Source organism: Anolis carolinensis, chromosome 4 (genome assembly GCF_035594765.1).
Source record: "Anolis carolinensis isolate JA03-04 chromosome 4, rAnoCar3.1.pri, whole genome shotgun sequence".
In the NCBI taxonomy this organism is placed as follows: domain Eukaryota; kingdom Metazoa; phylum Chordata; class Lepidosauria; order Squamata; family Dactyloidae; genus Anolis; species Anolis carolinensis.
Window position 1 is genome coordinate 77,920,573 of NC_085844.1, and position 144,179 is coordinate 78,064,751.

A 144,179-nucleotide genomic window follows, 5' to 3' on the forward strand; every position below is an offset into this window, starting at 1 on the left:
GATTTAGAATTGGTCCTGAAAATAATGTAGATGTGATCTTGGTTTGCTACATGTTATTAGCCTGAGCAATGTGTTGGAGACCAGATAATGCAATTTTTCAGATCTCAATGCTCTAGTAAACAAATGAGATTTTTTTAAAAGAGACTAGACAACTTTACTAAGGCACTCTACACTTACATCTGTAAAAGCTAATCAGTTTTAACCAGACAGTCTATTGTGCAAAAGAGCTTAGAGTTTGGCTGTGAATCCTGGGCGGTGGCCGGGGGCGGGGGGTGAGATAAGCTTATTCAGGTTTCTCCAGTACAATGCTAACATAACAGACTCTTTGGGAGATCCAATGACCTACCCCACATGAGAATATTGTCATGCTATGTTACCCATTGGGAAAATAGAACTAAGAGTTCAGCAAAACCTGGATTGTAAAAATGCTGTGTTGCACAAATATGTAGCACAAATATGATGAGAAATATGGCTTGATACGTGCTATAAGCAGATGCACACATTTATTTGTATTGTAGTTTGTAGGTGGAAACATTATACAGAAATCAACTCTAGGAGAATATTTAAACAATTTCTAGTTTGTTAAGAAGGGGCTTTAAAATCTGGAAATAAATCATTACAGAAATATCCCTATTATTAAAAAATGACAGGGGCTTAGCTTGCTTAAAAGTGGAACAGAGGAAACAAAATGAACTTGGTAAAAGATAACTAAATAAAGAGAATTGTCTTTCTAAAAATGTGTTTTATCCAGCAGAGAGATACATAGGCACACTGCATTTCATGCTACCACCACTTTTTGGGCAGTGTAGACTCATACGATCCAGTTTAAAGCAGATAATCTGGGATCAGATCCTGAGATATAGGGCAGTGTAGATCCAGCCTGTAAAAAGGTAAATAAAGATACATGGTTAATACCGTCCAAGTAATTTATGAATGAAGCATATACTCACACCTTACTTTATCCTATTGGGACCAGAAAATCTAACTCAGAAAAAACTTCAAGAATGAACTACACAGCATCTCTTATTTTATGACTCTCTGCTTATCCATTATATGTCTTCCTTTCACCTTATTTCACTCTACTCTCCCAGTGTGTGTGAATAATTCTCATGTTTTCTTCATACAACTGTTTTCCACATACAATATTATATATGAGAAACTAGCCTTTTTCTTCCTTTCTCCTTTCCTATCAAATATGAGTTAATAATAATCCTTTGAGGAAGATTGATGCATATTTCTCTCTTCTATTTTCTTCACTTCTATTGATGAACTGCTCTCTCAGCATTGTACAGATCAGGAAGGAGGGAAAATGAACACACACAACAAAACTCTCAAGCTCCTTTATAAATCTTAGCTGCTGTCATTGAGCTCAGTTGCTGGTGAAGACTGCTAAATGGGAGCTTTTAAAGTCACTATGGAAAAATCGAATCAATGCCAAAAACTGCTTGCGGTCTGCAGGTTTAAAAATTTTGTTTATTAAAAATGGTTTTTCAAAACCACCCTTCATTATTAAGAAATCAACCAAGAATCCAAATACTACTGTTTGTCTTCCAGTCATTTCCGACTTTTGGTGAGCATGAGGTGAAGCTATCACAGGATTTTTTTTTCTGGGGCCAAGAGTATGGCTGGATCTACACTGCCATTTAGTATAGATGATCAAAGCAGATAAGCCACTTTGTCTGCTTTGAACTGCAGTATATGATCCCCACTGCCATATAATCCAGTTCAAAGCAGATCATCTGGATTTCATATGGCAGTGTAGATGGGGCCTATGTGACTCATCCAAGGTCACCCAATGGGTTTCCACGGCCAGGTGGGGAATTGAACTATGGTCACAAGAGTCATAGGCCCCTTCTACACTGCCATATAATCCAGATTATCAAAGCAGATAATTCATATTATCTGTTTTGAACTGTATTATATGAGTCTACACTGCCTCATAATCCAGTTCAAAGCACATAATCTGGATTTTATATGCTAGTGTAGAAGGGGCCATAGTCCAATGCTTAAACCACTAAACCATGCTAGCTCTCTGCAAATATAATTAAAGAAAAATAAAATCACCAAGAACATATCACAATAAAACAGAAAGCAGCAGATACCACAGAACAGACAGAATCAACCAACTGAATAGGCAAAGAGATTCTGAGCTAGTAATGAAATTCTTTCATTGTTGCTGCAGCCAAATAACCGTCATGAGAAAATGTGTTGTCGAAGGCTATCATGGCCAGAATCACTGGGTTGCTGTGAGTTTTTCGGGCTGTATGGCCATGTTCCAGAAGCATTCTCTCCTGACATTTCACCCACATGTATAGCACGCATTCTCGGAAGTTGTGAGGTCTGTTAGAAACTAGGCAAGTGAGGTTTATATATCTGTGGAATGTCCAGGGTAGGAGAAAGAAATCTTGTCTGTTTGAGGCAAGTGTGAATGTTGCAATTAGCATTGAATGGCTTTGCAGCTTCAGACCCCGGCTGCTTTGAAGTTAGTCCATAGTTGGGATGATACAGCCGAAGTTGAGGTGCCACAGCTGAGAAAGCTAGAAAAGAATCACTTCTAACAATGTCAAGTTATGAGCAGGTTGAGTCTGATATTGCCACTTTTATGGATATGTTGAGTCTCAATCTTTTAGGACTTCATTGATAATTGTCATGCCCAGAAATGGGCTCAGAAGCAAACAAGCCACTGTTACAGCTCCTTCAGAATTGGTATAATACCCTGTTTCTCCAAAAATAAGACATTTCCTGAAAATAAGACCTATTAGAGGTTTTGCTGAATTGCTAAATATAAGACCTCCCCCAAAAGTAAGACCTAGCAAAGTTTTTGTTTGGAAGCATGCCCACCAAACAGAACACCAGAGCATGCAGGATCGGTAAATGTACGTACCACAGATTGTTGTACATGGAAATAGTGGTAGTAACAAGAAAATCTTGACAGGATTCAGTTTGTCTGGTCATGCTGGTTTGTGATGCCAACTGACTAAAGGTAAAGGTTTCCCCTGACGTTAAGTCCAGTCATGTCTGACTCTGGGAGTTGGTGCTCATCTCCATTTCTAAGCCGAAGAGCTGGCATTGTCCGTAGACACCTCCAAGGTCATGTGGCCAGCATGACTGCATGGAGCGCTGTTACCTTCCCGCTGGAGTGGTACCTATTGATCTACTCACATTGGCATGTTTTCGAACTGCTAGATTGGCAGGAGCTGGAGCTAACAGTGGCTGCTCCCGCCGCTCCCGGCGTTTGAACCTGGGACCTTTCGGTCCGCAAGTTCAGCAGCTCAGCACTCTAATGCACTTCGCCACCAGGGCTCCCTAGGCTCCCAACTAACTACTGTATAATATATAATAAATGTTCATTTTTTGTTCAACAATAAATGTGAATTCTTCTTCATGGAAAAATAAGACATCCCCTGAAAATAAGACCTAGTGCATCTTTGGGAGCAAAAAATATTATAAGACACTGTCTTATTTTCGGGGAAACAGGATATAACCCATGCTGGCCTTTCCCTGCTTCAGTTCTAGAGGAAGTTTATGGGTTATCCTCAATGGTAGCCTTATCAACAACACATTAAAGTAAATCAATCTGAAATTTACAAGAGCATGAATCACTACGGGTGGATAATTCTTGTCTAGGAACGGTTCTACTAGTCAGTCTGCGAAAGCTGGCAAAAGACATACCATAACTGCCTATTTAGGCCACCTCATGAGAATATACTGGATCAAGGCATATTTCCAAAGACTGCAGCTGCTGTTTCAGGGGAAGTGCAGTCCCCATTTAGTAAAAGCTCCAATTTCCAAGTATAATAACCAGCTGCTTGTAGGGCCCTTGACCAGTACATTACCTGAACAGATACCAGTAGGGCACAAGCTCAAATGACAAAGAGAAGCAGAGCTTGCTTCCACCAGCATATAAAGGACATGTCACTTCAAGTGAGGGCTGCCAGGTCGCAGAGAGTAGCCACAGCTGAATTGTGGTACAGGGCATGCAGAGAACACAGGCAAAAGTGCCAGATCAAATCTTTGGCATCTCCAGTTAAGTAGGAACATGAAAGCGCCCCTCTTGAGACTTTAGAGAGCTGAAACAATGGGCGCTAGTAGTGAAGCATTTGGATCAATGGTCTATTTTGCAAATGTTATTTTTTGATGGCAGCTTCCAAAACCCCAGAACTTTCATGGCTATTGGGAGGTGTTATCTATGGTTTTAACATGCAATTGTTAATTTTAGCCTGAATAAATCCTCTTTAATCAACAGTAGATAGGCAAGTTAACATTGGTGTAAATCCCATTGATTCAATGGGTCTACTTTATTTGAAACTAGCAACTAGATTTTTAACTCCCAAAGTATTTTTCCAAGCTGCAATCTGCATGTATAAGAAGACGTGATAAATCTGCTCTCTGACTTCAGTCAGAAAAAGAGTTTAAAAGATTTTGCCATTTGTGTCTCAACTTGATTAGATTGTGCCTAAAAGTGTGAAAAAGTCCTTCCCAAAGGTCTTTATTTCTACCACTGAGTTAAATTTAGAATCTCCTGTATTCTACTCACAGAAAGAAAAATGAAACTGAATTAAAAAAAAAATTCTTCCCAAATTCTTTGTAATCTGCTTGTGTCATTTTTAAATGATCTTTTAGTTATCTGTTTTATTTAATTGTAATTTGTGTCTACACTTGTTGCTTTGGCATCTAATGATTGCCGGTTGTGAAGCCGCCCTGGGTCCCCCCTGGGGATGAGAAGGACGGGATACAAATGTATGAAATAAATGCAGTAGAGTCTCACTTATCCAACACTCATTTATCCAAAGTTCTGGATTACCCAACGCATTTTTGTAGTCAATGTTTTCAATACCTCGTGATATTTTGGTGCTAAATTCGTAAATACAGTAATTACTACATAGCATTACTGTGTATTGTACTACTTTTTCTGTCAAATTTGTTGTATAACATGATGTTTTGGTGCTTAATTTGTAAAATCATAACCTAATTTGATGTTTAATAGGCTTTTCCTTAATCCCTCCTTATTATCCAACATATTCGTTTATCCAACGTTCTGCTGGCCCGTTTATGTTGGATAAATGAGACTACAGTAAATTTAAAACATATCTTTAATTACAATGTATTAATGCACTCTAACATTTGTACGGCACCACTAATTTATTTTTTCATGTTTTTAAAAATCCGATCTAGATTGATAAATGGTATGCCCTTCTTGCTTACAGGTACTGAACTTATTTGTTAAACTAAATCTTAGGGCCCTTCCAGACAGGCCCTCTCTCCCAGGATCTGATCCCAGGTTTTCTGTTTATCCCAGATTATGTGGCAGTGTAGACTCATATAATCCATTTCAAAGCAGAAAAACTGGGATCAGATCCTGGGATATAGGGCCTGTTTGGAAGGGCCCTTAGTCAAACCAAACAGATTTTAAGTCAGTAGCAACTAAGGACCTCATCACATGAGGTCTGGGCTTCATCCTAGAATGCTTCTTAGATGGAGCCTGACAGAGCCCATTACATGACTCGGCTACTTCCGACGGGGCTCCGTTTGGGCTCTGTCCTGGAAGCATCCTAGGATGGGACCCTGAAAACATGGGAAGCTTCCTGTGTTTTCATAAAGTAAGCCAGGGGAAGTGCGGAGGTAAGCCAGGCAGTGATGCTTCCCCCCCATGGGATGGGGAAGGGGGCCATGCTGCCCTCCACATTTGCCCTGCTGCCCCAACCTTCCCCCGTCAATGTGATGAGGTCTCAAGAATGTGATCCATTCAACGTATTTTTCTTTTCTCCCCTTCCTTCTCTAGTTTTGCTCTTTTTCATATGCTGGGTTGAGGAAAGGACTGTGGCAAACTGTAATGAAAACAAGTACAAGGTTAAATAATTCTAGTACATTTTGCATTCAAGGGACATGTTGGATAATAATGCAACTCGACTACCTGTACCCTGAGAAATGCAGGCTAGCTAAAATGATATCACGGCATTTTTATTATTTATGTAAATTGAACATTCAGTTTCCCATGCCTTTCCCCAGCAGAACAAAATGGAAAACATTCACAATCTATTACAAGCTGTGGTTTAATATATCATGGCACGAAAGTGATTCCTGTTTGGTGCCAAGGGTTCATGAATCTCTTATGTGAACTATAATTCTTGCGATTTATGGAGGCATGAAAGCTGTTTGGATTAATCTTGGTTGCAGACTGACTCAAAATGTGACTTCCTTTTATTTGCTTGTCAATGGCTATTAATTGCTCAGTGGAGGCAGGAATGAGATTGGTCTGGTAAATGCAATTTTAGGACCTCATCACACAGAAGTTTCCAAACGCAGGCAATACTAGGCAGTGTGTGGAACCCATGGGGCAGCAGGGGAAACCGTCACCCCGCATCCCACATAGCCTGCACCACCGCTTCCCCTATCACACGGGGTGGCGGGAATGTAGCCATCTGGTTTCCCTCCATGCTGGCTTCATTCTAAGCAATGAGAACATGGGAAGCCTCCCGTGCTCTCTGGGCTCCATCCTAGGACGCTTCCAAGACGGAGGCTCGCTGGAAATAGGCCTGTGTCATGTGATGTTCTCTGGTGGGGTCCATTTCGGCTCTGTCCTGGAAACGTCTTAGGATGGAGCCAGAAGACAATGTGGTGAGGTTGTCATCAAATGGGAAGAGTACATCAACAAGTGGCATAATCAACAAGGGAATACCAGATGTTTAGACATGTGTTGTATTTATGTTTTGCACTGCACCTATCAAGAACTTCTTCCAACATTCATATATTAGTACTTAGCTATTTGCCTTTTTTGAAAGATGGCTAATTCCTTAATCGTACACCATCAGCTAACCTGATTTCTAATCTTCCTTTAAACTTTTTTTTCCTGGAAAAATTGTTAATAATACAATAAAAGGTTTTGTATCTTTCTTTTTAGATTTCTTCATTTTCTTATTACGAGACTTCAGTCTTCACATATGAATCCTGTATCAGATTATGAGCTGGGCAAGACATGATATTATTTGTTCTGATTCCTCAACTGCTTTCACTAGACATGCCCTTGATCTGGAAAGTCACTCTGTTCTAAAAAACACTTTAATGTGTTTGAGCGAATGAGATATACAATAATATTTTAGAGCATTTAGAAATGTTCCCCCATTTGTTGCTGTGAAAAGTCCCAATCTTTCTTAAAATTGGTCAAAGATCTTTTCCTGATGAATACTATCACCTATGCTTGAGCTCATGGTGGCCCTTACTGCCTCTGCTGACACACTGCAATGCCGTTTCATAAACTGGCCTCTTGTTGACCTGGCTTTAGGAGGTGCAGTCTCTGAGACAGGTTCATGAGTCTCTGGTTTACAGCTGGTGCTTGACCACTCAACCTCTTTGACTCAGGGCTCTTCCACACAGCTATAGAATCCAGATTATCATCTTTGAACTGGATTATATGAGTCTATATTGCCATATAATCCAGTTCAAAGCAGATAATCTGAAATTTATATGGCAGTGTAGATTCAGCCTGAGTTCAGGTGAACTGTATACTCAAACTCTTGGACAAGATTCTTGCCTTTCAAACTCATCAGAAGCCTATTCACTGTGCCTCTGATGCAGAACCGGCCCTAGGTACTTTTCCAGTGTAAGCAAGCAGTATTTTTGGTGCTCCCCCACAAACCAATCACTTGCTGCTTCTCTCCTTGTCGAGTCTCTGGCCTCCTCTCTTGCAGCAAGGAAGGAGTCCGGGGCTTTGGTGAGGAGAAAAGTGGCGGAATTTCCCTTGCCAAAGCCCTGGACTCCTCCCTTGGAGAAAGGAAGGGCTTTGGCGAGGAGAGAAACGGTGGCGTTTCCCTCGCCAAACCCCGGAATTCTCCCTTGGAGCAAGGAAGGAGGCCTGGGCTTTGGCGAGGGAAACGCCGTTTCTCTCCCCATTGAGCCCTCGGCCTCCTCCCTTGCAGCAACAGAGGAGGCCGGGGTTTGGCGAGGGAAGGGACATTGCCCTTGCCAACCCCCTGGCCTCCTCCATCGCCCAGCCCCCATGCAGGCCCTGCTTGAAGCTCCAGGAAGCCCTGGAAGTGAAGCGACGAGAGGTGGCTGTGCGTTTGATCCCCGCCGTCACCCTTTCCCTCCTCTTCCGCTTCCTCCCTCTTTTTGCAGCTGGAGTCTGGACGCCTGGATGCGCCTCAACTGCACCTCCTAGAGGATTGTGCCTTGCACAAATGTGTAGTTTTCTTACCGCTTGAGCCGCCCCTGCTCTGATGAGTGCTATAGTTGTGTAGTGTGTTATGGCTGTGTAGTGTATTGTTCCACTAACTGCCATGGCTCCATCCTATACAATCCCAGGGTTTGTAGTTTGATGAATCTCTGGCTGAGAATATGAAATGCCACTCTCTAAATTGCATATCCCAGGATTCCACTGGTGGGACCACATCAGTTAAAATGTAGTCATAGCACTATAATTCTGCAGTGCGAATGAGCCCTTTGTTGCTTTTTCATGGAATGTGACTGTACGTATCTGTCACAGCAGCCATTTTGAAAATGGGCCTTCCTCATGACAGCCATTTTATAACATCGCCTGTGACATTTCTGAAAATTTTAAATGCCCAACAGTCCCAAAGTCTGAAGAGCCCATCATATGATCAGAAGCATGGAAATGCTTAAGTTTTACCAGCACCACTGACCACTCACCCTCTTTGAGTCAGATCACTGCTAGCCCTTGGCCTCAGCTATCCAGATCACTACTTCTTAGACTGTGGGACCGTTCCCAAATGTGAAGTAGAATTCAAAATTTTAAGGTCTCTTCTAAAGAAGGAGACCCGCGCTGAACCGGCAAGGAGGGTTGTGCAACACCTGGTGAGCCTTCCGAGAAGCAAATCAGAATTTCCCTGTCAAAGAATATTATCTCACCCAAGTCTTGTGAAGCAGAGAGCACCGAAGCCTTTTATTCTGTCCAGCTGGTACAAGATGATGGTTGCAATATGATGCAGAAATAAACCGGTATACATTTACAGTGAAAATAGCACTTTTTATACATTTTTAGTTTTGAATTTCCCGCCTCCCGCCCACTGGCCGGCTCTGCGCTGATTGGCTCTGATGTCAGAGAGGAGGGGGAGCCACTAGGGGGCTCGTGCACCTCCTCCAATGAGAGCGTGAGCCCCATCTGTGACCTCACTCCCTCGCTGGCCAATGGGGGAGATGGAGGTGTGGCAACAGGAGAGACAAACGGTACACATGTAGAAATGACAAAATTATAGGTGACTCAATGATGATCCTTTGTCCAAATGGCCCGGTGATCACCTGTGGTGCTTCAACCGGACCTGGCTTGTAGATTCTCTGATTGATTTTTTCCAGTTTCATGAATGGGAGTCTGGTCCCTGCTGGTTAGTCCATAGGATCGGTGGTGGGATTATTGGTGATTCAAAGTCCGAGGAAAAGGTGGCTTTTGTCTAGCCTTGCCTCTCCCTTCCAGGAAAAATGAGTCTTTTATGATGAATAGCTTTCAGGATTTCCAAGGGGTTTTCCTGTAGATGGCCTGACATTAATGTCCTCCGAAGTCTAAGGAAAGCCATTGTATACTGTAGATAGTGGTCAATGACAGTTCATGCCTGTAATCCCTTGACCTTTTATGGACATCCTGGTGGGGCTCCTGCTGACCAGAGTTCAGGTTAAGGTTATCATGCTTCATTTATAAGGGGAAGGATATTATACAGAGAAAAAGGTAAATAATGACAAAATAATAACTAATAATAATAATAATAATAAATGATAGCAGATACAGTAGGAACCCATACATGGGGAGGATTATATGGAGTCCAGCATCCCTTATGGGTTTAGGTAGACAAACACAATCTTCTTTATGACTGTTTGGAGGGGATTCTATCCCCCTCCATGTATTCATAAGGGATTAAGGAGTAATCCCAGAATTTTTCTTTTCTGCAATAAATTTGTTACCTTCTGCTATAAATATATGAAATATAGGGCATAAAGCCTTGATTAAATGTACATACTATCTAACATGGGAAGGGTCCTTGTTGTTGCCTTTGCAAATTGACCAAGACTTAACCCTTATTATCCAGCCTGATATCTTTGTCCTTAGCAAAACTATAATTATCTTTCATTGGGGAGGGGGAGGGTCATGTTCGACTTCAAATGGGCTCCCCATAGCTCAATGTTGGGTCACAAAAAATTCGGCAACAGTAAAAGGTTTGTGAACACTACACACATTTTCACCAATCCATTAGCAACAACATGCAGTGTTTACAGTGGATGCTACAGAAAATATCTCAGCTGTACTCCACAAATAGGAAAATCAGCCTGCTTAGCAAGCCTTGAAAATGCTGATTTATTATAAGTAAATGTTTGGTTTTATACCTATTTTATATTCCTATATACTTGGGGTCATATAAAAAATTATTGGACCAAAAGGGATTGCGAGTAGGAAATTTTTAAGAAGCCCCGCTCTAGACAACTTTAAAATAGTAACTAAAACATGAAATGTAAGATGTAAAATGTATATGTTAGTAATCCATGGCTGGAAGAATTGCAGGTTTAATTGTGCCATTTATTCCAGTTCTTACTATAATCATGTATGTATGTGTGTGTGTGTTTATGTGCCTTCAGGTTGCCTGTTTTACCTATGGTTATGAATTTCATAAAATTTTTCTTAGGTAAACAATACTAAAAGGTGGTTTTGCCAGTTCCTTTTTCTGAAATATAGGCTGCAGCACATGGTATATAGTCATATATATGACCTGAAAATCCTCACATGCCAAGTCATCAGCCTTGAACATTTACATGCTTAAATGTGGAGTAACTGTACAGGGTTGAGACCTATGCCTCTTTTTTTTTAAACTATAGCTATCCACCAGGAGCTTCTGGAATTGCAAAGCAGTCATCCTTTAGAACTGCAGACCATGCTTTTCTGAAACATTGTTAGCTTTACAGCTCCAGCTTTTAAAAGGACACTTTTATTTAACTATGGCATGACTATACAGAGCACTGTTGCCATCTAGGGCTTATTTATAGAAATAGCAAGTAAAGTACTTTTTCTGTGTTTGCCTATTAATTGTAATGGGATCAAAATATGATTTGATTGGATTTTTGCCTAATGTATAAAATACATAACTACATACTAATACATTACTACATACTACAACTGCTTATCTGTAGTTTAGAGGAAGCTTCCAGACGCTTCGTACACAGTTCTGATATATTAATCTAGTTTAAGTTTTTGTAAAAAAAAGAAATCAATAGTACTCACTTCTCTTTTTAAAGCACGTTAATCCTACAACCACCCACTCTGTTTTCAAAACTACTTACTCAGAAATCTGAGCTTCTATTTTCATATCACATCACCACCTACACATTTACTGACGTTTTTCCCAATTGTGATGCTGGCTGTTTCTTTTCAGTGTGGAATTCCTTGCTTTCACTGCAGTTTGTCTGTGCAGAGGGTAGGTAGCAACTTTGCCACTCTTATTATCTGTAGGTAGATAGTAAGCTAATATCCCTAAGGTATCCTGCACATTTTTACAGGTCAGATAGTGTATCCCTCATGATAATAATAATAATAATAATAATAATAATAATAATAATAATAATAATAATAATAATAATAACAACCTTTATTTTTCTATCCTGCCTCCATCTCCATCTCCATCTCCATCTTACCAGCGACAAAGAACTGGTGGGATCACATGCCGGAAAAAGTTACACAGAATGAACATGTCAAGTTACTCTGGGACTTCCGAATTCAGACAGACAGAGTTTTGGAGCACAATATTCTTGTGCTCCTGACAGCAGGATTGAAGAAAAACAACTGGAAAAGCTGACACGATATGAGGACTTAAAGACTGAATTGCAAAGACTCTGGCACAAGCCAGTCAAGGTGGTCCCAGTGGTGATTGGCACAATGGGTGCAGTGTCTAAAGACCTTGGCCTGCACTTAAACACAATCGGCGCTGACAAAATTGTCACCTGCCAGCTGCAGAAGGCCACCTTACTGGGATCTGCACGCATTATTCGCCAATACATCACACAGTCCTAAACACTTGGGAAGTGTCCGACATGTGATCCAATACAACAGCCAGCAGAGTGTCTGCTGTGGATTCACCTTGTTGTGTTTCAAATAATAATAATACAACTTTATTTTTCTATCCCGCCTCCATCTCCCAGCAGGGACTTGGGGAGGCTTACACAGGGCCAAGCCCAAAAACAGATAATAAGCAAAGTAAAATACATGTAAAAACAGCAACATCAAGTGGATAAAACACATTAAAAGCAAATAATACAATATAATAATATAATAACAATATAATAACAGTAATACTTTTTTGGCCTTAATTTATATCTTATACCAGCCTGTATGATTGGCAGAGTTGATTCTTCAAAGTTCTGAATAGCAAAGCTGTTAAAAGCTACTGGTTAGAATGGTTAAATCCCAACTTCCATCTTGCCTCTTCTCAATGACATGTTGGAAGTAACAGTACAAGGGGGCTACTGCGGTCCTTTCTTCAATTGAACACTGGATTAGATAGGGCTTTTGACCCAATCTGGTGGTATTGTCTTACTACCAATACTACATCTATCATCTATTTTTAAATATCCAGAATCTATCAGGAAGAATAACTGAACGGTGTGTTTAAAACTTGGGCAAGCAAAGTGTGGTTGCTGGACTGCATGCAGCCCTCTGCCTTCATCCCTTCAATGTATCCACCTGGCATGGCCAAGTTAGAAGCACCCTATACCCAATAGAAACCCAAACCCAATACCTTGGGGCAGTATTTTGTGGTGCTATTAAGACCCTGTCTCCACTGCCACAGAAAATTCAGATTATCTGCTTTGATAATCTGGATTATATGGCAGTTGTTATAGTTCAGCCTGAGCCTGAGATTGGGCCCATTCAGCCAGTAATTGTCCCTGCACCTGCTTTGCCAGAGGACTCACAGGTTGGGTCTGACATTCAGCCAGACTTTGGGCCTAAAATGCAGCCAGAGTCTGTTTCCAGTGGATTCTGGAACCACAGACAGAATGGTTGCAAGCAGGCATTCTGAACCACATTCCTCTCCGCAGTCAAGGCCAGTTCACCAGCTGCAAGATGGACATTCTAGTTTAGAGGAGGATAATGTGTTTGACAGGAGGGAGGCGATCACTTATTGAAGAAGGAAGCACAAATGTTTACAAGGGAGTAAACGACTGCTTTTGAAGCACGCTAATGAGTAGTTTTCTCATGAGAGAAATAGTCTTCCCATGGAAGGGAGACCTTGGGTTTTCCTTAAATGCCTGGTCCTTTCTCTGCACAGCAGAGGTGTCAACTTTGCAATTCAAGAGAGAAATATCTTTCCTCCATGTTCTTGTGTGCCTTGCAGCCATGGATTTTGATTCAAGTTCCTGCCTTGTTTCTGCTTTTGAATCCAGTTGAATACTCCTGTGATTTTGCTGTGTGGATTTCCAATGCCTTGGATTATATTGGAGATTGATCCTGCATTCTAGCCTTGTTTCCAGTGGTTTCCAGATTGTTTCATGCCTTGGAATTGAATCCTGTTTGGACTATTCTTGATACTTCTTGTGGGACTAAGTTCAAGTTCTGGTTTGGACTATAACTATAACATTTGGGTGACTTTCTTGGACTCTTGCTTATAGACTTTCAAGTACACTGCTCTTGTGGATTTAACCCATTCTATTGACTATGAACTTTATTTGCTTGTGCTTACTTATAATCTTCAATAAACAGCTTGATTGCTTTATTCTGGGCTCCAGTGTGGTTTCAAGGTGCCTATGCAGCCTAGGGGTGCAATAGCAGTGTAGATCCAGCCATAGTATCAATCACAGTAGCTTTGAATATGTAATTCAACTTAAAAAAAACCCCCACCAAGGCCCTTTCACCACTGTCTTTTAAAATCCAAATTATCTGCTTTGAACTGGAATATATTAGTCTACACTTCCATATAATCCATTTCAAAGCAGATAATCTGGGATCAGATCCTTGGATATAAGGCAGCCAGGCTGGATCTGCACTTCCATATAAAAATCTGTATTATCTGTGTTGGAGATAGCAACCTTCTCAAACCTCCCCTATGTAATGTTTTGTATGTTATTATGTGTTGGTTTATTTCCTGAACACAGAAACAAAAATCCCTTTTATTTTGGAAGAGTGCTTTCCCCCTAAAATTCCTTCTCTCACTTTGAGCCCAGATCTGAGACACCACACTACGCACACGCATCACTTGCTCTAAAATGTCACATTGGTTACTTCTTGTTTCTTAACAAAGAAACAAGAAGTAAACCCCCCATTCTGAATTCCCCCAGACTGATAGGAGGCATGGGGAGTTAATATCTTTAAATGGCAAGCCACACAACCCCAGAAGATATGGATTTTTTTTTTTTTAGAATTCAGAAGAGTCAGCATAAGTTTGGCCCTCTAAGAACAAGGGGAGTGCAAAATGTCCCTTCATTATTGAAAGTTGCTTAGCCCAGGCCTAAAGTAAACCATTGAAGAGGACATCCAGTTATTTTCTGAATTTGTTATTTGTAGCATCTTATTACTTGGTCCACTAGAAAGCCGGCATTGCAGAAACAGAGAATGGCATCAGGACCACTATTAGTAACATACAGATGAAGTTTTTTTTAAACTATGACTATATCCTTAATATTCACAAGGAAAGCACAACGGGCCCTCAGTATCTGCTGGGATGGCACAGTGGGTTAAACCCTTGTGCCAGCAGGACTGATGACTTAAAGGTTGGCTTGCTGACCTGAAGATTGCTGGTTCGAATCCAACCCAGGGAAGGTGCAGTTAAGCTCTCTATCAGCTCCAGCTCCATGTGGGGACTTGGGAAGCCTCCCACAAGGATGGTAAAAACATCAAAAAACATCTGGGCATCCCCTGGGCAATGTCTTTACAGATGGCCAATATTCTCACACCAGAAGCGACTTGCAGTTTCTCAAATCACTCTTAACACACACAAAAAATCTGCTGTGATTTGTTTGCAGGGCCCCATTTGGGTATTAAAATATGTAGATGCTCGTCTCATTATATGGCAGAGTAAAATGGTGTCCCCTATATAAAATGGTAAAACCAAGCTTTTTGGTTGAATCTTGAATCTGCACTTGTTTAAGGAAATCGGCTCCTTCCTGACCAAATCCCATGTTGCTGACTGCACACTTTCATATTTCTTCAGCACAACGTGTGCCTGCTCCACATTTGAATAATGTGTGATTACAAAACTCCACCCTCCCAGTTTGTTATTCTTGTGGTTGCATGATTTTTATATTACCTTGTTACTATTCTTGCTGTCATTAATTTTTGCTTTTTGTTACTTTTAATTTGTTGAGGAAAATTCCCCATATGCTCCTGAGAAATAGTTTTGTCTCCTCCAAAATAATGAGAAAACAAGGCATTAGACAAATAGTAAAGAATGTTGACAACAGTTATATTGTTTTGCAAAAGGACCATCATTATGCGCTCAGTATCCTCAAAAACAACACACTAAAGGTAATATATGTTGTTGAAGGCTTTAATGGCTGGAATCACTGGGTTGCTGTGAGTTTTCTGGGCTGTATGGCCATGTTCCAGAAGCATTTTATCCTGACGTTTTGCCTGCATCTATGGCAGGCATCTTCAGAGGTTGTGAAGTCTGTTGGAAACTAGGCAAGTGGGGTTTATATATCTGTGGAAGATCCAGGGTGGGAGAAAGAACTCTTGTCTGTTGGAGGCAAGTGTGAATGTTGCAATTGGCCAGCGTGAATAGCCTGGCAGCTTCAAAGCCTGGCTGCTTCCTGCCTGGGGGAATCCTTTGTTGAGAGGTGTTCAGGGCCAGTTAACACTTCCCAACAAAGGCTTCCACCAGGCAGGAAGCATCCAGGCTTTGAAGCTGCCAGGCTATTCAATGCTAATCAAGGTGTTCAATTGCAACATTCACACTTTCCTTAAACAGACAAAAGTTCTTTCTCCCAACCTGGGCATTTCACAGATATATATATCCCACTTTCCTAGTTTCCAAAACACCTCACAACCTCTGAGGATGCCTGCCATAGATCTGGGCGAAACGTCAGGAGATAATGCTTCTGGAACATGGCCATACAGCCCGGAAAACTCACAGCAACCCAAAGGTAATATAATTTGTGGCTTGCAAAATGTAACAATCAGTCCCTAGACCTAATCCCAAATGAACATAGGATTGCAGCCTTATATTCAACTATAAGCAACTGGCTTTAATTTCACTTATTTACATACATTTATATCTGTGTTTATCCTTTTCTATCCTGCAAATCTCTATCCACCATTAAAGAAAATGAGATCTAAAAAGTTTAAACCACCAAAATGATGCTTGCACTGTATCAATGGGTCCTTTGGAGTAAAACATCAACTAGGCTCAACCTGCCCAGTTGTTGTGACTTCTAAAACAAAAACCAAATATATCATGCAGTGACTATTTGTATTGTATTATATTGGCTAATATTGGCTTCATTGAGTCTAAAAGGTGCTATCGCCTTAACGTAAGAAATTGCTTTGAGTTATGGGAGACAATAAATGATCTGGAGGAACTCAGGTCTGGAAAGTACAGTCTAGCTTACCACAAGGGAAAAACCCACTTGTGGGAAATTCTCAGACTGAGTCATTCACATAAACCAGTGGTTCTCAACCTGTGGCCTGCAACTCCCAGAAATCCCAGCCACTTTGCCAGCTGTTAGGATTTCTAGGAGATGAAAGCCAAAACATCTGGGGAGCCACAGGTTGAGAACCACTGATATAAACCATGTGAGCTTTCATTTTGTGTGTCTTTCATGTGTGCTCCATGTAAGCTGCCCAGAGTCCCTTCGGGGAGATGGAGGCAGGGTATAAGAATAAAGTAGTAGTAGTAGTAGTAGTAGTAGTTGTTGTTGTTGTTATTGTTAATATTATGCATTTTCCTGGCAATGTCTCAGGAAGTGTGTGCCTTGTTTCAAGAATGAATAAAGGTTACACTTGCAATTGTTTTTTTTTATTTTAAAAAAACAGAATAAGAGAAAATAATTTTAAAACAATTTTAAAATTTGTTCTTGGGAAGGATTTAATAATGGCATCACATAGTAGTATACTATAAGAATGTTTCTGCACAATTAATTTTCATGGGTATGTTTTAAAGGTGTAATTCTTATAAGAAATATTACTAATACAAAAACATTAACATAGAGAGAAACCACAGGCTTGTGATGCATTTTTTTTTCCAAAATTGGTTCTGTTTTTAATGTATTTTTGGGTGCTGAATTTGAAAACCACAATAAAATGTTGTACCGCTCACACTTCTTTCACAAATTTGATTTTTAAAAAATCAGTTCAGTTGTTACTCAGTTTATGTGGGGATGCTGATGTTCCAGAGCAATTTCTTTTTGTGCTTTTGAATGGATTTTTGTGATTCATATCAGCAAATTAAAGTGTTTGGAAAGTCTGTGGAAGTCTTAACTCTCTTTCTTACTGTTTACACTTTAATCTGCAAAAAAAATCTTATTCAATCCCATATTACAAAATAAAATGTCAAGGCATGTCATGGAAAAATCATACATGATAGTGCAAATTTTAGGTCATTTTTGGATTTACTATGGCCATAAAAAGTTTTATGGCCCTCTATTTTGCAGCCATGTGTATCAATAATTTAATTTTGTGCTAATATATGAGCATGAGATGAAATAACCATGTTGATCAACATTCAGCCAACGTAATGCCAGCTGCATAACTGGAAAGATTTTGGGTTCACCTGACAAACCAGAGAAGACACTTCCTACTAAGGACATGTTGAACCCAAGGCCTGGAGCCACCTATGACCACAGCACCACACAAGAGTCCTAAGTTTAATCAAACAATTTATTATAAAAATACAGAACAATATATGAAAAAAGCAGGAATACAGAAAGAAGAGGTATGATCCAAGAAAGGCTTATTAATAGAAGATATCCACACAAGAATCCAAATGTCTCATAAAACTCCAAAGGTAACACAGTACAAGAATAGCCAAAAATCAGAAGTACAGTAGATTCTCACTTATCCAACGTTCTGGATTATCCAACACACTTTTGTAGTCAATGTTTTCAATACATCGTGATATTTTGATGCTAAATTAATAAATACAGTAATTACTACATAGCATTACTGCATATTGAACTACTTTTTATGTCGAATTTGTTGTATAACATGATGTTTTGGTACTTAATTTGTAAAATCATAACCTAATTTGATGTTTAATAGGCTTTTCCTTAATCCTTCCTTATTATCCAACATATTCGCTTATTCAACGTTCTGCCGGCCCGTTTATGTTGGATAAGTGAGACTCTACTGTACCACATAAATCAATAAACAAAAGGTATCCATAGAAACCTTGAACAGGAATCAAAGACAAAGAATATAGACACTTCAAGATACTTAAATCCAAAACCAGGACTTGACACAGGAACCCAAGAATCGGGCCTAGCTTCTACCTTGAAAGCCAAGTTGCCTGAACTGATTCTAAGGTAAACAACAGGCATTAATAAGCACTTGTGAATGCATGTCACTTTCCATGATTTTTCTCAATTTCTTTCCCACGCAGCCTCTCGGATATAAGGAGCCGGTTCTCAGTTCTGAACTGTAAACATAGGCCTTTGTTAATCTCCATAACGCCAGGTGCATTTCTTTGAGAACTTTCCATTTCATTTAGCTCATCATCTGACCCTTTATCTAAAGATGTTGTTTCTGGCCCCATGGTTCGATCTTGGAGATCTATACTGTCTGGATGTGTACTGTCTAAGTCAGTTTCATTTTCCTGCCCTGAGTCATTAACATTTTGAACCTGGTCTGAATCTTCATCACTCTGAATCCCAGGAAATCCCACAATCCCTTCTGAATCATCAGTGAACCCATCCGCCCCTGGCTGAGCTATAATAGGACTATTGCCTTTGGCCCAATTCACCTCCTGATTGGCTAATTGAGGAGGGAAACCATGACATAGGATCACAGTTGAGACTCCTGGGACAAATCTTTACCACCAGGAGGAGATGATTTCACCCTCCTTTCTCCTTGCTTGCTGTAAATGGGACCTGAGGTAAGATTGAGATATGCACTTCATACACACCTGGCTGTGTATTTCAGTCTTCAAAAGTGTCCTTGTGATGTACAGCATGACTCCTGTACCCATGGGACCAGAACCCATGTTCCATTTACATGCCTCAAATAAAGTATATCTTGTCTGGGTATTTTCTAGGTCTGCCATGTTGTAGGTTGTAGAAATAAATAAATAGAAGCTTTATTACAGTTTCTGAACCAAGAAATACCCTGCAGTATAATAAATGTCAAAGACAGAACGCCACCAAATAGAGTACAACACAGTTTATTAAAGTTACAGAACTAAAAAATGCCCGTAGGAAGCAAAGGACTAGGCAAACACTTGTCTTCAGTGTGAAAAGCAACAGAAACAACTCCGTTTGAATAAAAACGGTTCGAAAGGATAAACCGGATTAAACAGGAGTTTAATCCGGATTAAATCAAAAGTGCTTACTTCAGCCTGGCAATTTAAACAAACAAAAGTTGGTAAACAGAGGTCAAAATGAACACAAAAAGCTGGCAGCAGATTCCTCTCTGCTACTCAAAAGCTACAGATGAGTAACTCAGGCTGTTTACTCCTCCGTGCAACGAGCGAAATCCGGGTCCAGGCACATCAATCAGGGTAACGGCGGTCAGCAGGGTCCCAATCCGGTCCAAGGTCGAAAGCCAAGTGCAGACGTCTAAAGTTCCACAAGTTCCACCGATAGCCACAGAAAGGATAGTCCAAGGTCGTAGTCAGTCAGTCGGTCCAGCGTCAATCCAGAGTAGGTAATTAATGTCCGTCAAAAAGACGACGGAGGTCCAAGCTATCAAGATTAAACACAAGTTGCACAGAAAAACCCCACACAGTTCCTCCCGCCGTCTATGCCCAGTGTCCTTAGTAACTTACGTATCCAGCAACGAATCACACCCGTCTTCAGGAAGTTCCCCAACAAGAGCCCAAGCGTTCGTCCAGATTACCTTGCCCAACGCAATTAGCCATTGATCCTAAACCCCATTTTATCCCAGTTCATAACTCCTCATCGCTGTCAGCTGCTATCCTAATTCCAGGTGCCTCATCATCATCATCCTCATCAGAGCTAAAACACCTTTGACTACGCCCCACAGCATCCCCAGCTGTGGATCCCGCTCCATCCCTCCAGCCCATCCATGGGTCTGATCCTGCAACCCGCCAATCGCCTCCCATGCTATCATTGCCGGTGACACCCAAATCCTCCCTCACACGAGTCCACTCCATGTCATCCTCCTCTGAGCTAACCATCTCTTCCTCCATTCCCTCGGTAAAACCCTCAAATGAGTCTTCATCTGTTGGTTCTGCAAATAAGTCCCGGAGCCGTTTCCTTTCACGCTCCTCAAAAGAGTCTGACTCTCGAGGAGTCTTACGACCCCGTCTCCTAGTACCGGAGCCAGAAGGCTCAACCATAACAATAAAGTGTCACTCAGGCTTGTGTAACAAGTAACAGTATCTTTACTTCAATTCAAAAGATCAAACAGGGCAACTATATATATACAACAGTCTCTCTGAATTCACACAGAGAACAGAGGGAATAGTCCTTTTATACAGTCTTTAAATGTGCCTCATTTGCCTTATAAATAATCAGGCTTCAGAGAGTTGGCAGCTATTTCCTTCCTGACCATTTCCAGTCAGCGCTCTCTTCACTCTCCGAGGTGAAAGTGGCAGTTAAACCGTTTGTCATGGCAGCAAGCTAGAGACAGCAGCCAATCGGAATTCTGGCTTCTGACTGGCTCAGCCAATTAGCTGTCAACACATGTCTTTCCAGTCAACCCATTACATCATGGTGTCCTTTTACAAATCTCCACATGCCAGAGCAACCTTATGCTATGCTTCTTCCAGAGGCTGCCCATAGACTTGTCCTGGGGGAACTTTAATTTCTTATGTTCTCGAATGTGACTTGAATGATGTGCTTCTGCCCTTATCCATGATTTTCACTAATAGAGGTAAGTCTGGAAACATATCCCCCAATGTATATGGCTGTTGAACTGTATTGTGCCACTACCTTAAGTGCAACTAGTAGGATGAAAAAGGACAAGACATTCTCAGTAATGGAGGAGGGAGAATGTTGCACTCTTCGTTGTTTCCTCGACTCCAAATTTCATAGTAGGGTCACTTCTGAGAAGACTGCCAGAATATTGTATTCACAGAGTAAAGAACAAACTAGGAAAGCTTATGGGGCTTTCCCCTCAAGCAATGGCCTTTAAGATATTTTGTGTAGGGGAATCCCAACTGTTTCATGACTTAAATAGTAATGAGTATAGATGTCATCACTTTCACTTCTGTTCAGATCTTGTTCTGAAAACAGCCAAGATCAACCACTTCTACAACATGCTCATGGCTTCAACAAACTGCTACCGTTTTGTCTTCCTAGGTAAATATTTCCCTATTTCTTTTTCTCCTTTCTCTTTTTGTTTTCAAGATCTGTTTCTTCCTGCTCCCCAAACCCTTCCTTTTTAGCAAAATGTTGAAATAGAACAAATGTGTCTTTTTCTTCTTTTATGTACCTTTCAAATGCTTTGCTCCTAAACTTTATCTGATACTTTGATGATAGTTATCATTAGTATAGTTTCAAAAATTGAAATACAAACACAACGAGGGAAATCATCCCTTCTGCAGTTGGTGATATTAATCCCTCTTTAGAAATAACCTTTCTTTGTGTCCTTTCTTGTAGTCTGGCATATGATTCACGGAGTTGTTGGTGCTACACTACAGATAGTGGCAGAATGCAATAAAGATGTGACACTCCCTTGTAAGGTTTTTAAAGATCTACAAGTCAAAACAGGGGCAAATGTCTCCTGGTATAAGGTAAGGATCTCTTACTGTTCACTTTTTGTTTTATTTCTCATTCAAATTTTATTTACTTCCTAGATGCGAGTAAAAATGTGAAAGGATACATTTGTATAGGTTCTGTAACATGTAGATCTGGGCAATCATAGATACAATTAGAAGTCATTTTGGAAAATGGAAAATGTTTATCACCAAACAGACAATTGTTATTTCAATTCATATGATGTGTTAGCTACACAAGAGGAGCCCTGGTGGAGAAATGGGTTAAACTCTGGGGAGCAGGGTGAACTCTCATCTGTCAGCTCCAGCTTCCCATGTGGTAAAACATCCAGGCGCCCCCTGGGCAACATCCTTGCAGATGGCCAATTCTCCCTCCACCAGAAGCGACTTGCAGTTTCTCAAGTCTCCCCTGACACGGAAAAAAAAATCTACCCAAGAGTCTGAGAATGATAAGGTTTAGATTGCTGTAGATGAATATCTTTTTCATGAATTGATCTTTATGTGAATTGATTCTGGGCATAGGATGCACCATTTCTGCTTTCTCTAGAGCGCTACAAGCACAGCTGGCATCAAATAAATGTTAAAGAGTACACATCAGTTGCAGTAGTTCTGAACCGTTCAAGTTCTGTGATGCCTCTCTTACTGGCTTTTGCATAACTAAACTTGAGTTTAGTTTATTTTATCGCTGAAAGCACTTAAGGACCAGGACGGCATGGGGCTGTGAAGATGTTAGCGTGTAGCCGGGCAACCAACTTGTAGAATTAATCACTTTCTAAAAAAAAAAAAAAATCTATTGAGAGCTTAATCAATAAACAGCGTACAAAACCCCAAGGGGCCAATTAAACTGTAATTCCAACAAATAGTATGACATTTTGGACTGTAAAGTTCAAACAACTCTCAGTTTAAATCTCTAGTACAGGGTTGCTCTGAATTGGATAGTAAATATAAACAATTAACCTTTGACTTCCACTCTTTAAAAAAATGACAATGATGATGTGACTACTCAGTGTGTGCTGGTATCGTGTTGAATTAATGATTAGCCAACAAGGATTGATGAGCCCCCTCAAGCTATTTCTCTGAAACTTGTATCCCCTGCCCTGCTGTATATTGAAATCAAGATTTAAAAGCTTGTTTAAAATCAATGTGTCCTGATCAAATTAGTAATAGCAATGGAATGCAGAAAACGGAAAGGAATGTAAATTCCATCTATATATATAAAAATGTAATGTTCGTTTTACTATGAAGTAAACAACAAAACTACTGAACCAAATCACACCAAATTTGGCTACAAAAGACATAGAAATCCAAAATATGTCTTTCAATTAAAAAACCAAGAAAAATAGTCCAAATTACAGAGGGTGAGGAAGAGCCTTTCTCCCCCTAACTGCCAGTTAGAAATGTAGGCTCTGCTGCCTTTAGCCCCCCCCCCCCCCGCTGCCTCTAGGCCCCGCCCCCTTCATTTCCTAACAACTCCCTCAGCTAAAATGGCACCCAGGACACAGGCAGAGTGCACTTAGGCCTGATCCACACTGCCTATAAAACACAGATTATCTGATTTGAACTGGATTATATGGCAGTGTAGACTCAAGGTCCTTCCACACAGCTATATTACCAATTATAATCTTATATTATCTACTGTTACACCCCTACTTTGAACTGGATTATCTTGAGTCCACACTGCCATATAATTCACTTCAGTGTGGATTTTATACAGCCATTTAGATAAGCAGATAATATAAGATTATAAATATAATATGAAATAATTACTGAGGTATAATAATACAGAACAATATAATCTCTAAAACCAGGACAGTAAATAAAGAGCAACACTCTGAAAGCAGGGAAATTGGGAATTCCAGAAAGGAAACAATCAGGGCCAGCTAACACTTCCCAACAAAGGATGAAGCTGCAAGGCCATTAAATGCTAACCAAGGTGCCTAATTGCAGCGTTCATACCTGCCACACCAAGACTATTAATTCCTATTCAAACTGGCCAACCAAGGATTCTGCAAGGTAGAAAGCGGCCAGGCTTGCAAGCAGCAAGGCTATTCAGTGCTATTCAACCTGGCCAACCAAGATTTCCCCTAGACGGAAAACCCCCCAGGCTTTGAAGCCACAAGGCTACTACGTCCCATTCAACCTGGCCTAGCAAGGATGCCCTATGTAGAAAGCAGCCAGGCTTTTAAGCTGCAAGACTCTTCAATCAATTCAAGCTGGCCAAACAATGATTCCCCTACAAAGGAAGTAGCGAGGCTTCACAGCAGCTCTTTGATTGAGGGTGCTGCTCCAGAAAATGGCCAGGCTTTGAGGCTGCAAGGCTATTCACTGCTATTTCACCTGGACAAAAAATGATTCCCATAAGCCACAGGAACTTGTGGCCGGGCAAAGCTAGTTGTGTATAATGTAGTACAGCAGTCATGCAATTCTACACACAGTCGTTCCTATGGAAGGCTTAGACCTGGACTCTATTTAATTCAATCCACATGAGAAAACAGCTTGCCTTGAGTGCATTTGTAGTTATGCTTCATTTTTGTGTAAATAAAAATCCATATTTTGCCATTCAGATGGCAAATCCTGCATTGTGATCTAGTTATGCAAATAACAATGCCATAAAAATACATATCTTGACAATTTCCATGACAGTTTTGAGGAGGGGCACAAATTCCTGAAGCAACACTATTTCAAAATTATTCTATGTTCAATTTAGAATCATAGAATCATTTGCCATTAAATGGTGCAGTATTTCTTTAAAAAAAATCTTTCCAGTCCATTTCTCCAACAATAACAAAGTGAAGTGGGTGCTCATCCGTTACATTGTGTTAGAACAGAAACTAGAATAGAATAGAAATATATTCCTAGCATGCCATTTCATGTCAACAGCATTTCTCTTTCTTATTGCTATTGCTATGAATTTCTTCTAAATGTGTATATTTGGAACTGTAGAATGCCCTAAGTTCCAATGGATTTGGAATGACAACAGAATTAGAATTAGGAGGTGAAAATTGTGCTAATGGTATGAGCAGTCTACTATCATTACTTTAATAACAGGCACAGGGAGCAGTTTTACAAATTGTTAAATTTATTTTCACTTTCCTGCTAAGTAAGAGAGTTGGGAGGAAAAGTTTCCTTCTATACATAAAACATGTTTGGAGAGAACTATGTAAAAACTCTCAATCTAGCAACAAGCTTGTTTAAAATCACAAACAACTGGATAGCAGTTTCATGATTCTGTTCATATACTTTGCTTTAGAAATCTTGCGATTTCAGCAGCTCATTTGCAAGCAATTAATTATAAAAAGATTTGCCTGTGGAACCCAACTGAACTGTTCTGTCAAACCTAATTTTTGCCACTAGATGTCTCCACAGGCAAAATTTTAATTATTCAACTGAGAAGGAATGTGTAGTGAGGGAGAACTGTATCCCACTGTGATGAAAAAGAATTGTAATTAGAAAGTGCATTAAGAAAACTTATTCAAATTGTACAGTGTTTTAATGAATTCTGAAAGAGAATATGAATATTTGTATCTGTATCTATGTAACTTTCTGTTCTTTAATAAATTAGAAAGTGTTGGAGAGAAATTCCCTGCCTCTTTTTATTCAGTCTTCCTTCCTTCCGTCCTCACCATCTGTCCATCATGTGAACAAATCAGATTGACAAAAAGATTCTGCACATCTCTTAGTATGCTACAGATGCACATGGGGGGAGTTTTAATCCAACCAACTTCGTCCACTGGAGAATGAAAGTACAGTAGAGTCTCTTATCCAACACCCATTTATCCAACATTCTGGATTATCCAACACGTTTTTGTAGTCAATGTTTTCAAAACATCATGATATTTTGATGCTAAATTCGTAAATACAGTAATTACTACATAGCATTACTGCGTATTGAACTACTTTTTCTGTCAAGTTTGTTGTATAACATGATGTTTTGGTGCTTACTTTGTAAAAGCATAACCTAATTTGATGTTGAATAGGCTTTTCCTTAATCCCTCCTTATTATCCAACATATTCACTTATCCAACGTTCTGCCGGCCCGTTTATGTTGGATAAGTGAGACTCTACTATATTTGCTAAAGTATCTCTTTGTTCAGAATGTATTTGCTTTTCTTGCAACTGTGGGAAACATCCTCTGTTCGCCTCCATAGGTGAAGCCAGATTTCTGTAACATAAGCAACCCATCTTACTCTACATCGTTCAGGTCTGCACTTTGGATCCAAAGGATCAATGGTCTGGGCCCTGTAAGAAGATCTTTCCCTTAATTCTTTAGGGCAGAGGCCATTTGTCCCGAGTCTTCCTACTTTAAACCTCATACTTGCTCAGTTTGTGCAGTACAGTAACCTTGATTTACAATTGATGAGCGCCATGTTGGTGAATGCTGCCTAGTTATCCTCAACCCAAGCTGGTTATTCCTCCTTTTTCACTATCCGCAGACAGGGAACATAGGGAGCAGACTGGGGAAAAAATACCTTCCAGAATATCCATGCTAGCTGAAGGATTCTGGGAGCTCTAATCAAAATGACTTTTTCTTTTCAAATTCTAGGAAAGATTATGAAGGGGAAAAACTCAGTGGAGCCCAGTAATGTGTAGTAAGTCTTCTGTGCATTAGCAATGCCACTGCACTTAAAATCTACTAAATTTAGTTGGCAAGGCTCCACACAAAAATGATACCAACAGTTTGTTCAGTAAATTGGAAGGTGTACATTAGTTAAATAAACATTCTGTTCCGGAGCTCCTCAGAGTCTTAAGATGAGGCATACTCCAACCCATATTGCAGTTAAGGATTCTTAATCCTTAAGAATGGGAATATAAGTAGTTTCTGTTTTTGGTAGCTGGCATAACTCTGTCCATTGTTTTTGTTTGACAGATTGGTGAAAACAGCAAAGAACTGAAAGAGCATGATTATTCAAGAGAACCTAATGAATCCTTGGAGACTTCTAATGACACCTGGCATTCTCTGATGATAAGAAATACTACAAGTTACAGCAGTGGGACCTATAAGTGCCTCTTAAAGACACCAATTAAAAAATACAACCAAAGCAGTACAGTTACACTAAAAGTAATAGGTATGACTGAGAGGCTGTTAGTTGTATTTGTTGGCTTGTTTTGTTTTGTGTCATGAATCAATCAAGGTAACTCAAAGCAAATATGTCTATCTTGCCTTGCAGACTGTCCCGAGGAATCACAACATGCAAAACATAAAAAATACAGAACAGAACTTCTGTTGCTATGCTCTCTTGGGGTTTTTTACTTACTTCTCATCTTCTTTGCTTGTGTAAGTATTTTAGCTTGTTTCTAATATCCTCGCTGTTCCCATTTCAAGTGCAATTGTTGCAGTATTCACTGGGGAATACATAAATGGGATCCACTCATGTGTAAGAATCTTCTGGTTTGTGCCAGCACCTGGCTGTAGTATATACAAGCCATAGTTTTTATTAACTGCCATCAAGTCAGTTTCCACTTATGATGACCCTATGAATGAGAGATCTCTGAGTCACTCTGTCATCTAATACACCCCTCAGATCTTGCAAACTCAGAGCTGTAACTTCCTTGATTGAGGCCCCGTTTTCACTTCCATATAATCCAGTTTCTGAATCCAGATTATCTGCTTTGAACAGGATTATATGACAGTGTAAAATCATATAATCCAGCCTAAGGCCCCTCTACACTAATATATAAACCAGATTATCAAAGTGGATCATCCACATTATCTGCTTTGAACTGGATTATATGAGTCTACATTGCCATATAATCCAGTTCAAAGCAGATAATTTGGATTTTAGATAGCAGTGTCGAAGGGACCTGGGTCTATCCGTCTATAATGCCATCTTTCTTTTCCCTTACCAAGCATTATAGTCTTCTCTAGTGAGTCATGACTTCCCACTTCACTTTCTAAAATTGTATGCTCATCTTCAAATTGTTATTCCTTGAACAAAATTACCATCTTTTCATCTCCGTTATATAGTTCTTCAGTGAATTGTTTCCATTGGTTTTTTATTTCTTTTTGGTTATGTAAATGTGTTCTTTCCTGGTAGTAGAGCAATCCCATTCTAGATTTAAATTTCCCTTTGAGTTCTTGAATGTTGTGGAAGAGATCTCTTGTTCTTTCTTTCTTTTTTGTCATCTTCTATTTCTCTGCCGTTATTATTATTGTAGTTCTCATTGTGTAGAACTCTTTCAACAGCTGTATTTCTGGCCCTGGTTCTATTTCTGTTTTACTTTTGTTTTTTATTTAACTGTAACTGCTTGAGGAGTTTCATCTGTAATCCATTCAGGCTTCTCTTTCTTTTTGGCTGCAGATAGTGTATTGTTACATTCTTCCCTGACAGTGTCCCTGGCTTCAGTCCAGAGTTCTTCTGGCTTCCAGTGAATTAGGCTTAATAATGCAAATCTATTTTTTACATTATCTTTAAATTCTACATGGATGTTCTTCAGGTTGTATTTTGGCATGATGGCTGGGTTAATGTTTTTCTTTAGCTCTATTCTAATTTTTAATATCAGCAGTTGATGCCCCAGTCCCAAAAAGTCATTTTCTATACTCAAAGGGAACAGTCTAACATGTATATTTTGTATGTGTATTGAGGGAATCTTTTGCAATAATTTGAGTCATTCAGTATACATTTTCCCCTGAAATATTTGGAAGGAAATTATTAAACGCAAAACAAAAATAATCAGATGACAGATATTTTCATCTGACTATCCTGAAAAATAACCAGGAGTAAAAGGCCTCTTTGTATCTCCACACATATACACATTCCATTTGCTCTTTAATTCTTGTGCTCAGAAGAAGAAAAAAAACCCAAGCCCTTTGGTAGAGATGACCATCCCAATGAAAAATTATATATGACATATTTCCTCTATTTGAATAAGGGCTCACAGACATAAAATCAGCTTTCATTAATGTTTAATATTGCCTAAATCTCAAAAGAGGAACTTTTTCACAGTTAAATATATTCACTTCTATCTTATCATTTTTCTCTGTATTTAGCTTTTTGGTTGAATTTAGTCTATGATAAATTGTTATACTACAGTCGGACCTCCACATTTGCAGATTTTTGCAGATTTATTAACTCTCTAGGAACCTGTAGGTCCTCCAGCGCAATTCTAGATCAACTGGAGGACCTAGAGATTGCCAGAAAGGTCCTCCAGTTGATCTAGAATTGCGCTGGAATTGCTTTTTTTTTTTTGGTTAAAAAAGCGGGGGGGGGGGGGGTATTTGCATTTTCCCCACTTTTGTGGAAGTCCTGCATCCCTAACTTCAGTGAATGTGGAAGACTGACAGTATTAATACATTGATAATATTTCAGAACGGAAACTAGTGTGAGAAATGGGATGTAAAATATCCTTCATTTCATCTCATGCAGAAGAATGAAAAAACTAAGATGTTGTCTCCACATTGGGTTAAATGGGCTTAATTGTTTGTAGAACAAGCACTGCATTTGACTATGATAATGATACACAGAGGCTTGGCCAGTCCATACCAGTGATGGGAAGAAGGACACAGAACTGGAAGCACCTTCACTAATTGCTTCTATTAAGGCTTGAATTAGAGGATAATCCTTCATGTCTAATATGGCCTGTTCTGCACCTTCAAAACTATCCTGCTGCTCTGAAAGGCAGCAGAGGTCATTTTGCAAATACCAAGGTTCAAATAAAACTCAACTGCCAGAAAAGTGTTTGCTTCAGCACATTGAACTTACCTTTGCCACAGATGGCAAAATTTCCTGACCCAGCCTGGAACTCTGTGTCCTCATGTGAGCCGCCCCGAGTCCCCTCGGAGAGATGGAGGCAGGATACAAACAAACAACAACAACTTCCTCCTCCTCCTCCTCCTCCTCCTCCTCTTCTTCTTCTTCTTCTCTCTATTCAATGAAATACAGTCAGTCCTCCACATTCACTCAGATTAGAAGCACAGCCACCCACAGCCCTAAAAGTGAAAAAAGACATTATGGTTAACTTCCGCTGGAAGCTGATTAGGAACTGCACTGGAGAACTGATTCTTAGGACCTTATCACACATCCCTGATGCTGTTTCGCCAGCATGTGTGGCAAAATGACAGGCAAACAGCAACGCTTCCCCCAGCACAAAATGGGAAGCTTCTCATGTTGACAAGGAAGCATCCTAGGATGTTTCCACATGTGGTTGGGTGTGGGGTCTCTGCTGGAAGTTGAGGGACATTGTGTGATGGGTTACATACCCATCCATCCCTCAACTACCTGGCAAGTATCCTATGATGCTTAAATTGGTAAGTGTGATGAGGTCTTTAGACAGGCGTTCTCTCTAGAAATCCTTAGATCCTTCAGCATGACCAGAGGAAGTTGATCATAGTGTCACACTGGAGGACCTACAGATTCCTAGTGTCGCAACCCAGACCTGAAGCCACCTATGACCAGAGCATCACACAAGAGTCCAGAGTAAAGTAATTATATATACGTTTTTAAGGTTTTTATAATGTGTTTTAACAATGTTATTAATGGATCTGTTTATATTGTTTTGATTTTATGATTGTATTTTGAGCATTACATTTTGCCAATTTTTGTAAGCTGCCCTGAGCCCCCTCAGCTGTTGTAAATAAATAAATAAATAAATAAATAAAGGCAAACAGTTTATTGTAAAAAGCATACAAAAGATATAAAGTAAAAAGCAGGAATAAGGAAAGAAGGTATAAAATCCAAAAAGCCAGCACTCAAATATCTCTTGTAAATCCAAAAGCAAGGTAATTCAAGAACAATCCCAAATTCCAAAGCAACTTGAGTCCCTAAGCAAAACCTGAACAAGAATACACAACATGAACATGGAAAAACTCCCAGAATATTGGAATCCCAAAACCAAGACAAGAACTAGAGAACCCAGGCCTGACTGTAACTTGAAAGCCACATTACCTGAACTGAAGAGCAAAGAGCACGTAGCTCCTCATATGTAGACATGAAAGCATTATGACTCCCCTGGAACTTTCCCTTCCCATGGAGGCGTGTGGAGAGGAGGGTTATCTGATAATCTAAGAAGCTGGTTATCTGCTTGAATTTGCAGGTGAGCCTCCTAGCTTAGGTCAATGTCACCAGGTGTGTTCCCATGAGAATTTTTCATCAATTCGTCTTTGCTAGACTCCTTATCTGGAGAGGATGATTCCAACTCCCGTGAACGGCCTTGAAGGCCTGGAGGATCAGAGGCAATTATATTCTCAGGCCCACCTGTGCCTGTATCTAAAGCAGTTTCATTTTCTGGCTCTGCATGAGACTGAATCCCAGGGCCTGCATCAGAATGAATCCCAGGAAAGCCCACAATCCCATCTGATTCTAAATAATCAGTAACCCCATCAGTCCCTGCCTGCTGTGGCTGAGCTACAACAGCTAGAGAGAACAGTTTAGTCTGTAAAAATTAAAATCTACAAAAGACAAAATCACAAATGTGGAGGGATGACTATATGGTCAGCCCTCTGTGTCCATGAATTCTGCATCCATTCTGGATTCAATCATCCAATGCTTGCAAGCGTTTTTAATAATACCCCCCCCCCCCCCATTTTTGTCACTCTATAGGGAACTCTATTTTACTGCACCACTGTATATATTTATGGGACTTGAGCATCCATGGGTATTGGTACCCATGGGGTCTCCTGGAACCAAACCCCAGTTGATACCAAGGGCTCACTGTTAAGTATTTTTCTTATTTTTACATAAATGATTATTTTAAAGGCTCTCTTTTCTTTTCTAGACATGCTTAAAGGGAAAAAGCTCTACAGATTATCACAAATCCAGAATGAAACACATAGACAACAGACTTCGCCATGTCAATACCCGCTGAAAGCTTGGTTTCTACTGGCCAAGGATCAACATAACCAAAGTTCTACCAAGCTGACTTTTGTTGAATCACTAGAGGCTCATCAGTAAAAATAACAACATCAAGATGGATGTATAGACTATTAATGCACATTTTCCCTCGGAGTAACTTGGAAGCCTCTATAATTTATTAGCTACAGTACTTACTTTAGCAGGGAACTATTTCAGAGACCATCGTTTCATTCACTGCAGTATGAACTTACATCAACAGCAATGCAATCTCCACACAAGGTTACTATCGTACTGTCGCCAGATTGACTTGTTTATGTATCCTCATCTCTTCCTTCTGACTAGTAGTTGTCCTTAATATGCAAAACTGCTGCAGAGTGGGTTTGGCCCTTGAACTTGGCAAATAAATAATTGATTGAGCCAACTCTTTCAATAAGCATACATAATGGCTTCTGTGGTACATTTTTTCTGACAGTAATGCTTCTTCAAATGATTGATCAGTCAATGAATGGGTGGAAAGATTACTGAAGCCTCAATCTCAAGTGTATAGCATGACAACCTGTGTTTATTGCTGTATGCCTCTGAGACTGTCAAGTATGCTCTTTATTTGCTAAAACTGTAGCATGCTTAGGAGAATGTTTAGAGAAGATATCCAATTACTATTGCTACAGAGTTACTATTTGTTTAAAAAGGTGCCTGAATGCTTAAGACATATATTTACATTTTCAACCCTAAATCCACTTACCCATGAGTACCATTTAACCGTGTGTACGTATGAATGTGCCTTCAAGTCAACTTATGATGACCCAATGAATTTTTTCGAATTTTCTTAGGCAAGGATTACACAGAAGTGGTTTCGCCAGTTCTTTCCTCTAAAAAATAACCCACAGCACTTGGTACTCATAGGTAGTCTCCCATCCAAGCACCAACTGGGACTGATCCTGCTTAGTTTCCCAGATCAAACAGGATGTTGTGAGTATTTAGACTTCCTACCTTTGAGTAGATATGAATAAGTTTGTAGACTAAGAACATTTTGCAGATACATATTGCTCTCCACTTGATGCTATATTATGGAAGGTTGCAAAGTATGTTTTGGGGAGAAAAATTCTCTCAATCAACCCATCCCAAAACAAGTGTTTGTTGCACTGCTCTGTATAAAACAACTACGGTACATATGTGAAGAGATGGAAGAACCGAAAACTATGGAAAACTCAAAAGTTGAAATACTTCTGCTAACTTCATATCTTTATATACAGGCAGTCTCCGAGTTGCGAACAAAATGTAAGTTTTGTAGGTTTGTTCTTAAGTTGAATTTGTAAATCGGAACAGGCACATTTAAAAAATATATATAAGCAAACTTTGGATAGAACAGGGAAGGGATAACACCCCTGTGGTGTTGGTTTTTCTGACTGTGCCCCTGTTCAGAAGATTTCACCTCACTTTCTCTCCCTGTGAAAATTGGATTTTGAAAAATTTGGCTTGTTATGGAAACAAGAATTGGTGATGAAGCCTTGGTGGAAACACCTTTCCCCCATGATTAACTCTTTCAGGAGTGAATTTCCTTTCCTAGGAGTAAATTTCTCTCACTTCCTGTTGTCTCAGCTCTGTTCTTAACTATGAGTTGTTTGCAGATCGGCTGTTTGTAACAAGGGGACTGCCTGTATATCAAATCTTTTTTAGAGCAGGGAAATCATTACAGTTGTTGGTCATAAATGGTTTTCAGTCATAAGCAGCAGATAATGTGTCATACAACAGAGATGATTATTCACATAGCACCATAGATACGTGATTCCACCCACAATCACTCCCCCCTACCAGCTGTCCAAGGTAATCATACTACGCAGTTTAACTGATCCTTTGGAACTATAGCTCTCACTAATGAAGAAAAATGTAACATGATTTTGTCATTTCCTCTTGTTAAAAAAGACTATCATTCGTAGTTCTTATATATGTTCTCATGCATGATAGATTCCATAACATTTTTTTTTCGTGTCAGGAGCAACCGGAGTTGCTTCTGGAGTGAGAGAATTGGCCGTCTGCAAGGACGTTGCCCAGGGGACGCCCGGATGTTTTGCTGTTTTACCATCCTTGTGGGAGGCTTCTCTCATGTCCCCGCATGGAGCTGGAGCTGACAGAGGGAGCTCATCCACGCTCTCCCCGGGTGGGATTTGAACCTGGCAGCTTTCAGGTAAGCAACCCAACCTTCAAGTCACAAGGCTTTTATCCCCTAGGCCACCAGAGGCTCCTATTCCATAACATGAAAATAGCAAAGGCAACAAAGAGACTTGTAGCAAATAAGTTTGAGTCAAGATTTCGTGGATTGCAGCCCAATTAAACACTCATTCATTCATTTGGACTACTGTCTACTGTGTGCACAACATTTTGCTTTTGTTGACTGTGATCCCATTCTGAAATTGTAACAAAATCTGTGTGTGTGTGTGTATGTATGTATATGTATATATATATGTATATATACCCCACTTGCCTAGTTTCCAAAAGACCTGACAACCTCCAAGATGCCTGCCATAGATATGGGTGAAATGTCAGGGAAAAATGCTTCTGAAACATGACCATACAGCCCACTTTGACCAGGACCCACTTGACCAGGGACCACTTGACCAGGGACCACTCTCCATCATTAATACCAAAAGGGTTACAAATAAGTTTTTGGTCAACTTTTTGGTTTGGTTATTTGGGGTGCTGATTCATAAAATTGCATTGGATAGACCACATTAGCTCTAGTTTCTGATATAAAACATATGCCATCCAGCAGGCGTCATCTGCTCGCCCCCAGAAAACCATATTTAATAATCTAGAGCTGATGTGATCTATCCAATGCAATGGTCAGCTCTGCGAAAAGGAGTGGAAATAAAATAAAGAGGAAGGAGGTTTGTAGATCAGATTTTCATTCTCACAGCCCACTGTTGGGCCACGGCCCATAGGTTGAGAACCACTGATTTAAACTAAGACTATACTTGATTAAAGAAACTGTAGCTTGCTAGGTGTAGGAGTTTTAACAATCTTTGGAATTTGCTTCAGTTTGTGTGTAAATAAATCAAGACATTTAAAGAAAAGGCATGGTTTCTTAACTTTGAGATGGTGTATGCTTATGCTGCGGCCCACACTGTTAGGGCCAAATTATGTATTCCACAAATCATGCAAATCAGACAATATGTTTCCACTTTCCAAATTTGTTTGGAAGCCCTCGTTTAGGTGAGTGACTGGGACTAAAGTGTATGCTTTCTTCCCTTCTGCAATAGTTTATGGAAATAGCTGTCACTGAATGGCCTAAATACCCTAAAGCACTGTCTGATCTTGGAAGCTGAGCAGAGTCAGCCCTTTCTAACACCACACTCTAGATCAGGGGTCCTCAAACTTTTAAAACAGAGGGCCGGTCCACAATCCTTCAAACTGTGGAGGGGCCGAATTATCATTTGAAAAAAAAAAACCTGAACAAATTCTTATGCACACTGCACATGTCTTATTTGTAGTGCAAAAGAACAACAACAATGAAAGAACAATACAATATTTAAAAATGAAAACAATTGTAACCAACATAAACCTATCAGAAGTGTGGGCCTGCTTCTGGCCAATGAGATAGTCAAGTTAATTAGGATTGTTGTTGTGTGCCTTCAAGTCATTTCAGACTTTGGGCGAGCCTAAGTCTAAAATTATTTATTTATTCATTTACTACATTTATTTATTATATTTATATCCCGCCCTTCTCATCCCGAAGGGGACTCAGAGCAGCTGTATATACATACAATATATTATATTATTAGCATAGCACAATATTAGCATTATATATTACTGTATTGAACTATACCACTATACTGTAATATTATATGTAATATATAACATATAATTAATATTATTATATGGTATTATAAGTATTATATTGTATAACATTATAATATTATTATCAATATTATATGTATATACAATATATTATATTATTAAAAATGATATAAAATATTATATTATAAAACTGAGGGCAGGGGCCAGGTAAATGACCTTGGAGGGCCGCATCCGGCCCCCGGGCCTTAGTTTGGGGACCCCTGCTCTAGATCCTAATCTCTCTCCCTTTCCCATTGCAATTAAAACATAGAAACAAAGTGTGCTAATTGCATTCACATAAGTAATGCATTTTGTAATCGACCCTTAGAAGAGGCATTTTTGTATGTAAGTGGAGGACTGTATCCTCTGAATTGAAATAAATTACATTGAGTGCCTCTCAAACTAATATATTGGATTGGCAGGGTTCTTTTCACTTCTGTACCAGGGATACACATCATATTTATGCCTGTTACCCATAAACACTTCTTCCTTTCTTGGAAGCTGGTGCAGACGTGCAACCAGTGGCTCATAGGACTAGCACTGATGTGTGGACCACCTATTCGACTAATACTGCTCTCTTTTCCTCACAGCTAAGCAAGTCTTCAGTCATTTCTTTGGTTATGGTCTTTCATATAATTCAGGCCCATGCCATATAGGGCTTTAAAGGTCAGAGTCAGCACAATGAAATCTGCCCAGAAATGAACAGGCAGCCAATGGAGCTGCTTCAACAAAGGGCCTATATCCTCCCTATAAGCAGCCCCAGTCAGCAGCTTAACAAAGTATTCGGGAGCTGCTGGAGTTATTGAATAGTTTCTATTGGCAGTTCAGCAGAAAGTGTGCTAGAATCATCCAAATGGGATATAATCAAGACATATGCCACTGAAGCCAAATCCGAGTTACACATGAGAATCAGTAACATATAGTAGTAGTAGTAGAAGTAGTAATAATAAATAATAATTTAATTTTTGTACTCTGCCTCCATCTCACCGAAGAGACTTGGGGCAGCTTACATATAGCACAAAGTGCCTAAAACAATGCATAAAACACACAGTACAATACAAAATAAAACCAGTAGTATTAAAACAACAATTTGAACAACAACATAGGACATCTAATGATTAATATGCTGGCAGGAAATATAGAATTTGACTATTATTTGTTTTTCACTGATGAAAATAACCAGTTTTTAATTAAAATATGTTTAAGGTATGTAACCTCTTGGTAACTTCTAAGTTAGCTCTGGAGCACATTCTTTTTCTTTTTTTCTCCACCCAAGAACCTGGCTTAATAGATCTGAAAAGGTCCTCTCTCAAAATGAAATACATGAAAGCAGAAATAATTTGAGTCTCTCTGAAAATGTTGGGGAAAGGCTGCATGGTGTTCCCATGTACTCTTTGGAGACAGTCACAACTCGTCCTTACAGTATTAGGTCACTTGTAAGACAATTGCCTGGAGGGAGTCAAAAATGAATTGAGTTTTGTAGATTTAAATGATTGTGCGTGGCCATTTTGGTTTTAATATATACCCAGGGGAGGTCTCTTGGAGGACCAGGGGGACTTTATAATAAGAATTGTTCCTTGCCTAGAGATCTTTATCTCATTATAGCAATAATTCACCAGGGTGTGTATGCCTGCACATACTGAGATAAAGCAAGGGTTTCAATGAAAGAGAAATGCTCAAGGCTGCCAGATGAAATAACATCATGGAACCATGGAAGGAGATGGTCAGCCAAGATAAATAGGCTGGGGAGGTTAAATGCTTGAGCATCAGACAAGCTTGGCTGAAAATATACAGGAGGTCATTAAGCAAGCCATGATGCAGCCTGGGAAATCCTGACACCCATCAATCTGGAAGACAGCACAACTCCTTCCTAAGTGTAAGGATGAACACAGAAGGAATAGGAAATAAAAGGAAGAAATCACTATAAAGGTGGTAATACTGTAGTAGCCATTTTTACAGAGTATAATGGCCTCCTGTGCATATTGATAACTTACCATACTGTTTTAGTGTACCTTATTTTTAATATACCACATCATTTTCTGATGGGCCCTTTCCACTTCTGTACCAGCATGCTGCCATTAACCTGATATCAGTGGGTAAGATGAACAAGTGTATGCAGAAGTCTAATTGCAGGACCACGGATTGGCAAACTGGTGCAATTACATTACTTAAGAGGGGTGCAATAATAATACACTTTATTTATATTCCGCTCTATCTCCCCGAGGGGATTCAGAGTGGATTACAGTACATATATGACAAACATTCAATGCCATTATACAATTGACAGAGACAGACAGTACATAAACAGAGGCAAAGCTTGACTGTTTTCATCTCCAGCATCCGGCAGTGCTCAACTCGGCCATGGGGAGGTGCTGTTGTTTCATTTTTCCACACTGAGGGTCAGTGAGATAAAATTCTAAAGCAACTTGCAGTAAAATGCACGGATAATACAGTAGTGCTTTGTTATACAGTAGCTTGTACTGCCCAAATGCCTGAACATTCTCAGAAGCCAAATGACTAAACTGAAACTGTTATACTTTGGTCATATGGGAAGATGGGATTCTCTAGAAAAGACAACGATGCTTGGCAAGGTAGAGAGTAGTAGGAAAAGAGGAGTCATCTTCTCCTTGGCCATCTGGTATCTCCTTCCCTGGAGTCTGTGATTTCTGGCAGAACCCTGGGAAGGTGAGAACCACCAGAAAGTGAATTAAACCTGGAGTTTGATCTCATTGGTGGTGGGCCATACCAGAATGGCTGGTTGTGTGTATATGAGGGGGGAGGGGAAATATGGACTCCTGCTTGAGTGTGTGTCAGGCAGCTGTCTTTTGAATGCCTACCCAGTATTGAAATTGTTCTTGCTTTGTGAATCGGACATTCTTAATGTGTGCTTTCTGTATTATGACAACTTTGGTGGCTTATTTGCAAGGGTTTTGGAGCTGGGTCATGGATTAGAAGTGTCCCTTGGGCATTGGAAACATAACTCAGTGCTGTTAATCCTCCACATTTGTGGATTTTAATTATTCAGAGATTTGATTGATAGTGTCTCAGTGCAACTCTGTGGTCAATTTCTACCAGATATTGATCATAGAGTTGTGCTGGAGGATCTAAAAATTCCTAGAGACTTGTTCTTTCTAGGAATTTCTAGGTCCTCCAGCATAACCTCTAGTGGAGTTGGAGGGTCACAATGGAGGACCTAGAAATCGCTAAAGAGGTGTTCTCTTAGGCAAAATTAACAGTGTTTTATTTGTGTTTTCTTCTTTTGCATAGTTCCTGTGCCCCAAATTCCAGTGGATGGCCAACTGCATATGCTTTTGCATTAACTCTTTTTCTCTTCGTAGCCTGAAACTGGGAAAATATCTGCCTAACAGGTTCCAGTCCCATTCTCAGTTAACTATGCATAGCTCCAGGCTGGCATAATTATTGGACCCAATCCGAGGGGCTGTCATGTTCGGTCGGGAGCTTTGGAACCATGAGATCCAAACTTGCAGAAATGCTACTCATCTTCTACCATTTTACTGTGGCTATTTCCAATACCATAACTACTCTTGGGGAAAGAACCTGTCAATTGTGTAGCTACTCCTTGTCGTTCAAAGTAGTCTTCGTCCAGAGGAGAGTTGAGCGTATTCTGGGATATTTTCCAAGATGAACAGAAATGCAGTCATAAATGCCTTTGTTGGCAAACTGCCAAAATAGTATTCTACAATAAACATGTCAAAAGTTTCACCAGGGGCAAATCAATGATATTGGTAGAACTCAGAGAGAGCCATTTACCAAGATTCTTTTTGGCCTTGCTGTAAATGTAGCAGCTCAGAAAGAGCTTCAGACATTTCGTCAAGTTAGCATCCTTGTATATCAGGAATTTGGGAGCTGCTGAGCTACACTCCGGAGACATGCCCTGCCCACATCTCATGAAATGAAGACAGCCACGTGATGATGGTAGCACACACTTTGCATCTTATAGCTTTTGAAATAATGTCACAGGAAATGAATTTAAATTCCTTGCAATGCAATTAGATTTGACAAGATTCCCAAAGACTATGTTATAATGCAAGCTAAAGTTCCCATTTAGTTCATGAAGCCGTAGGTAGCTCTTCATAGTACAAATTAAATTAATCAAAATGGGTAAAAGCTAATGATCCACTTGGGAACAAAATTAGCTCCTTAATGAAAGAAACGGAGTTAAGAAAATTATAATAGAATGTTAGCAGATGTGCCCTTTGGAAATTATAAATTTGAAAAAAAAATCCCTCATGTAGATGAGCGGAATTATCACTAAATTTGACCCTGGAGATGTGACGTGAAGATATACATTAAGATTTGTAAATCAGAGTTTCTTAACAGAAATATTTCCGTATTAAATATTGTCAGGTTGGTTTGTGGAATTTTTTTATCTTTAGGGAATTGACTCTGTGCCTGTCGCAATTTATTATGTTTGATTCATATGATTGTATTTATTAAGAATAGTAGTAGTGTTCAATTTTGTACCACAAATTCACTTTTAAGTGTCTAAGCAAGCAAAAAATATGGCCATTGGCAGAAAGTCTTCACTTTATATACAATGAAAACATCTTACCCTAGTATGGTGGAATGAGCCTTCTTAACCAACAATTATCTTGTAGTCAGAGTGTAAATCCTTTACTATCTATGCAACTGGGAAATGATGTCAGCTGATTCTGGTTTTGACCACTGGCATTGAGACAATGGGAGAAATCCATCCACATAATCAATTATGCTTAGAAAAATCCCTTCATTATCTCTGATCAGGGACTGAAGATATGGGCAAATTTGTTTTTAGACTCCTCCGTGCTGAATGGCTGAGCATGACAATTGAGGACCACCACAGCTTGTACAATATGCTATAAACCTTACAATGCAATGTATGTACGGTCCACATACAACAAGCACTATATGACACAGGATGAATATTCTTTATCCAAAATGCTTGGGATTAGAAATGTTTCGGATTTTTCCCCCAGTTTTTTGAAATACCTGTATTTATGTACATAAAGAGATATTTTATTTTAAAGATGGAACCCAAGTTTAAACCTGAAATCAATTAAGGTGTCATATACTCATTCTACACATAGCCTGTGGTAGTGTTATATAAAATATTTTTTAAAAAATTTGTACAAGTATATGTACAGTCAGCCATCAGAAAATAAAGGTGTCACTATCTCAGCCCTTCATGTGGAAAATTTTGGTTTTTAGAGTATTTTAGAATTCAAGATAAGTGACGCTCAATCTATACAACAGCATCCACTTTGCCAGCACAGTTGCAATAGGTTTGGGCTACTATTTATGGTAGGATATTTGTGCTTGTAAAAGGAAAATGGCTTTCCAGTAAATATGGACATTTTGTGGAATGTGCAAACATCTTTGAAATTGGCTGAATATAAACAATAGTGTCTTCATTTCATGTCATGTTGCTGAAAGGATAATAAATGCACCAGGCAAACACTTTGATTGCTACTCTTCCAGGATTTTTTTCTTTTTATTACCACTAAGTAAATGTCTTTAAAGAGGTACATTTTATTTCAGGATGTTCCTTTATCTCAGAGTCTCATTGCATTGTTTATGGCCTATAAAGCCTGCTTGTTTAGATTTAAATACTAATAAAAGCTGGACTAGACTCGGAAGTCTATTAAAATACTTTAATATAGGTTATTAACACATACCACAACAGTAGGGATGCAATTTATGAAAATGAATACTGTTTCCTAGAAACAGTGCATAACACAAGCCTTTCAGAGATAAACCTTATGTCAACTACCCAATAATATTCAAATAGTTGAGATAGGTGATCAATTGGTCAAAATAGAAGGATTCTGGTTTTGTTCCCTTCATATTATATATATTTGAGTTTGCACAGTCCTTGGAGGAAACAGATTAATGTTTCACTTAAGGAAATCATATATATTATGTGTGCTTAGTAGCAAGATGTCAACTGACTCCTGTGAGTGGCAGTGGAGAAGTGATACACAAGTGGAATAAGGAGATGAAGAACACTCTGAAAGGAAGAATAGCTAACTAGCTAAAATCCTTAATATTAGAATCCTTAATTTTTTGGACTACATCTCAGAGAATACCCAGCAAACATAGTCAGAGGGGAATCCAAGCTCTGTACAGTCCATATTGCATCTTTTTTTTTTTTTTTTGGTGATTGGTTCCTTTGTATTGAAAGTTCACATTTGGAACATTGCATTCATATTCAAGCTTTGTTTTTGTTAAAATGTTAATACTTGTTTTCATACTGATTTGTTTTTCATGTTAACATTGTCAAAAGTGGGGTATAAAGCTATAAATCAATAAATAAATGATTTAAAATATAGAAAATTACTCTGAAAAGGAATAATCTTTCATAATGTCATCCAACCCTTCTCAATGGAGGAGTTATAAAAGAGTGCAACTTCATATCCTTAGAGTTTCTGTGATTATTAACAATCAATAGTTAAACAGTTAATAAGAGAAAGTAGGATAGCAAAGTCTGGAAGGTACAAAATTCAAAATTATAAGGAAAGACAGTCTGTGTCATTTCAAAATGATGTTGCTTTTGATAAGAACTTGGGCTGGTGAAGAGAAAATGTAAAGCAAATGTTACATAATAAATTTGGGTCAAATGAAGCAAGAGGAAAAAGTGCATTTTAAATGGACCTAAAAGTGGACCTAAAAGGAAATTTGCTTCAAGGGTTATTTCAGTAAAACCCTTGTAGCAACTAGGACAATGTGTGACTCTTGTAGAAAAGGCAAATGGGATACTGGAGTGAATAAGGGAAGAGAATATAAATCAGAAGAAATGATAGGATTACTGCATGGGGCACTTCACATCTTCAGTGGGAATGGTGCACTCAGGTCTTTTTCTCTTGAAAAAGGGCAATAATACCCTGGAGTGGGGTCATCTAAGGACAGACTAAAGCATTTCAGATTTAAGTAAGATTTCCTACCAGTGAAGTGAAACTTTTCTCTACAAAGAAGGGAAGACTTTTGTGGTGAATAAATAAAAGCAGCCAGAAAGTAAAGAAAGGTCAGGCTGGCACAGGCTCTCTGGGAATAGTGTGCCCTGCTCCACTTCTGCCTGATTAATAATGTGATAAACGGCTGGTCTTTTACTGTGAATGTTAAAGCATATGACAACATCCCTGTAGACTGTGGGGCTGCTTCTTAACTACTCTTTATCTTGGCTTCAAATCCAGCAGTGAGTAACTGAATCATCAAGTCAGGACACCCATTTTAGATCATGGGTGGGTAAAGTCCTCACACATTTTGTGGAACTGCGATTCCACATACTTTTCTTAATACTGGTTGCGAAACCATAAATAGTGTCCAGCGCTCAACTTTTTGAGAAGCGACACAGATTTTAGTTTAGAACTGTGGTCCTATGGGGCATGGAGTTAAAAATATTTTTTCTGCTGTAGAGTCAAAGTGCCTCCACCCTATTGTACAACTCTCATTTTGATCCCCTAATAAAGTACAAGAGAAGAGGGATATTCTGAGGTCTTTGTTAACACATAAATAGCCAAACTCAGTTATCACCTGCTTTACATATGCCTATGTCCAATCCTTTCCATTCATTCCTGATTTTTCATGCATTGACATTGCATCAGCACAATACATACATCTTATTTATCCTGAACCACAGAGCTTTGCAGGCAGCTGGGACTGTGTGGGGATGGATGGCCAGGATTTAAAGTGACCCCATTTCCTTTATGGTTCTTCCACTGAGATTTGTGTATTTGCCTGGGCATCCATAAAAACTGGGGCATTTGATGTTATCGGAATCATTCTGCTGCATGCCCTTCAAATGACTGCTGAACCCACCAGGGTGATAAGATCAAACCCTTGAGGCCCTGCTCTAGGCCTATCATCTTGGCAAGGCAGGAACTGTTACAGTGCTTTACAAAAGACTGGGCTATGTTTTGTCCCTCTAGGAACCCTCCAGCTAGCTTTTGGTGACACAACACATGTACCAACACATAGCCACACAGCTCTGGGGATGGATGTCCAGGATTTTAAGCTGGGTAAGGGATCCAGGGAACTTTAGAAAAGGGAATAAAATACCTTGGCAGCACAATGCGAGTGTTAAGACTATGGGTGAATCTACATGGAAGTTGTGTTTTTGCAAGGTCTTTAGGCTTCCCTGCTGGTACCTCATCAAACTACAACCAAACTACAACTTCCAAGCATCCATAGCATTGACCCAAGGTGACAAACTACATTAATTCTACAGTACAGATGTGGAGACCAAGGTTCAATTCCACATTTAATCATAGGAAACCCACTGGACTACTATGGGTGAGTCACATAGTCTCAGCCCTAGAATACTCCATGATAGGTTCCCTATAAGTCAGAAATGACTTCAAGTTCTGGCAATGTGCAGCACAAATTTCAGTACATCTAATTCGTCTTGCAGGCTTCATCTCCCCAAATCCACTCCTCTGAACAATTATTAAGTATATGGAAATCTTGTCCATTTTTTTTACATCACTGTCCTACTTGTAGTCCAAAGAAATAACTGTTCCAAATTCTGGTCTGGAATCTATGTTGATGTCTTGTTAGCATTGTGAAGAAGTGTTATATTTACCCAGGATGTTTAGGTATTTTACCATGAAGTTTTTGATAATATTGCTAACTATTTACTCTGCTCTCTTATTGTTGCATGTTTGTTTTATTCTCCAGAAATGTCTTGGAATAATCCAGCTGAAAAGAGTCCGTTGCATACTACAAAGTAAATAAACAGATAAATCAATGTACTAACTTTCACTGTTGTATAAGGGAATATCCTGGTCTCTAATCTTATCTCTTTTCTCATGCCTACTACAAACATATTTGTCTCACCCTTAAAAGATCTAGATAAAAGGATGTCTACATTTGCTATTTTGCTTTTACATCATTGTGCTCCCACACAGGGCTTACAATCACCTTGGCTCCTCAATCTTATTATTTCAGGCAAATAAATATTATGGCACAAACCTGCCTCCTTTGAGAATCCAGAGTTTGAATAAGCATATTTAAAATAAACAACCAACAACAACATTGCTGTGTGCATACCTTGATATTTCCTTCCTTACAGGTATAAATGAATGTGTCAGAAGTCTGTGCTCATGAAAAGAACATGGGAGTTTGCCAAGCCTGCAGCCATTTGAAAGAAGTGAATTTTTGTCTTCAGAGGGGGGAAGGTGTTAATATTTTCCAAGCAGCCATGAGGAAATAAAGCTAAAACTATTTTACATTTTGGCGTGAGACCATCATACAACTTTCCAAACAGGAAGACCATGTATCCTTTTTGAAACATTATATTAACCCAATAATTAAAAGTACGTCAAGATAATGCAGAGCCCAGCATGATCCAAAAAAAATACACAGAATGAATGCACAATGACCCAAATCTAAATGGTATCAAATACATTATTTAAAAAGAAGAAATAACTGCAAGCAAAGAAAGAAATATCCAAGAATGTAAAACAAGGCTTAACATCTAAATCTCACATTTATATTACAGGAAATGCAAAACGCAAGAAATCAAAGCACACTATGTGAATGCTAAAAATTAGTTCATAGATGCTTAATATTAAATGCACGCCCACCCTTTTAAAGCAACATGCCACTCCCACAGATTATGATTGCCTCCAATAAATGACAGCAGGCTATTCCATATATCAGGTAACCACAAGTCCAAGGACTTCATAATGTAAAGGAATTTTTCCCAGGAATGGAAACTTATAGCTGAAACAAATGGAAGCCATCACACTCAGAACACATATACATAAAATCCAAAACTTTGCATAGCAAAAAGGGTCAGTGTAGTGTAGTGCATAGTGCCAGGGTGTATCTACATTGTAGAATTAATGCAGTTTGGCACCACTTTAACTGCTGTGGCATTAATATTATTGAATCCTAGGATTTGTAGTTTGGTATTTCTTTATCGTGTCAGAAGCGAATTGAGAATAGTTATAGTGTATAGAAAAACCATAAAGTTAAAAACTTGGGCATTATACTAAATTTCCTTTGACCAGAAGCTGGCCACTTGGAGTGCCTGTGGTATGAGAAGGTCCTCCATTGTGTACGTGGCAGGGCTTAGGCAGCATTGTAGTAGGTCAATGGCTCTCAAACTGGGGTCCCCAGATGTTTTTGGCCTTCAACTCCCAGAAATCATAACAGCCGGTAAACTGGCTGGGATTTCTGGTAGTTGCAGAACCGGCCCGAGGTCATTTGAAAACATACGCGAAAAAAAAATCTCCCCCCCCCCCCGTGGTGCGGGAGGCGTGGCCACGCAATGCGGGAGGCGGGGCCAGACCTGGCCCCGCCCCCCGCATCGCGCGACCACGCACCTGTGTTGCGTGGCCACGCCCCTCGCGCTGCGGGTGGCGGAGGAGGCAGGGCCAGGGCACGCAATGCAGGAGGCGGGGCCACGTCTGGCCCCGCCTCCTGCACCACGCACCCTGGCCCAGCCGGCCTGGGCCAGCGAGGCTGCAGCGGGAGTCTCTCCAGGCCACAGCAAAGGCTTTGCTGCGGCCTGGAAGGCCTCTGCCACAGCCTGGCTGCCCCAGGGTGGCTGGGCCAGGGTGCGCAGCGCGGGAGGCGGGGCCAAACTTGGTCCCACCTCCCACGCTGCACTCCCTGGCCCCGCCTCCCGCGCTGCACTCCCTGGCCCCGCCTCTCGCACTGTGCGGGGGGGCGGGGCCAGGGAGTGCAGCGCGGGAGGTGGGGCCAGGGCGCCGCCCACGCCCCCGCTTTGGGCGCCATGTTGCAGGGGCGCTATTGAGCCCCACGGGAGGCAGGGCCAGATGTGGCCCCACCTCCTGTGGGGCTCGATAGCGCCCCCGCAACATGGCGCCCAACGCGGGGGCATGGTCGGCGTCCCGTGTTGGGCCGGGCCTGGGTAGTTGTAGGCCAAAACACCTGGGGACCCACAGGTTGAGAACCACTGTAGTTGGTGATCTGTGGTTTGTTCTTCTCCACACTCGCATGTTGTGGACTCCACTTTGTAGTTTCTTAAGATTGGCTCTGCATCTTGTGGTGCCGAGTGCAGTCAGCTCAGCATCTTCCAAGTCGCCCAGCTTTCTGTGTACCCAGGAGGGGGTTTCTCATCTGGTATCTGTTACTGATTGAGGTTCTGGGTTTTCACCTGCCACTTTTGGACTCTTGCTTGCTGAGGTTTTTTTGCTAATATCTTTGCAGATCTTAGGAAGCTGTTTCTTGATTTAAGGCTTATATCTGAGCAGAGGATGGGCCAGAGATGTCAATGTCTTGGCCCTTTCATTACTGTCTGCTACTTCCCGACGTCAGGTGGTGCAATAACGGCTAAAACAGTGTAATTTCTCCAGTGGTGTGGGGCGTAGGTATCCTGTGATAATGCAGCATGTCTCATTAAGGGCCATATCCACTGTTTTAATATGGTGAGATGTACTCCAAACGACTCACCACGTAGCTGGCACTCTTTGGAGGAAAAGGCGAAAGACTTTGTCAAACTACAAATCCCAGGATTCCAGAGAATTGAGCCAAAGCCGTAACAGTAGTGTCAAACTTCATTCATTCTATACTGTAGATCAGGCATGGGCCAACTTGGGCCCTCCAGATGTTTTGGATTTCAACTCTCACCACTCCTAACAGCCTCAGGCCCTTTCCTTTTGCCCCTCAGCCGCTTAAGCGGCTGAGGGGCAAAAGGAAAAGGCCTGAGGCTGTTAGGAATGGTGAGAGTTGAAATCCAAAACATCTGGAGGGCCCAAGTTGGCCCATAGCTTTGAACCATGGCAGTTACAAGTGGTGTCAAACTACATTACCTCCACAAAGGCTCGAATTTTGGCAGCTTTGGCAGGTCACACTCTCTCAGCCTCAGGGGAAGGCCAAGGCAAGCCCTCTCTGATCATAATTGGGAAAGGACTTGAAGGCACACAAGGACAAGGCTTATCATCACTTTCAGAGGCTCTGTGGGATGGCAACAAGCTGCTTTTGAAGCATGGAAACAAGGCCCCTCTCATTACTAAGCGCTCTACAGCCTTCAGCCCAAAGCTCTTCAAGGGGGGGAAAGAGAGGAGGGGGAAGCCTCCTTTTTCCCCCTCTCCGGGCATGCGCAGTGCGAGCCCGCGACAGACAAGAACCACCTGACATTCTAGCCTCTCACTGGCTGCTGCCTGTTGCTAACCCACGTGACCGCTGGGCGACTCGCGCGCTCGCTTCCATCGCGGCCGCGCGCCTGTCAATCATCCCCAGATTGGCTCCGCGCCTCCAGCCAAGCTCAACTCAAGAGGAAAAGTTTTAGGCGGTTGTCTCGCGCGCGCGACGCTTGATTTAGCCCAGAGCCATCGGGAGGAAAAGCACGCCGCAGGGAAACTGCACTACTCCAGGTGGACGGCAGGTGGCGCTGGAGGTCCTTCATGGTTCACACAAAGGTCGCTCGTTCTTTTTTCAAAATACTAATACCGTAAAAGTAATGAAAATAATGAATAATTAATGTTACATGGATAATAGATAATTATTATCTATTATTATACTATAACAATATATAATAATACTATATATTATTATTATTTTAATATACAGTAATAGATAATATTATTATCATCATCATCTTTATATATAAAAATACAGCCTATGTATGTTTGTGCACGCAGAACTCGAAAAGTAGTCAGTCGATCAATTTGAAATTTTGACACAACATGGCATACCAATACGCGTACGTTTTAATAATGAGTTTGGGGGTGGGAGAACCACGGATGATGGGATATGTGGTACAGTAGAGTCTCGCTTATCCAACGTAAATGGGCCGGCAGAACGTTGGATAAAGGAATATGTTGGATAATAAGGAGAGATTAAGAAAAAGCCAATTAAACATCAAATTAGGTTATGATTTTACTAATTAAGCACCAAAACATCATGTTATACAACAAATTTGACAGAAAAAGTAGTCCAATACACAGTAATGCTATGTAGTAATTACTGTATTTACGAATTTAGCACCAATATATAATGATGTATTGAAAACATTGACTACAAAAATACATTGGATAATCCAGAACGTTGGATAAGTGAGACTCTACTGTACTTTTAAACACTTCACCTCCCACAGACCACTGTGACTTGCACCAATGACAGATCAGGACCAAACCTGGCACACAGACCCCCCCCATGCCCCACTTTACATGCAAGTGCGGTTAGGAGAGGACAAACTACAGATGATGGGATATGCAGTACCTTCACCAGAATCAGACCACTGCAACCCCAACAAATGACAGACTTGGACCATATTTGGCACACAGACATCCCATTACCTACTTCACATCATGATGCCGAAAGGAGTCTGGACCACGAATGATGGGATTTGCAAGTACAGTAGAGCAGGGGTCCCCAAACTTTTTAAACTGGGGGCCAGTTCAAGGTCTCTCAGACCGTTGGAGGGCCGGACTATAGTTTTTTTAAAAAAACTATGAACAAATTCATATGCACACTGCGCATATCTTATTTTGAAGTAAAAAAACAAAATGGGAACAAATACAGCTTCAATGTTAATAATAGTAATAATAATAATAATAATAATCATCATCATCAAAATAATAAAGAGGGTTGAAAGAGACCACCTGGGCCATTTAATTCAACCCCCTTCTGCCTTTGTGCACCAAAAGCACAAACAAAGCACCCCTGACATATGGCCACCCAGCCTCAATGTTGTTAATAATAATAATAATAATAATAATAATAATAATAATAATAATAATAATATATCAAACTCCTAAATGCTTGGGAAGCGTTCGACTTGTGATTTTGTGATTCTAAATCCAGCAAATAGATCTCATTTGCTATGTTATAATATGTCTTTGTGCCAATAATAATAACAACAACAGCAGCAACAACAACAACAACAACAACAAAGAGAGTTGGAAGAGACCCCTTGTGCTATTTATTCCAACCCCCTTCTGCATTTTTTGCACCAAAAACACTACCAAAGCACCCCTTAATAATTAATTAAATAATAATTAAAATACCATTATAAATAAGCAAAGCTTTGGAAGGTGAAGGGGGGAGGTAGCTGCCGCAGCAGGGGCCAGATAAATGTCTTTGATGGGCCGCATGTGGCCCCCGGGCCTTAGTTTGGGGACCCCTGCAGTAGAGTCTCACTTATCTAAGCCTCGCTTATCCAAGCTTCTGGATTATCCAAGCCATTTTTGTAGTCAATGTTTTCAATATATCATTTTGGTGCTAAATTCATAAATACAGTAATTACAACATTATATTACTGCGTACTGGACTACTTTTTCTGTCAAATTTGTTGTATAACATGATGTTTTGGTGCTTAATTTGTAAAATCATAACCTAATTTAATGTTTAATAGGCTTTTCCTTAATCCCTCCTTATTATCCAAGATATTCGCTTATCCAAGCTTCTGTCGGCCCGTTTAGCTTGGATAAGTGAGACTCTACTGTACCTTCACCCGATGCAGCTCCAACTTCAACAAACCGCAGAGACCCACAGAAACGATGGACATGGACAAAACAAGGCACACAGTCTCCCGTGACCAACAGAAAATACTGGGAAGGTTTGGGGGATATCAGCCTTGATTTACGGGAGTTATAGTTAATCTGCATCCAGAGAAATTGTGATCCCCACCGACAATGGACTGGGACCAAACTTGGCACAGAGAACCCCCATGACCAACTGAACATACTGCTGTGGTATATTGGAGCTGACCTTGATTATGGGAGTTGTGTTGTTATTGTTTATTCGTTCAGTTACTTCTGGCTCTTCATGACCTCATGGACCAGCCCTGTCGGCCGTCGCCACCCTCAGCTCCTTCAAAGTCTAGCCGGTCACTTCAAGAATACCATTCATCCATCTTGCCCTGGGTCGGCCCCTGTTCCTTTTCCCCATCCATTTTCCCCAGCATTGTAGTTCATCCTTATCCAGAGTGCACTAAACCCAGCTGACAATGGATCTGGACCAAACTTGGCACACAGACCCAACATGGCCAACATGGTAGTATACACGCAGGAGTTGGCAATGATTGTCCTGGGAATCCCACTCATTCCAATCGACATAGCGATAGAATTCAAACGACTTCCATGCATTTGCAATGACTATCAATAAAGCGCAGGGGCAATCTTTGCAAGTGTGCAGTTTGAAATTAGAAAACAAATACTTCTCTCATGGGCAATTGTACGTCGCATGCTTCAGAGTCGGTAAACTGTCTGATCTCAATGTTTATGCAGAAAAAAGACGAACCAAAAATGTAGTCAATCCACGAGCATTACAATAAAAAATGATTTTTGGAAAAAAACCCTCTTTTTCCTTCCTTTCCATACATTCCACATAGACACAGCAACACAAAGCAGGGTATTGAATTGAATGATGCGTTTTCTCATTGAATCTGTTCGCTGCAATACTTTTATTTACTTTCAGATTCACTACATATCATACTGAGCTAGTTATTGTATAATAATATATTATAATAATATATGATACATATTATTATATTATTATAATATATAATAAAAGGTAAAAGTAAAGGTTTCCCCTGATGTTAAGTCCAGTCGTGTCCGACTCTGGGGGTTGGTGCTCATCTCCATTTCTAAGCCGAAGAGCCGGCGTTGTCTGTAAACATCTCCAAGGTCATGTGGCCAACATGACTGCATGGAACACCGTTACCTTCCCACCGGAGCGGTACCTATTGATCTACTCACATTTGCATGTTTTCAAACTGCTAGGTTGGCAGAAGCTGGAGCTAACAGCGGGCGCTCAAGCCGCTCCCAGGATTTGAACCTGGGACCTTTCGGTCTGCAAGTTCAGCAGCTCAGCGCTTTAACACACTGAGCCACCGGAGGCTCCCCATAATATATTATATATAATAATAATATTATAATATATAATATTAGATAATAATAATTATATGGATAATAGATAATGGATGATCTAAAACAGTGGTTCTCAACCTGTGTGTCTCCAGATGCTTTGGCCTTCAGCTCCCAGAAATCCTAACAGCTGGTAAACTGGCTGGGATTTCTGGGAGTTGTAGGCCAAAACACCTGGGGACCCACAGGTTGAGAACCACTGATCTAAAGTTTTATGGAAAATCAAAAGCTGAAATCCAGTCACTGATCAACACAGTCAGAATCTTCAGCACTGACATCAGCATGGAATTTGGCCTAGACAAATGCGCCGCAGTGGCATCAAAGAAAGGGAAAATTACAGTGAGGGTATAGACATGTCAAATGGACAAACCATAAAGTACAATCAGCCTGAAGCCTATGAATATCTGAGCATATTACAGCTGGACAATATCAAGCATAGACATGTGAAAAATGTGGTCAGTAAACAAGATGTCTAAAGATCCAGAAACATTTTGAAGAGCAAATTAAATGGCGGAAATACAATCAAGGCTATCAATACCTGAGCCATACCTGTCATCAGATACACTGCTGTAATTGTGAACTGGATGCAAGCAGAGCTGGATGATCTGGACAGAAAAGCAAGAAATTTGATGACAATCCACTACTCATTACACCGTTGTAGTGATGTCGACAGACTTTACCTGCCCAGAAAATCAGGAAGCAGAGAACTTCTGCAAGTGAAACAAACAATAGAAGAAGAGAAACATGCACTGGCAGGTTATATGAAAGGCAGTCAAGAACCAACATTGATGTAAATCAATAGTAGAAAACTGCTTAAAGTGCAAAAGACAAAAAGTGAATACCGTAAAAATACAACGCAGAGCAGAAGAGAAAACTGGCCAAAGGATGCTCTCCATGGACAATTCCTGGGAAAAACCTGGAGCAAAACTGACAAGGAAAAATGGATGTGGTTCACAAATGGAACTTTGAAAAAGGAAACTGAGGGCCTGCTTATTGCAGCCCAAGAACAAGCAAGTAGAACAAATGCCATCAAAGCCAGAATTGAAAAGTCAATGACAGAGGTTCCAAGCAGATGAAACAATGGATCACATACTCAGCTGCTGTAAGAAGATCGCATAGACAGACTGCAAGCAGAGGCATAACACTGTTGTCCAGATGATCCATTGGAACTTGTGCCACCAGTACCATCTGTCTGTGACAAAGAACTGGTGGGATCACAAGCCTGAAAAAGTTACATGTAAAACTTCTCTGGGACTTCCGAATTCAGACTGACAGAGTTTTGAAGCACAATATTCCTGACCTCATGATTATGGAAAAAAGCAAAGTATGTATCATTGATGTTGCAATCCCAGGCGGTACTTCTTTGAAAGCCGTTGTTATATTCCAGAAACTTAGTTTTTATGGCTACCACAAACTATGTTGAATTGGTTGTGACTCAATGAGATATTAATTGAAAACCTATAACAAAATGTTGTAGGGGCCCCTGGTGGTGGCGCAGTGTGTTAAAGTGCTGCACTGTTAGCCCCAGCTCCTGCCAACCTAGCAGTTTGAAAACATGCTAATGTGAGTAGATCAATAGGTACCGCTCCGGCGGGAAGGTAACGGCGCTCCATGCAGTCATGCCGGCCACATGACCTTGGAGGTGTCTACGGACAACGCCGGCTCTTCGGCCTAGAAATGGAGATGAGCACCAACCCCCAGAGTCAGTCACGACTGGACTTAACGTCAGGGGAAAACCTTTACCTTACCTATAACAAAATGTGCTGCAGAATGTCCTGCAAGTTTCTGCAGTTTAATAAACCTTTTTGATGTTTTTATGATAGACTCAATTGGAAAATGACATTTATAACCCGGGAACAAAAATCGTGTTACATGGTGTTATAGTTTGGGATTAATCTCTGAAGGACTACCTCATATGAATCTCAAGCACAACTTTTCACGATCTGAAACCCCCCTTCCCCCATTTTTAGATATTTTTTAGATGGCACAGGATAAATTGGCAATAATTACTACCTCCCAAGCTTGCCATATTTGAGGATTTTTGGGAGCGATTGTGCAAAAAGTAACTTATGTAAGCTTCTCTTGCCCCATATCTCCAGGGTAAGCAGAACTCCTCAAAAAGGCATCTGGCCTTCTGGTAATTTGAGCTTGAGTTATGTGATTTTTCTAATGGTAATGGGGAGATATGAAGTTTATTTCCTGAAGCTAGGTTCTGAATTGTTCTCTAGCTGAAGTAGGTAGCATTGAGTAAGTGACTGTTTTAGAAATTTGAAACAAGATCTGAAGCAGATAATCTCTAACAACCCATATATTCATTACCAGCTTTATCTGCAGGCTTTCTATCTATCAACAGTTACCTTGAATAACCTCATTTCCTCTTTGTCTTGCTGACCATAAAGCTGAGAGTTCAGAGAGCCTCATGGCCGGCTCCATGTAAGCGTGAGCACCTTTTCCAGTTTGCACAGAGCAACTCATCATGAATTATAAATGCCGTGCAAAGCATTGATAAAACAGCTGGTGTCCAGACTAAAAGCAGCATTATATAATTACATACAACATTCATTAAAGATACATTAGACATTCTGGCCCAACAATAATTTCTTACAACTTACACTATGAAAGGGTAGATTAATTTTAAAATATAGTGTGGACAAAGAATTAAAGCACATACTTCCAAACAAATTTAAAACATGATTGGAAGAAAATATTGACAAAGGTGTCTGTAAGTCACAATTAATAAATCTATCATCGCAAAGAGTGATAAGAAAACTGATTGATAGAGAAACTTATTAGATGCCCATTCTTGATAGTACATTCTGTTTCCAAGTGTGTGGAACCAATCCAGGAAAGTGAAGTTACATGCAGAAGCATGCAGAGTTTGGTTGCTAGATCTGGAACTGCACATGCAGGTTGTGTAAGATGCTGTTTATAATAAGCACAGGCATACCTGGCTGATTTTTATTGCTGTTGATCAAGTATGGCCCATACTAGCACCATTTGTTGTTCATGAAGGCAACTTTCTCGGAAATAGAATGGATGCCCGATTCGTTGCTGTTTTGGTGTATAGTTACATCTCAAGGCTTTCTGGCCAAGACAGAAAAACAATATACCTGTAGGCCACAAATGAGATATCAGCTATTGCCAAAATGAACTTAATCAGACACATTACAAATTTAGCTAGTCTGTTGTCCTGGGTCTGATTAAGTTCATTTTGGCAATAGCTGACATTTAACTCATGGCCTACATTGTTTGCTGCCATTTGTACTATTCTAGAAATGGTTTAAGAACAATACTTGGTACCCAGTGCCACCAATCTGTTATGTGTAAATATACAATTTTATGTTTCATTGTATTATTTATTAACCATTTTTCCATATACCTTTGTCTACTAAAATATATTTAATAAATATATGCTTACTATCACCGTCACTCTTGTACTATTGGAACAATTGGTAATGGGCTTTCTGATCCTAGGGAATCCATTGTCTTTCATATGGGTACATACAGGGGCTAGGCCCTGAGAAACATCCTCATCAACAAGAAGCCCTAAAAATATTCTGTGCTAGTCATATAGACCTGAGATAAGGACAATCATGTGTGCATTCGAGGTTGCTCATGCAGACTTTGCCTTTGTCTGCATGCCTTTGAAATTCTATAAAATACTCAGGCTTGGAATAAACTTCATGTGTCTTGCCAGTGCTGCGAGCAGATTAGACTAAAAGCATGCACCGTGCCTTGGTGGATGCTTTGGCCAAAGTTTTTGTTTGCTGTCTGCTTGCTTTCTTGCTCAGTTTCAAGTTCATCCAAGCTTTGTTTCCCACCTTGGATGATATGGTAGGGCTGATATTTTTTGTCTTACCTAACATTCTAACTTACCCTTGCAACTGTTAGGACTGGCAATAGGAGGCTCCTTCTCCACTTTGGAGTTCTCGAGTTCCAAATCTAGTCTATCAGGGAAGCAGTGAGATAAAAAAGTGGTAGTTATCCCTATGCAGACGACCTTAAAACCAATTTGGACTCCTATTATGGATGTGATTCATCAAGATATGCTTACTATTTATTTACTAATACAGTATGACTCATGCATCTGATAAAATGTGTCTTCCTTAGTCCAGAAATTTTCTAGGTCCTCCAGGTGATTTTACAGTATGCTTCCACTGGAATTCACCATAGAGTTGCCCTGGAGGACAGAGCAAATTCCTAAAGGGGGTACCTCTCTAGGAATTTTCTAGGTCCTCTCAGGGTGACTCTATGGTAACTTCTGATGAAGGTCGTTTATTTTAATAATTCACTATTATCCAATTTCCTGTTTCCATGGTAACTTCAGGAATGTATCTCTGATAGATACAGGGGTTGTACTGTACCATGAATGATTCAAAAGGAATTTAAATGCAGTTTGTTTTCTGATTTTTAAAAACCACCTTTGTTTATAACATCCAAAATAGGAATCTGAATTTCCACATATTCCCATTATGAGTTCTTTAAATACATTTATTAATAACCTCTACAAAATGTTACTCTGTCGTCTCACCATGGTGTGGAGGCGATCCTGGACTCTTTAAGGTTATGCCAGCAGGGTCCAAACTCTTGACAGATATTTTTTTATGCTGGTAGGATTTCAAATAAGGCACTCTGGGCAACAGATCCACACTGATGTTCTGCCTCTCTAACTGTGGAAATAGTCACTATAGAAGATTAGCCCTTGGGTGACAAATTGGCAATAAGAACACAGTAATGATATGAAATTAGTAACTATTTGTTTTAAGAAATATATCAATGAAATCATGGGTATTCAAAGTACAAATAATAGCATAGAATCTAGACCTTGTGGGCCATCAAGTCCAACCCCCTGCCAAGAAGCAGGAAAATCGTATTCAAAGTACCCCTGACAGATAGCTATCCAGTCTCTGTTTAAAAGTCTCCAAGAAGTAGCCTCCACCACACTCCGAGGCAGAGAGTTCCACTGCTGAACAGCTCTCACAGTGAGGAAGTTCTTCTTAATGTTCAGGTGGAATCTCCTTTCATGTAGTTGAAAGCCGTTGTTCCATGTCCTAGTTTCCAGGGCAGCAGGGTTGAGGCAACCTACCACTGCAGAATAAAACAAAGCAGGTCTTCCTGCCATTCTGACCTCATAGGGATAGAGATGTGGCCACACTGTTTGTCACAATTCCTCAGGCCAGAGGAGATTCGGGACTTCCTAGCAGATTCAAATGGAAATACAGAACATTTCACTATAGTGGGATGAATACTTCATACCTTCTTTCTGGTGCAAACTGTTGGATCAGCAAATTTAAAGCCCCCTGCTCTCCTCTTTTCTCTTAAAAATAGGTGTTAATTTGAACAGCATTTCAAATAGGGGACTGTTTCAACTCAAAAGCTTTCTTCTGTGAAGCAGGAGGAAAAATTCTGTCCTATCCAGCACTGCCATCAAGTCCAGTAAAATTAATCTATGATTCCAAACCATGATTTCAAAATCCAAGTGGGTCAGTTTTACATTTTTACTCTGCTCAGTGATAGAGATATAAGATCCTGTTTATTGCAGGATGTATTTGCTAAATGACGGTGTGGGTTGCTCAGTAAGCTCTGCTTATCCTGCAGGTAAATCCTCTGGGCCCAATACCTGTTCAATAAATCTGTTCAAGTGAGTAAACATTCTACAGACCTATTACTGCAATATAATTCCCTCATTCTAAACACAGAGATTCATTGATTTGCACACTACTATCTCCTTCTTAAACAAGGTCTGGAGAATAATGTGCTGCAACATGTAATGCCCATGAGAGCTTATGTGGAATAACTCATGTTATTCTGGTGTCCTGACGATTATTACAGTGCTGTTTGGCTTTGGTAGGTTTTCTGTCTGTGCCCCCCCCCCTCACTTGATCCTTGCATGGTACATTACAACCATGAACACACAACCCAGCACAACTCAGCAGACAGGATGCTAGCAGTGAAGCAGCTAAAAACTTATCTGGGCAGACAGCAAACAAAGGCACCATCATTTGTTCAACTCTGATCCTTGCATTTCAGGTCTTGCTTCCTAGTTTCCCAGTTTGTATATTAAGGACTAGAGGCCCCTTCCACACAGCTGAATAAAATCCCACATTTTCTGCTTTGAACTGGAATATATGTCAGCGTGGACATATAACCCACACTGTTGAGACAATATGGTATTTGTAACATCTGCAGTCAAACAACTACTGGCAAGTCATGAATTGTCTTCCCCTCTTTTCCAAATTGAGCCAACAGAGTTGGATTCTTGGAGAAATGCATCCCCAGTCTCATTGCCTGTATCTCCCACTGTTCTTGCATGTGCTTCATCTCATGGTTTCCCACTAGTTCCACACTCTATAGAATGATGATGATGATGATGATGATGATGATGATGATGATAATAATAATAATAACTTTATTTTTATACCCCGCCCCATCTCCCCGAAGGGACTCGGGGCGGCTTACATGGGGCCTTGCCCGATAAAACAATCAAATATCAAAACACAGCAATAAAACAGTTATCCAATAAAAACATCAATTACAGTAAAAACAATAGTTAAAATCAACATAAAACATACAATATTAACACTGGAGACTAATTCATAGAACCCAGGCAAAGTGCAGCATGTGCCAAAATGGGCCGAAATGGGGAAGGTAATTTCACAGTTGAAATGGACAAAGTTTATGATAACATAAACGAGCTTGGGTTGAGTATAGGCAGGGTTTGTTTTCTGTAAACCTTCTAGATAATATTTTCGAAAATGCCGTTTTAAGAATGGAAACTTATGAGTGGGGGCTACGCATAAAGGTCAAGTTGTGGAGACCACTTGAAAGCTAGGTTGGAGAGTTAATTCTCTGTCCACATTTGCCCGTGGGTTTTGTAGAACTAAGAATTCAAGCAAGAACATTTGTCCCATTTCAAATAAGAACAGTTCCCATTCTGCCAACAGGCTTTCTTATTTCCACTTTCTTAGATATATCAGTGGAAGAAAGTGGAAGACCAGCTGTGCGTTAAATGCAGTTGATCTTAGCAATGTAGTCAAGCAACAGTGGAGAGGAGCCCTGAGCCTTCTTTGCAGCTCAGTTTACAAAACTGAATACATGAATGAACCCACTTCATTTGGTTCTAGCATTGTCTGTATCCTGTTTACCTGTAATATAGCTAAGTTTGTCGGAATTAAAATAATATATATGCAACTCTCTTGCCAATTTACCTTGATAGAGGGACTCTGTTCTGAGAGCTCAAGCATTGTTTATGTTCATGTGATTATGCCACTTAGCTGACTGCATATTAAATAACTATTGGGAATAGGATTAAGTAGTGCCCTAGAGAATTACTGTGGTCTGGCAGAAATGGTTTCCCTTATGCCTATAAAGTGCAGTTTCCTACAAATCCCATGTAGTATTACATCAATATCACAGATTGTTGAAGGCAATGGTAATTTATGCCACCACATCATACACAGTCTTTCAGTATCTATAATTACAGTCTTTCTGTCATTCTAACACATCGCCCTTTGCTTGTAACGCCAGACTGGTATTGGGGCAAGGTGGGGTGCATTTCCCATTATTTTACTTATGTTCCAGATCTGATGAATTGAAGTTATCCTTAGAAAAAAATTAAGTTATCAGTGGGAGCCACTAATTCATTCTTAAAGGGGTTCCTATCTGCACAATCTAGCTTTTTTGTGCCTGTAACTTTTCTTTATAACTCTTGTTTGTTAGCAACGTTGGCTTTGCCAAGTTCTCAAAATGAAGTCTGTCAGCTAGTCATTTTGAATTACAATGATGGGAGTTGTTCAACCACTTTCACAAGTTTCACTTACGCGATTTTGATTATTCATGGATTATTCTGCTGCCAACTCTGTTATTGACCTATGCCATTTTAAATAGAGACCGAAGGAGACTGAACACATGGCGAAGTTTGTACATTCCTAGTAAAAATATAGTGGAACATCAGAGGTGGAAACCCCCCCCCCCCTTGCCTGCCTACCCCCCTCCCCGATTGACCAGGTTGCGGAGGCTACCACCTCACTGCTGGGACCTCTTCTTTATGATAAAATGCCTGAACCTGGTTGCTGCTGTGCCCTGGTCTAGAAATGCACTCCTGTGTCCTGAACAATTGCAGCCACATTTTCTCTCTCCTTCAAGCAAGTAGCAGCACTAGATGAAAGCACCTCAATGAAGCCAGTAGCAGAGGGCTTCTTGGTCCACAACTACTCTACTGGGGCTGCTTCCTCAGCCTTGTGGCATCAAGGAGAAGGGGAAGGCTTTGGAAAAATGGTGGCAATGGTGGTCATCCTGACTCAGCAGGCAAAGGTAGGTGGGGCGGGTTCAGTTTTCCAACCAGCCCCGGCAAAAACACAGAAACAAAGATCAGGAAAATGTTATGCATGCCAACTAGCATTTAGTCCTGAGTTTTGCCCAGGGAAACAAAGAAAAGGAGAGCACCAGCCATCCCAGACATCATTTGTTTTTCTGTTTTCCTGGAAAGCAGCATGACCAGGGACAAATGAGCAGGCAAAACACAGAAATACATGCTGGACAGCTCAGCCGAGGCTTTCCTTCTCTTCATTTTTCTATTTCACTAGGGAGCAACTAGGAGGCAGGCTACCAGTGCTGCTGTGTTTCACCTGGGCTGGCTGTGAACTGCTGGCTTGGGTGAAAGTGGTGCATGGGGTCTGCTGCTTTCCCTCAACACTGAGGTGCCAGGTGGCAATCCCAGTGGAACAGCTGCAGGCCAAGAAGTCTTGTCCCTCTGCCACTACCTACATAGAAAAGCCTTCACAAGGTGCTGCCACATGCGTGCAGGAGGAAGGAGTAGATAGGATGGTGGTGGCTGAGGATTGCAAGGTGAAGGTTTAGACCGAAGTGCGGCAGAGGTGGCTCTTCTTGGGCACCTCATGATAAGGAGGGCCTCAGAGGAGTGGCTGTGGCACCCGTGACCTGATTAGCAGGCAAGCGAGGGTGAGGAAGATGGGATGATGGCACTGTTTCATCCTATTTACTTAGGACCTCATCATGTTATTAATTTTCAGTGTCATGGAATGCTTTGGTCCCATTTGAGCCATGGAGCCCCATGCCACCTATCAAACAATGCAAGGTCACTTCCTGCAGGGCCATCATGGGGGGAAGCCATGCGGTGATGCTTCCCCATGTGTGATGCGGAAGCGTTGCTGCCTGTGAGGTGAAGTGCGGGGTGCCAGGAGTGTCCAGTTGCCCCGCCGATTCACTACAGAGGCGGGCAAATCGCTGTGGAGGATTCAATGAGATGAGATCCCAAGTGCTGCTACACATTTAGGAAAGAACAAGGAGGCTGTTTGGGCCAAGGCATGGCACATCCAGCAGTAAACTCTGGGCTCTTAATGCCAACAAACATGGTAGAGGTTCATGGGTTTTCCATTTTCACAGGAGTCTTGCTCCTCTAACCCTTGTGAAAGTTGAGGGCCTACTGTACCTTCACATGTGTGTATGTGTGTACTATTGGAGTTATTGGATAACTCCAATACTACACACAGGGCATCCTTTGTTGAAGCTGAGTGCTTGTTCCTTGTCACCAACTGATCATCAAAAAAACCCCAAAAGACCAACAAATCAATTTTGGCAGGAGGAGGAGTGAACAATAAATAGTGAAATCAGAGTAACCTGAAATGCAAAAACTACAGACAGTGGTAGCTTAACAGGTAAAACAAAAGATCTTTTAAAGATCAAGGATATTAATAGTAAATGCCTGGAAACCACATTTCCCTGCTTTTGGAAGGTTACCTTCTTTAGTCAACAGGAGGGGCAGGGAAATGAAGTTGTCACTTGTCATTTGAGCTGAGAAACATTGAAAAAGAGATAACCAGATAGAGACCTGTTGGATTTCATATAAATTTTAGCTAGTCTTCTAGTAATTTCTTCTAGTAATTGGTAGGGAAAGTAAGATGGGGAGAAGCCTTTAACAAGTGCTGTCATAGGGATATAATTTTTTATGTCTATTGTCAATGCACCACAGCTTCAGTGCTCTTTCCTCTAAAAGAAAATGAAGCCTGTAACAGTACAGTTGAATTTCTCATCATGCAAGGAAGCCGGGAGTGCTTTGTGTGTGCATGTGTGCGCACACAAGGCTTCACACCTGTGAAATCATAAAAGCCAAATTTAGCAAGGGTATGTCTTTGTCAAGGGTGGAGCACATCACCCTTTGCCTGAGGGTCAAATTCTATTTCAGAGAAGTACATTCCAATGGTGGGCAGGGCCCAAAGGCAAAACACCAAAAATGTTTAGGAAGCATCTCTTTTCCTCTAGCGTAAATTTAGTGCTTCGTGTTCTGTTCCCCAGAGCAGCAGAAAACAAGTTTTCTCCATCATCAATATAACATTCTTTTACATATTTAAATATGGCTATGATGTCCCCAATCTTCTCTTCTCCAGGTAAATGTACCCAGCCTTCTTAGCTGTTCCCCATAGATCATGGTTTCCAGATCTTTTACCATTTTGGTTGCCTTCTTCTGGATGTGTTCCATCTTGTCAATATCTTTCTTGAACTGTGGCGCCCAGAATTTGACACAGTATTCCAAGTGATGGCTTTAGAAGGTTCTTTTCCTTCTATTACCATTTACCTGTTTTGTTCCTTACTAATTCCTACTTTTCTGCATCCCTTCTCTCATCACTTTCATTTTTGTCACAATCAAAACTCCTTATACCTACAGTTCTCCATCAAGACTGTCATTGAACTGGTGAGGAACATCCGAACCTGGCTTGTGCTATCCATTTTGACTCAGTAATGATTGATAGTACAGGGAAGAGCCAAAAGCTGCTTTTCCTTCTCCACCCTCTTCTTATGGAGACATTTCCTTGACAGAGTAAAGGGGGAGAAAGGGGAAAGTCCTCTTTGTTTCATAACATCTTGTATTGTGATGACACTCGGTCAAAAATCAGGTAAAGGATACTTTGCCTCTCCTTCCAAATCGAGGAGCTGATTTGGAGTGAATCTACTCTATTGCTTTTGTCTGGGGTTCACAGGGTTGAAAAACCAGCATGTGTTGCTTAGAAGAGAAAAGGATGTGATCCATGACCTCTCCAGACTTCGCTATTCATTATGTGCATAACCGTGGTTCTCATAGTAGTTATTGTTTTTCCCAGCAATAGTATGTTGTTGTAAGTAAAGGTAAAGGTTTCCCCTGACGTTAAGTCCAGTCATGTCTGACTCTGGGGGTTGGTGCTCATCTCCATTTCTAAGCCGAAAAGCTGGCGTTGTCCGTAGACACCTCCAAGGTCATGTAGCCAGCATGACTGCATGGAGCACCGTTACTTTCCCGCCGGAGCGGTACCTATTCATCTACTCACATTTGCATGTTTTTGAACTGCTAGGTTGGCAGGAGCTGGAGCTAACAGCGGGCGCTCAAGCCGCTCCCAGGATTTGAACCTGGGACCTTTTGGTCTGCAAGTTCAGCAGCTCAGTGCTTTAACACACTTCGCCACCTAGTTGTAATGTAATGTAATGTATCCTAGTTGTAATGTAAGGTCTTGGTCTTTAGTGGGCATTTAAGAGTTGTTACATTTACAAAAGACCTGCTTATAGTAGTTTCTTTTTATGGAAAAACACAGCTGCAGTGCCTACATTTTTGAAGTCATGATGGGAACATATACATTTCAAAATGCAGTTATTGTGTGTCGTCATCTTCAATTGCAGTTATTTTTTAAGTTGAGAAGAGAGTTGACATATTTGAAACCATCCAGATTCTTTGTTTTCCTAAATCAGGGGTCTCCAAACTAAGGTCCATGGGCCAGATGTGGTCCTCCAATATAATTTCCCCATACCCACCCTAAATATTAGACTTAGGGTCATCCTAAGTTTGAAATGACTTGAAGGCACACAACAACAATAGTCCTAATTCTCATCAGCCAAAAGCAGCTCAACACTTTGCTGAAATACTGGTATGTTTATGTTGGTTAAAATTGATCTTCATTTTAAATATTGTGTTCTTTTATGTATTTTTTTTTTACTACAAATATGATATGTTCATATTTTTTTCAAACTATTGTCCACTCCTCCCAACCGTCTGAGGGACTGTGAACTGGTTTCTGTTTAAAAAGTTTGAGAACCCCTATCCTAGAGCCTCACTCCCACAATGTTAACTCCTGTGTTAAGAGATGGTGGCACTGAACCCCAACTTGTGTCCCCAATGTTCTGTCTCTTTGTCACTTTACCTGTTTTAGATCGCATGTTCAACTGATTAGAACAAAGAAAGATAGAGTGTGTAAGTAATTCAAGCCACAAACCTACACTTCCTTATCCAGGAGTAATTAGTGTGCTTCCATCTGAACAAACATATGTACAATGATATTGTCATTGTATTTTTTGGGGGGGGATGTATAATCCAATAGAAATAACTCACTTTGTAGCTTTATATGCTGTGTACTAATAATACAAAGCATTTGCTGACCAAGAATTTGTCATCAAGAAATAAGTGCATTCCATACACTCATAATCTGCTCATGGACAATGTGCCAAAGAAAGAAAGCTCACTCGCTGCATAAATTAGTTGTTGCAAATCATTCACTGCTCTAATTAACAGGAGTTGTGTACTCTGTTTCCACTGCAGCATGTTAACAATGTGCCCCTGAGGGTAAGTGGCATCACAAAATGCATCATTTTACTTTTAAATATATTTTCAGTACATGGCAGAAGGGGGGAGGATGAAAGAAAAAGAAGAAGAAGAGGGGGATCATATGAAATAACACTCATCCATGAGATTAGCTATTCAGCACTAGAAAGTGACCCATCTAAAAAGATGTCAGTGTTGAATTTTTGGGGGGAATGTGGATCCATTCCCCTGGTGAATATTCTAGCCAAATCCCCCAATCAGTTGGATTCATACCAAGTGGGTACCCCCCATTTTATTACATCCCCTTCATTATTGTGTATCTTCTTGTTGTATACCTCAAACGTGTTTCCAGCTTACGGCAATCCTAAGGCAAAACTATCACGGATTTTCTGGGGCTGAGAGTCTGCTACCCAAGGCCACCCAGTAGGCATCAAAGGCCAATTGGGAAATCAAACCCTTCTCTCCGGAGTCGTAATTCAAAGCTCAAACCACAATACGCACTAATTCACTCTGTTCTATATAGGGTGCTTCCTGAAGCGAATTTTTTTTAGTGTGCAAATGCCCTCTGTCTTTCACAACATTTTAAAGGAGGCCTGTGCCGTCGCGCCTGGGGCTATACTCTTAGTGAAAGAGGCATGGACGTGACATCTTTCCCCAGGGGATTGCTTCTTGCCCTCCTTTAGGGAAACTGGAACTCCCAAGGACCAAAACACTGTAGTTAACTCAAAAACTGGATTTATTCTTCACAAAGGGGGTAAAAGAAAATATACATTACAGTCTTTGATTGTTTAAGTCCATGAAGCTTGTCCAGATCCCTCTTTCTCTGGCTGTGAATGCCGGAGCAAACTCAGCCTCAGTCCAATGACCTATATCTGAAGACAAGAGTCTTCCTCTGTTGCCAAAGGACTGATGTGAAGGCGCTTGAGACTCCTCAACGTTGTTCAGGTTGGCCCTGAACATGAAGTGTGAGTCCCAAGGGCAAGAACCTCAGAATTGGTGCTGAGAGGTAACTTTTGAAGGGCTTTCAGAGCCAAGCCTCTCTTTCACGTCCATCCGATAGAGTGGAATGAAAAGGAGGAAACACAGTCCTACTCCAGGAAGAGGTGGAGCCAAACAGTTTTGCTGAGTGAGCAATGTAACAGGTACAAACAACATTGATTGACAGATATAAATAACCAATCCAACTACATTTACAGGGTAAGGGCAAAATCAGGCATGATACAGCAATTCAAATCTTGAAACTTATAGTTTGACATATAAATGGCGCCACTCGCGCCGTCACAAGGCCAGTGACCATGCTGTCCCCCATGCAGCCTGTGGATTTTTCTAGGATTTTACAAAAACAGTATTTTCTACCTCTAGTTCTTTTTCTAGTCCATGTTTTCAGAAAAATCTTAGAAGGGAAGGATGGATGGCCATTTGTCAGGATTGCTTTGATTTTGTGTTTGTGTTTGGCGAGGATTGGACTGTATGGCCCTTGGGATCTCTTCCAACTGTACAGTTCTATGGAATAAGTGGTACAATAGTGCTAGAAAGTAACTGTATTGAAACACTCCTGGGAATACAAATGCACCGTGGTCTTCTGAATAGTTCAGTATCAACATAGCTTTCAAGAGTACAGAAGACGTATATAGTGAACTTGTGTTTTCAGGTTTATTGAATTCCTGCTGTTTGGTGTCTTGAATGGTGCTGAACAATCCACTGATAAATATGAACCCAATACTGCAAAGATCTGACTACTTAATCAAAAATACTACAACATTAGTGTGAATTCATTCAGTCACTCTATCTACAGGCTGAAGATTCTCATGAACATCAGAAAGTTAGAAAATAAATAAGGCACTCTACAACTATAATGGCTCTGCTCAACAGGCACATTGTTTTGAGGAATTTTTGCCATTTTGGGTTTTAATGACCAATGTGGATTAAAAGGTTTATCAGTGCAAGGAAAACACAGCAATCTTTAATTGATCATCTGCTGCAATGAATTAAAACTTGGTTGCATGCGATGGTTGCCAGTGACTTCCTTGTACAGAGAGTGATGGATCGGTTCCAGATTTTAAACTTTAAAAGAAGCTATCCAAAATACACCTATTTTTTACAGAGAAGGATCAGTACTTTTGAAAGCTACTTTAAATTTCGGTCTTATAAAAACACAGAGTGGATTCACTTATTCACTGATCCACTGAGATAGAAGCTGCTAGTCTCCACTAGTTGCAAGAGGAAAATAAGTTCCTAGTCTCTGCATGGCAGATAGATAGACTCAGGGAAGCCATGGCCTTGAATTTGCAAGACCTGTTGATCATGAGTTGGCTTGGAGGCCTCTCATTCATAGGGTTGCTATAAATCAAAGTTGGCTCGTGGTAGTTGATAACAACACAGTCTGTCTCTGGGCGGATGGAGAAATACATTATGGGTATTTGATGAAAGATGGAATGATATAGAAATAACTGGCAGGGTCTGTAAGTGTTTGGTTACCACTTATTGAATATATCAATACTTGGACAACATCCATTTTCTTGGGTCATATACCAAACTCTGGAATGATGTTCTCACTTTTTAAATGTTGAAATGGGATGGATTCGGCAGTTTTATACATTTTCAGACCTAGACATTGTATCAAGAGTTTCATTTCTTTAGTTGTATTTGATTTTATCTTGCTAATTTTTGTACACTTTGATTGTATTAGTTCATTTACATGCTATTGAGACAAAGGTATTAAAGAGTTTGTGCAGCTCTATGTATTAGGCAAGAGTTTTATTATATTATCTTTGTGTCTTAGAATTTTATGGGGAGCTCACGTGCCATAATTCTCAACTTGTCATTTTCCCATGGTTTTGGCACAATTTCCTCTTTCTTTTTTCTTTAATTGAGAAACTTGTTAAGAATGTAAACATGGAATAGTTGCACAATGCCTTCTAACTGTCAGCAGGAGAAACCTACTGTTTCAAAAAGTTCTGAATAAATTACAGTACGACCCCTGTATTCATGAGGGATAACTTCTTGGACTTCATGTGGATATAGGAAACAATAGCACACCCTATTGAAATGAAGGACTTCTGACGTAAGAATCCCGTAGAATCACACCCAAGACCTAGAATGTTCTTAGATGACATATTTTGTCAGATGTACCAGTCCTGCAGAAAAAGGGGATGCCTTTTGTTAGTACTATATCAGGTTACAGTGTTCCCTTACTACTTCGCAGTTCACTTTTTGTGGAATCGCTGTTTTTCAGTTTTCCAATAAACTCTAAAAGACTATTATAAATCATAAAAAATTACAATTTACAGTCTAAGGAAGGGAGGAAGGAGAAGCTGAAGGGAGAGAAAAGGAGCCCAAGTGCAATGGGAGGAGAAGGAGGCGATTTATCAACACACGATTGGTTGATAAAGACTTAAAATAGTGTATAATTACTAAAATTATAAATATTAAAATAGATATAACGTCCCTACTTCGTGGATTTTCACTTATTGAGAGTGGTCCTGGAACGTAATGTAGCGGAAGCCAGACTTCCCCTCTTCTCAGCTTGTCATGTGTCTGAGCGGACGCAGTGGAAGTAGGAGACAGACAACTGGAGGTTTTTTCCAAAGAAAGCAGTTTACTAAGTTCCTGCAGCTGCAGAGGTTCATCCCACGCACAACTAGATGCTGAAAAGGGAGAACCCCGCAGACAGGGTCAAGTGTCTATTTATACAATTCAGTGGGTTCAGTTTACGACCGCCCACATATCAAACCATTGGTGCATATTTGTGGTGCAGTATTACATTTCATTACTTTCGTTTCTCTCAAAACACATGATTTCAGGGAAACCATGTGATAACCCATCGGCTGTGTTCCTGGCCTGCTCGTACCTCCTTATATGGCCATTTCCTCCTACCCCTTCATTCCTGCCTTATTCCCCCATTTTTTTTTTTTGCGAAGCGTGTATACAAAAGCTGAAGCAAACTAAATGAGCAGACTTATGGGTCCCTCCAATCCCTTCTAGCTTGCAGCCAAGCTATCTTTTCAGTGGAAAATGAGCGCAGAATAGCATTTGTACATAGTTTCATCACCAGAGGTAAACAACACATGAGGATTAAAAATATTAATCAGGTTTTAGAAAGGACATAGTCCACAGTAGAATTCTGATCTAGCCCAGTCATTTGGCTTCTTCCGATGATGGATTTGTTGCTATGGCCAGAGGTGGCCATTCACATACATGTCCAACTTTCAGGTCTTTTCAGTCTTTGGCATAAAGTCAAACTGGGGGTGTGTTTCCTCTTCCTTGATCAAAGGAATAATGTTCAGTTAAGTTGAAGAAAGTCTCTTTGTCCAATCAAGTCTCTAGTCTCTAAGAATTGTCTCTGTGTAAAGAAAAGTCTGTAAAGAAAATCTCCATCTCTCACAGGGCTTTAGCTGTCATACCCAGTATGTGTGGCGTGGGGTAGACTTAAACTCCTACGGGTTTTGGATTCCAAAACAGGCCTTCCAGTAATAATGCCTTATGGATCTCCATTTTGGAAAACAGGCCTCTCAGTAACAATGCCTTATGGATCTCCAATTTAGGAACAGGAGTCCAAAAAGCTGAAAAAGAAAGCAGGAAGACAGTGAGAGAGAATGGGGGAGGGGGAACGGATTACCCATCTGTCGATCATCCTGTTCGGCATCACTTTTGTCTCAGCCAATCTTGTTGAAATCCCTTGTCTCTCCACGGGTGGGGCAGGTAGGCCACTATTCAGCTCCCAAACGACCCCTCCATGGCCTCTTGAGAAATGATTCCTCCATGGGCCTTCTTTCGCGATCTGCAGTAATCCTTTTTACTCTGGTCCTGCTGCAATGGTTAACTTATTTTATTCTTTGTCACATTGTCTCCGTGCTATATCCTCCTTTTGGCTTAAAAAGCAAGGTTGTTAGATGGCATATGAAAAAGTCCCTCATTGTCTCTCAAATCCGTCAAAAATCCGAATTATTTGCAATGTCCCATTACAAAAGGTCCTATCCAGGAGAGTTGGGTCAAAATAGAAAATTGTATGTTGTTGAGTTGGTCAGCCCTTACAGCCTCCAGCCTGATGCCACACTCCATCACAGCCTTAACACTCAGCAACACCTATAGGCCCTCCCAGGCCTCTCAATAAACATGTCTCATAGACTTCTGGGTTTATCCCATACAGGAGTTCAGGACCTGTAGCAAAAAACAATGAGAGGGAAAAGAAGGGGAGGGAAATACTCATCCTTCCAGGCTGTATGGCTCTTGAAGCACTCTCTCTAGTCGTTTCGCTCACATCCACGGCAGGCCTCCTCAGAGGTTGTGCCTTTGACAACACACTCATCTGTCTTGAAATCCAACAAAATCTTTCTTCTCCGCATCTTTTTCTTTTCCTTTCCGCAAACGATTTAACAATCGTGTATCCACTTGCTGCAATGCAATCTTCCACTCCAGTCCTGCTGCAGTGTTAAACTTACTCAATTCCCCTTTTACACCGACTCGTTGAACAGCTCAAAATTTGTTAGTAACACACGTTGAAAAGCCTCCTGCCGCTTCTCAAATCTGGCAAAATCCAGGCTGGGGGCGATGGAAAAAATGCCCCTATTTGCATGATCTAATGTCCCGTTTACAAAAGTCCTAGTCCTTCCTTTCCGTAACCTTTAGAAAGCGTTGGGCCAAAATCACAAAGTTCAGAATCCAAATCTCACAAAATTATTATGAAGCAACATGAGATGCAGCCAATTATATCATGTCTTTGGTTCTCAAAAGGATAACTTTTTATCACTTGGGCACTAGCTCCCTTTTTGAATAAAATGTCAATCAAAAATTTAAAAATCAATGTCAGTTCTTAATCCTTCTGTGTCAGGAATATGGGATCAATTTTTTTTCCCAAAAATAAATATATATTTATTTATTTTTTTGCACTGCCAACTTGTGACAGTTTTCCATACAAAGTCTCCACAACCAATAACTCCTCTCCTTGTCCTCTCCTTTCCAAAACATTCATTCACATTCCTTCTCCTTCTTCTTGACTCACCAAGATCACCTGTATTCCAAAGTGCTGCAAAAAAAAAAAAAAAGAACCTCCAACATTTCCCTATAACCTGTAAGGGGTTTAAAGTCTGTAGAACAGAAAAAAGGGGGAGTAGCCCACAGAGGCTTGAGTTTTCAAAAGTACACTTGTTCAGGCTCATTTTTTTTTTTTGAGATTCAATTTCTGGGCAGATGTCCAGCTCTTATCTGTTGTATCACCATGTTCTCTAAAAACACTGAAGCATTGTTCTTTCAAAACAAGGATTTTTTTTTTCAAGCCTAAGACCATTTTTTTCCCCCCCAAAAAAATATCTACAGCTTCCGAATTGCTTCTGAACAAATCTACTAACATTGTTTATAACTCTTTATGCATTTTGAATTCAACACATACATCTCATTCACACAAGGTTCACAGGAATTCTGATTAGTGGTTAGTTGTTTAGATAAAGTCACACACTCTCTCTCAGCTCATGAAACATTCTCACCTAGTTGTCCCAAAACAAGTTCAAAGCAAGGATTTAAGTTCCAGGTGAAAGACAGAACCCCAATAATATTATATATATATATATATATATACACATTTACATCATCATTTTCTTTCTTTTTTTTTTATATTAGATTCACATTACATTTTTAAAACTTCACTAGTTCACAGCGGCTTTCATTGACCTTGGCTGTCCACTGGAATTCCATTATCTTTCTCTGGGCATTTCGCCTGAGTTTAACCAGAATGACAGGGAGTTTTTACCTTGGACTGTCTGCCAAGATTTTCCCACTATCTTTTTGGCATGAGGCCCAGGTGCAAAAGAAAACTTTTTAAGAAAACAGCTTTTGTTTCTCAGAAATAACAAGGAAAACTTTCTGAGCTTCAACACCACTTTAACAGCCTCAACACCACCCTCCCTTTTTCTCGCCTCTCTGCAGCTTGTCAGCAAAAGCAAACTAACACAGACCCTCTTCGAATCAGATTTTTTCAACCGTAATAAAACATTTCTAGATATTTGTGCTCAACATTTTTTGTGTAAATCTATAGACTCATTTTTCATTTTCACTTCAATATTACCACGAAACATGCAGAACTTGAAACTCATTATTCCCCACACATGACAAAGAAATCAAACAGTTTTTTTTTTCCTTTCCCCGGGAGTTGCGACTCCTCATGAGCCCTGCACGACTTGGTCTTGGGGCACCCTCACAAGTCTTGTTCTCTGGGGAATTCCTTCTACGGCTCTACTTGCAACTGAGCCGAAATTGTCTAACATACACTGTAATGGGGTGGTGGATTTGAACCCACTGCCTCCCATCCTGCCTAATAGAGGGGACTGCCTTGGACTGGGCACCTGGACACTCAACGGTGTGTGTCAGGAATCACAAGACAGAACCCCTTTATATCTCCCTGGGAACCTTTGTGTCCCTCCCGGCGCTGTTCCCTTAGTGTCTCATTTTAACCACTATACTTGCCAGATTGCTGTAGACGTCGGACCAACCTTCGCCCCTGGGCTTTTTCCCTGGATCCTTTTCCTCCTAGCTGGTTTCTTTGGAACCTCGCTGTCGTTGCGGCTCCCACCGTCGGCCGGCGTTGGCATCAGAGGCAAGTACCGCAGCCGGTCTTATAATATTCAGGGGCCCCTTCTCGTCTCACGGTAGTTGCCTCTGGCCCCCACCGCCGAGTTGGGACCGTCCTGCCAACGGGATCCGTCTCCGATCTCCTGGCCCGTCTTATTGTGGAATCACGTCGGGGTCACCAGAAAATGTAGCGGAAACCAGACTTCCCCTCTTCTCAGCTTGTCATGTGTCTGAGCGGACGCAGTGGAAGTAGGAGACAGACAACTGGAGGTTTTTTCCAAAGAAAGCAGTTTACTAAGTTCCTGCAGCTGCAGAGGTTCATCCCACGCACAACTAGATGCTGAAAAGGGAGAACCCCGCAGACAGGGTCAAGTGTCTATTTATACAATTCAGTGGGTTCAGTTTACGACCGCCCACATATCAAACCATTGGTGCATATTTGTGGTGCAGTATTACATTTCATTACTTTCGTTTCTCTCAAAACACATGATTTCAGGGAAACCATGTGATAACCCATCGGCTGTGTTCCTGGCCTGCTCGTACCTCCTTATATGGCCATTTCCTCCTACCCCTTCATTCCTGCCTTAGTAACCCCCGTGGTAAGCGAGGGAACACTGTATTCCATCATTTGGTCCAAGTCATTTACATGTAGGAACAACTTAAAGTGGTAGAGAAAGAGGATGAAGAGAAGAAACTGATTAAAGGGGGTATCTTGGAGAAGATGAGGGAAAGCAGAGGATGGAATATTTAGTTCATTTGGGACATCTCCCAGAATCACCACCACCATGCCTAGTTGGTATGGTTGTTGGGGATTCTGGTGCTTGTGGTAGAAATAATCCCTAACTTTCCCGTATTTATGGGGGACCCAGTCCCCAGGCTTCTCATGCATATGACACCTATGTCTGGAGCTCACTAGATCTTTTTGTAGGCGATTGCTCATGTCAACAAACAAGATGACAACATGAAAAAGAGAACATAAGTGAAAAGGAAGTGTATCCCTGCTCTGGATTCTCTATTTGCATCCGCATGTTCTTTTCAGATTGCCCATCTGTGTTTCTTTGTCCTTTCCTTTTAAAAAGCAGAACAAACAGCATTTGATGTACATACCCCCCTGCAGGAACTGAAAAGTTCCTATGCACATGACAGGCCATATGGCAAATTTCTTCCCCACAAAACCTCACACATCAATGCAATCTTTTCTGCTACTGCATGGTTGTATTCTTTGCCTCTCAGTCTGCTTGATAATGTACTCACACGTTTCCTGTTTTTTGGGGCTGCTTTTGACAAGCTAGAATTTCCTTTCCTCTTGTCATCCAAAGAGAGTGAAGATCTCTAGCTGAGATTAATAAAGAGAGTTCAAATGGGATATATATATTTCTCCAACCTTATTGTGGGAATCGAATGTCACAGCATGTTGGAAAGAACTAGGAAAGGAATGGAAGGCATTTGTTTCTTTGAAAAAATTACAGTTATTTAAAAGGTGTCAAAACAGATCTGATTTATTTTCACCTCTGAATTATGAAACTTTACATTAAATTCAGATTTCATCAAAAAACCAAAAACAAGTGTTAAATAATTATAGAACAATGTGCCATTTCTGCTACATCGATATATTTAATTTACACAGAGGTGAATATCTGCAGCAGATGAATACTGTGTCTCTTTGGGCCCCTCTGGCTGAGGCTTTTGATTGCTTTGGGACAGGATTGTTAGGATTAGAAGTATAGAATTTGGGCAGCATGGAAAGAAAGATTAAGGGACATGTGGACACAGGCACAGTTTCTAAATACAAAGCTCAATACTTTAAAGGTCAAGAAGAGGTGGTTCCACATTTCAGCAAAGCAGATCTAAATGGAATGTCAGTATGTCATCGTATCAATAACAGCTGAGTAGTTAATCAAATTGCCTAGAGAATCATAGCTATAACAAAATTTGATAGGTCAAACAGCTGAAAAAGTAATGTTCAAAGTACGTATCGGCTCCCATTTGCATGCCAGTACTATGATCCAGTGACTCCTTCAGGATATCTTGGATGCCTTGGCTTTTCTTGTTAGAGAAATTTGGGAAGATTTCCACACACATGTTTATATTACTTCATGTGAGAAATATTCCCAACCTCCTGACTGATATATACTAGGAGCTTTGTGGATCCAAAATAACTCCAGGATCGTAATTTAAGACTCATCAAACAATGGGAGTCAATATGACGAACATAGCAGCTACTTTAGAAGATGGCAACCAGATACAAGAGCCCCTGGTGGCACAGCGGGTTGAGCCACTGAGCTGCTGGACATTCTGGTTGTTGGTTTGAATCCGGGGAGCCGGGTGAGCTCCCAGTGTTAGCCCCAGCTTCTGCCAACCTAGCAGTTCGAAAACATGCAAATGTGAGTAGAAAAATAGGTTATCGCTCCAGCGGGAAGATAAAGGCACTCCATGCAGTCATGTCGGCCACATGACCTTGGAGGTGTCTACAGACAACTTTTTAGCTTAGAAATGGAGAGGAGCACCAACCTCCAGAGTCAGACACGACTAGATTTAATGTCAGGTGGAAACCTTTACCTTTACGTAACCATTTATAGGTAGACCTCACCTAACAAAGTCTTATGCCTGCCCAGCCCTCCTATCTTTCTTGTCCTCTGTTTAGCTAGGTTTTCCCCCCACCAGCCACAGCATAGGGAGGATGGTGTGGAAAAGCTGGAGAAACATAAACGTTCAGTATATAATAAGTGATACAATGAAGCTTGAGCAGGGAAAAAGCTGGAATCTGTTCTTTCTGGTTCGATTATAGCCATATTTGACTCTTTACAACAGTGATTATAAACAGCAGCTGCCTGTTGATACTTTACTGAGCATGTATGAATACCAAGGGAAGAACCGATAAGCTTCACCGTGTTTAAAATGCACAGATCTATGCATTTGTACACCAACAATGAAAAGTGGAGGTTGGTAAAACAAAAAGAATAATCTCTGAATGTATTTTGGAAGAAGTCTTGAGGTGATCTCTAGACATTTTCAAAAGTTTTTGTTTACTCATGCAATGCTTACATGATCTGGATGTTTAATTTCACGTGTGCATATACTTGGGTTTTGAATAAAACATCTGATGAAGCATGTTCAAGCTGCTATTCTTTTTTGTAATATAGGAATATCTCCTTATTCTTTCCATATTTCTTCTGGCTGTGGTACCAAAGTTGCTGTTAAAACATTATGCCCACTGACACATTTACTTTGTTAACAGAGTTGTACTTCTACAGTCACCCCTTCACATTTGCAGGTTTAATTGTTGCTGAATTTATTAGTTGTAGATTTGAAATGTTCTACCTAGGAATCTCTAGGTCCTCCCTTCAGTGCACCACTATGGTCAGCTTCTGCCAGAAATTGGCCATGGATTCACACTGGATGATGTAGAGATTTTTGGAGAGGTGTTCTCAAAAGCAAAAAAAAAAGTGGATGTTCACTCTCACTTTCCTGTACACCCCACCACTAAAAATGTTGGGGGCCTATTGTATGTAATGTAGCCCTTCCTGTCAATGATATCCAATAGAAATGTCAGAATGATGAACTTCAGTCCCCATGTTTCTGAGCACAGTCAGCTATGAGGGATGATGTGAATTGAAGTCTAATAATATCTAGAAGCCCATATTTCTCCCATTTTTGATGTAGGATATGAAATTCATGACCTGCTATTATGGCATTCTATGGCCTGAATTTTGTCTGTTATTCCCAACTGCAGTAGATTTGCTGAATTAATTGCCAAATCCCACTGATTCAATACATCTTTTCTACTTGGGACTGTATTCCCTTTCGTCTTATAATTAGCCTAAATCCAATATTCTATTGGATATTGCGCCAATACTGTGAATGTAGCAGCGGTGTGATGAAAATTGCATCCCAATTATGGATATTTTTCTTCCATTTCCCTCCCTTCTACAGTTATTATGCCATTTGCAAACCAGTTCCATATGGTTTTCAAGGGTGTGAGGGAGGTTGCAGTGGAGAAGTGTGTTTGTGTCCTTTCGATTACATTGATAGAAGCAGTTCTTCTATTCCTTTCTAGATTCTAGTCATTGCCTGATGGAGATACCTGTGATATTAGAACATTTATGGGTAATTTTTTTAGAGGGGGAGTGATGAATTTGATGCGTGGCTACTGTTTTCAAGTTCAGTAAGGTGTTTGATATAATGCCCTTTGGGTGTTGAAGTTTCTAGTAAAGAGACTCGTAGAAGTTACCCTGGTAATAGTAATGCAATAATAACAGCATACCTTCTCTTTCCCTTCTCTCTAATTATTCTTTAATTGCTTTTCACATCGATGAGGAACTGTCAGTGAAATGAAGTTCTGTTTAATATCTTTCTCTTCAGATTCAGCCTGTCTTTGGTTACCAAGCTGCTAACAGCATGCTCCAACACTTTGCCCTCAAAATTTGATGTTTATTTTAGACATCTTGAAGAAAAGCTTTGAGCTATGAGATGGAAATAATTAGGGTAATTCCGAGTTTAAAATTACTATATCTATAATAACATAAATTTTCTCACATTTTATTATAACAGCATGTTGAATATATGGCTTTCAAGATTCTGATTGCAAGGGCACATACAAAACAGATATATAGCCAAGTGGAAGTGCAGGGGGAGGGGGGGTGGAGCCTCTCCAGAAAGTATAAAAGCATCTGCAAATAATTTTCTTACACTGATTGTAATATCTTCTTAATGAGTTCATGAGCACTGACTAGGTACAAGTCTTTAGCAATTATGGTCCAGCTCAATTTCAATATCCAGGTTGTATGCTAATACTACTGACAAATGTCTGGCCTTTTGGATATGGTTAGAATTTAGTTACTATTATCATCAAGATGACGTGAATGTTTGGAAGCTACATGAATAAGGGCCCTCAAAGAGCTCCATGTACTGCAGCAACTGCCCTGCTCAGGCCTTAGAAACTCAAACTTCTTTGATTCATTCACTTGACCTGCAATTTGGTTTTACATTGTACATTTTAGTTTTAATTTTTTTTCAATATGGTTATCAGCTTTGAGTTTCTTTAAAATGATATTAATAATAACAATGGTGGGCCCAGTTTGTGGGACGAGGGCTTTGGAGATTGCTTTGGGGTGTGTGTGCATGTTAATTTTTGTGAATGCCTTCAGGCACGCCCCCCCCCCCGCCCTCTCTGGGAATCCACACTTCTTCTAGGCAGCATATAAGTTTAAATAATAAATAAATAAATAAATAGTTCTGAAGGACACACCACTTTCCATCCTTTCCTCTCTGAAATTCTCCTGGGTCTCCAATAAAAATTACCCTGAATGGAATTCTCCCAGGCCTCTGATAAAAACTACATTTAATATAATTCTCTTGTTTCTTTTGTTTTTCTTCTTCCAGGAATGGAAAGGAACTTCAGCACACAGAGTTGTTGCCCCTAGTGATGGAGTTGGAGGTGACAGAGGTAACATAATAATAATAATAATAATAATAATAATAATAATAATAATAACAACAACAACTTTATTTATATACCGCCCTATCTCCCGGATGGGACTCAGGGCGGTTTCCAATCATAAAAACCACACATACATTACATAACAACATAGTAACACATTATTAAGCAAGGTAAAACAAAATTACAATTATATGGCAATAAATAACACTTACACAACCTGATCAGGGAACCATAAACCCAATATATTAAAATGTATCATTGTAGGCTAGATAAATCTTGTGCAGTATATTCAGGCCCAGAGATCGGCGGTATTCCAATGTAATTACTCAAAAACCTGCCGACACCACCAGGTCTTCAGTTCCTTACGGAAATTGTATAATGTAGGGGATTGCCTGATCTCTTTTGGCAGTGCATTCCAGAGCCGGGAGGCCACTGCCGAGAGGGCTCATTCCCTCGTCCCCACCAGCCGCACTTGAGACAGTGGTGGGAACGAGAGGAGAGCCTCCCCGGATGATCTCAAGGTCCCTATCTGCTGGGCCCATCTTCACTGCTTTTGCCCACCCTCTGCCTCATCCAAGCACTGCCCAGACGAACAGCGGAGGGGGCTTCCTGGTAGTCCATCAGGTAAAGATATCCACCAAATGCTCCTCTTCAGTGCTCCGACCTAGCAGCCTTACCACACCAAGCAAGAGGCAGGCCCTGGCAGCATATGTAGCGGGGATACAGCCAGCTCATTGGCTATACCAGTATTCAGGTTAGTTTCTGACAGGGTATTCTGGGCTGAGCGTTTTTGAGGATGGTCACCTGAGGTAACGATGGAAGTGGCACTTTCTTATTAACTTTCTTCATGACGGGATCCCTCTTTCATCCGGTTCAGCGTGACCAAATATGTGGTGGAGGCACCCTGGCTTTATTGTCATTGTCCTTTCTAGGAGCAGGCAAGGGTCTTGCTCTACTGGCTGGGCCTGGTCAGAGTGGTGCTCCTGCTCTGGGCACAGGGCTCTTCAGTGTGGTTTTGGTGGTGACTACAGCAGGAGCCTGGGAGGCCTGGAGGAGGGTGAAGGTGGTGGCATGGAGGTAGCAGCAGCACCCATCCCTAGAGCCTGACTATCTGTATTTCTTCTCCTTCTCTTTGGCTGACTCTTTAGCCAACAGGAGGCAGACCTGCAACAACTGGGAACCTAGGCTTTTAACTTGTATTTCTAGGCCTGTAGTTTAAGATAGTATAGTGCTTCCCACACCCTGGTCTCATAGGCTGGCTGGACTTCATTTCCCAGTATTCCCAGTCATTGGCTAAGGAAGCAGAGACCTCTAGGACTTGGAGTCCTAACAATTCAAAATGCCACTATGGGAGCCTGCATTACTGTTGGACCTGTTTGTGAGGCCTCCTCCCAGAGTTCTAATCTCCATGGCAACCAATAAACTAACAGAAACAAAGGAAAACGTGTTTAACTGGCACACACAGTCAAAGCATGTGTGTGTTGGTGGGTTTGTGGTCAACAACAACAAATATGTTTAACTGTCAACCCTATATATATAATTTCAAAGCAGGTATTGTTGTGGGTTGGTTTGTTAAACCACAAAAGAACGGTCTAATATTCTGCCACTTTGCTGTGCTGAGGCTGGATGTGGATTGTGTTTTTGGAAGGAGGTACAGTATATACTCGAAGATAAGCCGGGTTTTTCAGCCCTTATTTATGAGCTGAAAAAGCCTCCCCCAGCTTATATTCGGGTCAAGGTCAAGCCAGCAGTGGAGCCTGGAGGCCACAGTATGTTTTCTTTTCCAAAACCTCCCTTCTTCGCTTCTCCTCCCATGCTGGTTATCTTATGTTTTTTTGAGAAAGAGACAGAGAAGAAGTGAATGTTTTCAAAAGCGAAAGGAGAGTGTGAGAGAAACCCTTGCAAGCCAGATAGCATGGGCAGAAGGGGAAGAAAAAAAGATATTCTTGCAAATTTGCACGATTCATTACTATTGCTATTACTACTACTACTACTACTACTACTACTACTACAGTAGAGTCTCACTAATCCAAGCCTCGCTTGTCCAAGCCTCTGGATAATCCAAGCCATTTTTGTAGTCAATGTTTCCAATATATCGTGATATTTTGGTGCTAAATTCGTAAATACAGTAATTACAACATAATATTACTGCGTATTGAACTACTTTTTCTGTCAAATTTGTTGTATAACATGAAGTTTTGGTGCTTAATTTGTAAAATCATAACCTAATTTGATGTTTAATAGGCTTTTCCTTGATCAGTCCTTATAATCCAAGATATTCGCTTATCCAAGCTTCTGCCGGCCCGTTTAGCTTGGATTAGTGAAACTCTACTGTACTACTATTATTGCAAGAACATTTGAGTCTAAAAAGAGGGAAGGAGGAAAAAGAGAGCACCAGAAGGTGTGTATTTCTTTTTATTCCTAAGGAAACAAAAATGAGGTGGACTTTTTTGGGAGGAGGAGAGAAGTTTTAAAAAGCCTTTTCTGGCTACTTTTAGAGTTTGAAAAAGGGAGAAAGAAAAGAGGTGGGAAAGGGCAGGAGAAAAAAGGACAAAGTTGTTTTTAGGGGGGCTTTGCTTGCATTTCTTCCTTGGGTAAATGCATGCTCCAAAGCTTCTAAATATTTATATAGATGTTCCCCCTACAAATACATTAATATATAAATTTTCCCCTCATATGTTTACAGGACTTTGCAAATCCTATGTAAATATAGATAACTAGAGATTTCCATGTACCTGCATATCTGTTCCTATATGTATACATTAATTTTATATATGAATTTTACCCTCACATGTTTGCAAGTGCAGAGGGAAAATGCGCGTGCACGCGCACACACACACACAGATGTCTAGATAGATATAAACATTGATAAATCGGGCTTGGAAATATTGCAGGAGGAAAATGCACATAGAGAGAGGATTTGCAAAGGTTTCAGGGGGAAATACACATGTGAAATTATATATAATGATAGATCTATATCTAGCTCTGCATTGTTTATGTAGGCATTATATGTTTGGCTGTTACTATGTTGGAAGCTGGCCTGAGTCCCCAGGGGGAGATAGATAGGGCAGGGTACAAATGAAGCTGTTGTTGTTGTTGATGATGATTATTATAAAGTTATTGTTGCTTTTCCACTTATAGAGTTAGTTTACTGTTTTTCTTTGAAATACAGTAAATATTCAAAACATTTAACCCACTGATGCCTCAATTAATGTAATTTTATTGGTATCTAATTTTATTTTTGAAATTTACCAGTAGCTGCTGCATTTCCCACCCTCGTCTTATACTCGAATCAATAAGTTTTCAAAGTTTTTTGTGGTAAAATTAGGTGCCTCGGCTTATATTCGGGTTGGCTATACTCAAGTATATACGGTAAGTCCCATTTGAACGCGGGTCCAAAGGAGCACAGCCACCACCAGCAGAACTTGGTTGCCAGCCAATAGCCTTCCTTCCTCTGCATTTGGTGAGAATTGGGGAACCGTCCGCACTAGAGAGGGGCCCTCATCACTATAGCAACCACCTCTGACCAGAGTCTATCCAAACAGTGCCAACTTTTTCCATCAAGGCCAGCTCCAAGATGGGCAGACAGCAGCTCCAGGTCCAGAAGCAGCACCCGAGGAGGAAGTGACCCGAGATGACTCTTGAACAGTGATTGTGCGGGACTCCATCACCAACATTTATTTATTTACATTTATTTACAGTATTTATACCCCGACCCAGGTTTGAACTGATGACTTTTTAATAGGTAGGATTTTTTGCAGCCGTGCTAAACCCAGTCCCTTAGACCTTAGATGCCCAACCTGTGAATTAAAAAACATCCCTTCCTCACTGGAACGGTGGCTCCACCTGGAACTTCCTGTGGTCACTTGTTCTGGGGCAAGTGACAAGTAAGTCAGCTGCCCCCTGCTCCCCACTTGATTTGTATATCTGCCCGCTGCCTGCCTCATTGTAAATTAACATGTACATATATGTATATAGTATTTAAGAGTTTTTAAAATTGTAATATGTAAGAGTTGATTTTTGTATTTTAAGTGTGTAGAAATAGAATAAGCTGTTTGTTTGAGAGTCAGGGGAGGGCTTTTTGTGGGAGGGAGAGGGGAATCATGGATAAAAGTTCATTTAAATGTGTTTGCTAATTTGAGAGTAAGGATATATTTGTTTGTTTATTTGAGGGTAAGACAAGAGGGCCTTTTATGTGTGTGTGAGAGAGATGATATTTATTTTTGTGGAGAGTTTTATTTATATCAGTGTAAATAAAAAGATAGATATTGTTTGATCTGCTCGGTATGGCTACTTGGTTATGGCTCTGGATCGAGTGTCCAGCTCTGACCGAGGTTGGTTGACTAAGGCACTTCCACACCATACTTAATTGTGCACTGAAGTGGGTTTAAAAAACCCGCTTCAGTGCACATTTAAGTCCTCCCACAAAAAAAACCCTGGCTTTTTTTTTGGGGGGGGGGTGTCTAGATGTCATCCCAGTAACTACCGAGATGTCATCCAGTCACCCTAAAGACTCCCAAAACAACCCTTAACCCTTGTGTCCAGAATGGTGAATTGTATAGTTTGATTTATCATTTTTAAAAAGATAAGAAACATGTAGCATAACAGATTGCAAAATATGTAATTATGTATGCAACTCAAAGTTTTGTAAAGATGATGATAGGAAAGTTAAAAGTATATAAATGCCTTCTTAAACTAGAGATCAATGATGAACTCATACAAGAGTACAGGATACAGTGAACCCAGAAGGCTTGGACATAATATCTGTATGGATGCACTTAATATATAGTTGGTAACTAAGCCCCCCAAAAGCAGTAAAAGCATCTTAGAATGTTTTAAAGCAATGTTGGGAATGACAAGATAAGGAGAATTTCATTGTCAAATCTAATGAACTTATAATACGGTGAAAAATTACTGGTCTAAGATTAATTTGTTCATTCCAAAAATTAAAACTAGACATTGTAATGTTTTTAGAAATATTTTTTGCTGAGCATTATTGTTAAAGATCTGGATTGTAAATGACAACAACACCAAGACTATGTTTTGCTCAAATTTGGAAACAGACCAAAGCGCTGATTATGGAAGAATGGATTGTTCCACTTGCTGAGTTGACCCAAATGGACAAATTAATGTAGCTTCTAAAGATACCGGTATGCCAGATGAAGACTTTCTGAAGGCTGGAAAAATGCAAAGATATTGCAAGAAAGACAAACTCTCATGATGTAATTAAGCTGTGGTTATGGCTGTAGCAATTTTAGTGATATTATGTATTAAATACGTGTTGGTGGAATACTGATTTTTCTATATTATATTATTTTGTGGTAATATAGATTGCTGGTGTTAAATATAATAACTAAATGGATACATTGAAAAAAAGGAAGAAAACCATGCTTTTCATGCAAATCAACCACATTTGATATGTGCTATGCAGAGGAATGTCTCAAAATACTTCACATTGTGCCAATCCTAAACAAAATGATCATTTTTGTGTTGTACTTCTGTTTGGATTTGGCTACCTATTTTTGACTAGGAAAGGATTAATAACAAATAGTATGCGCACAACCTTTCCCTGTCTTTCTTAGCACAATGAATCTTGAAGAACTGAGTTTTGAAATTAACAAGTAATAGGCCATATCAAAACAGTGTTTTTTGAATTGTCCTGTCTTGCTTCCCTTTTTAGTTACAGAGTGTTTGGTTTTCAGAGGGATAACGTGTCTGGAAATCACTGGGCTATGGTTGGCTCTGAGGGATAATCATCAAGTTGTCCCGACCCACCTGCCCAGCCAATGAGCCAATGTCTTCCACCAATGAGATGAGTAGTGCTCCGCAGAACTTTGTCTATGGATCATGTTTGGAAGAATTCAGATACCTTCAGCTCAAGTTATGAAGAGACTGGAACAATCCTAATTATATGTGTCTCTGTGAGGGTTATACAATTCGCTAGCTTAGTTTTTCTGTTATTTTTTATTTTAAAATTTTTATTCTTTAATAAAAACAACATTTAACATAAAATAAAATAAAACTTAGTGGAAATTACACATGGCATATCTTCATTCATCTATATATATAAATGAGTGATGGCATCACGGTGACCCACAAAACAACAAAACTACAGGCCCTCCAACCTCGAAATTTGACAACACAATCCATCATCCACGCCTCTAGGTTGATACAACAAAAAGAAAAGAAAAATAAAGTCCTAATTAGAGGGAGAGCAATAATTGTTTTTATCCAATTGCTGCCAGTTTAGAGGGCTAATCTCTGCCCACTTGGTCTCCTAGCAACCAACTCAGCCAAGGGACAGCCAGGGTTCAGTTAGGGGACAGGCAGATTTAGGCCTCACTTAGGCTTCTTCCACAGATTATCTAATTTACACTGGATTATATGGCAGTGTAGACTCAAGGCCCTTCCACACAGCTATATAACACATTTATAATCTTATATTATCTGCTTTGCACTGGATTATCTTGACTCCACACTACCATATAATCCACTTCAGTGTGCATTTTATACAGCTGTGAAGAAGGGGCCTCATATAATCCAGTTCTAAGAAGATAATATAAGATTATCAATATACAGTAGAGTCTCACTTATCCAACATAAACAGGCCGGCAGGATAAGTGTATATGTTGGATAATAAGGGATTCAGGAAAAGCCGATTAAACATCAAATTAGGTAATTGTTATACAAATTAAGCACCAAAACATCATATTATACAACAAATTTGACAGAAAAAGTAGTTCCAGCGCAGTAATGCTATGTAGTAATTACAGTAGAGTCTCACTTATCCAACACTCGCTTATCCAATGTTCTGGATTATCCAACACATTTTTGTAGTCAATATTTTTAATATATCGTGATATTTTGGTGCTAAATTCATAAATACAGTAATTACTACATAGCATTACTGCGTATTGAACTACTTTTTCTGCCAAATTTGTTTTCTAACATGATGTTTTGATGCTTCATTTGTAAAATCATAACCTAATTTGATGTTTAATAGGCTTTTCCTTAATGCCTCCTTATTATCCAACATATTCGCTTATCCAACATTCTGCCGGCCCATTTATGTTGGATAAGCGAGACTCTACTGTACTGTATTTACAAATTTACCACTAAAATATCACAATGAATTTAAAACACTGACTACAAAAACATTGATTATGAAAAGGCAGACTGCGTTGGATAATCCAGAACATTGTATAAGCTAATGTTGGATAAGTGAGATTCTACTTTAATATGAAACAATTACTGGGATAGAATAATGCAGAACAATCTAATCTCTAAAACCAGGACAATAAATAAAGACCAACAGTCTGAAAGCAGGGAAATTGGAAATTCCACAAAGGAAACAATCAGGGCCAGCTAACACCTCCCAAGAAAGGATTCTTCCAGAAAGGAAGCTGAGAAGGGAGTGAAGCACTGTGTATTACCAAAGTCATTATTATTACTATCATTATTATTATTATTATTATTATTATTATTTTGTGGTCAACCGTGAAAATGAATACAATCTGGCTCCAAGTATCCAAAACACTAAAATCAGACTATATAAAAATTAATGTGGTAATATAAAACAGAACAATACAATCTCTAAAATCAGAACACTAAATAAAGAACAACACTCTGAAAACAGGGGAATTCCACACAGGAAACAATCAGGGCCAGCTAACACCGCCCAACAAAGTATTCCCATCATCAAAGTCTGGCAAATCCTGTTTTCTCAGGGCCACAGACAGTAGAAGCACATAAAATATCGCAAACAACACCACTCTGAAAACAAGGGAATTCCAGACACGAAACAATCAGGCCCAACTAACACCTCCCAACAAAAAATTCACTCAGGGAGGAAACAGCCAGGCTTTAAAGCTGCAAGGCCATTACATCCTAATCATTTTTCCTAATTGCAGCATTCATACTTGCCTCCAACAGACAAAAAAAACCAACCAATCAGAAATATTGTATATTCACAACCTTTAGGAAATAATATCCCCTGATGGCGCAGTGTGTTAAAGCGCTGAGCTGCTGAACTTCTGGACCGAAAGGCCGCAGGTTTGAATTGGGGGAGCGGAGAGAGCCCCCACTGTTAGCCCCAGCTTCTGCCAACCCAGAAATTCAAAAACATGCAAATGTGAGTGCATCAATAGGTACTGCTTCGGTGGGAAGGTAACGCCGCTCCATGCAGTCATCCCATAGGACCTTGGAGGAATCTACGGACAACGGCGGCTCTTCGACTTAGAAATGGAGATGAGCCCCAACCCCCAGACTCAGACACGACTGGACTTAATGTCAGGGGAAAACCTTTACCCTTTACCTTAACAACCACCAATTCCTCAATACTTTATTTCCCATATCACCAGACTTGGTCACAGCAACGCATGGCTGGGCACAGCTAGTATTTTATAATGTTAAAAAGTTACAAACATATCTAACCAAATAAATAAAAATTAAATGAATGAGTGTGTGTGTGTGTGTGTTAAAAATCGCTCCTTGTACCCCCATCCCCACCCCCAAGTCTCATTTGTATGGCCCAGGAGGACTGAAGGACTACCTTAATTGTAGCCTAGTAAGTTTTTTTTAATTTTAAGGATTGCTTTGGGTGGCTTTGGCGGAGGGGGTGAGTCCCATCCTGCACCTTTGGGCTTTAGAGCCCAAAAGGTGCAAGATGGCTGTGGAGACTCATCTGGTTAGTCCTGGAACTACCCGGGGAAAAGTCTCCACAGACCCAATACCACATTAGAGCTGGGCCTATAAAGAAGGCCCAGATCTAATGGGGTCTTTAATTTATTCAGAATAACCAAGTTTATTCCAAATTAATTTGTATTTAGGTAAAAACTCAGACAGGTCCCACTTTTTGGGCTTGTCTGGATGGGCCCTGACTCCGGCCAAGAAAAGGAAATAGAGAGAGATCCAGGACACTTCATCTTGGAAATAATCATTGAGCATTTCCTGGCCTTGACTGACCATCGGAAGAGGGAGGGAAGGTCAAAGTGGGGCCTGTCCATAGCGGTTCAGCTGCCATTGGTTGGCCCAATTGATAGCGGAGACCCCCGCTTTTAAGCTCATCTGACCTACAGCGGGGAGTTCCACAGATCCGGATCGCCAGCTGAGTGGGAAAGTGTTCTGACCGCAACAAATTATTATTAAATTCTTTTCATTACTTTCCCCCAGCCCTAACATTGTAACTAATCCCTAAATAAAAGTATCTTTTCTTTTAACTTGAAATTCTCTCAAATGGTTATTTTGTATCCCTTTTCTGACTCCTCTGCATGAAAAACCTCTCTCCTTTCCTCCACTAACCCAGCCGCCATTCAAACTCTGGCGGGGAGCCTCCCGGGCTCTCCCTGCCATTGAGTAACATGGCGGACGGAACAATTTGACCCATAACTTCATCGAAAATACTCCAAGCATGCTTATCTTTTATATCTAACACTTTTGGAGGATCCTGGTTCCGGGACAACCAACAGCGCCAGAATTGGTCCAGTTTAAAACTTTGGATCAGCTGCCTGTCAAAAAGCCGGTTCCGATTGCTCTTTCCCAGCCACAGCTGCTCCTCGGCTTTCGTGGCTGGCGGGTTGCCTCTGCAAGAACATGGGTTTTTCCCAGGGCTGCTGGTGGTGGATTGCCATCCCCCCTGGGAGAGGAATGTAGTTTCTTCAAGGACCAGCTGTGATCTCTATGGCGGCAAGGGCTCCCGGACGAACTTCTTCTGTTCATTCATTCATTTTTATGAATGACCGGATTCTTCATTCATATACTTACCTACAGTTCCATGGATTGCCGGGCTCCCAAGAACAGAAATCAACTTGAATTCTTTCACTTTATTATTTTTATGAACTTCCAGGTGCCTGAGCTGCTTATGAACTTTTCATGAACTATGAACCACATGTCTATGAACTCTGTACATGAACTTTGATTATATTATGAATTGCTGTTACACACACACACACTGAATTCCCCAAATACTCTACATGAACTTCCCCTCGGTGAATGTATGGCATATCTTAGATATTATTTTAATTGTTACTTTAGATATCATTCCCCGGTATATTTTAATCAATGAAGGCATAGCCTGAACTCTAGTTAACCCCGAAAATTCCCGCCTTCCCTCACCCTGTACTCTGGGCTTCACACACAAAAAAGGATAAACTGTCACCATAAAATTTAATCTATTTTGCATCTGCATGGCCCATAGTGAGAGATTGAGCCACCCCAGATCGGAGCAGTCCCCCGGGTGATTAAATCTCATATGGTAATGTTGACCACTAACTCACCTGGACCCCTGGGGAGCCATAGGAAGGCCCCCCCCGCTGGTCCTGCCACCATAACCCCATATTATCAATATTTGCTGTCACCTCCGCCACACCTTAGGTGTTCATGAACTGTGTACATGCGTAAAACCCGGGACATTCCAAATGGCTCTATTCAAAACAGCAATAATCTTAGATTATCTTAGAAGGCACTAGCCTCAGGTAGTCACTTTGCATAAGATATCTCCAATGATTCATTTACCAAAATCCATTATCTAGCTGACTCCCGCCTCCCTCAACCTGATTGGCCCTGACAGAGACGAAGGTTGTTCCACATTGGCCAAGGCGCAGGGCGGGAAACCAAGCTCCCGCCTAGTGCGGCGCACCTATCAGCAGCCAGATGAGCGGAGGGACGGGGCGGAAAATTCAAACAGACTTCAAACTTGGAAATGTATAAAATGGCTTTATTTTCACTGTAATGTTACATCTTGCATGTCGAACTATCGCGGCTTGATGTCCTTTTCAGCTGAATCACTTTAATAAAACGCTTTGACGGTTTTTTCCTTCAACTTGGCAGAGCCTTTTCCTTTCGGTCTCAGGTAAATTATATTCAGGGTTATTTTCTACTTTTCGGTCGGCTCGCCAAGGTTCATTCCCTCATCTGAGAGACGGATCGGATCTCCCTCACAGGGTTGATCCCTACTAAATCGCGGTTGATAACACTTTGACAGAGATGGGGCATTTGTCTGCAAACACAGAAAGTTAACTTCTCCTGCAAGATGAGTCTTCAGAGTCAAGGAATGTATGTTTGCACAGGACGAAGTGAGAAATTTGGCTGGGAAAGGAGGGAAGGGCTACTACAGTTGGCCTGGATGGTCATCCCGGTTATAGGGTAAAGGATAAAACTAAGCACTAGCCACAGGGAGTTCCTAATAGCTGGTAAACTGGCTGGGATTTCTGGGAGTTGAAGTCCAAAGCACCTGGAGGCTCAAAGGTTGAGAACCACTGCTCTAAGGTCAAACATTTATAGGGCCCATACACTAATTGTATCAGGGTCATAAAACACACTGATAATCTGACTCCCAGTTTCTGGAAGACCTTTTCTTCCTTTCCCACAGAAACGGGCAATTGATTTTTATTGCATGCTAATAAAACTTTGCAGTCCTGCCATTTGATTACTATAGTCCTGTGTTCATTTGTGAGTGTGATACCATCTACACATGGAAATTCATAACCAAAATGGCTATGGTTATGACAGCTAAGGCGATTTGTAGTTGTAACTAATAAGTTTTGGTCTACAGTACAGCCCCTTTATCTACTGTGAATACAGTCCCAGACACCATGGGGATACACGGACTGTGGATAATAGCAAACTCTATTGAAATGAACGACATCCAGCTCAAGAATACCATATAGTCACATTAGAGGATCAAAAAACGCCTAAACATATTTTGTCAGGCTAACTGAAACTGGATGCCAATCCCGCAGGTATGGGGGTTAGGGTTAGGGTTAGAGTTGTATTTTGTTGGTAACAAGAGGCATTGGGATTTTGTGAGTAAGAAGGGTGGGCTTCACCCCTGAGTACACAAGGACTATATTCCTTTTTCAGCAACTCTCTGCAGTGGTTTCACAGTGCTAACATTGTCATTTAAAAACAGGCCCTGCTTCCCCTCCTAAAACATCCCAGTTGCAGCTGTGTGGAAAACAGTATATGGAAGTCCTGCCTGGTAGTTGATAGTAACAGCAACAGTTTTGCCTAAGAAGAATAAACAGTATTATCTAACGACTAAAATATCCAAGCTGGGAAGGCAGACAATGAAGCAAGGGTTTAAATATTCAGTGCTGGCTCCAGGCATTGTTGCCTTCATAATCCTGTCAGTGGATACTGAAAGCTCTCGAGATTAACAGAGCAAACTCACTTTGATAGAGGAATTGCATTTTCAGGTCCTCGTGGAGTGTGTAGGAGACACTTCTAACTTGAATTGCTACTCATGTGCCAGCTAAAACCAGATTTCTCAATGAATTCCTCTTCAATGGGATCATTTTCAGGTTATAAAACCCCTTAAGTGTATGTGAAATTATTGCCACTGTTCAATTCCAAGGGTGGAGAGGAAGTGAGGCATTCAGGCATCACAGATTTCAAAAGCAGATCCTTTGGACAGAAACTTCAAAGAGGTCTGTTTAGAGTTGGCACTGACAACTTGGAAGTATTTACTTTGAGGTTTTAGCACTTGTTTTCTTACTGTGCTGCATTTTTTGGGAAATCAGTTCATTGCAGAAGTGTGTGAATGAGAGAGAGTGAGAGAGATGGAAAAAGAGAGAGGAAATATGTTGGTTTAGAACCAGACTATAGGGGAGCTTATTTTAATCTTTCTTCCTCTGTTGGTTTCCTGATGAAAATGGACTTCTCAGGTATTTCTCCCTACAGGGCAAGTGCTTTCTCAGTGGGGATTATTTTCATCAGCAAAATAGCATAAGAGGTGGAGAAAGATTAATCCCTTGCCCCCAATGCTTGTGATCCTCATTCTGCGTGCTGCTTCTTTTGCCCTCTCAGGCAAATTATATACATATACTAGCTGTGCCCGGCCACACATTGCTGTGGCTTATGAGAATCATTTGTTGGCCAGGTGAAATAGCAGTGAATAGCCTTGCAGCCTTAAAGCCTGGCCGTTTTCTGGAGTAGCATTCTCAATCAGGCTTTGAAGCCTGGCTACTTCTTTAGTAGGGGAATCCTTGTTTGGCCAGCTTGAACTGCACTGAATAGTCTTGCAGCTTAAAAGCCTGGCTGCTTTCTACATAGGACATCCTTGTTAGGCCAGGTTGAATGGGATGGAGTAGCCTTGTGGCTTCAGAACTTGGAGGTTTTCTATCTAGGGGAAATCTTGGTTGGCCAGGTTGAATAGCACTGAATAGCCTTGCTGCTTGCAAGCCTGGTCATTTTCTACCCTGCAGAATCCTTGGTTGGCCAGTTTGAATAGCAATTAATAGTCTCAGTGTGGCAGGTATGAATGCTGCAATTAGCCACCTTGATTAGCATTTAATGGCCTTGCAGCTTCAAAGCCTGTTTGCTTCCTGCTTTAAACTGTCTTTGAGGGGGAACGAAGCAGAGAAGAGCTCCATGTTCATTCAAACTATTTTTGGGAGGGAAGGTTTTATAAACAGCTGTGATGACTATGCGAGAAAAGGAAAAAACCCTTTTGGGACCCCCAAAATGGTGGTGCAACTATTATGTGAGGAAATACATGTACTTATAAAACAGCTGAAAAAGTGGGATGGCAGAAGATTATTCATGATGTCTTCTGCCAAAGTTGGTAGTATGTTGGCCATATTTTACGTGGTTCTCTGTTCTGAACAAAAGCTCTAAAGATGTCTGCCTAACTCCAGTGGGAAAAAATGACTGAAAGCTGTAAGACCTTAAATCGCTACTTCTCAAATTCCAAATCACTATCAATAAAACACAGCCTTAAGACAATTATTTCTTACAATGCAGATAAAGCTTGGGAATGACCTTTTCTGGACTACTAAGCTCTCGGACCCAACTTGGCTAAGATGACATGAGGGACTTTGGGAGCTTTAGTCCTTCTAAGCAGAGCCAGCCCTAGGTATTTTTCAAGTTTAGGTGAACAGAATTTTGCCCCCCCCCCCCCAAACCAATCACTGAAAAATAAAAGCATTGGATAAGCGAAAATGTTTGATAATAAGGAGGGATTAAGGAAAAGCCTATTAAACATCAAATTACATTAAGCTTTTACAAATTAAGCACTAAAACATCATGTTTTACAACAAATCAACAAAAAAGCAGTTCAATACTTTGCGGAGGCAGGCCGCAGGAGAGAGGAGTTGCCTCGATGGCGCCCCCAACAAGATGGCGCCACAGGCAACTGCCTAGTTAGCCTGGTGGTTGAACCACCTCTGCTTCTAAGGCACATGCATTTTTAGAATGTAATCTTTGCTTTTCCAGGAACCCATGACGAAATCAAATGCTTAGAAATTCAGCTGGCCTTCTAACTGGTCAGTGGACTCTGGAATAATTTCTCTTAACTTGACACAATAAATCATTGGAAGCAATGCACAACTATGGAAAAACAAAGAGGTGGAAAAATCACTTTCAGATTTTTCTCCTGCAAGACAATCCATTAGATGAGACTGACATGATCAGACTGCTCCGGAGGGACCTGCTAGAGAATTAATGACTTCATGGGGGTACCTCAGAGTCTCAACTTCTCTCAGCTGGTCATTAATCATAAGCAAACGCCTTGAGTGCCGTTTATTCTGACTTAAATATTTCAAAGTAACCTCATTTCCAGGGGGCATCCTTTCTCCCCCATTTCCCCAATGAAATTTAAGTAGCTACATGAATACCAGAGGGAGTTACTAGATGTTTTGGCCTGCAAGAAGAATGGGGCGGAGAGCTGTCTATTGAACAGTGACTGCCTCTCTTCCCTAGGGCTCTGCAGTTCAGTGCTGAAGAAGAATACAGCTCAAAAACTGGAAGGATTCAAGAGTGAACACAACATAATAAGGTCAATTAGCTTGAGGGCTGGTTAGATTTTGAACAATGGCGGGCCCTAAGTTATCTGCTCGGGTTTGGTTCCAGGATCCTCGTGGATATCAAAACCAGTGGATGGTCAAGTTCCATTATATACAGTGATGACTTTTATATCAAATGGCAAAATTAATGTTTACTTTTTGAATTTTTAAAAAATCTTTTCATGTTGTGGATGTTTGAATCCATGAATAAAGACTCTGTGGATATGGAGGGCCAACTATATTTATTTATTTATTTATTTATTTACAGCATTTATATTCCGCCCTTCTCACCCCGAAGGGGACTCAGGGTGGATCACATTGCACACATAAAGGCAAACATTCAATGCCATAACATAGAACAGAGATAGAGACAAGACGCAGGCACGGGCTGGCCTTGAACTCATGACCTCTTGGTCAGAGCGATTTGTTGCAGCTGGCTTGCTATCCAGCCTGCGCCACAGCCCGGCCTATATACTGCACATATTTGATGATGTTCCCTTTTTAAACACTTAGATTATTATCATGTTAAACTTCAGACAAAATAGTGTCCCTTTGTGTACTCTTTCCTCATGCATCATGTAAAGGGGATCATCTGTTTTGACATGACCTTGGTGGGAATGCATGCTCCTGTAAGCCAAAAGGTGATGCTGTTGGTAACACTGCTGTTGTCAAGATCTCCCACATTTGACAGTCTTTTGCTTAGTAGCAAAGGGAAAAGGGGATGGATCAGGACCATAACCTCCTCTATTGCCACTACAGATGCCCAGGAGCTCTCCTTGAGCTCCTTGGTCATCTAGCAGCAGTGCTGGGAACAGCAAAGATAAGGTGGTGGTCTGGAAGGGCCAAACTAGTTTGGTCCCCATTAGGCAGTCTGTACTCTGCCCTGCCATTGCTGCAGAACTTGGAGAGTATAGCTGGTTATGAATTTTAGTGTAAGTGTAGATGGGCTCTAAAGCTTTTAGAATTTTAGAATTACTTGTACTTGTTAAAGATTGTAGATGGTGTTAAATTGAAGCTCTTACGTCCACCTGTGAACCAAAATCATCCTGCAAGGTAAGGATGTGCCACTCAGCTTTGTAGAACAATTAACAGGAACTTTACTGACTTCAAAATGATCAAACAGAGCAATAATATTTACAATAGTCTCTCTGATTGCTTACAGAGAACAGTAGGCATAGTCTTTTTAAAGTCCATAAAATTGCTTCAGTGCCTTAGAAATAACAGGGCCTCTGAGAGCTGGCAACCATCTTCTCTTCTGGCTGTTTCTAGTCAGCATACACACACACTCTCTGAGGTACAACCTGCTCAAACCGGTTCCCCAGTAGCATGGCAGAGAAATTGGCCAATCAGATTCCTAGCTGTTCGCAGGCTCAGCTTCTTACATGTACTTTTCCAGTTAACCCATCCATAATGGTGTCTTTACAAACCTCAGAAGTACTCCTCTGTGCTTCATCTTTGATAATAATAATAATAATAATAATAATAATAATAATAATAATAATAATAATAACTTTATTTTTATACCCCGCCTCTATCTCCTCAAAGGGGACTCAGGGCGGCTTACATGGGGCCAAGCCCGAATAAAAACAATAGCAATATAAAACACAACAATAGACACTAAACATTATTGGGACACTAGGAAGAGACAATTCTTGTTATGGCAGGAGTTACAAAACACTGGTCCTTGGGAGGCCTAACTACTGTCTTATTTCAGTGCCAAGGTATATCTTAACCTTTATCCAAAGTTTTAGGCACAAAGGTCACATCCTAGTTGCAACTAAATGGTTAACCTTTATTATGTTTTATTATACTGCATTATTTTCATATGATGAGTGATTTTAACTAACAGCTGAAACACAGGTCTGGAGCCTGGCACATTTCACTAGTACAAAGGCCAGATTAAAACACGAACAGGGTTTGAAGGCAAATCGAACAGAGGATTATTCTTTCTAGCCCGAAAGGATGTCAGTATGGAGTCTGCACTCACAAAGAACTGACATATAGCATACAGGGAAATACAGAGCATTTTATCCACTTTGACAGCCCATTCAATATACCCGCGCCCTCCCGATTGGCTGAAAAGCCTGCTTTGGATCTGGGCTCCTGTTGGATGGAGATTCCTCTTGACATCACTGGCCATAGAAGTCCCCCTGTGGCGGGAAAAAGGAACAGCTGTAGTTGGATAGCTTATAGTCCAAATCCATTTAAACGTCCACCCAGGTGAGGGGCATGAAACCAGGAATGTGTTGACATCAAATGTAAATAGTGCCATGGTTGACTTAATGTTCAGTCCAGGTAAACATAAAAGGGTAGTCAGGAAAACACAAAAGGATTATTGGGATCACTTGATGGTATAATGCACTGGACTCACCCGTAGCATGTCTGTTGATCCGTATCAGCAGATATTCCCGATCTCATCATTGGATGCCCGGGAGTTTCCCAATACACAGAAGAGTACAATATTTATTAGTGGGAAAGAGATTTGTCAATGGGAAGCAGTTTTGGTTCACAGAAATACATTGGAAATCCCATCAATGGGACACAGGCATCTTCAGGCTTGCATACCTTAGTAGGCTTTAGCCATTTCCTATCCCAAGGCATAAGGTTAAGCAAGGCAGCTTTACAGAGCTGGAGTTTTAGTAACACTTTAAAGGCCAGTTTCATTTAGTTTAAACAATTTCATAAAGGAAAATTTCATGAACCAGGGGAGATGTAGACCCCTTTTACACTGCCATATAATCCAGATTATCAAAGCAGATAATCCACATTATCTGCTTTGAATTGAATTATGAGTCTACACTGCCTGATCAAAGCAGATAATCTGGATTTAAATGGCAGTGTAGAAGGGCCGTAGTTGGCCGGACTTTTCAGGAATTGCAGAGGAATGGTCTTTCAACATTGCAAAACTGGTTTAAAATAAAATAAAAATAAATTAATTTTTAATTCCTTTCTGTTTGTGTCTATGAGGGGGTCAATTTCTCGATAACACATACCTTCCAACTTCCCCTGGTCTGCCATCCAACTTTTTTTGCTGTTTTTAAAAACGTCTCTGTTTCTGTCCCCTCCTCTCAATTTTCCCTTTGTCCTCAGTTTACCTGAAGTGCTGTAAACTGAGTTCAAAGTTAATTAACTAAGAGGAGAGGAGGAGGCAGAGTCTTGTTCTTTCCTGTAAATTTAGGAAAGACCAAACTGTTTCAGTTTCTCCCGACTTGTATGCTCTTCCTCATTAATAACATTTGCCAACTTGTTCACATTTGGATGCTGTTTGGACATCCTGGTGGCACAGTGTGTTAAAGCGCTGAGCTGCTGAACTTGTGGACCAAAAGGTCCCAGGTTCACATCCCTGGAGCAGAATTAACGCCCGCTGTTAGCCCCAGCTCCTGCCAACCTAGCAATTCGAAAACATGCAAATGTGAGTAGATCAATAGGTACTGCTCTGGCGGGAAGGTAACGGCGCTCCATGCAGTCATGCCGGCCACATGACCTTGGAGGTGTCTATGGACAATGCCGGCTCTTCGGCTTAGAAATGGAGATGAGCACCAACCCCCAGAGTCGGTCACGACTGGACTTAACGTCAGGGGAAACCTTTACCTTTACCTTTGGACATACATGTCCTAGTCTTCATCCATGAAATGCAGGGGAAGATGTGTTTTATATAGTTTCATTTGAGATCTGAAATCTTCAGATGTTGGCAAGCATATAAATAGATAAATACATTTTTAAATGACTACATCTAATTATGTCTAACTATATTTGACACTGTGTCTATGGAAGCAGCTCACACAAATGTAAGTGTAAGCAAAAGGGATGCAATTCCCCACTCTTTGCAAATCTTCTGCACTCCAGGGAGGCAGAAAACTCTCCAGAGCAGGTTTTTAGTGCTGGGAGTCTTGCAGGGGCAAAAGGAAGCTGCTGGTAATCCTGACATTACAACTAGAATCACATTGGATTTAGGCCAGTGTTGACATCAAATAATATAAACACAAATGCATCAGAGACTATTAACTACAAAGCCTAGTGAACTGGCACTGCTGAGGTCAGTTTCAACACTTAACTGTTGGCGCCTGATTATTAATTTAAGAACCTGATCAGCAACCAAAATAAATAGTTGGATTTAGTTCACTTTAGACTGGAAGGAAATTGGCTTACATACAAACAATGCAGATGATTGGAACCCAGTGAGAATCTGGCAGTCCAATTGTCTTCTAATTTGTTTAAAGAACAGTTGCCTAAAAGTAAATAAAAACTAACATCAATGGCTGCAGCCTGCATTTAATAAATATATAAACTCATCATTCATTAATTATTTCCTTTTCTCTTGTCAGTAGAAAATATAGTTGGGTGGTGGGTTGGTGGTTTGGATAAACAGACAGATGTATAAACTTTTCAATAGATAACCAATGCTTAATTGTCGGTGAGCTGTTAAGCCTTTATCTGGGCTGCATATTGGAAGCAAATGGGATAGAATGACATTATGATGCTATTCCATGCCACTTCGAAGTACAGTAGAGTCTCACTTATCCAAGCTAAACAGGCCGGCAGAACCTTGGATAAGCGAATATCTTGGATAATAAGGAGGGATTAAGGAAAAGCCTATTAAACACAAATTAGGTTATGATTTTACAAATTAAGCACCATACAACAAATTTGACAGAAAAAGTAGTTCAATATGCAGTAATGTTATGTTGTAATTACTGTATTTACGAATTAGCAACAAATTATCATGATATATTGAAAACATTGACTACAAAAATGCCTTGTATAATCCAGAACCTTGGATAAGTGAGTCTTGGATAAGTGAGACTCTACTGTAATATCGGCCAAGAAAAAGTTCCTATTAACTTTTTTTTTTTGCAGAAATTAAGACCGTAACAAAATTACATAATAAATACAATACATCTAGGAATAATTTCACTCCTTTAGCAGAATAATTGTACATTTTTGGATTTGGCAGGTAAAGTGCATCTTGCACTTGTCATGCAACTTCGTCTTTGTGACGTTTTGCAGACAGTTCCTATCACATGATGTTTGTCCCATTCTGTCAAGAATCCATCTGCAAAATGTCACAGAAATTGAGTAACTGCACACAGGATTCTAATTGTATTTTTTGATTAAATATGGTTCTGAGGCTCTGTTTTTACATGTGATTATAAAAACTATATGCATTATGTCGGCTAAAATCTTGCAAGAACGGTATTGTGAGACTTCCAGGCTACGTCACTGCACAACATTACCAAAAAAAGTGAGGTCAGGAGGCATTTAAACAGATTGGGAAGAGCTAGCCTTCCAAGGTGTGATGAGTCAAAGTGCAGTTTTTTCAAAACATAAGAATCAGGTGTGATGGGGTCAGTATGCATCCTGCCTAAATACAGTATGCATCCAGTACTAAAAATATATGAGATGCATGCTGATAAAAATGGAGTGTATCTCACTGTGATAAAGTCCCAAGAGTTAAATGTAGGAGATAGAGAAAAGATCTCAACTTCAGATAGAAAATCAGTGCACTGAAATGCACCCCACACTTTTAAAATTCTAAATACCCTTGCATTTAGTAGTCTAGTAGTGCAATGACATCACATCCAGTTTTCATTTCTTATCATCAGTCATCAAAGCTCTTGGCAGGATGTGGATTCAGAGGGCTGCTTTGATTCGCACTAGGTTCAGTCTTGACTTAGTTGAGGGTGAACAGCAGTGGGAAAGATGACAGAATTTTGGAACCGTCCAAGAAATTCTTGACACAGAGTGAGTTTACTCAGTGAGCATTCCAACAATCTATGAGAAACATCCATTAAAAGCAAACAAAGTTAATGGAAGCCACATAACTTTTCTATTTAAAAGCTATTCAGGAAATATAAAAACTAAATGTTTATTTCCTCACATTGCGCCTTCTTTAAATTTCATGGCATCTGTTTTACAACAGTATAATTGCAGTTGTCAAAAAATGTTGTGGACATGGAATCCATTTTAACGTGAATATTCATGATCATAATGCCCATTAACACATGTGGGAAGTGGGTGATTTTTAACAGAGGCAGTAAATTAATTTAGAGGAAATTAAATTATTTTATAGTAAACTTGAGTAATGGTTTTTACAATTAACAGTTTTTAATTTGGAATATTGTATTTGTAGAACATCAAGAAAAATGTGGCAGTCAGATTTAGATGATTTGATTACTTCATAAGGAAGTTGGTGCTTTCCACACTTTTTCCATTTTAGGATCTTATTCTCAGGCAGGCTTAAAACATTGCCTTTCTGGGCACATCCAGACTGATTCAAAGACCAGAAAGTCGCACATTTTGTTCTTGTTCATTTTAATTTTATTCTGGAGATCTATTCACATTTTGTTTTTCCCAGAATATTTCTGTCAGTTCCCACAGTCAGAGGAACTGTTTAATACAACCTTCTCAACTCAGTTTATTTTAACCCAATATAAAATTGGAAAGAACAGTAACAAAATCTGAGAGTTTTCAATCAGTCTGGATGCACTGTCAGTCTGGGCAGTCTGGAAATTATCTGCTTAAGGGGGAAAGCAATGAAATATGGAATATATAAAGATAGTACATACAATGTGGGGTGGTCCACATGTAAAGTTGCCAGATTGAAGAGCAAACCTGGTGTAGTGACTTGAACACTGGACTGCAAGTCTGGAAACCTGTGTTCAAATTCCTGCTCTGCCATGAATACCCACTGGGTGACCTTGGGCAAGTTATATTCTCATCTCCTCTGAACAACTCTTACCACGAAAACTCCATGATAGAGTTGCCTTAGGGTGGTATTAAATGATTTGAAGGCATACAGCAACAGATTGAAAACTGGGGTGGACTTGAGCACCTTTAACAGTCGTATAGAAGAAGGAAACTGTCAGGGCTCTTGAATCTTTAACAACATATGACAAGAAGACATTCAGCTGATAAATCTTTCCTGTCACTGCAAGCTTGGAGAAGCTTTACCTGCTGAATATTTGCTTGCCCCTTAGTTGCTAAAAAGTGGCATTTCTGAATAGATAATAGGAATACTAAGAAGTAAGTCGAAGAATGATACACCATGCCATAAGCTTATAAATGTTCCAAAATAAACTTACTAAGGTTGCAAACCTATCACAGAGACAAGAGACTAAGAACATGGGATATAGTGGGGTAACAAGTAAGCAGGCATATGCTTGCCCTATGAGACTATAATCCTACACACAAATCAATTAAGCATCTGAATTAGCTTGTAATTTGAACTGTGTAAACCTTTCAAAATCTATTAAAATGGTTTAAATATTACATTATTCTTACTTGTAAATGAGCACAGTTTTATGTATTAGGCAGTGCATTTTACATCTGTTCCATAAAAAAAACCACCCACAGATTATCTACCTATCAATCCATTCATTCACCCACATACATATATATCACTGAATAGAAAGAACTGCTGTGCTATATATATAGTTGCAAATATAGGTCAGTTAAGATGTTCAGCCTCTCACTGAAATAGCTCTTCCATACCTCACAACCTCTGAGGATGCCTGCCACAGATGTGGGCGAAACGTCAGGAGAGAATACTTCTGGAACATGGCCATACAGCCCGGAAAACATACAACAACCCTGTGATCCCAGCCATGAAAGCCTTCGACAACACATCTTCCATAGGTAATTTAGTGGTGGTGATAGTGGTGTTGGGAGGTTAGTAATTTTTCTCAACTGATGGAAGATTGTTCATAAAAGCAAGGTAATTGAAACGGCTAATTCTGACATTGATGTCTAGATCATTGTTTTCTCATTTGCAAGCTTCCCGCAGAGAGTTATATGATCACATTGATGTTATTTACAAGAGTTGGAGTTAGAGACCAGAGCAATCTCTGGTCTGCAAATGGGAATAAAGTCCCCCATGGACAGCTCTTCCAACCAATGTATTACTGGAGCTTTTCTAATGTGGCTTCTAATCTCTAACAAACCCTTGTGTAGACAAGACAAGATTGAAATCTGTTAATTATCACTCCAGCATGACTGTATCATTGCCTTGGATGTAATACTAGTTCCAAAATTCCTGCCCTCTTGATTTCAAGTAATGAATCAACATTGCTAAAGCTCTGTTAAGCACTACCTGGATTTCAGCAACAACAAAACTTTATTTATACACCGCTCTATCTTCCGTAGGGACTCAGGGCGGTTTACACTTGGTAAGCATTCAATACCAGCATACAACATACAACAATCCAATAATAACATCACAATTTAAACATGATAAAAAATTAAAACAATGTGCTCATTTGATATAAAAAGCAATCTCAAATAGCTCCATTGGGTGATTCAACAACCAATGGGCATAATTTTCCGGATGGGTCTGCATCTTGTCATTTTCTGGAAAAGTCTTCATTTTCCAGTGGGAAAAAAAAGAAAGAAGACTAAAGCACTACATTTTTTTTGGCAAATTTAAGCATATTAAAGTTTATTTTCAGTCAATAACTTTGCACAGGAAAACTTGACAAAGTTGTCTGTATGTGTTCAAGGTATCTTGTTTTTGTATTCAGCGTGTGATCGTGGCACATCAAGGAAATTATCCTTTGGAGTCTTCCTTTGGAATCCAAACCATTCTAGGGGTTTTTGGAAAATCCAAATCTGTTTTCTTGTTCATTGGGAGATTATGTCTTGGTTCTTTTAAAGCCTCTTATTTAACTACTAGCTTTTTGGATTGAAATCCAATTAAAGTTCCCAATGAGAAATTTTGAATGATATTTGCTCGCTGTTCCAGTGCTGTTTTTCCTAAAATATGATAGTCTAACATAGCTGCTACTCTGTAATTACTTTAAAATAAATAAAGGAAGGGAGACTAATTTAATTTAGGGTCAAACTACATTTTTTATGGAAGACAAGTGAGTTCACTTTAAATAAACCATATGGAGAACTTGAAGGTCTCAGGAGCATTGGCAAGACATGTAGTTTTACATTGTTCCCTATGCCATTTTTAAATAATAAATTTCATCCAAAGTTACCAGCTTATTATCACCTCAGGGGTTGGGGTGAAGTAGGGGAAATAGCGGCTTTGGTAGGAAATAGAGGAGATGGTTCTGGGGCTAAAGAGTTGATACTATTTGTGAAGGGCTAATGTTTGATCTTCTGCTGGCCATGAACTGCCTGCAATTCTTGGCATCATTATATGTGGCATCCAGTGTCTGTAGCATTTGTCATATCTTATTGTACCTTATTCATGTGTATAATCAGAAGAGATGCAGACGGCCTGATACATATGGCTGCAATGACACAAGTCTTGATTACATCCCATTTGGATTACAGTAATACACTCTGGGAACAAAGAACATAAAGGCACTCTGCTGATCTTGGAGACTAAGCTGGGTCAACCCTGTTTGGTACTTGGATGGGAAACCACCAATAAATACCAGATGCTATAGACCAGGTCTTCTTAAACTTTTTCCACTCATGGACCCTTTCTGCCTAATAAATCTTTATGTGACCCCAGGTATATAGGTATATGAAATAGGTATAAAAATCAAATACTTACTGGTAATCAATTAGCATTTGCAAGATTTGCTAAACAGACTGATTTTCTGTTTTGTGAAGTACAGCTGAAGCATTTTGCAGAGTCCACTGTAAACACTGCATGTTGTTGCTAACAGATTTGTCTAAATGAGTGGGATTCAGAAAAACCTCTCTGTGTTGCCCAAATTTTCATGACCCCAGCATTGAACTAAGGGGGGCCCATTTGCAATTGAGACCTACAGTTTAAGAAGTCGTGCTACAGGCTACATTTCAGAGGAAGAAAATGGCAAGACCACCTATAAATATTCCTTATCCAAAAGAACCCTGTGAAATTCATGGGGCATGATTTGTATGTTTAGAAATACAGTAGAGTCTCACTTATCCAAGTTAAACGGGCCGGCAGAAACTTGGATAAGCAAATATCTTGGATAATAAGGAGGGATTAAGGAAAAGCCTATTAAACATCAAATTAGGTTATGATTTTACAAATTAAGCACCAAAGCATCATGTTATACAACAAATTTGACAGAAAAAGTAGTTCAATATGCAGTAATGCTATGTAGTAATTACTGTATTTATGAATTTAGCACCAAAATATTATGATATATTGAAAACAGTGACTACAAAAATGGCTTGGATAATCCAGAACCTTGGATAAGCGAGTCTTGGATAAGTGAGACTCTACTGTATATGTATTTGTTTAGTTGTATTTTTCAAACTTTCAGAATTGTGTAATAATTTTATAAATTATATATTTATATATATTTACTTTCATATCATATTTTTTTGGGGGTCAGCTTTTTAGAAACATTTCTGCCTGAGGTCAAAGACAGTAGCGCTATGTTCCCTGGACAGAAATTGACCAAACTGACTGCCGAAGCTAGTAACAGCATCAATAGTTAACCACAGTGGATTAAATCCTTGTGCCAGCAGGACTGATAACTTGAAGATTGGGTTGCTGACCTGAAGTTTGCCAGTTTGAATCCATCCCGGAGAGAGCACGGATGAGCTCCCTCTATCAGCTCCAGCTCCTCATATGGGGACGTGAGAGAAGCCTCCCACAAGGATGGTAAAACATCAAAAACATCCAGGCATCTCCTGGGCAATGTTCTTGCAGACGGCCAATTCTCTCACACCAGAAGCGACTTGCAGTTTCTCAAGTCGCTCCTGACACGAAAAAAGCAGTTTAATGAGAAGCAATGGGCCTTGGGAAAGTCACATGCTCTCACCCTCAGAGGAAGGCAATGGCAAGAAGATCCTGTAAAGTTCATCATAGGTCAAAAGTGTTTCGAAGACACACAACAAGATAGTGTATGGCATATTCAGTTCTATCTCCCAGCACCTCACCTCAGTATTTTACCTCTTCCCCAGTTACCTTTTTTCTGTGCCTGATGGTGATGTTGGCCTATAGAACAAAGAGTACAATGTGGTAAAGAGTGGTGGCAGATGTGTCTGAAAAAAATAAAAACCATGGCTGAGTATTCATTACCTTAATAAGCTGCGAAAAAGATGGGCACAGGGGGGGAGGCAGCTTTTGGCTACTTTGTTTCAAATTTTCAATCAAAATCTAAAGCAGACTTCAAAGGGTGTTTAAAGCTGACAGTATTATTTTCTCAGCAATGAGGAGGGAAGATGAATAAGTATCAAGACACATCATTCTCAACATAATTGCAGACTTGACATATCTAAATTAGTTTCCCAAAGAAAATACAGTAGCAATAGAGCTTATTAATTAGAAGGGTACTAGGATCGTAACACCCAATTCTAGCCCGAGACTGCCTGCAGCCACAGCTAATAAAACAAAACTCAAGCACTCTCTCATAGATACTAGAATCCCTCTCTCTTCTGGGTTATCTGTGGCAATATGCATAAAAATATCTGTTCTTTTTGTTGCATATTTAATAGACATAATTTATAGCCTACTATGCTGGCTCAAATAGAAGGGAGTAGTAAAGGTATCCATAACAGCACAACAGCTGCAAATGTAGAAAGGTAGATCGTATTTTGAGTATTTATATCCTACATTTCAGCCAAAAAGTTTCCTGGAGTGGCTTACAAAAATCTTAATTTGATACTTTTTTGCTTTACAATCTAGTTAAGAGGAGATATACAAGGAAAAGGGGATGGTAGTGTGGAAGAGAATTAAGTAACATATATTTTCATCTCTTCCTCCAAGACTACGGCAGCAGAAAAATAGAAAGAAGGCCTTTCACCTGCTTCTGGACCTAGGCATAATGTAAGCTACTGCTGTTGCAGGCACTCTGTAGGATTTTTAAGGGAAGTAGCATTAGTAGAACTAGTTATTACGATGCTCCATCAGCATAGTTACTTCTCACTGTGCAAGGTCTCAGTCCAGTTGCTCAGGCAATTATTTTTTAAATGTAATTAAGGTAGCTTGATGAAGAGCTAAAGTGGAAATGGCAGAATTATCTGTCTCACAAATTTAATGAAACTACAGCAAGGGTGCAGTGCAGTAGGGAACATTGTGCAAGATGGGAGGTCAGGTTTTGTGTGGAGCAGCGGTTCTCAACCTGTGAGTCCCCAGATGTTTTTGGCCTACAACTCCCAGAAATCCCAGCCAGTTTACCAGCTGTTAGGATTTCTGGGAGTCGAAGGCCAAAACATCTGGGGGCCCCAGGTTGAGAACCACTGGTGTGGAGGAAAACATGAGTAGAGTTGTCCATTCTCCATCTGTCATTTGATGTCTGTCTGCCTAGGTACTCACTTATCCACTTCACCTGCTTTAGAGAAGCTTCTACACTGACCACTTAATGTATATTGTGGGTACAAGGGAGAGGGTCTTTTCTGCTGTGGCCCCCCGATTATGGAATTCACTGCCCATTGAGATCAGGCAAGCTCCCACTCTGTTAGCTTTTAAAAAAGACTTAAAAACATGGCTCTTCCTCTGTGCTTTTGGTGAGTAATTACTGCCATATATTTCTTTGTTACTCCCCTCCAACATCTATCCTCTAGACTGTTCCACTTTCATTTGTCCCTGTCCCCTGTGGTGTACTCCTTTGTCTCTCTCACCCCGAGTTTTTGTCTCTGTGTTCATGCGGCCGCCCTTGTTTTTACTGTTTCTTTGACTTCTTGATGTAAAGTATATTATTATCTATTGTATTGTTTTAATTGTGTTATGATATGTTGTTTTTATATTTTATTTTATTATATTGTATTGCTCTGGGCATGGCCCCATGTTAGCCGTCCCGAGTCCCCGTTGGGGAGATGGTGGTGGGATATAAATAAAGTTTTATTATTATTATTTTATTATGACACAGCAAACAAGATAGATATGCTGGATTTCATATTATTATTATTATTATTATTATTATTATTATTATTATTATTATTATTATTATTATATTGAAGACAGCTTGAAAACATGGTGCTTGAATGATGCATGGCACAAATGTCTGCAGTTATGCAAATTAAAGGCTTAAAACCAGAGTAAGTGAAACTAGGGAACACTCTGAAATAGAGCCCATACTATATATCAGTGTGCAAAGGTGTAAACCATATTGTATGGTGAAAACCAATTACAAGATGAGCACTCCAAGGCTCTGCACATATGCATGGGCGGGGGCGGGGAGAGTTGGGTGGAAATCCTGAATATTTCACTACTGTGAAGCTGCAGATTCTGAGGATCCTGGAAGCAGGTTGAAGCTGAACTCTCCAGTGAGTATAAGCACCGCATAGGCCTCAGTTCAGTTCCTGCACTTGATATGTAATAAGCTCCATTATCAAATTGCTTCCTCCTCTGTCGATTCATCCTGTCTTCAGTGGTTAGTGTAGATGTGCTCAAGGAAACTGATTAAAATGGCTCAGTGCCCAAACTCTAAACAGGGGTAATATCTTAATAACCAATCAAGCAATTAAAAACAGCATAAAAATAGTGTGTAAGTTTTCAATGTCACCAAAATGTCGTCAATAACATTTCTAGTGCAATATTTCTTGAAAGTGGCGATGCCAGGTTTTATACATTCTCATGTCAAGTGCTTTCACTTCTTCTGATTCACAAGGCATTAATGGAAAAAACTCACTGCAATGACTGACTCTAGTGACTGATTTTACTATACAGTTGACATCTGTGGAAGATTCTGTCTAGCAGAGTTCAAAAGACTTGCCAGCTGGAAATGGCTTAGAGATTGACCTCAAGAATAAAAAGGTGATGGATTCGGCTTGTAAAAGGTCCTGGTTAACAATTCTATTCTGGTTCTACACAAAGGTACAGCTTTACAGTGTCAGCGAACCCTAGATATCACAGATATGACAGGCAACAAGCCAGCAGATGTTAGAGACATAAGCCTGTAATGATTTAAACTGGATTGGGCAGCGCAGGGCAAATTTCAGTGAGATAGTGAATGTGTGCCTGGACTATATCACTGCTGTCAGGATCCTTTAATGGAATGCTCCCTGCAATTTGTGTGAGAGCGTAGGAGGGCATCCTTTAAAAGCTAGTATCTGTCTCTCTGACATTTAGTTATCTGGATAGAAGGAAAGTCTCTTTGTATTGAGGAACATCCACAAGTTAAACTACTCCCCCATATATAAATATGTGAGGGGAAGTCATAGGGAGGAGGGAGCAAGCTTGTTTTCTGCTGCTCTGGAGACTAGGACACAGAACAAAACGGCTTCAAACTACAGGAAAGAAGATCCCACCTGAATATTAGAAAGAACTTCCTCATTGTGAGAGTTGTTCAGCACTGGAACTCTCTGCCCCGGAGTGTGGTGGAGGCTCCTTCTTTGGAGGCTTTTAAACAGAGGCTAGATGGTCATCTGTCGGGAGTGTTTGAATGCGATTTTCCTGCTTCTTGGCAGGGGGTTGGACTGGATAGCCTACAAGGTCTCAATGATTCTATGATCTGTGTCCTTAACAGGTATCACCCAGCAACAAGTGTACAGCCTGTAATTTAAGGCACTTCGAAGCTCTGTCTACATGGCCAAAATAAAGTGGACTCACAGTTGCTACAGGGAGTCTATAAGACATATGTCTGTATTTGTAACAGAACAACTTCATCCAGTCAGTAATCTGGATCAATAGAACATAGGAGTGAACCCACAGTTTCGCAGGTGTGGACAGCTGGATCGGGCTGGATTTGAGTTGAACCACTGTCCACATGGCCAAAGGATCCATTGCTGCATCACCACTGCATCACTGCCAGCAGAGACTGGCTGGAAATGCTGCATTTCTTATGATGTTACACCAGGGCATTGAGTCATAGGGTGAGAAATGAATGTTGGCATCAAGCTTCTGTTAGGGAGATGCTTGCTAGTGGTATCATGGCGATAGCAGTCCTAATGTCGCCTGGGACCACCTGGCAATGTGGACATTCAAAGGGTTTTGGAATGCTCCAGAGTTAATCAGATGTTGGGTTATCTAGCAATCATGCATGCATTTTCAATGTGGGATGGTTTATGTAGTTAGTTTTGTTTGTTGCTTAGTAACCTGAAGCCAAAGCTGCATTCCAGAGTTGATGGCACCATTTTATGGGTTTTGCATGTGATGTGGGAAATGGGAGTATACTTCCTGGAGTCATATAGGAAGTTACATATGCCTTTAGAATTTGGGGCATAAAAGAAGAGACTTTCTTTTGTTCTCTCTCTCTTCACCCTCTTCCTGCCTCTTCTTGCTCTTCCTCTTTTTGGCTCTTCATCCAGCCATGCTGCCTGATGTTACTTCTTGTTAAGAGATATGTAGTATCCTGAACTGTATTCTTTTGGAACTAAGATATTTTTACCTGTATGACCATCATCATACAAGATTGTGAGGAAACATATTTTTACTATTTTACTTTATTTATGTTTATCTTATGTGCATGACTCTTTTAAAAGGAAAGGGAGGCTGGGTATTTTGCTTTTTCTCACCTCTGCTCACATAAACTCCTAGACTTCTGTATTTTTGTTACTCTGCACCATTATCTAACCATATTGGTATCATAATCCTAACAGGCTATGAATATATTCCTAATATCAGAGCAGCTCCAAAGTGCTTTCACTCAGATTTATCCAGTAGGTTTAGACCAGTGATTCTCAACCTGTGGGTCCCCAGATGTTTTGACCTCCAACTCCCAGAAATCCTAACAGCTGGTAAACTGGCTGGAATTTGTGGGAGTTGTAGGCCAAAACAGCTGGGGACCCACAGGTTGAGAACCACTGGTTTGGACACTGCTCCAATCAGATAATGCATAGGGAGTAGGAAGTCAACTAAGGCCCTGTCTGCACTGCCATATAATGCAATATAGCCGCATTATATGGCCGTGTAAATAGGGCCTAGGTAGCATAGACGCCCTGAACCATTCAAGGCCAGCAGGGAGCATATGGGTACTTGGTTTAATTGGGTATACCTGTTGTCTAGTGCAAATGAAACAAGGAAGCGCTGCCAAGCCCACAAGTGTGGGAGCCATGTCTGTTCATTTGTGACTTCTTCTCAGACATATCTTGTTAGCTCACAAGTGAATCAGGATGCTGTCACCCAGCTCATATTCTGTCACCACTGAAGTGATTGATGTTAATGCCATTCTGAAGCTATTCACATAAAAAGGTCAACAGCGAAATCCGATCAGCAGGTATTAACATATTCTTCGTGCGCCTCTCATCTTCTGCAGTGAAAAGCTTCATAAGCAGGCCTACGTTTCCTCTTCTGACTCATGTCCTGTTGCTGCTGGGTTATATTAGATGCTTAACAATAACATAAAATACCTAAGAATGTGCATCTTTAAAAGAAAAAAAAGGGGGGAAAAGACCAACAAGCTCCTCAGGTGCCAAATATGCCCAGTCAGGATCTCATAAGACAGCTGTCTTCCCAGCAAGCGAGACAGTTGCCATGGCAACTTCCAGACTTCACCCATCAACAGCTTTTAGGATTTTGACAATTCTGAAAGGGACTATGAAGGAATTTCAATTAGAGCAAACACTTATCTGTATTTAAAAGACTGCAAACTTTTTTAGGTAAAAAAGAAAGGAAAAAAAAAACTAAGACCATATTAACCAATGTCATGTTCGGATTTTTTTTAACAAAATGTGTTCAGTGATAGGATATACATTTTTAAATGTTGTCAAAATATTAAAAGCAAAATCTGAGACTGTTAAAAAGAAGAAGAAGAAATATTTATGCAGGTTTTGATGACTGGTGTGAGTGGAAATCAGGCTGAGACAGATGTGTTGAAGCAAATCGGGATGTATGTAACACGCAGTATAATTTTAGGGCCAATCTGCTGGCAAACAGAAGGTCTTGAAAGACTGGGATTGTGCATTATACTGAAGGTCTACCACCTCTCCACTGTACACATTGTGTGAATGCCTTTTCGCTTTATAACCAATTATTATTTTGTATCAAAAGCATTGCATGAATCAGTATAAAACTGATAAAAATAGGAGCACAAGCGGCTAAATATTTTTTGACCAAAAACGGGCAACAGTGACTGCCGTGTTTGTAGCCTCAAACAATTCTTTCTCTGTGCATGAGGCAGGACATTGAGGACAAGCATGCAGATGCGCAGCGGAATTGTCTGTTCTGCTCCACAGTCACACAAAGTGGAGGATTATTCTAGGTAGTGTCATTTTGCCAGGTTGTCTTTTGATCTGCCCACTCCACTTCTGAGTCTGTTCAGGGACTTCCAAGTTGCCCATTCTTGGTTTGTCCCTGGAGGAAGACCCTCATTGGGGGCCATCCAATTGGGATTTCCTGGTTTAGCTGCCCAGAAGGATGCTCTTGCTCAGTGGTTCTCAACCTGGGTTCCCATATGTTTTTGACCCTCAACTTCCAGAACTCCTAACAGCTGGTAAACTGGCTGGGATTTCTGGGAGTTGTTGGCCAAAAACATCTGGGGACCCCAGGTTGAGAACAACTGCCTGGGGGAATGTTAAGAGGAGTGGTGGTTCTCATGAAGCTTTTCCTTGATCTGAGTCTACTAGGAGGAGGCTAATAACCATGCAGTTGATGGCTTTCACAGTGTTCAACCTTATTTCTCTCCCAGTTAGCATCAACTTTCCATCGCACATCAGGGGGGGCAATGCCAACTAGCTTGTAGAATTTATCAACAGGTGTAGGTTTGAGGCATCCTGTGATTATTCTGCATGTTTTGTTCAATGCTATGTTCACCTGCTTTACACGGGCAAATTTGTGCCAAACAGGGAAGGTGTGCTCAGCAATTTATATAACCAATGCCCCCTTCATATTCTTTCTACCGGTTATTCCTTTCATACTTTCCCCATACTTGAAGTCTAATCTTTCCCATGTTTCAAATAGGAAGGAAACCCTATTGGCTAGAGTAAGGCTTTCCATATATACTGTATATAGTCGAGTATATAGTCATAGGGAGGAGGGAGCAAGATTGTTTTCTGCTGCCCTGCAGACTAGGACACGGAACAATGGCTTCAAACTACAGGAAAGGAGATTCCACCTGAACATCAGGAAGAACTTCCTCACTGTGAGAGCTGTTCGACAGTGGAACTCTCTCCCCGGGGCCGTGGTGGAGGCTCCTTCTTTGGAGGCTTTTAAGCAGAGGCTGGATGGCCATCTGTCGGGGGTGCTTTGAATGCGATTTCCTGCTTCTTAGCAGGGGGTTGGACTGGATGGCCCATGTGGTCTCTTCCAACTCTACTATTCTATGATTCTATGATTCTATAAGCCTAGTTTTTCAGCTCTTTTTTTAGGACTGAAAAAGCCCCTCTTGGCTTATACTCGAGTGAGGGTCCTGGCTGGCTTAGACTCAAGTATATATGGCACATTTATTATTTTTCTCTATTTTTATTAATATTATTACATTTATTATTTTACTCTATTATTATTGTCAGTATTACATTTATTTTACTCTATTTTATTATTGCTGCTGCTCAGTCGTTTAGTCGTCTCCGACTCTTCGTGACCCCATGGACCAGTCCACGCCAGAGCTCCCTGTCGGCCGTCACCGCCCCCAGTTCCTTCAAAGTCAACCCAGTCATTTCAAGGATACCGTCGGCCTCTCTTCCTTTTTCCTTCCATTTTCCCAGCATCGTGATCTTTTCCAAGCTTTCCTGTCTCCTCATGATGTGGCCAAAATACTTCAGCTTTGCCTCTAATATCCTTCCCTCCAGTGAGCAGCCGGGCATTATTTCCTGGAGGATGGACTGGTTGGATCTTCTTGTGGTCCAAGGCACTCTCAGGATTTTCCTCCAGCACCAGAGTTCAAAAGCGTCTATCTTCCTTCGCTCAGCCTTCCTTATGGTCCAGCTCTCGCATCCATAGGTTATTATGGGGAATACCATTGCTTTATTATTATTATTATTATTATTATTATTATTATTATTATTATTATTACATTTATTATTTCACTCTGATATTATTATTGTTATTATGTTTATTATTTTACTTCATTATTATTAAAAGGATACATAAGGGCATTTACATCGAAGAAGATGAGAATAATGATTTAATCAGAGTTGGACAGTCTTATTTTAAATTAGAGTTTTATGTAAATATTCAAAAACATTTAACCTAATGATGCCTCGATTAATGTAATTTTATTGGTTTCTATTTTTATTTCTGAAATTTACCACTCTTGGCTTATACTTGAGTCAATGTTTTCCCAGCTTTTTGTGAGAAAATTAGGTGCCTCGGCTTATATTCGGGTCGGCTTATACTCGAGTATGTACGGTACTCCATATATACATTGACCTCATGTGAGGACTTATAGTACTGTGTTAAGGTACAGTACTTACATTGATAAGTCATTCTGGGTTTTTTTTTAATTAAAATTTCTAAACGTATGCATGAGTATATAGCAGTCATGGGCAAACTAAGGCCTGGAGCCCTGATGCGGCCCCCTGGGCGCTTATATTGGGCCCTCCTCATTTTCCCTGTCGCATGAGGACACAATAGCCCACTGCATTCTCATGCAGAAAAGGTGGGGGAGAAAGGCACACAGCAGCTGAGAGTCCTCTGGAGTGCTCTAAGCCACTGCATGTCTCGCCCTTCTCCCGGCATAAGGATGGTACGAGCAGGCTCATCCTTATGCCAAGAGGATGGCCTGAGGAAGGCACACAGCAGCTGAGAGCCCTCCAGAGCGTTCTTGGCTTGTCTTGCCCCCCTCCCAACATAATGCCAAGAGGACACGTCAAAATGGGGGGGGGGAGGATCAGGGAGGAGGATCGGGGCAGTCACCATGAGCAGCCCCATGCTGAGAATGACCGTGGCTCTGTCCTGCCTCCTCCCAGCCCCGGCCTCTCACAGGCCCTCTCCCTTCTGGGCCTGTCTCACCCAGCATGTGTCTGGCTGCCCTTCCTCTTGCGGTCCCAATGGCAAAAAACATTGCCCATGCCTGGTATATAGGGTACTCTGTTATTAGCCCGGGCCAGGCTGTGGCGCAGCTGGCTAGTAACCAGCTGCAATAAATCACTACTGACCGAGAGGTCATGAGTTCAAAGCCCGGGTCGGGTTAAGCCCCCGACCATTAAATAGCCTGGCTTGCTGTTGACCTATGCAGCCCCGAAAGACAGTTGCATCTGTCAATTAGGGAAATTTAGGTATGCTTTATGCGGGAGGCTAATTTAACTAATTTACAACATCATAAAACTGCCAGCAAAACATGAGGAAAGGAATGAGGAAGTACAGCCACTAGTGGACAGTGAAGTAACAGCTCCCCCTATGGCCGGAATCGTGAAGCTGGAAAAAAATGTTAAATGCCTCTGTGTCTGTCAATATGTGTTGTTTGTCTGTTGGCATTGAATGTTTGCCATATATGTGTTCATTGTAATCCGCCCTGAGTCCCCTTCGGGGTGAGAAGGGCGGAATATAAATACTGTAAATAAATAAATAAAATAGTGTGTGCAGTATTGCATAGAATCATAGAATCATAGAGTTGGAAGAGACTTCATGGGCCATCCAGTCCAACCCTGTCAAGAAGCAAGAAATCGCATACTCTACAGTTTGGTTAAGACATACTGCATCCCCTTGACTCTAGATGCTAGAGCAGGATTGACATATTGGGCTATTTAAATGCCTTTCTACACTGCCATATAAAATCCAGATTATCTGCTTTGAACTAGATTATATGGCAGTGTAGACTCATATCCATTTCAAAGAAGATAATGGGGATTATCTACTTGGATAATCTGGATTATAGTGTTGAAGGGGCCAAAGTTGGACTTTGGCTAAAAGGACAATCTAGCATTATGTTTATTTACTTGCAACACTTCTATAGCATGCAACCAAAGGGTTTTCTGAGCATTTTATGAACAGTGAGAACAAATTGGGAACAGGAATAGTTTTTTAAAAAACTAAGGGCCCTTCCACACAGCCATATAACCCAGAATATCAAGGCAGATAATCCACAATATTTGTTTTGAACTGGGTTATCTGAGTCTACACTGCCATGTAATCCAGTTCAATGTGGACTTTATATAGTTGTGTGGAAGGGGCTCTATAAACTAAAAAAGCATATAGAACAGAACATGTTGAGCATCCCTTATCTGGAAATCCAGATAAGGGGCCCTAGAAACTTAAAGAAGCATATAGGTCAGGATATGTTCAGGATATGTTCAGCATCCCTCATCTGGAAATCCAAAATTGTCCATATGGATGGCTGAAATAGTGACACTTTTCAGTGATTTAATGTACATGAATGCACAAAATTATTGGAATGTTGTATAAAATTATCTTCAGGCTATGCTTATAAGGTGTATATGAATCATAAATGCATTTTGTGTTCTGAATTGACTCCAATTTCTAAGATATCTCATTATGCATGTATTAGCAAATACAGTAGAGTCTCACTTATCCAAGCCTCACTTATCCGAGCCTCTGGATAATCCAAGCCATTTTTGTAGTCAATATTTTCAATATATCGTGATATTTTGATGCTAAATTCGTAAATACAGTAATTGCAACATAACATTACTGCGTATTGAACTACTTTTCCTGTCAAATTTGTTGTATAACATGATGTTTTGGTGCTTAATTTGTAAAATCATAACCTAATTTGATGTTTAATAGGCTTTTCCTTAATCTCTCCTTATTATCCAAGATATTCGCTTATCCAAGCTTCTGCTGGCCCGTTTAGCTTGGATAAGTGAGACTCTACTGTACAGGTATTCCAAAATCTGAAGAAATTCAAAATCTAGAATGCTTCTGGCCCGCAGCATTTCAGATAAGAGATGTTCAGCATCATAACATATTCAGTAGATTAAAATGCAAAGGTCTAACATGCCTGTGGAAAAACTAAAGGTCCTCATCTGATGTCAGAAATGTAAGAAGTAATTGGCCTAACCTATCTAGAGAGTCCATCTGGAGAACTCTGGAGAACTCTGGCTGAGAATTCTAGATATTCTATTTATATTATGATATTATGATATTCTACTTATCCTATCATAATTCCTGAAGAAAGTGAAGTTGATGTTTTTCTCTGTCCTATCCAGCTTTAATCATAGCAGGTATGATTAAAACTAGGAAGAAAGTTAACATATATTTCCAAATACAAAAAGAGAAAAAAATGAAATAAAATAAAAGACATGAGCAGGACATCTCACTAAGGTTTTCAGAGAGTGCATCTACACCAGGCATGGGCAAACTTCAGCCCTCCAGATGTTTTGGAGTCCAAAACACCTGGAAGGCCAAAGTTTGCCCATACCTGATCTACACTGTAGAATTAATGCAGTTTTCACTGCAACTTTCATGGTTCAAGGAATCCCGGTGGCGAAGTGTGTTAAAGCGCTGAGCTGCTGAACTTGCAGACCGAAAGGTCCCAGGTTCAAATCCCGGGAGCGGAGTGAGCGCCCGCTGTTGTTCCAGCTTCTGCCAACCTAGCAGTTCGAAAACATGCCAATGTGAGTAGATCAATAGGTACTGCTCAGGCAGGAAGGTAACGGCGCTCCATGCAGCCATGCCGGCCACATGACCTTGGAGGTGTCTACGGACAACGCCGGCTCTTCGGCTTAGAAATGGAGATGAACACCATCCCCCAGAGTCAGACATGACTGGACTTAATGTCAGGGGGAACCTTTACCTTTTACATCATGGTTCAATGCCATGGAATCATGGGATTTGTAGTCTGATGAGGCTTTGGCAGAGTTATACCATTAAACATTAGTAGTTAGAGTATCAAACTGCATTAAAACGTCAGTGTAGATGAACCCAGAATGATATAGGAAAACATGCCATATATACCCTGGCTTTTGTACATACCAGAAAACTAAGAATAGAAACAATTATGTCCATGGGTTTTCTGGCATCTAGGCTAGCATATCCTCCCCAACTTAGTGGCTTTCAGTTTTGTTGAGATGATAGTTCATTCCCCAGCCAAAATGCCTTTGCTTCCCAAGGGCTGTAATGTACTGCAATTAAAGGGCACCAAATTGAGAATGGCTGGTGTTTTGAGTTCTTACAATAGCTGATTTTTCCACAATGGGAAAATGATAGCATCTGGCTATTTCAGTCCCTCTGAGGAAACCAGAGAATTTGGAAATGCTTGTAAATTGCTCATTTCCCCGCAACTTTGTTTTCTAATAATTATGATAGGCCTTCTTTTCAATCAATATCCAATTTAAATTAATATCATTATCTGAAAAGAGGGAGAGCTCTGGAACAGTGAGTCAGAAAGACTTATAAAAAAGAGAAAAAAGCATGTTTAATTATTACTTTTCATTCATGCTGCCAAAATACAAAACTATAGCACACAATCTCTGCATAAAGGCTATACCTCATGCAGTGATAATGTTTTGGGTCTTTTGAGCAAAGTTACACATTAATCTATTTCTAAAAGGATTTCTAAGCAATTTAAATCACAAATAAAACTGCTGGACGCCTTCAACATCTCTAACCTAATAATTTTTAGTATAATACTTTAGGGTACCTCATGCTGTGGAACTAAGAGCTCTTATATTGTTCAGTTACAGCCCTGAATTTTTCCTATTTTAAGGTCATGTTATGGTGAAAAGAGTCTTTATTTCAATGAAATAAATATTTTCTGCTGCATATTTCAGCGCTGGATTCATCAATAGTAGGCCTTGAGCTTTTCTCAGAATAGTTTTATAGCCCAAATTACTAAGATATGTTTTGCTTGAGGCTTCATGCTTGTGACACTTTTCCAGTCTAAATATTGGCTATGACTAATTAGAAAATAAGAGAATGGCCCCAGTTAAGAAAAAAACCATGGGTGCACTATAAAAAAATACCCTCTAAAATATGTCCTTTTCATTTTCTGGTTGTGTTTTGGAAAGCGACATCTGCTCACTGCAATTTAAGAATATTCTTTACAGCTTACCTGACATGTTTTCTTTTATTTGTTATAGAACCCACATCTAATCATGTTTATCCCAAAATATGTTCCAAATATAAAGTGGGATTGAAACACTGGTAAGTGAATTTAGGATAGTAGCTAGACTCCCAGAATATCAAGGTATACATTACTTTATCTTCAGTGTGCCCATTTTCTTTCATTGTACCTCTACAAGTAACAGTTCATACAGAATTCCTCAATTAATCTAAGGGCACTTCCACACATACCTAAAACCTGTGCTGAAACAGGTTAAAATAGCCTGCTTTGGCGTGGGTTCTAGTTCCCACTCCCTCCCACAACCCCAGGATTTCCCTCCTGGGGCAGCTACATGCTATTCCCATTGCCCCTAATTTACTCCCTAAAACTTAGTGAAAAAGATCCCTGGCTGCCATGGAGCTTTTCTTCGCATCCTCATGGCGCAAGAAAATTACCCCCTCTCCTCACGCATCATTTTTTCACATCATGAGGACATGAGGAGAGGCTCCATGGCAGCCAGGGACCTTTCCCAGTAAGTTTTAGGGGGTAAATTGGGGGCTTGGGGAGAAGGAGTTGGCGTCCTCCCGTGAGCGCCCTCCCATACACCAGGAAACCCCCCAGGAGCCCAAAAGTGCGGAATGGCTGCAGAGATTGACCCCCAGCAAATACATGATGCATCCCGGGAGTCAGTCCTCACAGGCCCAGCACCTAATTATATCTGGATCTTTCATAAAGATACAGATCTAATGAGGTGATTAATTAATGTGGAATAAACCAGGGAAAGCCCACTTTACTCCGCATTAATTCTTAGCACTTTTTTTTCCCTTCCTATTTCTCCTATCCCTCTTTATCCCAGCCGACTCTCTGTCACTTGCCTATGCACTTTATTTAAAGGCCTTGAAACTGTGTATTTTCATATGCCCGATCCCTTTTTATCCATAGTGGTTGATGTTTGTATCATTACCTTATACTGCTGGTCATTATATGTTTTATTGTATGCTATGTTTTAATCGATTATTTTATTTGATTGTTGTATCATTGTTTTTGGTTATTGATATGTGTTTTAAATTGTTATACTTCGTTTCTCTTTTGGGCTTGGCCCCATGTTAGCCGCTGCGAGTCTCTTCAGGGAGATGGTGGCGGCATAGAAAAATAAAGTATTATTATTATTATTACAGTAGAGTCTCACTTATCCAACATAAACCGGCCGGCAGAAAGTTGGATAAGTGAATATGTTGGATAGTAAGGAGAGATTAAGGAGAAGCCTATTAAACATCAAATGAGGTTATGATTTTACAAATTAAGCACCAAAACATCATGTTATACAACTAATTTGACAGAAAAAGTAGTTCAATATGCAGTAATGCTACGTAGTAATTACTGTATTTACAAATTTAGCACCAAAATATCATGATGTATTGAAAACATTGACTACAAAAATGCGTTGGATAATCCAGAATGTTGGATAAGCGAATGTAGGATAAGTGAGGCTCTACTGTATTATTCGCTCTTACCGGAGGCGTTGTTTGGACGCCTGTGGTAAAACTGAAATCAGTCCTGCATTTTCGGCCTGTCTAGAGGGGCCCAAAGTAGAGTGTCTTTAATTAGGACAATATCACATTAGCGTTCTAAAGCGGAGACGCTTGCCTTGCTACTGTGTGGCTGCTTCCTGCAGAATTCTAGGAAACGTAGTTTAGGGAAGCAGAGGACCTCTCTCGCTGAGAAGTCCAAAGGCCCCACCCTAAACTAAATTTCCCAGAATTCTGAAGGAAGCAGCCACACGGTAGCAAAGCGGGTGTCCCTGCTTTAGAACGCTAATGTGATATCGTCCTTTTTCCCTGTGATCCTTTTGAAATATAAATCACTCCACATGTGTTGAGATATTGTGGCTTTATTCAATGTACAGTAGAGTCTCACTTATCCAACATAAACGGGCCGGCAGAACGTTGGATAAGCGAAAATGTTGCATAATAAGGAGGGATTAAGGAAAAGCCCATTAAACATCAAATTATGTTATGATTTTACAAATTAAGCACCAAAACATCATGTTTTACAACAAATTGACAGTTCAATACACAGTTACGTTATGTAGTAATTAGTGTGTTTACAAATTTAGGACCAAAACATCTCAATATATTGAAAACATTGATTACAAAAACATTGGCTACTAACAAATTGACTACAAATAAAGACAGAATTGCATAAAATGAACTTATAATAACAACATTGTCAGAAATTTAATGCGTAAAAAATTTCAGCCTTTGCTGCCTAGAGAAGCAGCTGTGGATCTGGGTGGGATGCAAACTGAGTTGGATAAACTAGAATGTTGTATAAGTAAATGTTGAGTAAGTGAGACTCTACTGTAATATGTTCTCTCCAGCAGATGGTGATCACAGAGTTGTACTTGATTTACAAAGGCACATGTACACTGACCACTTAGGTTGGTTTGGGACTAGTTTGGCACTCTAATGGTGCAGACAACAGGTTTGAGGTCAGGAAGATGATTACGTTTACCATGGAACCTGGCCTATTCGGTTCTCACCACCATTTCCGGGAGAGATTTGCACCAGCAGTCTGGAGGAATGGGAGGGAGGGAAAAAAAAGGAAATAACAGGAATGGAGGCAATCAATTACTCCTTTCAGGGAGTCAGCCCGGGGAGAGTGCGGATGAGCTCCCTCTATCAGCTCCAGCTCCATGCGGGGACATGAGAGAAGCCTCCCACAAGGATGGTAAAACATCAAAACATCTGGGCGTCCCCTGGGCAATGTCCTTGCAGACGGCCAATTCTCTCACTCCAGAAGCAACTCCGGTTGCTCCTGACACACACACACACAAAGGCCTCTGTTAGCCAGCCTGTTACCCTTGGGACATTTTTCAGCACCCCCCTTGCTCCCTTCAGCAATGCACTTCAGCAAGGATGAGTGTCACTGTCTACCATGCGTTTCACATTCTGCAGAAACAGTTTCTCCGTGTGATGTGGTTTACATTTGCGGTTTGCTGATACGCATTAAGACTTTCTCCCAACTTTGCTTAAGAAGTTTTGTTTGTCTTGGTTCGTACTGCAGCATGCATTAGCTGTGTACGTTTTGTAGCCATTGCAGTTTCAAGTTGACTTGAAGTTTTAGACAGGACCAGACATTCCTAGAGGTTATCTGATTTCTCAGGTTAAAAAATAGTGTTTATTTTAAATCCATTTTCCCCACTTTTTTGTGGGTCATGTGCTGCTGTAATAGCTTTTCTCCCTCTGAGCTCTGGAAGAGATTCAGATAATTAATTCTCTACAGCAGGATACAAATTAAGGGAATAAGTATAGTTCTGCAATGTTGACTATGTATTTATATCTGCAGATCACCCTTCGATGAGCACAATCTCTTAAAAATGAGTGTAGTCCGTTGAAAATGAGCAGTCTCTTAAGCCCTTTCATCCAATTTTTTTTGTATTCACAAGCTGACTGACAGTAGTCAGTCAAAACATTAGAAAGTTGTGAGCTGTGAGTTGTGTTTCATCCTTCACATGTTTTCATTATTTTAAATTGAGATCCACAAGAATGCTGACAATAAGGAAATCCAGGTTTGGTTTGCATATTACAAGGACATTATTAATTCCAAATTCAAATTTTGTGTTGAGACAGAAACACTGCATTGTTTGATATACACCATGACTGGCATCCAAACACTTAGAAGCCAAAGAATATGAAAAAAAAACAAAAAACCCATCAACCCTCTTTTGATCTGAGCTCACAGGCGGCACCATCTGCTATAAATTTTAAGAAGTCAATTAAAAAGTTCTTTAGCCAATATCAGTAATGGGTAATGGGAGCATTTGCGTGATTGCTAATGGCTGAATTTACATGATGCCTCGAAGTGTTGGTTATGAGGTTTGGCAGCAGTACAAAATTAAGCCTGTGATTATCACTATAAATTACATTTATGTTGATATAATTAGCAGTTGGAGAATAAAGAAATATTTATACCGATGGTTAAAAAAAACAACACAATGCATTCACAAAACTGTTCTTCAGAAGGTCTAAGCAGCTCCTGAGATGCAAGTCCAAATGTTTTATTGTCCTTCTTCTTGAATAGAAATAAATAACATAACTGTCTGGTATGGATTCTCTGTTTCTTTGCCTGTTGAGTGATATCAAATAAGAGAGCGGCAGAATTTACCTGTTTACTTGGTTTTCTGTAGCACAATTAGCAATTTCTCATTGTAGCGTCATTTTCTCAACATAAAATAAGGTAAAGATAATACAGAATTTAAGTCATGAATGAAACCTGACAAACCAGAAAGCTTCGTCCTGTAAATTCATAGGATCTGATACTTAGCAGTCAAATCAGTACAGCTGTATAGCAGCCTTAACATACTGCTACTACCTGAAACACTTGGCTCAGCATATTCAAGTTGTGTTATCATTTTGTGCCATTTCCTTAGTTCCACTAAAAAGTATTGTCTGATTGAGAAAATAGTTTATGCATATCATCTGCAAAAATCTCAAACAAAGGAAAAAGAGAGCCCAGTCAGCTATTTCAGAGGTGCAAGAGTTTAAAAAAGAGCCAAGTCCAAGCAGCTTTGGCCATGAAAACGGCCAAACCAAACAAGTCACAATTAGAGCCAGAGCTTCCTCACTATCTCCCTTGGTTTGCCCTGACTGTTGATTTATGAAGCTTAAGGGGCTGAGTTAGCCATAATTGCCTCTTGTTTAACTTGGCCAATTATAGACACTGGCATGCGGGCTCTCTCTCTCTTTTGAGAACTCACACATTTACTGCTGCTGACTGCTTTATTATTCACAAGCGTGCACATCATATATTTTTGTTATGAGTCCTTGGGAGTTTTCTTTAAAATCCCACCAGTCAATATTTATCACTGTTGCTTTGAGTAATGTTGCGATCTTACTGATTGGCTGAAAGGTAAAGAAGTAGGAACACGGAAGTATGTTTACGGAAGCATAAACAACCTGGATTGCATTTCATTTTGGGAAAGTGGCATGACAACTTGGGGGAGAGGGTGAATAATACTTTTGTAAAAAGTTGTATAGACGCTTAAATAGTAAAGGCACCAGATCCCATATGACTGTGGAAGCTAAGCAGTGTCAACTATGGTTAGTAATTGGATGGGAGACCACCATATTGCCAAGTGCTGTGGGCTATGTTTTAGAGAGGAAGAAACTGGCAAAGCCACCGTAGAGCATTACTTGCCCAAGAAAACCCTATAAATATACACATAAATAAACAAAAGTTGGACAAGTTCCTATCAGGATGGATATTTTTAACAGGTTTAAATTTAAAGAATTAATTAATGCCGAACCTGAGAAAGGATTTTATTTATCGGTGTCGTTCTTCATAAAAATGGTACATTGTGATCATAACAGCTTAACTCAAGCACTATTATAATATTTGAAAAAATAATAATCCACTGTAACATAATATGACATATTACACTTATTCAACATAAACGGGCTGGCAGAATGTTGGATAAGCGAATATGTTGGATAATAAGGAGGGATTAAGGAAAAGCCTATTAAACATCAAATTAGGTTATGATTTTATAAATTAAGCACCAAAACATCATGTTATACAACAAATTTGACAGAAAAAGTAGTTCAATACGCAGTAATGCTATGTAGTAATTCCTGTATTTACGAATTTAGCACCAAAATATCATGATATATTGAAAATATTGACTACAAAAATGTGTTGGATATTCCAGAACGTTGGATAAGTGAGACTCTACTGTAGTTTTATACCCCATCTTTCTCCCAGTGGAGGGTTCAAGGAAATTTGAACAAAGCAGAATGCAACTGAAATCTAAAAATTATAACAAATAATGAAAAGCCAATACAGCAAGATGTCATGTTGATACTTCCATATGTTTTCTGAAAAGGTTGCTGTTTTTTAAATTTTCTGTACCACAACTCAATGCTTTTGTAAATCCCATTGTAGTCTTGCTAAAGTCCTTCAGTACTGGTGGAATAACACTAAAAAGACAGGAAATCTCGCAACAGGAATCCTTTGGTAAAATAAGCTTCTAGCAGGACAAAATGTTTTCCCTGTCAACAAAATTGCCAGTTTTGGCACTGATGTGTTGATTATGTGTCAAATAGTTATGACACATATCCTCCAACACTCCAAAGATGAGAACAAGGGAACATGTGGTCAAGGAACATCTGAAGGTGGTCAAGATGTCATAAAATTATTAATGAGGAAGAACACAGCCATTTGCTTTTGCTTGAAATTCTTTCTGGAGCTCTTCTACACGGGCCCAAAACCTGTGATAGGTAACGGGTTTACCTGAGGTGTCAAAACAATGCCCAAGTCGATTGAAAAGGGAAAAATTCTGCCCCTTCTCTCATCTCTCCTGGCTGAGTTATTTGCAAGTGCATCTACATTGTAAAATATATGTAGTTTGTCACCACTTTGGCTTCTTCTACACTGCCATGTAAAATCCAGATTATCTCTTTGAACTGAATTATATGGCAGTGTAGACTCATATAATCTAGTTCAAAGCAGATAATGTGAATTGTCTGATGTGATAATCTGGATTATACTCAAGTTTCCCACAAGTGAAATAACGTGAGGACAAAAGTGAAAAATGAGAAGAGGCAAGAGAAATGGAGACACTTTTAAAGCAGCTAAGGAAGGGCAATAACAGAGGATTAATTGAGACTGTCCCTTCCAAATTGTGACTGTTGGAGGATATGATGAAGTATAAAGTTTGCAACATAACCTCAATTAGATATCAATTCAGAGCCCATTTTCAAACTTGTAAAAAAACTATCCTACGTGTAACATGGGAGGACTCATGGGCTACTAAAATTATTACTAATTTCATGAATTTGTAATCCTGCTGTTATTACAGACATAAAAACATCCAGTGTAATTATCTAAGCAGTATTTGGATACCCTTCTTGCCTTGCTCCCAATAGACAGAATAACTAGCAGGCCTGTGTATCCAGGCAAAGGTAACTGTGAGGGAGACACTATGCAGATTTGGCATGAAGGTAGCTATCAAGGCTAAGGAAGGTTCTAAAGTGCAGACTATGAGGAATGATAATGTAGCAAAAGGCAGAGGCTTGCCTCAGTGATATTCAGACAGAGTTTGAAATTAATACAGAGAGGGTTTGGGGCCGAAAGAGACAGGATTTTGAATCTGAGGAAGAAGGGAGGCCTGCCTATGATTTTGGGGAGCTTTAAAGAATAGAGGTCAACATATTTTTCTACTGCGGTGAGTAAAGGAGTTTTGTTATTTGAAACTAGTCTCTGGCTCTGTATCAAGCCTGAATTGGAATCATGCCACAAATGCCAAAAGCAACTTACATAACACAGCCACATCTCCACATTTAAGGGGTCACCCTGAGGTCCAGCAAGGTAACAGTAGCAAGGTTGTTACGAAAACCAGCTATCTGCCATCAGGGGGCAGTGTAGGTCCATTGCCCAGCATGCCATGTTACTTTGAAAGCCAGGAAAAACATGATCTGGTTTGAAGGCAATAATAGAGGTTTATTCAACTGGCCAGATGGATGACAGAACAGAATAATCGCCCAAAGCACATACAAAAAAATGCAGCACATTTTATACTGTTTGGCAGTTATTCAAACCCCCCCCCCACTCCCTCCCCTGGTTGGTGAGGAGATGTGCTTCTCATTGGCTGAGACTTCCTCCTGACATCACAGACCAGAGTAGAGGGGAAGAGAGAACAGCTGGGATTGGTGGGGTTCAAAATTAAAGGTGGTTGTTGTGCCTGCTTCTGAGAATGTGGGCCCCATTGTCCAGATTAGAAAGGATGAGTATTTAGCATGAATGGACTTTGGAAGCTTGGAATAATCTCTACATAAAGAGTGAGGCTTGGGAAACTGGAAAGTCAATCAAGTGGGTAAACAAAGTCCTTGATGAGTCATGGGGATGAGGGAAATTAGTCTACTGGAAGAATCTGTGTTGTTAAGACAGCCTCATTGTCCAAAGTCACATAAGCACTATATAATATAAGTTATGATATTTTATATCCTTGGGTCGCTGGTCCATTGTACAGCAGGGGCTCAGTTGTAGAGAAAGAATGGCAACGTACAGGAGCTGGCAGTATGATCATGTAAAGTTTATCAACGGTGAAGAAATTAAGAAAAAAGGAAAGAGATATTCAGTGGAAATGAATTGGGATTATTTTGTTACAGTAGAGTCTCACTTATCCAACATAAACGGGCCGGCAGAATGTTGGACAAGCGAATATGTTGGATAATAAAGAGGCATTAAGGAAAAGCCTATTAAACATAAAATTATGTTATGATTTTACAAATTAAGCACCAAAACATCATGTTATACAACAAATTTAACAGAAAAAGTAGTTCAATACACAATAATGCTATGTAGTAATTACTGTATTTACGAATTTAGCACCAAAATATCATGATGTACTGAAAACATTGATTACAAAAATGCGTTGGATAATCCAGAATGTTGAATAAGCGAGTGTTGGATAAGTGAGACTCTACTGTAATTAAAGAAATGTCTGATTTTATATCTATATCTTGGTATGTGTAGGTATTTCATGGTGACAGGGGCAAGGGAAGTTTTATCTTTTTTTCTTCAGATTGAGAGAGTGGGGCTCAGAAGGTGAAGGAAAGGTAAATCTTGAGGTGTTGGGAGTCATAGTCTAATTTCAGCTCCAGGGGTTTCCTCAGAATCTCCAAAGGGGAGTTGATCAATTTAATCCTCCCAGGAATGTTTTGGGTTGGGCTGGGGTTGAATTTGGCTGAAACCCAGCCAAGCTCAAAAATATGTTATAAATTTATAGTTATTATTATTAGAGGAGGGGGGTTGATTTCTTGATAACAAGGTGAATGACAGGATTCCCCCAGGTTAGAGTTTTGTGACCAGCCTGGGTAAAGAGATATGTCTTGCTGCTTTGCTTCAAATAAAATGTGTTCCGTTTTTGGCAGCGGGGGGTGGAGGAGTGGGGGCGGTGGCGCTGAAAGGTCTTTTTTTAAAAACCATGTTAACATGCCTTTTATTTAAATCTCCTTTTGTAGTGGTACGTATTTCATAGTCACTTCAATAACAGGATGTAATTAATGTTTTACAGAATTATAGGATATTTGGCAGAGGGAGAGAAGGTTACACATAGGTTTCTGGTTAAATAACAATTAGGTTTCATTAAGAGACGTTCCAATCACTCGTTCTTGTTTTAATCTTAGTTTCCAGTTGCCATGATTTGCTAGAATAAAGATGAAAAGGAGATCCTGTGAGCATAAGTTCGAATTGCTTATGTACAACAGAAAGAGATAATGAGGATTTCAGTGTTCAACAGTGCACAAGCATGGCGTTTCTCTGTGGTTGTTACATGGACAATAGTTATCCCTGTTTACAAAAACTAGATCCTGTTTTAAAGAGAGATCCTGCTTTTATTTTGCCTGTTGGGAAGAGGTTTGAGGTTAAGAGGTGTTATGCACGTACATGTACACACTCAGAGGAATCCCGCAGTTTTCACATACCATGTCTAGATCTTTTGAAAATTAAAAGGAACAGATTCATTTTGCTATACTTACGTTACAAATCAAACAATGATTGTTATTATTTCTTGAAGATAGTCAGGAAAGGGGGCAATGACATATGCACTATATGTGCACAATGTCCTATAAAAATTTACTGGTGTACATGTGTGTGTGTGTGTATTTGTTATCAATAATAAATGAATCAGTCACTTTCATGTTGCATATATCCATTTATAAATCCCTATCTTCCCATTACTGCATTAGTCTGAGATTTTTAAAGCAATGTGTATTTTAAAATATGTAGTTCAGATGCACTTTTTGTCAAAATACAGATGTATAAAATTGTTCTTCATCTTGGAGCAAATTCATTGAGACTGAATTCTGAGCTGTCAAGCATAGTGCTGTGGTACAATTGTATTTTATATTAAAATATGAATGGTATGGATTAAAATATGGATTGTAAATATGGATTAAATATGGATTGTATATGTTAGTAAGGGACCAGAAAAAATTATGAATCTATGCCACTTCCTAGGAGCAAACTAAATTCAAATTACCTGAGAATAATTTAGAAGGGAGAAGTCAAAAATGTTGTTGAAAGAATATTTCTATCATGGTGTTTAGGCTGAGTACTTCATCCTTTGCAGGAAGCATAAAGATAATGACAGGAGCCAGATCTAAAAGAGCAAAGGTCAAAGTCAAAAGTAGGCATGAGCAAAAGTTTGGCAAAGAAATTGTATACATTGCTATTTTCAGAATTCATTGGTCAGCCATTTACTTTTCCCAAGCTTTGGTGGAAAAAATCCTTTATTCCATCTCTATCAAGTAATCTTAGTTTCTTCTGTTAATTTCTTCTCCTTTTCACTTCTCACTCAGATCTTCACTTTCTTACAGTTTCAAAATGTTGAACCAATATTAAAAGATGGCTATGAAGTCTTTGAGCCTATGCCATTTTCTAATAGTAACCTAAATTGCAGGTCTCCTACTACTGGTTCATGACAATAAAGACTTTAGATATATTTTTCTATCAGTCCAGAGGTGCCAGGGGAAAATACTGTTAAAATACAGTAGAGTCTTGCTTATCCAACCTTCACTTATCCAAAGTTCTGTATTATCCAATGTGGTCTGCCTTTTAGTAGTCAATGTTTTTGTAGTCAATGTTTTCAATACATTGCAATGTTTTGGTGCTAAATTCATAAACACAGTAAATACTACATAACGTTGCTGTGTACTGAACTGCTTTTTCTGTCGATCTGTTGTAAAACATGATGTTTTGGTGCTTAATTTGTAAAATCATAACGTAATTTGACATTTAATAGGCTTTTCCTTAATCCCTCCTAATTATCCATCATTTCTGCATATCCAACGTTCCGCCTGCCTGTTTATGTTGGATAAGTGAGACTCTACTGTAATAATTTCTTAATAGCGGGAAAGCAAATTTTTACTTTCCCAAATTTGTAACTAATTAATTTAATTAATTTGTAACTAATTAAATTTGTAACCCAGTTGACTTTGTCATAATAATATCAAATACTGGTTGGTCAACCCTTATCCAGAATTCGTAAATACTGCACTCCAAAATCGGAAATTGTCCACATGGGTGGCTGAGCTACTGAAACACTTTTGCATTCTGATGGTTCAATGTCCACAGACTTTATTTCATGCATATTAATAATATTGTATACAATTTCCTTTAGATTATTGTATAAGGTATATATGAAATGTAAATGAACATCATCTTTAGACGTGGGTCCCATTGCCAATATGTCTCATTAAGAATGTGTAGGCAACAGACATTCCAAAATCCAAAATAATCCAGCAGCCAAAACACTTCTGGACCCACACAGTTTGGATAAGGGATACTCAACCTGTAATTACTTTAAAAACAATTATGTCCAAGCTCTGCTCCTCCTTTCTAAACACCAAGGGATCTCTTGAACACCATATTGAAAATCCTTAGAGTATGATGCTTCCTCTGTTTTTCAGCCTGGAAATTAACTCACTTTGTTCTTGTACGGGCCACTCCATTCACAGTGAAAAGTATGGAATGGGGAAGCAGCATCCCATTTCTTTGAAATGACATCTAGCACATTCCCAAACAGATTGTGCCAGCATATATGAGCTTCATTTGGGATACACCAATTACTAAGCAAGCAGGATGGCACAAAATATGTCGAATGAGCATTGCCAGCAGATGGATGGTGTACAATGCTTGCACTGGGATGCCACTCAAACACACAATTTGCCTTGGACTTCAGTTCAGCCAAGTATTTCAATAACCTTGGATCAGAGCCACAACAATTCAATTTGGATAAAAGGCAATGTGGAGGGTGGGGGGAGGCAGCTTGTACAATGCGTTCCCCGGTGTCTTGTCCCTAGATATCTGGGCTTCAATCACTCATGAGACATGAGTAGCCCTGGGTAAGGGACTGTTCCTTTGTATTTTAATAAGATTCTTTTGCTATCTCCCATAACAGAAAGTTCTCTGTCCAGTTTACACTAAGTAAGTTCAAAAACACAACTGATCCTCCACTTGCCTGACTATAAAATTCGAAGCAACTTAAATATGACAACAATGAGTGGGACTCACAGGCAGATTAAGACATAGCAGAACTTTACAAAAATGTAAAGTGTGTAAATATTTTGAAGATTAAAAAAATCAAATACAGAAAAGAGAAAACGAGGAAGCGCCTCATCTGGTTGTGAATACAGTGCGAGACTGGTATTTGCAGTTTCACCTATTCGTGTCTGACAATATATGTCCTCCCCAGACATTTCTATGGTATTCTTAGGCTAGGATTTGCTAATTTCCTCAGCTTTGCTCATCCACAGAAGGTCCAAGAATGTGTCTTTGCACAGACACAGGGATTGTAGTATATGAAGGAGTTGCAAGTGAGCTTTTCTAGGAAAGGTATTCAATAAATGGAATTCGCATCATTAGAAAAGCCACCACCCCAGTAGCTAGCCATACCCTACACTTCATTTGGAGAAGTATCCATGAAACCAGTATGGTGTTGCTTGTGTTGGTTGACTGTGGGGCTGACTCCAGGACAATGGGGTTCCTATCCTCCCTCAGCCATCAAAAACCTCTGGGGTGACCTTGGGTGGGTCACATTTTCTCAGCCTCAGAGGAAGGTAACAGCAAGCCTGCTTTGAATAAACTTTGTCATGAAAACTTAGAGGTGCCCTAAATCAGAAATTACTTGAAGGCAAACAACAATAACAACAACAACAAAATTCAAATACATAATTTAAGAAATATACTACAATGGCAGTAGCAACACAGTAAATAACAATTTTTCTACCCTTCCACAACACTGTCTGAATCAGCCACCTCAACCAAGATCTGAGCAAGACAGTATGACACCTCAGTTCTTCCCTCGCAAAATAGCATTTTAGATTTCTTGACACGACAATTCCTGCCCCAGTAGTTTCTTCCATATATGAAAAAAAATGATCTGTTCACAAAGCTCCAACACAAATGATGGCTGTACTTAAACTGTCTTGCCTTTGAGGTGAATGGGAGGCCTTTGCTTGTTCCTGAGCTGTGTATGTGTGTATATTTGTGTTTTTGTGCATCGGAGCTCTTGTAGACATTAGGCCCAGCTGTTTTAGCAATATGTGGAAATAATAAACCGTGAAAGGCAATCTTCCAGATTATAGGCTTGTCTTTTCCAGTTTCATTCTGTTCATTTAGATTTAAAAGATAAACGTGGCGAAAACAAGCTGGAGCTGCTTGGAGTGTGTGTGTAACATCTATCCTATGAGTTTCTAGGGAGCCATGATGTTTTGAGTGGGAATTTACTTATCCCCTAGTAAGCAGAAACATTTGATAATGGGATTTAAGTACTTCTGTATATGTTAACATCGTTATTTTAGGTCACTCGGTACAATGTTTCCTCCCAGCTATTTAAAAGTCTGTTTCACATGGATATTATGCATGTCAAAGTAAGCATTCTGTGCCGTGTAGCCCATGATTTCTAGACAGATTTTGCTGTGTTGTGTACCTTCAAATCATTTCTGACTTATGGCAACTGTAGGGTTTTCTTGGCAAGATTTATTCAGAAGCCTTTGCCTTCCTTTGAGGCTGAGAAAACATGACCTGCCCAAGATCACCCAATGGATTTCTTGGTTAAGCCTCATCTCCAGGGTTGTAGTCCAATGCTCAAACTGCTACACCACACTGGCTCCATTAGCCATAGTGAGGAAACTGCTTTAGGCAATTACATCCACCCTCCTTCTTGAGTTCCTGGTTATTCATCTCTCTTGGATAACAAAATTGTGTATTCTGTACTGTTCAATCCTGCACTCTTATATGATGCGATGCTATGGTTAGCAGTGTTGATCTACGATTTGGCCTGCATTGCCAATCAATTTTGTTATATGGAATGGAGAGATGGAGAGCGACAACTGTCCTAGGGTGCTTGTACACTATAGAATTAATGCAGTTTGACACCACTTCAACTGTCATGGCTCAATGCTAGGGGTACATGGGAATTGTATTTTTGCAAGATCTTTAGCCTTCTCTGCCAATGAATGCTGGTGCCTTACTAAACTACAAATCTCAAGAGTCCACAGTATTGAGCCAGTGGTGTCAAACAGCATTAATTCTACAGTGTACACGCATCCTTGGTTGGCTGCGGAGCTGACAATGCTGGGATCTTTTCTCATCACTGGCTCATAAATGCAAAAGCTGCATTTGTGCCAGCTGCATGATCCTCTTTACATAATATCCTACATACTGGTGCTGTTCACAGGTAACACCCAGAACCTCTTGGGGAGAGGAGTCTTTTCTACCAAGGAATACCTCCCTTCCCCATCTCTTTATCAAGGTGATAATAGAGAATGTATGAAGAATTCTATTATGCCACCAAAAGTTTGTACGCTTTTGAAACAGTGCAAGTCTGTCTTGTTTACAAAATTTAAATACAGTAGAGTCTCGCTTATCCAACCTTCACTTATTCAATGTTCTCTATTATCCAGCACAGTCTGCCTCCTGCCCGGATCCACAGCTGTTTCTCTAGGCAGCAACGCGCAGCAGGCCAACACACCCAACAACAACACAGGTGCAGTTACACTCCCAAAGAAGTGGCAGTCTTGTACAACATGATGTTTGGATGCTTAATGTGTAAAGTCGTAATGTAATTTGACGTTTAATAGGCTTTTCCTTAATCCCTCCTTATTATCCAACATTTTCACTTATCCAACAATCTGCCAGCCCGTTTATGTTGGATAAGAGATTCTACTATATCTCTGTTTCTCAAAACATAGGGACCAAATCCAAATAATACCCTCTGAAAACCCATTAAAAATATGTATTATAAAACAGGGATGGAGAATATGCACCCTCCCAGTGTTTCTGGAGTAAAGTGTCCATCAGCCCCAGCTTTCATATCTAAATAGTAAGGGATGATGGGAGTTCCAGTCCAACAACATCTGGCATTCCATAGGTTCCTGGATCTGGCTATAAAACCTGGTACATTTTGTTTTTTCATATTAAAGCTCCCAGTGTGAAGTTTCCAAGACCACCTAACTAGAAACTGAAATATGTGTCTTAAGTGCTTTTGGCTAAGATTTCAGAAAACACTGGTAATGAATAATCTTGAGCTGTGTAACTAACAACATTTGCTCAGTGTCCCAGTATTTTTCTATGTGTGCCTTGCCTCTGGCAGGGTGGTCCTGTGGTTGCATATTAGTTACAGTATCAAAAGCCTCGTTTTATTTTGCCATCCCCAACTCCCTACCCATTTGACCATTTCCTATCCCAGCACAGGACACCCTTCAGTGTCCACAAGTATTGTTCACCAAACCATTACATCCGCTTCTCAGACTGCAAAAAACATTTTCTATCCTGTCGACAAAATGGCTCACACTAAATTACTTTTCAGTTTTGTTGCTGATTCATATTTCACAGGTATTACATGTGTCTAAACACACACAGCCACTTCACATTTCTCCAGAGTGTTTTGTTTGCTCGAATTCAGGAATTATTTTTCTACTCTGCTTATGTAAATTGTTTGTGCATCTGTGGATTCTGAATTCATTTTGTTATCATCTTTGAGTCATCCTTGTTTATTTGTTCCATGACAGGGGGAGTGAAATATTAATGACCTAGGCTGAAAGTTACTGCTTTGTTGCACTTTTTCACTTTGAGGGCAGATAAACCAATTATCAGAGCAGTGCCATGATGGGATTGGGTTTTTGCTAGGCCATGCTATTTCAGACTACAGGTGGAGAACTGCATTTTTAAATGCAGAACTCAGTAGCGGATAATTTTGGATAAAGTGGAGAGATAAAAAATCACATTTTAATCAGTGCACAAGCAATGTCTATTTGAAGGCACTGATAAAATGGCAGCCTTCCCCAACTTTGTATCTTTCAGAAATGTTAGACTCTCATAATCTACTACCAACATGGGAGTGATGGGATTTGTAGTCTAACACATCTAGAGTGCACTGTCTCAAGGATGTTTGCTCACTTGAGACATATTAACAGAGGCCTAAAATAATGTGTGTTTGTGCCTTCAAATCACGTTGCAATGAATGGTGACCCCCATGAATGTTATAGGGTGTTCTTAGATAAAAAAAATACTAAGATGTGGTTGCCAGTTCTTTCCTCCGAAATGTAACAGGGCTTCTTAAACTTTCCCACTCACTACCCACTTGTGCCTGAGAAAATTTTACATGACCCCAGGTACTTGAAATATGTATAAAAATCAAACAGTTACTGACAATAAATTCAGTACAGTAGAGTCTCACTTATCCAAGCCTCGCTTATCCAAGCCTCTGGATAATCCAAGCCATTTTTGTAGTCAATGATTCCAATATATCGTGATATTTTGGTGCTAAATTCGTAAATACAGTAATTACAACATTACTGTGTATTGAACTACTTTTTCTGTCAAATTTGTTGTATAACATGAAGTTTTGGTGCTTAATTTGTAAAATCATAACCTAATTTGATGTTTAATAGGCTTTTCCTTGATCAGTCCTTATAATCCAAGATATTCGCTTATCCAAGCTTCTGCCGGCCCATTTAGCTTGGATAAGTGAGACTCTACTGTATTTGTAAGGCTTGCTAAACTGACTGATTTCCCTTTTTTGTGGAGTACAGCTGAAGCATTTTCTGCAGGGTCTATTGTAAACACTGCACGTTGTTGCAAACAGATTTGTGAAAAAGAGGTGGCATTCAGAAACCTTTTACTGTTGCTTAATTTTTCATGACCTCAACATTGAGCAAAGCAGGTGATTCCATTTGAGGTCAGGACCCAAAGTTTAAGAAGCAGTGCCCTTTAGCACCTGATATTCATTGGTCTTCCATCCAAGCACTTACTAGGAGTGACCCTGTTTTGCCCCGAAGATCAGGTGGGATCTGGAGTCTTTAAGGCATCTCTTTATTATTTATTTACTTGCAGTATTTATATTCTGTCTTTCTCACCCCGAAGGGGACTCAGGGCAGATCACTGAACACATATACGGCAAACATTCAATGACGTTATACACAGACAGGACAGACAACAATATGGATAGAGGTATATAGGCATTTCCCACCTTTGGTGTCCTGGAGGTTGTGCTTGATTCTGGCTATGTGTGTGTGTGTGTGTGTGCTGTTGCTCCATCCTCCATTTCAAAGAGCCCTGTTCAAAGACTTCCTCCTTTTTTGATCGCTGGCATTTTTCTGGTATTTCCTTATGGTGCCATTAAAATATCTCCCCCTTAAGCGGTACCTATTTATCTACTCACGGCTCTTTTCGATCTGCTAGATGGGCAGTGAGCTGGGCTAAAGGTCGGGCACTTACCGTTGACCTGGGCTTCGAACTGCCAACCTTTAGATTGGCAAGATTTATTGCAGCTGGTGGCAGAGCCGGCCCTAGGTATTTTTCAAGTGTAGGCAAACAGAATTTTGGCGCCCCCCCCAAACCAATCACTGAAAAATAAAAGCATTGGATAAGCGAAAATGTTGGATAATAAGGAAGTATAAAGGAAAAGCCTATAAAACATCAAATTACATTATGATTTTTAAAATTAAGCACCAAAACATCATGTTTTACAACAAATCAATAGAAAAAGCAGTTCAATACATGGTAATGTTATGTAGGGATTACTATATTTGCAAATTTAGCACTAAACATTGAACAGGGATATAGGGCAGTGTGGACTTAGATAACCCAGATAGCCCTCAGTATTAAAAAAAAATCCTCTAAAATCAGGACAATAAGTAAAGAACAACACTCTGAAAACAGAAGAAATCCAGACAGTAAACAATCAGGGACAGCTAACTCCTCCCAAAAAAAGATTCTCCCAGGCAAGAAGAAGCCAGGCCTTGAAGCCACAGGGCCATTAAATGCTAATCAAGGTGATTAATTACAACATTCACACCTGCTTCAAAGAAAAGTTCTTTCTCCCACCCTGGACCTTCTACAGATATATAAACCCCACATACCTAGCTTCCAAGTTCCTACAGACCTCACAATCTCTGAAGGCCCCAAAGGTGGGCTTGCGTGGTGCGAAGGTGGGTCTGTGCTGGCCGGAAGGCCCAGCGTGGCCGCTGGAAGGCCAGAAAGAGAAGGAGGTGGAGAGTGGGGCCCTCCTCCCAGGACGATGGTGCCCCCGGGACAATGGCGCCACAGGCAAATGCCTATTTCGCCTTATGGTTGGACCGCCTCTGGCTGGTGGTTAACCTGCTGTGCTAAAGCCCAACCTATGCCTCTATACTCCAGTGTCAAGTAACTACTTACAAATCTGCATCCTGAAATTACAACCTACACTAATGTTGATCATTGTGGTGAATTTGTAACATTTTCTTCTGGCAAATATTGGCAAAGAGTCTACCAAATGCAACATTTACAAGAAATTATCAGGATGGTTTGTAAAAGAGACTCGCAGAACCTCCTTGTCTGCCGTGGTTATTTGGTTTGTTTGTTTGTTTGTTTAAAAAGATATTTAACTTCAAGTCTGGATGCTTTGTTCAAGGAATTAGAAACTCCAACGGCTGCTACGGCAGGATGGCAGTTGGCTTCATTTGCAAGATTACATGGGTGGGCTTGGCACCCAGCCAAGACAGAAGTTGCCTCCACATTGTTGTCATGACTGAACTGCCCAGAAGAAAGTTCAAATCAGTTTAGCTTTGAAGAACTGGTTTCTAATAACCCGGCAACAAATCTTATTCATACCCTTAATTCTGCTGTCCTCCTGCTTTGAGAGAGAGAGAGAGAGAGAGAGAGAGAGAGAGAGAGAGAGAGAGAGAGAGAGAGAGAGAGAGAGATCTATCTATCTATCTCCCATTTGCCTCCACTTGTTTTCCTGTCAATCTACTCCAAAGCTATGTCTCATCTGTTCCTTATAGATCAGTGTGTGTCGCTGACTGGGAATACGAGAAATAAAATTATGAAGGCTAAAAAAAGAGAGACATCTTTCTGCAGGACTCCAGATGACACTCAAAAGGATTTCAAAGTCCAAAGAGAGGGGGGGAAACGACACCTTCAATGCGGGGCTTTGTACTTTGATGGTGTCAGTCTCCACTCTGCATTTTCTCACCTCATTTCTAATTATCTGAAGTGCATATGCCAGAAGAACTTCAAATAATTACAGATCTGTCTAGCAAAATATAGAACAGGCCAGAAAGGAGAATGGGGACAATGCCATTCTATAATAGGAACCTGAATGGCAGATCACCTGAAAATGATTCAGAAAGAGGAAGACAGACATGCTTTCATATCACTAAAAAGGCTCTAAGGGGGGAAATATTGCTGAAAGAATACTTTTATCCTCTTTTTGAGGCTGAGTACCACATCCGATGCAAGGTACATACAGTGATTGGCACCAAATCTGCAAATAGGAGGGTCAATGTCAAAAGTGGATGGGCTTTAAAAATTGGGATCAGAATATTTTTTGTAAAAATGATTCCCAGAATCCCCCAGACACCATGACCACTGGCTGCTGGGCCACAGGGTTTGAGGAACTGTAGTTTAAAAATTGTTTCCTAAGGTATGGTTGGGAGACCATTTTCCTTTCCTGTCCTCTCTTCTCCTCCCACAGTTTTAGATTGCATGAACAATGATATAGTATTCAGGTCAAGATAAATAATAGGCCACTTTATTCTGTTTTGATTAGATTTCAAGAAGGAAGTTGACAAGCTGGAATGGGTGACCAATATAACCAAAAATTTGAAAAGCAAGCCTTTTGAGAAACTACTTAGGGAAACTGGTATATTTAGCTTGGAAAACAGAGGATTGAAAGCTATCCCTAAATATCCAAAGGTATGTCAGGTAGAAGATAAACCAATTTTCTTTTCTGCTGCCACAGAGACGGGAACATGAACCAATGGATTGAAATTATAAGGAAAGAGATTGCACCTATGCATTCTTGAGTGTAAGAGCTGCTTGACAGTGGACTAGACACCCTCAAAAGATGACAGACTCTCGTTCTTTGGATGTCTTTAAACAGAGGTTGAGTGGGCATCTTTCAGGAGTACTTCAGTTGTGTATTACTACATGGCAAGCGGTGTGACTAGATGCTCTTGAAATCTTTTCTAACTTAGAGATTCTGTGATTACTTCTTCACTCATAGAATCATAAAGTTTACTTTTATTTATGTTTCAAATTTCTCCTGAAAGTTAGAAGGGATCATAAGGGTGATCTAGGACATCACACAAAGAAGTTTTAGCGTCCTGGGACGCTTCTGCCCCAGTTAAGCAACGGAGTCCCACGCCGCTCATCAGACGATGTAAGCTCACTTCCGTCAGGGCTCTGTTGCTTAACTGGGGCAGCAGCCGTCTAGGATGTTACACCAGCAACATGGTAGCCTCCCCGTGTTCCATTAAGAACAATGGGGCTACTGCAAGGCGAAGCTGCACGGTGACACTTCCCCGTGCATGATGGGGAAGCGCTGTTGGCCGGGTGTGTGTGCGGGGATTGCCCCACTGTCCATCTGATTCGCTACAGGGACTGTCGAATTGGCATGTGGGACATCATCAACATGATAAGGTCCCTAGTCTAACCACATGGATGGGAGACATTTGTCTCACTCTCCCATCTATAGTTTCATTTCACCTTAAAAACTAAGATCAGATTGTAAATCATGACTCTGTCAGATCCTTAAGTCTTTGAGTTCAGGTCTTTGAGCTGACACCATTCTCTAATAGCAAGCTCTAATAGTTAAGCAAAAGAATGGTTTACCCCAAGGCAGCGTTCTTGCCCTGACCTTATTTAACATCTTCACGAACAATCAGCCACAACCACCACTCACAAAGAGTTTTATATATTCTGATGACCTTGGCCTCACAACACAAGCGAAAGATTTTGAAACAGTTGAAAAGCAACTCACTAATGCCTTGAAAGATCTCTCCAGCTACTACAAAGAGAACCACCTGAAGCCTAACCCTGCCAAGACACAAGTGTGTGCTTTCCACCTACGTAACCGTGAAGCCAACAGGAAACTGAAAGTTACTTGGGAAGGCCAAGAGCTCGAACACTGTTTCCATCCTAAATATCTTGGTGTCACCTTAGATCGAACATTAACATATAGGAAACACTGCATGAACACCAAGCACAAAGTAGCTGCACGCAACAACATCCTGTGGAAACTGACTGGCAGCTCATGGGGTGCAGACCCACAAGTAATAAGAACATCAGCCCTGGCCTTGTCTTTCTCAACTGCAGAGTACGCCTGTCCTGTCTGGCAAAAGTCTGCCCATGCGAAGCAGGTGGACATAGCACTAAACGAAACATGCAGAATAATCACAGGATGCCTTAAACCTACACCTGTTGATAAACTCTACAGGTTAGCTGGCATTGCCCCTCCTGACGTGCGACGGAAAGTTGCTGCTAACGGTGAGAGAAATAAGGTCGAACATTGTGAAAGCCACCCACTGCATGACTATCAGCCTCCTCCCACCAGACTCAAATCAAGGAAGGGCTTCATGAGAACCACCACTCCTCTTGATGTTCCTCCAGCAACAGCAAGGGTGTCCCTCTGGGCAGCTAAACCTGGCCATTCTAACTGGATGGCCCCCCATGAGGGTCTTCCTCCAGGGGCAAATCAAGAATGGGCAACTTGGAAGTCCCTGAACAGACTGAGAAGCGGAGTGGGCAGATCTAAAGACAACTTGGCAAGGTGGCACTACCTGGAAGAATCCTCCATCTTGTGTGACTGTGGAGCAGAACAAACAACTCCTCATGTGTATGCTTGCCCACAATGTCCTGCCTCATTCACGGAGGAGGAGTTGTTTAAAGCTACGGACAATACGGTTGCTGTTGCCCGTTTTTGGTCTAAAACTATTTAGTTGCTTGTGATTTCCTTTTCCCCCCATCATTTTAAAATGTATTTGTTATGCAATGCTTTTGACACGAAATAAATAAATAAATAGCAAGCTGAATTGCACAGTCCGCACAACTCTTTTATTAACAATTCTATTTAAAGTTGCACTCTTCCATCCTCAGAGGAGGACAATGACAACTCCATTCTAAACAAATCTTTCAAATAAAACCTCATGATAATGTCATCAACTTGAGTTCACTTGACGGCACACAGGAACAATAATAACTCCCAGAGACCAGGTCCAGCCCACAAATCACTCTACACCACTCTGTATCTTAATAAGAATATGGATTATATGAATCAGGATATGGGCATGTAACCAAGCCTGTATGTTTCCTAGAAATCACAGTCAGCTGCACAGTAATCCAGTCATGCAAATGGGTGTGTATCCACATGTGTTGTATTCCTACTTCTCATTTTTCAGTTGTAAATAGTAGCATGTGCTAGTTTATAGTAAATCAGTCTCCTCTCTTTTTGTTTATGCACACCCACTTTTTGGCGATGTGTAAGTTGATTTTTAAATGGGTCTTTGACCTTGAGTAGACTGAAATGGGTCCATATGAGGATTAACTATTCACATTGGCACTTTAGTTCATTAATTGTTGGCAGTCAGTTTACCCGCAGGTGTTTCTGCATTTTTATAAATTAGAATAATTTTATTTTATGTGATGTTATGTGTGTCTGTTGTCGTGGTTGCTATTATTTTATGTGTTATTGTTTTTATACTTAGGTAAAGGTAAAGGTTTTCCCTTGACATTAAGTCCAGTCATGTCCAACTCTGGGGGTTGGTGCTTATCTCCATTTCTAAGCTGAAGAACCGGCGTTGTCCGTAGACACCTATAAGGGCATGTGGCCAGCATGACTGCATGGAGCGCGGTTACCTTCCCACCGGAGTGGTACCTATTGATCTACTCACATTTGCATGTTTTTGAACTGCTAGGTTGGCAGAAGCTGGGGCTAACAGTGTGTGATGTCCCCTGAACCCTTGGGCCGTGATCCTGCCTCCATTGTGGACCAAAGTGACGAGGAAATGGGGTTTGTGCCGATTCAGCAAGATTCTGCCCCGTTCCAGATGCTCCCTATTGACAATTCTAGCCCACAGCTCATTAAAAAGGCCCTTGAAACGGAGGCTTCTCCCACCAGTTCCCCTCTCTTTGATAGACGAGTGTTTTGGGAAAAATTAGTAGGTTTGAGAAAGCTGGCAGGAGAAGGAGCGCGCGATTAGCAGCTAGAGAATCTGCTGATTAGCCTGCTTTCCCCTGAGAATTCTCAGGGAGGATCGCATCTGGTTGAAGATGTTGTTTTAGCTCTTTTCCCTTGGGAAAAGAGCATTTGGACACCTGCTCTGTGGAAAGATTTGAAGTTCCTTAAAAGTTCTGTGCGCTGGCTAGCCAGCGCGGAGTCAACGTGTCAGTTGAAGGATTAACTTCACTTCCAGCCAAGTGTGGACCACGTTTGGATCCACTACCTTCCAGCCTAGCTGTGCCTTGCCTAGCCGTGTTTCCTTGCCTTGCCTTGCCGTGATTTCAGCCTTGCCTTGTCGTGCCGTGATTCCAGTTTTGTCTTCAATTCCTTGCCTTGGACTTGCTTTGGAACTCTAGCAAAAGACTTGGACGTTTTTGTTTTTGTTTTATTCCTTCAATTCTTTAATAAAGATATTAGATTGTTTATTGGCCTCAGTGTATTGGTTTCCAGTGCTCTCACTGCCAGGGGTGTCACACAGTGGGTTCTTACTCCGCTCCCCAGATTCGAACCCGCGAGCGTTTGGTCTTCAAGTTCAGTAGCTCAGCGCTTTAACGCACTGCACCACCATGGGCTCCTTTTATACTTATGTATTGTTTATTTTGTATGTTGCATTCTGGAGTGCTTTTGTGAGCTGCCCCAAGTCCCTTCGGGGAGATGGTGGTGGGGTATAATAAAGATCACGACGATGATGATGATGATGATGATGATGATTATTATTCTATGCCTTCTTAGTTGTCCTCAATACTTTGCCACACTGGGTGAGCCCTCAACTAAATGGTTTCCAACTCAGCTTACCAATCTTTATTTTTGTGACTTCTTTCCACATCATTGGTTAGTGGGAAGCAGGGAGTGTTTCCTCATCAGCTTTTTTCCTGTTCTTTTTTCCCAAATGCCGAAATAAACATAGCAACTATGTCAAGTACTGTGCAGCTTCCAAACCATACACTAATTTAAAAAGGCCAAGACCTTAAAGAACACATTATATTGTTTGCATATTCTAGCTTTAAAACATATACTCCAAGAAGTTCCTAACTGCTAATTTAAACAGTAACTCTTTTAGTCAGTCTTTTCACTTCTCCCATGCTCTTTAAATAATTAAATGGCTAATTCCTCTTCTTCCCATCGCCATTGCTTTCCTCTGCACAAAGAGAAGAAACAAAGGAGACTTTTACTCTTTATGCTGCAAATGTCTTCAGCTGCCAAACAGTTTGCTATTAGTAAAGCAAAGAGAGTCTTGCTGATAAAAAGCTTGGAATTTCACAGTTATGTCTAACACTTCAGGTTGACAATAATTGGTTTTAATTTGCACCTTTTTACTTCTGTTTGCTGGCACAGCAGTCTCAGTTAAGGTCAGTGTGTCAAGCTAGACTTAAGCAATAACCGCCTTGCCTTGTTTTTGTGTGTTTCTGCTGGTACCACCCAAGAGCAAACTAGAATTACCCTGTCACATTAAAGCATGGAAAGCTTTCTGAGAATTATCATAACAGTAAAAACATGCTGAATAGCAGTATGGAATATTATCCAAAATCCATAGGCATGCAAAACCTTTGTTAAGACCAACCCAAATGTACAAAAAGATGTGCAATGTTTCAAGCGTTTTGAAAGATTACACATTGCTTTCTGATATTCAGTTAGCTCCCCTCCTGGCCTTATAGTCCAATAGTGACCCTGAGCAAGTCACACACTCTTAGCCCAAGAAAACCCTTTGATAGGTTTGCCATACATCCGAAATATCTTATGGCAAATATTAACAGAGTTTGGCTGAACTATTGGCTTCCTGATGCTCTGCTTTGGCGTTTTAGTGGAGGGAGAGGGTTCCTATATAGGCTCCATGATTCATATGAAGCCCTTTTGATCTCTATTTTACCAGTCAATGCTGTCGTTTGACCCATATTTTAACACACCAAATCTCTGGATGTGTGAATAGCTCCTCAGGCATGCATTCTGAAATATCTGCTGGCCTTCTACCCATACTCACCCTCCTTTTAATCAAGACCAACCAATTTTATTTGTATTGATTTGTTTCCCAAATCCTAAGTCCTTGTATGAAGGACATTTTGCAAATGCAAATGTGATTGACGGACAGATACATTTATATTCATGGGAGCTACGCAGGTTAGGGTTATTGTACACTTCAATGTTGTCAATAATAATCAAGAAGAGGGGGATTAATCAGAAGAAGTATAAATGACTGAAGCCTTTTATCTGATCAGTGCAGCTTCACTAAAGCAAACAATAGAGGGAAAGTTATTTTGTTCACACACAGAATGGAAAACCTGCTATCATTTTTAATCCTAATTTCTTCAGAGCTTGGAAAGTTACTTTAAAAAAGTAATTAGTTATAGTTATCACTCCAAAGTTGCTCCCTATTAAGACACCTTATGGCAGGCATTATCATTTTATGATAATGTTGATCTGTATTTTGACTAACAGTGGCTCTCTGGAAATCAAGTTCTTTTCCATGACCAACTTTCAAGTTCTTAAGAAAGTTGTATTCTCTTAGCCTCAGAGGAAGTCAATGGCAAGCCCCCTCTGAAGAAATGTTGTCAAGAAAATTCCATTGGGTTTACTGTAAGTCAGAAATAACTTAGTCATACAACAACAATATTCTTCAAAGGAAATGAATTACTCTCCATTCCTTGGCCAGGATCCATCATCATCATCATCATCATCATCATCATCATCATCATCATCAGATATAAATATGAAGAAGGCAAATGCCAACAGGGATTTTCATAAAATTTGCATATGCCGATTTATAAATTCAATCTGAATTTAGAAATAATGACCATATGAGAAATAGAAATAGAGTACGGACATTGTTACACAAAGCTGTTATTCTGTGGCAGTTGTGCTGTCATAGGCCCCTTCTACACAGCTGTCTAAAATCCACAGTGAACTGGATGATATGGTAGTGTGGACTCAGATAATCCAGTTCAAAGCAGTTATTGTGAATTATCTGCCTTGATATACTGGGTTATTTGGCTGTGTGGAAGGGTCCTTACAGCCTTTCCACACAGTCATATCACCCAGAATATCAAGGCAGAAAATCCCACAATATTTGCTTTGAAGGAATATATGGCCGTGTGAACTTAGATAACCCAGTTCAAAGCAGATATTGTGGGATTTTCTGCCTTGATATTCTAGGTTTTATGGCTGTGTGGAAGGACTCTCGGTGACCATATTCAAAGAATGGAACAAATTGAGACTGAAGTGACAATAACTGGCAAAGTCTGGAAGATCTCAAGGAGCTGTATCACAAGAGTGTGCTTTTTCAAGGGCCCTTCCACACAGCCCTATATCCCAGAATATCAAGGCAGAAAATCCCACATTATCTGACTGTGGACTCAGATAACCCAGTTCAAAGCAGATATTGTGGGATTTTCTGCCCTGATATTCTGGGATATAGGGCTGTGTGGAAGGACCCCAAGTCAGTCAGAAAGACAGGACCTTGGAAGTTGCCTATCAACAGTTAGTACTGGGATGCATACAATGGGATGGCTTTTTAAATCTTTTTTTTTCATTGCTATGATTGCAAAGTGGTTTAAATTTTTTGGAACAGTTGTAATGTAGGAAGGTGATATTATGAGGATCAGCAGAAGTATGCACATGGGACCACAAATTAGCAAAGTATGCAGCTGAACGAATGAAAAGAGGTGTGATATTGAAGGTGCTCAACTTGGTATGTAAAGGCAGTCCCCAAGATAGGTTCTGTAGGTTTGTTTTTAAGTTGAATTTGTATCTACGTCAGAACAGACACATTTTTAAAGTGTAACTTCATCCCCAACTATGTATTTTTGGATAGCAAAGGGAAGGGTTAGCACCCCTGTGATGTTTGTTTTGCTGTCTGTGCCTCTGTTCAGAAATTTTCACCTCACTTTCTGTCCCTGTGATAATTGGATTTTGAAAAAAATGGCTTGTTGTGGAAACAAGGATTGGTGATAAAGTTTCAGCAAAGGGGACAATTTCATATAATAAGACTGCATTCTGTAAAATAGGACATACAGCCACTATAAAAAACAGCAACACCAGGAGGAACATATAAAAGGTAAAGGTAAAGGTTTCCCCCAACGTTAAGTACAGTCATGTCTGACTCTGTGGGTTGGTGCTCATCTCCATTTCTAAGCCGAAGAGCCGGCGTTGTCCGTAGACCTCTCCAAGGTCATGTGGCTGGCATGACTGCAGTGAGCGCCATTAGAAGGAACATATACTCTCCAATATTTATTTGATTAAAACATGTGGCAAAGCAACATGAGTATATAATCAAAACAGTAAAAAGTATTAAGGTAGAACACACTAATTACGAGAATTTGCTTTTGCCTGAGTTTACTGGGAAGTACAATATCCTGCCCCACCCCCGAGTTAATTGATCTCAGTTTGCAGCAATGGAAGAAAGCTGAGGACAAAAGGGAAGGAGCAGAGAGAAATTGGGACATTTTTGAAGCAGGTGGAAAAGTAGAATGAGACAGGGGCCCCTTTCACACAACAGAATAAAATCCCACATTTTCTGCTTTGAACTGGAATATATGTCAGTATGGACTCAGGACCCAGTTCAAAGCAGATATTGTGGAATTTTCTGCCTTTATATTCTGTGTTTTATGGCTGTGTGAAAGAGCCCTGGATTAATCAGGACAGTTTGAGGATATGGGAGCAGCAGTAGCAAGACGAATCACATCTTATCTATAGTGTAAAAAAACAACTTATTGGTTTTAGAGTAGAACAGTGGTTTCCAACCTTTCTAATGCCACGACCCCTTAATATAGTTCCCCATGTTATGATGATCCCCAACCATAACATTATTTGCATCGCTGCTTCATAACTGTAATTTTACAAATGTTACATCTAGATCCAGGGAAGTCATGCTCCCCCTCTATTCTGCCTTGGTCAGACCACACCTGGAATACTATGTCCAATTCTGGGCACGGCAATTGAAGGGAAATGTTGACAAGCTGGAATGTGTCCAGAGGAGGGCAACTAAAATGATCAAGGGTCTGGAGAACAAGCCCTATGAGGAGCAGTTTAAAGAACTGGGCATGTTTAGCCTGCAGAAGAGAAGGCTGAGAGGAGATATGATAACTATGTACAAATACGTGAAGGGAAGTCATAGGGAGGAGGGAGCAAGCTTGTTTTCTGCTGCCCTGCAGACTAGGACACGGAACAATGGCTTCAAACTACAGGAAAGGAGATTCCACCTGAACATCAGGAAGAACTTCCTCACTGTGAGAGCTGTTTGGCAGTGGAACTCTCTGCCCCGGACTGTGGTGGAGGCTCCTTCTTTGGAGGCTTTTAAGCAGAGGCTGGATGGCCATCTGTCAGGGGTGCTTTGAGTGCGATTTCCTGCTTCTTGGCAGGGGGTTGGACTGGATGGCTCATGAGGTCTCTTCCAACTCTACTATTTTATGATTCTATGATTCTATGTTATGAATCGTAATGTAAATACCCAATACTGTACACCCGAATTTAAATACTGGAGGGGTTGGGGGTGGGATTGATTTTTCCATCTGGGAATTGCAGTTGCTGGGATTTATAGTTAACCTACAATAAATGTGTATTCTGAACTCCACCAATGAGGGAATTGAATCAAACTTGGCACCCAGAACTCCCATGACCAACAGAAAATACTGGAAGGATTTGGTGGACATTGATCTTGAGTTTGGGAGTTGTAGTTCACCTACATCCAGACAGCACTGTAAACCCAAACAACGATGGATCTGGACCAAACTTGGGTCGAATACTCAATATGCCCAAATGTGAACACTGAGGGAGTTTGGGGAAAATAGAC

General features: G+C 40.3%; 1 protein-coding gene and 1 long non-coding RNA gene across 4 annotated transcripts; one reads left to right on the forward strand and one right to left on the reverse strand.

Annotated features, from left to right (window-relative positions):
* Nucleotides 1–20,881: 20,881 nt before the first annotated feature.
* On the forward strand, nt 20,882–82,895 carry cd83 (CD83 molecule). 3 transcript variants are annotated; one of them, XM_062980687.1, is made up of 7 exons: nt 20,882–20,971; nt 21,700–21,833; nt 26,683–26,881; nt 26,984–27,090; nt 31,527–33,788; nt 76,802–76,865; nt 80,188–82,895. In XM_062980687.1, exons 1-5 carry the CDS (start codon nt 20,953–20,955, stop codon nt 31,614–31,616), a joined length of 549 nt encoding a protein of 182 aa, XP_062836757.1. In that variant the 5' UTR covers nt 20,882–20,952; the 3' UTR covers nt 31,617–33,788; nt 76,802–76,865; nt 80,188–82,895. The 3 variants fall into 3 exon arrangements, with proteins under 3 accessions (XP_062836757.1, XP_062836756.1, XP_008107019.2); XM_062980686.1 differs by lacking the exon at nt 20,882–20,971 and adding an exon at nt 21,320–21,399 and having other exon boundaries at nt 80,425–82,895; XM_008108812.3 differs by lacking the exons at nt 20,882–20,971; nt 76,802–76,865; nt 80,188–82,895 and adding exons at nt 21,320–21,399; nt 44,505–44,661.
* LOC134298975 (uncharacterized) lies at nt 21,814–47,482 on the reverse strand. Its single transcript, XR_010006123.1, has 3 exons — nt 47,215–47,482; nt 29,516–29,742; nt 21,814–22,587 (listed from the first exon to the last, which is right to left on the reverse strand). It is a non-coding gene; the product is annotated as an uncharacterized LOC134298975 (long non-coding RNA).
* Nucleotides 82,896–144,179: the final 61,284 nt, after the last annotated feature.

Bases quoted from the DNA above. Each gene is read 5' to 3' on its own strand.
- cd83 (XM_062980686.1), top strand. From the start codon at position 21,357: ATGCTCATGGCTTCAACAAACTGCTACCGTTTTGTCTTCCTAG. The intron at 21,834-26,682 runs GTAAGGATCTCT...TTTGTTTGACAG, and splicing joins CAAATGTCTCCTGGTATAAG to ATTGGTGAAAACAGCAAAGA. The intron at 26,882-26,983 runs GTATGACTGAGA...CTTGCCTTGCAG, and splicing joins AGTTACACTAAAAGTAATAG to ACTGTCCCGAGGAATCACAA.